Source organism: Leptodactylus fuscus, chromosome 9 (genome assembly GCF_031893055.1).
Source record: "Leptodactylus fuscus isolate aLepFus1 chromosome 9, aLepFus1.hap2, whole genome shotgun sequence".
NCBI classification, from domain to species: domain Eukaryota; kingdom Metazoa; phylum Chordata; class Amphibia; order Anura; family Leptodactylidae; genus Leptodactylus; species Leptodactylus fuscus.
In genome coordinates, this window is record NC_134273.1 from 45,556,508 (window position 1) to 45,700,686 (window position 144,179).

General features: G+C 43.4%; 3 protein-coding genes across 3 annotated transcripts; all 3 read right to left on the minus strand.

The window, feature by feature from the left end:
• Nucleotides 1–33,413: 33,413 nt before the first annotated feature.
• Nucleotides 33,414–38,228, minus strand: RBX1 (ring-box 1). Its single transcript, XM_075287632.1, has 5 exons — nucleotides 38,099–38,228; nucleotides 36,478–36,556; nucleotides 35,837–35,907; nucleotides 34,699–34,784; nucleotides 33,414–33,597 (listed from the first exon to the last, which is right to left on the minus strand). The coding sequence occupies exons 1-5, from the start codon at nucleotides 38,174–38,176 to the stop codon at nucleotides 33,585–33,587; spliced, it is 327 nt and encodes a 108-aa protein (XP_075143733.1). The 5' UTR covers nucleotides 38,177–38,228; the 3' UTR covers nucleotides 33,414–33,584.
• An 18,342-nt stretch (nucleotides 38,229–56,570) lies between these two features.
• L3MBTL2 (L3MBTL histone methyl-lysine binding protein 2) lies at nucleotides 56,571–108,055 on the minus strand. The gene is made up of 18 exons (XM_075286336.1): nucleotides 107,814–108,055; nucleotides 101,564–101,779; nucleotides 98,889–99,022; nucleotides 92,266–92,389; nucleotides 89,215–89,294; nucleotides 88,928–89,045; nucleotides 88,452–88,586; nucleotides 85,571–85,659; nucleotides 83,029–83,260; nucleotides 81,206–81,285; nucleotides 77,642–77,746; nucleotides 74,895–75,042; nucleotides 73,227–73,309; nucleotides 72,825–73,059; nucleotides 70,727–70,792; nucleotides 68,950–69,030; nucleotides 60,575–60,658; nucleotides 56,571–56,881 (listed from the first exon to the last, which is right to left on the minus strand). The coding sequence occupies exons 2-18, from the start codon at nucleotides 101,751–101,753 to the stop codon at nucleotides 56,757–56,759; spliced, it is 2,109 nt and encodes a 702-aa protein (XP_075142437.1). The 5' UTR covers nucleotides 101,754–101,779; nucleotides 107,814–108,055; the 3' UTR covers nucleotides 56,571–56,756.
• Nucleotides 108,056–122,203: 14,148 nt separating this feature from the next.
• CHADL (chondroadherin like) lies at nucleotides 122,204–144,137 on the minus strand. Its single transcript, XM_075287172.1, has 5 exons — nucleotides 144,083–144,137; nucleotides 139,235–139,395; nucleotides 135,826–137,484; nucleotides 132,479–132,645; nucleotides 122,204–122,366 (listed from the first exon to the last, which is right to left on the minus strand). Exons 2-5 carry the CDS (start codon nucleotides 139,382–139,384, stop codon nucleotides 122,204–122,206), a joined length of 2,139 nt encoding a protein of 712 aa, XP_075143273.1. The 5' UTR covers nucleotides 139,385–139,395; nucleotides 144,083–144,137.
• Between the last annotated feature and the right edge of the window lie 42 nt (nucleotides 144,138–144,179).

The window sequence follows — 144,179 nt, forward strand, 5'->3', positions numbered from 1 at the left end:
AAGGTATATTCGGTTGGACCACCCACCCATGATTTGAGGGCCTACACTTTAGTGAACTGGTACGGGTTATTAAGCATGACCTGCTTTGGCTGTGGGTGAAGTGCCTGTCAGTTGTGGTGGTCTGGTCTGACATAGTCCCGCGATTTGCCTGGAGAGTGGCGAGGTCAGTCCCCAGGATTAGTAAGGTGTGGTTGAAAGTTAACAAGGCGGTGAGTGCTTTCGTGGTACGACTTGGGGGGGTTTGTGTACGAGATCATGAGGACCTTCAGGAGGGTTTCTGACTGACTAATAGTGTACACCTTAATGCTGTGGGTATTGATTAATTGGCTTTAGGGCTTCAGGACAAAATTGAATGTTTTTTTAGTTTTGGTTGGGAGTGAGCATACTTGAGGTGGTCAAGGTATGCTAACGGTGGCGGGGTGGGGGGTCCTCAGAGGTGGTTGAAATTCCAGGGGTGGGGATACATTGTGGTCATTTCCCCATTGATCAATTCCATTTTTGGTCTGGCTGGTTTTTGGGCTTCTGCTGGGTGATGTCCCTGGGTGTGGTTATATGTGGTAAACTGCCATCTCTGTTGGTATGGTGCCCCCGAGCCTGTGGTTTGTGGATGGGGTAATCGGTGTGGTGGACAGTTTGGTGGCCAGATTCATGTAGCACCAAGGAGCTACCCCTGGATGCATTTCTCAGGAAAAGTTTGATGATTTTGTTAGTTGGGGGTTACCTGTTAAGTTATTTATTTATGGATACATGTTGAATGGTTATTTAGTAGTTTCCTACATAATGTTCTCAATTTTTTTGCCGCACTATGGCGTATATCAACCTCTGCACCCCGTTTACCACTTTTTTAAACAGTGGGCAGAGTGGGTTGGGAATCGATGTGTGTCAGGAGCCAGATTTACTATAACTCATGCCAGAAAACTGGCATACATTATACCACAAATCTTAGTCAGTCCTGAATGCACACTTACATGCACCAGTATTACTAAGAGACTGGTGACTCTTGCTTGTTCTTGCGAGTCGTACATCAGGCAGGGAATGAATTTAGATTGGTGTAAGAAATACCAGTCTTAATGATTTCCCCCAATGTGAGAACAATGCATTCTGTAACATAAGCCTGGGTCCAAAATGCTATAGTTCTCTTTTATCAGCTTCTCTTGATCGCATTAGATCAGAGGATGATAAGTCTGGGATCCTATGTTTCCTTTAGGCCAGAGCCCTACAGAGACGGAAACGCAGCGATTTGGCTGTAAAAATTGCGATGTTTTACAGTACTTGCAAAGTGGATAAAATTCATGCGAATCCCGTTCCCACTTTGCGGAAAAAATCGCAGCGCGGACACGTTGCGATTTCCAAAACTGTCGCGGTTTGGAAAATTGCAGCATGTCGCCGGCGGCTTTCCCATAGACAGAAAGTCCGCGGAGGAAAACTCCATGAACTTTCTGTTCAAAGCACTGCAGGAAGAACCGAAATGTGTTCACGCCGCGGTTGTTCACGCCAGTGTCATGCCGTTCTCCCCCCTTCATTTGCCCCAGTGTCATGCCGTTCTCCCCCCCTTCATTTGCCCCAGTGTCATGCCGTTCTCTCCCCCTTCATTTGCCCCAGTGTCATGCTGTTCTCCCCCCTCCATCCACCCCAGTGTCATGCTATTCTCCCCCCTCCATCTGCCTCAGTGTCATGCCGTTCTCCCCCCCTTCATTTTCCACAGTGTCATGCTGTTCTCCCCCCCTCAATCTGCCCCAGTGTCATGCCGTTCTCCCCCCCTTCATCTGCCCCAGTGTCATGCCGTTCTCCCCCCCTCCATCTGCCCCAGTGTCATGCCGTTGTATCATTGTACAACGTTGTAGCATTCAAAGAAAAACACTTGCTACTCACTGTAAAATTTGGTGGAGGTTCCATCATGCTTTGGGGTTGTGTGGCCAATGCCGGCACTGGGAATCTTGTTAAAGTTGAGGGTCGCATGGATTCCACTCAGTATCAGCAGATTCTTGAGAATAATGTTCAAGAATCAGTGACGATGTTGAAGTTACGCCAGGGATGGATATTTCAGAAAGACAATGATCCAAAACGCCGCTCCAAATCAACTCAGGCATTCATGCAGAGGAACAATTACAATGTTCTGGAATGGCCATCCCAGTCCCCAGACCTGAATATCATTGAACATCTGTGGGATGATTTGAAGCGGGCTGTCCATGCACGGCGGCCATCAAACTTAACTGAACTTGAATTGTTTTGTAAAGAGGAATGGTCCAAAATCCCTTCATCCAGGATCCAGGAACTGATTAAAAGCTACAGGAAGCGACTAGAGGCTGTTATCTTTGCAAAAGGAGGATGTACTAAATATTAATGTCACTTTTCTGTTGAGGTGCCCATACTTTTGCACCGGTCAAATTTTGGTTTAAAGCATATTGCACATTTTCTGTTAGTACAATAAACCTCATTTCAATCCTGAAATATTACTGTGTCCATCAGTTATTAGATATATCAAACTGAAATGGCTGTTGCAAACACCAAAATATTATGAACTAAAATGATTAAGATTAATAGGGGTGCCCAAACTTTTTCATAGGACTGTATCCCCTCTCCTATCAATTAAAGTGCATACTTTTGTGCTCTGATTGATTGTCACATAGAGGGATAATGCAATTCCCCTCTTAGCCTTACTAGAGGGGTATTCTTATGTAATATCCTCTGAACGTAACCAGGAAGTTTATTGGCACTGTCACCCAGACGTTTACCTTACACTCTAAAATAACATGTAATTACGATCACTAGTGATTAACATATAAATTGCTACAATTTTAATAGGGGGATAGAAAATAACATTTTTATGTAAAGTCATAAATTTGCATGCACAAAATGGAACATTACCATACAGGCCCGAAGCCTATGCTAGCAGTAATAGCCTTTTACTGTTAGCATAGACTTCAGGCCTTTACTTGGGGGCCTGAAAAGACCCCAGAGTGTAATAATATTTCAGGGTTGGGCCTATATATATATATATATATATATATATATATATATATATATATATATATATATATATATGTCCCACAGCAGCCCCCTGCAACCACTAATATGCCACACAGCATAATAGAGGTTGCAGAGGCTGCTGTGAGACATAATAGAGTTGGGTGGGCAACTGTGGGGCATAATAGATGTTGCAGGGGCCACTGTGGGACATAATAAATATAATATACATATATATATATATATATATATATATATATATATATATATATATATATAAATTATTATTATTATTATTATTGTTTATTTATATAGCACCATTAATTCCATGGTGCTTTACATTTGGGGGTTACATACAATACACAAAATATACAGGTACATATCATACTAACAGTGATCGGCTGGCACAGTGGGGTAGAGGGCCCTGCCCGCGAGGGCTTACAATATATATATATATATATATATATATATGCGTGGAGAAGTGAAGAGTCAAAGATTTCTGTGTTGCAAACTTTACAAGTCAAGTCACAGCTGGTCATGGCGGTCCAAAGGGAAGACATCTGGAAATGAGGGAGGCTGGAAATTTGGGAAGATGTCTCCTGTAAGTAACAAAATATAACTGCACTGTATTCACTTTGTCACTGCTAGCGCCTCCCCTCCCCTCTGCCTTATGCAGACAATAATTCCCCCTGGGCCCAGAGAGGTTTGAGGCCGCAGCCAGCTGGAGATGGCTGGGGCCCCAGACTATCATGATAGCGGTCAGGAAAAGCCTGGTTCCCCAACCACTTTATATATTGTTAATAGCATGTCGTAGGGCCCCTTTCCAATAGATGCCTGCCTAGGGGAGGTGATTAAAAATAAGATACAGTCCTATGAAAAAGTTTGGGCACCCCTATTAATCTTAATCATTTTTTGTTCTAAATATTTTGGTGTTTGCAACAGCCATTTCAGTTTGATATATCTAATAACTGATGGACACAGTAATATTTCAGGATTGAAATGAGGTTTATTGTACTAACAGAAAATGTGCAATATGCATTAAACCAAAATTTGACCGGTGCAAAAGTATGGGCACCCTTATCATTTTATTGATTTGAATTCCCCTAACTACTTTTTACTGACTTACTGAAGCACAAAATTGGTTTTGTAACCTCAGTGAGCTTTGAACTTCATAGCCAGATGTATCCAATCATAAGAAAAGGTATTTAAGGTGGCCAATTGCAAGTTGATCTCCTATATGAATCTCCTCTGAAGAGTGGCATCATGGGCTACTCAAAACAACTCTCAAATGATCTGAAAACAAAGATTGTTCAACATAGTTGTTCAGGGGAAGGATACAAAAAGTTGTCTCAGAGATTTAACCTGTCAGTTTCCACTGTGAGGAACATAGTAAGGAAATGGAAGACCACAGGGACAGTTCTTGTTAAGCCCAGAAGTGGCAGGCCAAGAAAAATATCAGAAAGGCAAAGAAGAAGAATGGTGAGAACAGTCAAGGACAATCCACAGACCACCTCCAAAGAGCTGCAGCATCATCTTGCTGCAGATGGTGTCACTGTGCATTGGTCAACTATACAGCGCACTTTGCACAAATAGAAGCTGTATGGGCGAGTGATGAGAAAGAAGCCGTTTCTGCACGTACGCCACAAATAGAGTTGCCTGAGGTATGAAAAAGCACATTTGGACAAGGCAGCTTCATTTTGGAAACAAAAATTGAGTTGTTTGGTTTTAAAAAAAGGCGTTATGCATGGCATCCAAAAAGAAACAGCATTCCAAGAAAAACACATGCTACCCACTGTAAAATTTGGTGGAGGTTCCATCATGCTTTGGGGCTGTGTGGCCAATGCCGGCATCGGGAATCTTGTTAAAGTTGAGAGTCGCATGGATTCCACTCAGTATCAGCAGATTCTTGAGAATAATGTTCAAGAATCAGTGACGAAGTTGAAGTTACGCCGGGGATGGATATTTCAGCAAGACAATGATCCAAAACACCGCTCCAAATCCTCAGGCATTCATGCAGAGGAACAATTACAATGTTCTGGAATGGCCATCCCAGTCCCCAGACCTGAATATCATTGAACATCTGTGAGATGATTTGAAGCGGGCTGTCCATGCTCGGCGACCATCTAACTTAACTGAACTTGAATTGTTTGTCCAAAATACCTTTATCCAGGATCCAGGAACTGATTAAAAGCTACAGGAAGCGACTAGAGGCTGTTATCTTTGCAAAAGGAGGATCTACTAAATATTAATGTCACTTTTCTGTTGAGGTGCCCATACTTTTGCACCGGTCAAATTTTGGTTTAATGCATATTGCACATTTTCTGTTAGTACAATAAACCTCATTTCAATCCTGAAATATTACTGTGTCCATCAGTTATTAGATATATCAAACTGAAATGGCTGTTGCAAATACCAAAATATTTAGAACTAAAAATGATTAAGATTAATAGGGGTGCCCAAACTTTTTCATAGGACTGTATACTTATACTCACCTCTCCTGGGCTTCCGACGATTTTTGGGGGGGCTCTGAAGATTTCTCTCGGTCCTCTTCTGCCTGCAACTGAGGTGAAGTCATAGGCCAGAAGAGGACTGAGGAAGATCTTAAAGAGAGCCAGATGGCACGAGGATGTCCAGGAGAGGCAAGGTGAGTATAAGTGTTTTTTTTATTTTTAATCACTTTTCCTGGGCCTGTACTTATTATATTCTGGTGTCTGAGAAGTCCCCAAAGTATAATAATAGCAACAAAAGCATGGGGTCAAACCTCATAAATATTTGTCGAATTTTTTGGGACCATTTTAAACTGTGTTGGGCCACTGTGGGGAGAATATTATACTGTGTGGGGTCACTATGGAGCAAATTATACTGTGTGGTCACTATGGAGCATATTATACTGTGTGGGAACCACTGTGGAGCTATAATACTGTTTGGGGGCCACTATGGAGTTTATTTGCTGTCTGAGGCCCCTTCACTATTCCCATAATATGCCATCTGTTTTATAGCAGCTGCGCACTATTATCACAGGCTGTAATAACATTGCATAGTAATTATAAAACAGATACTGTGCAATGTAAATAGTGAAGGGGTCATGGTGCTACAAAACTCCACTACCTTCAAACTGTTGATCAGCAGGGGCCCTGGATGTTGGACCCCCACTGATTTCTTAAATCTCTTAGACTGTTAGGAACCTGCAGATCAGCTGTTTCACATAGCACACAGCTCCCAGTATTGTTTGCACACCGAGTGCTACGCTGCTCGCTCACTGTATTCTTGATAACTGCAGTTGCGGGTACTAAAGCTGTTTCCCTTCCAAGTATCTGAGATACTACTGCAGCACCTGTAACTGCCAAGAATTTACTGTGGGGGTAAGGGGGGGGGGGTGGATAAAAGTTTTCACCATGTCAAAAAGCCTTTAATTATGCCACGGTGCAGGGCTCCATAACTAGGGGCGGATCCAGAGCCGGGCAACTGCAGCGTCACCCGGACCCAGCGCCGCACCTCTAATGGGGGTGGCAGCCTGGGCGATTATTTTTTTATTTTTATTTTTTATTTGAAATCTGGAATTTCAGATCTACCTGATCTAGCGGCTCAAATAGGAAGTCGCAAAGACCTGACAGGACCGTCCCCAGGTCCCACTGCTGAACCGGAGCTGAGACAGCAGGTCTGATCCTCGTTGCACCCTTTAGAAATTACCAACTAAAGAGTGTTGAGTTAAACGCCTCCTCAGATAGACGGACAGGGCTGCCACGTGTACCTTTAACGTAGAGTGTCTAGACCTCTGTCTAGGCTGTCCTGGAGAAAGTCCAAAACCGACCCCACCGAGGGGTTAGTAGAGACAATCCTGCGTCCAGAGCACCCAGATTCGAAGATCCTCCAGATCCTGCGATAATTCCTGTTGGTGGAATCCGCTTTTACATGGGCAAGCGTTCTCAGGACGGCCACTGACAGTCCACTATTCAGTAATAGGGACTGGTTCACCTCCAGGCTGTCAGGTTGAATCACACCAGATCCTGGCACATCTGTCCTCCTTGAGTGACCAGGTTCTGGGAGGGGGGAAGCCTCCAGTATATGCCTTGACTCATCTGTATGAGCTGGGCAACCAAGTCCTTTTCGGCCAGGATGGGATTATGGCAGTCGCCTGGACTTGGTCCTGTCTTATTTTCATCAATACCATGGTATGATGAGAATTGGAGGGAATATGTATATCAGCCTGAACCTCCAAGGGATGGACAGGGCATCCACTCCCAAGGGATTGTCCTCCTGCTATAAAGAGCAGAACTTCTCTATCTTGGCGTTGAATCGGGTTGCCATGAGGTCGACTTTCTGGAAGGCCCCATTTCTGGACAATTTATTGGAACACCTCTGGATTGAGGGACCATTCTCCTGATCTGGTAATACCTCGACTCAACCGATCCGCCACTATGTTCAGGGAGCCCTTGATGTGAACAGCGGATAAATGGGTCAGATTCTTATCTGCCCGGATTTGTTTCTTTCAGGAGAGCCTTGGACCTGGTTCCTCCCTGTTTGTTCAGGCACAACACTGTGGTCCGACCAGCCTCTGACAGCCTTCCCCTTGAGATATGGGGGTGAAGTGCAGCAATGCCAGGTATACAACCTTGAGTTCCCTCTGGTTGGAAGATCCTACTTCCAAGCTGCTCCAACGACCTTGCAGTCCTCTCTTCCACATGGGCTCCCCATCCCGGCTGGGATGCATCTGTTGTCAACAGAGTCCAAACTGGTTGGACTAAGGACCTTCCGTCTTTCAAGTATATCCACCTTCTGAGGGAAAGACAGGTACTGGGAGAAAAGCAGATCCTCTTGTGGAGTCCTCTTAGAGTCCTGTTCCAGGTCTTCAATACTTCCGTCTGGAGCGGATGGGAATGCCATAAAGCCTAAGGGATCGCCCTGGCTGAGGATGACATTAGGCCTAGGACTCTCCTGGCAGTTCTGATGGATACAACACCGCGTTTTGTATAGAAAACAGGCGGCCGCCTCTATTCTCAGCCTCCTTGGGGCAGATAATGAAATCTGCAGAGCCACTGAGTCCAAACCCCTAGAACCTTCCTCTGGGTGGATGGTACTACCTCCGATTTCTCCCAATAATTGGCCAGCCTCGCTTCTGAAGGAAGGAGATGGCTATCTGTGGGCGTTATTGGAGGACTGGAGCTGACTGAGCTTTTATAAGCCAGTTGTAAAAATAGGGAACTATGAACAGACCTTGAAGTCTGAGGGTGGCAGCGACGGGAGCCACCACCTTGGTGAAGGTGTGAGAAGCGGAAGAGGTGCCGAATGGTAGGTCGGCAAACTGGTAATGCTTCTGTGACCGGAAACTTGGATGGCCGATTTTTCTGTGTGGCCGAAAAATGGGTACGTGCAAGTATGATCATTCCCCAGTCTCCGAATCCTACTGAAGGAGGAACTCCATTAAATTGTCCAGTCCGCATCCAAGAGTCTTCCTGGCTCAAACGGTAGTGCGCATAGTGTAAATTTTGATGAGGTGAGAGCCCTCCAGGGCTTAGGTCAGAGAGGTCTCCTTGTCATGGTGGATAGGGCCATGTTCTTAGAGGCTATTTTCAATTGACGGGAGGCTTCGCCCATGAAGTCAGAAGCCATAAACAGGGAGGACATTGAGGACAGTATGTCGTCCCTAGGGACCCTGGAATCAATAACAGGGCAATACAGGGAACATAAGTTATCCGCTACAGTAGTAGAGGCTATGGCTGAGGCCACGGAAATAGCATTCTCTCAGGGTCCTACACGTCGGTCCAGAAGGTCTTGTAAGTTGGAACCATCATCCAGAGGGACCACTGTATGACGAGAGAGCTTCGCGACTGCCAAATCCACCTAGGAGGCGGATCCAAAGGATCTAGCTGTGATGAGGCTATAGGGTACAGGGTCTTGACCTCTGACAGTCCTCTATTCAGAAATAGGGACTGGAATTAAGATGAGCTCTCTCAGAATGTTTCCACTTGGTCTCCATCAGCTTGGCCAAAGCTGCGTCCACTTGGAAAGGCCCTCTGCCCCCAAGAGGTGGACGGGGAGGCTTCCCCAGCAACATCCTTGGTCGCCTGACCGGATGGACTTCAGCAGCCTTCTTTTCCATGGGGAATATAGGTCTGCTAGTACTGGAGCTTCGTCATCAGGTGAGATGGTCTGATCATTCACGAGTAGATGCTCCAGAGATGGAAGGGATAATAAGTGCCTTTCTGTGAGCAATTTTTTTAATCTTTTGGAGATATGGGATGTAGAACCCCTATATCCTTGAGAATCCTCCATGAATTCTTTTACCTCAGGAAGAGGGCCTCAGCAGGAGCGGCAGCAGGATCAATGTAGATATAAAACCCCCATACAGGTTTGTTTGTGCAACACTCGGGAAGGCCAGGGCTGGTATCACGGTAATATATCCGATGTGGCCGGCTTGCAGGGAGTCCCTGGGTCCCGAATGTGCACAAAATTTCCCTTTTTGATGTCCCCGACTACCCACCCCTGCTCTGATACCTGACAGTGACAACAGACAACCAGGCTTCGGGGGTAATCGTTGCTCTTTTTACTATCAGGACAAAGTAATACAAATGTACATATGGGGGACTTCTTCACATACAATACAGCGATCTTTGTAGGTAGTGTCCAATTAGCAGAGGATGGGGCAGAATGCTTTGGATGGTAGTTGCTTGGCAGTTAACTTGTATATACTTGTAAAGATGGCCTGTATCCAGGGGGTTAGTCCTCAACAAAACTGGGAACACGTATATAGAAGATGAGATACAAGTTATCGACGGCGGGCGACCCTCAATTTAGGTCGAATTAGCTATGGGCTCCTTTAAATATAGATTTGTCCCAAAGACTTACTTGCATAGCGAAATACGTGTGGAGTTCCCAGATGTATGGATACAGGACGGCCTACTCGTAGAGAAGTGGAGCTTCAGAGGAAAACACTCTCTGAGAAGGGCCTTGAGGACAGAGGAGAAGGCATCTCTGCTTGGTGTACCCTGATAGTGGAAAGCCATTATCCATGCTCCATGTGCTCAGTCTGCTAGCTGTATCATGTCTTAGCCTTGTAGCCCCACACAAAAGACATCAGCCAAAAACGTCCCCAGCCCCCTCTAGAGAGGGTGGTCACTCAACTCTCCCTCCAGGCCAGTCAAGGGAGCCTGATTGGTCCTGGAGGTCAGCTAATCATAATGGACACTCCCTTTACAGTAACAACTCAAATTACAATGGCAAAGTATAGGCAGGTGCAGTTCACAAAAACATCCACAAGATGGCGCATTAATAGACCCCCTGTGTGCTGGCTCTGGAAGAATAGAAATATATAGAAGGAATGAAGGGGGAGGAAAATATTTACCTTATATGAAAATGTCCATGCTATCTCGGTCTGCAAGGATTAGTAGAGCGAATTGGACTAGCAGTACCGGGACATTACATTTGTTTTTTTTTTCTCTGAATATCAGGCTAAAGTGAACTCATCCTACCATCAGGAAGAGGTACTTCACAGACAGCGCAGCCATATGCCTCCTCTTGGAGGAAGACTCCCATCTTCTGTGGTCACCCGGAGGAGGGGTAGACGACCTACGTGGAGCCGCTAGCCCACTCAACTCTGGAAAAGACATTTAACCACCGGACCACAGGTAAACCAAGACCTTCTACTTACGGGACTGAGGCACTTCAGCGCTAATAACTTCTGTGAGAATACATAGGAACCAATTCTCACCACCTTGGTTACAAATGCAATTTTCCAGATATGTCTGTAAGCTATAGCCAGCTACAGGTACCCAACCTAGAGAAAACTAGGTAGCCCCACCGGAACTAGTAAGGCAGTGCTTCCAGCGCAAACTGCCCCTTAAATAGGTCCAGGGCTGGAGGGGGCGTGACCTGCCGCTGCCTCAGGCCCTCTAATTTAAATCAAACTCTCCCAGAGGGTTTTAATAATGGTGGTAAAAAGAAAACCACCGCTCGCCTCTAAGGGAGCTTTTCCCAAAGGGACCTTCTCCCTATCAAGAGTAGGCTTTCTTTGAGCACCTTCAGCATACTTCACCTGGGACTGTGAGAGTTGCTGGAAATCAGTGATCCTCAAACTCACTGTCATAAGATTGGCTGCTGTTCACATTAGCTGCGATTTAAGGCAGAGGCTTCGCCTAACAGCCGAGTGAGACCACAGAGCCTGATGAGGGAAGAGAAACTCCCCTCCACCCCAGCTGTGACTGCAGCCCGGGTAAGTGCACACAGGCGCTGACAAACATCACAGCATGAGAGTTGACAGACTACCCATAGCAATAGACATTAATGCTTTAGTCTCTGCACTAAACACAGAGAACAGCTGAAAGCTGTCCACAATGTCCACAGCTGCAACTGCAGCCCATGTAAGTGTGCACAGGCACTGATAACACAACATAACAGAGTTAACAGAACAACCCCAGTAATAAATCTTAGTGCAACCTGCACTAAAAGAAAGCTGAAAGAGGATTCAGCTTACCTTACCGCTGGCAATCAAACCGCTGCAGCTGAAAATGTGATTGCAACATAAACCTAAATCTTTCTCAGAAAGAAAGAAAAAGGAAAGAAGAAGGTTTGCAAACACCTTCCTCCAAACCATACAGGAGACCACAGAGGCCTCCTGCACCTGTCCTACCGTCCGAAGGACAGAAAAAAAACCACATCTGTCCTACCAGCACGCAGGGGCAGAAATACCCCACATTGTGCTGCTGTAAGACTACAGGGAATAGCCTATCTTAAGGCTATTCCGACGTGGTAATTAGAAAAAATGTTGCTTTAGTGGTAGAATCCCTTTAAAGAGGACCTTTCATGGGTTTGGGTTCTATATACCGCTGGAAAGCCGACAGTGTGCTGAATTCAGTGCACTGTCGGCTTTCCAGTGGTATATAGAATTGCCTTTGCCCAAAGGTGGACTGTGTGTGTGTGTGTGTATATATGTAACCCCCTCACAGGAGTTACTAATGGTTATTTGGCCATATAAGTGCCTTACATGTTATGATAGTTTGTATATGTTGCCATGTTTATTCTGTATTCATTTGTGTAATGTTGTTAAGCTGTTGTTCTCTGGTTTCACTTGTCCTAGTGAGCTGTGGTCTCCATAGCAACACACACTATGGTGAGTGGATCTGTAGCTGGAACAGGAAATAGTCATAGCAGAGACAGGAAGTAGTATTCTGTAAGAGCCAGGGAAGAAGAAGTGTGGCAGTGGCCATCTTGTGTTTCAGACACTGTGCTGTGAGGATTTCCACAGCAACAGCAGGACAGAGAAGCTGTGTGACAGCGCCCCCATCACTATCAGTAAGAGGACAGGAATTACATCAGGCTGAGCAGAGCTATAACCCTGGCAGCCTGCACCTACCTCTACAAGGTAACTGAGCCCCTGCAGTAGACCAGAAGCTGGATCTGCAGACATCTTAGACTCTCTGCTAATACATGGGAAGGGGTCAGCCAGCTACAAGCCACTGTGCCACAGCTCACTGCTACAGGACAAGTGAACCAGCAGATGCCTGTTACAATAAAGCAGTGAGCACTTCTACTGATCCTGGCCTGGACATTGCCTTCCCTGTAGCTAAGCCCTGGGCAAATGCTCTTTGTTGGAGTAGAGCACTGGCACCCACATCACCATCTCAGCCCAGGGACCAGCGGGTGTCTCAATACTCCAACTGGCGTCACATCTAACTGACTCTGCCTATTACCCTGTGCACCTCTCCTGGGAGTTCTGGTGCCTATAAGGTCACCGTGACAGTCCAGCCTCCTGCACGGTTCTCCCAGGGTGGTCGCAGTTGGCGTCACGAACAGGATTGCTGTGCCATTGAAAAAAAGAAGGGAGGCACTTGAGCTGCCGGCAGGAAAAAAAGCATCTGTGACTGCGACACTGTGCAATATCGCCATCTTGGCCCTGCATCGCACGCCATACCTGAATCTACAGCACAGGCAAAAGCAGGTGAGCCACGTACCTCCAGTATGTTTAGGAACAAAGAAAAAAGGGATTTTGTCAGTTTTAAACACCAAGGGTCCAGTAGTGAGGATGAGGAAGAGGGGTGTAGTGTTTCAACCCCCACAGCTGCAGTAATGCCAATCACAATGCCTTATTACCCAGGTGTGCCATGGCTGCCGCTCTATGTAGGCGAGCCAAATACCCTAAAGGACTTTAAAGAAAAGATGCAAGCAACTTTCAAAGTTTATCCCCTCACTGCTGAGCAGAATGTTGCTATGTTAATGGGTCAGATGGGAGGACTAGCCCTCCGTGAAGTTAAGTCCTGGAATGTTAAGGAGAAACAAACTGTTAAGCAAATTTTTGATAAACTGCGCGCCATATTTGAAACTAAGACTCTGTCAGAACTAAAAGCTCGGTTCTTTAGCCGCAAGCAGAACGCAGGTGAAAGTCTTAGAGACTATGCTCTGAGCTTGGATGAAGCTCTCCGCCAGGTTGCACAACTAGATCCTCATGAGCTTCACAATTATGATTGCACGCTGAAGGAGCAATTCATTGAGGGTGCTACACCTGATGCAGTTAAAATGCAACTACGTATGCTTAACTCTCAAGACCCTGACCGACCCTTCAACCTATTTAAAGAGACAGCCATCCAAATCCTTAAAGTGGACACAATGCCAGAGGAGCAGCATAATGTGCCCTCAGCTTCTACAGCACCTCCGCCCTGTGTAATCCAACAATCCATTGCTCAGTGCGCACAGATCCAACCTTCTGACTCCAACATTGAACTCCAAGGACAAATCGCTGAACTTTCAAGGAATCTAATTAAGCTTTGCAAAAAAGTGGAGGACCTTCAGCTGACACCACCGAGGTCTCCCTCATCCCGGCACTGGCAGCGACCTTCGCCACGTCAGTATTCACGCAGACCGTTATTCCGACCCGGTCGCAGGGTCACGGACCAGTTTGATTCATGCGGAAGGCCCATCTGTCGAAGTTGTCATTTACCAGGACACGTTGAACGAGAATGCCAGTCTTTAAACTAGGCCATCCTGGGGCAGAGGACCTACCCCCAGGAGACAACCACCACCATGGTCCACTATCACCTGAATGGGGCCGACGTTTCATTGGAGACCGTCCTATCCTTTCCATCAATATGAACAACATCCCACTGACTGCTCTCTTGGATACGGGATCACAGATGACTACCATGCCCCTTGCCCAGTTTGAAAAATATTGGTCTCAAGATCAGCTACAACCATGCAATCCTCATGAGCAGGTGACTCTAATTGCCAGCAATGGACAAGAACTTAAAGAGGTAGGATACTTCCTAGCCACCCTTAAGATTGGCAAAACCGAACTGAAGGATCAAGGGATTGTCATTGTGGACGTTGCCAAAGACAGAGACACTCCCTCCATCATCATTGGGACCAATGTCTTAGTTAATTGTTTTGATGAAGCCATTGCTGCCTTGTCTGACACTCTTCAAATAGCCGCTCCAAAAGAGAGACACATCTACCATAAGGCCATTAAGGTTTTGGTACAACAACAACAGGTCCAACTTTCCCAAGGTGAGATTGGAAAAGCTAGGGTGACTGACGCTAGACCCATCATCTTACCACCTGGTCATGTGATGATGGTCTGGTGCCGGGCCAGGTTTGGTGTCAAAGGTAGGGATTACTCCGTGCTCATCGAGTCAATGCCTACGGATCGTACAGTTATTGCTGCCCGTAGTTTGGCTAAGGTGACCCATGGACGAGTCCCTATACAATTGTTGAATTTTGGGGATTCTGAAGTTACACTACCTCGGTATACAGTGGTTGCCAAATTATCCAGAGTTCAGGATGCTGATTGCCTCCAGAGAGTCCATTGTGAAGCTCAGACCACCAATTCACAACCCACATGTAACCCCACTGGGGAGCAAAAAGAATGGTGGCAAGAGATTCACCTTGGAACCCCTGAGACGCCTTCATCTCAGCTGGAAGGGGTATTGCGGGTAGTTCACGAATACGAACACATTTTCAGCAAGTCCCCTATGGACTTTGGGCATGTCACTGCAGTAGAACACACAATTCAAACTGGTGATCATCCTCCCATCAAGCAAAGACATAGGCCCATTCCCCCAGCACAATACCAACAAGTAAAAGGCTTACTCCAAAACATGAAGGATTCCGGTGTCATAAGGGACAGCCGAAGCCCTTGGGCTGCTCCCTTAGTACTCGTCAAAAAGAAGGACGGTACCATTCGCCTTTGCGTGGATTACCGCAAATTGAATGATATCACCCACAAGGATGCGTATCCACTGCCCCGGATAGAGGAGTCCCTTGCAGCTCTTCAGTCTGCAGCCTACTTCTCTGTTCTGGACCTTACCAGTGGATACTGGCAGGTCCCTATGTCCCCAACTGATGCTGAAAAAACTGCCTTCACAACACCAATGGGTCTGTTTGAATTTGACCGGATGCCATTTGGGTTGTGCAATGCGCCTGCCACATTCCAACGGCTCATGGAGTTCTGTTTAGGTCATCTAAACTTTGAGTCTGTCCTGTTATATCTGGATGATATAATTGTTTACTCCAGAACATATGCAGAGCATTTGGATCACCTTGCGAGAGTGTTTGAGTCTTTGGATCGCTATGGTCTGAAACTCAAGCCTTCCAAATGCCATCTCCTAAAATCTGAAATCCAATACCTGGGACACATTGTGAGCGCTGATGGAGTGTCGCCAGATCCTCAGTACACTGAACGGATACGCGACTGGCCAACTCCTGAAACGGTAAAAGACATCCGTAGATTCCTTGGGTTCGCCGGTTATTACCGCCGATTTGTAAAAAACTTTGCCCGGATTGCTGCACCCTTACAGGCTGTACTGATAGGTCAGTCTACCACCCGATCTGGTAAGAGTCCAACTATCCAATGGACCCCTGAAATGCAAAAAGCATTTGATGAGTTAAAAGCGGCCTTAGTCGGTCCGAATGTCCTTGCTTACCCTGATTACAGTAAACCGTTCATTCTGCAAACAGATGCAAGTAAAACTGGACTTGGTGCTGTCCTGTCCCAGAAACAAGAAGGTTTGATTAGACCCATTGCATTTGCCAGTCGATCGCTTCGGGCGACTGAACGTAATGACTCTAACTATAGCTCCTTTAAGTTGGAGTTTCTGGCCTTGGTTTGGGCGGTTACCGAAAAATTCCATCATTATCTCACCGCCACTCCTTTTGTTGCATACACAGATAATAATCCTCTGACCCATCTTAGCACTGCCAAATTGGGAGCAATTGAGCAGCGCTGGGCTTCACGTCTTGCCAATTATCAGTTTACCTTAAAATTCCGTGCAGGGAGAGAGAATGTTAATGCTGACATTTTATCTCGGTTACCCCAAGAGTCAATTAATGACCTAGATGACCCTGACATATGGGAAGAAATTGAACTCCCTGACTTCTATGACAAAGTCACTCAACGTGTTAACCAAAATGTCCGGACCAAATATTGTAACCTTCAGACCATGCGGGTTGAGTCCCTCCATCATATGGATTGGGAACAAGTCCAAAAACAAGATCCAACATTGCAAAGATTAAAAGACCTTTTAAAAGATTCAAATTCAATAGGTCCAGATAACAATGCAAGCCCTGAACTTCAAAATCTCTGGCGAGAGCGCGGTCGTTTAACTTATCTGCAGGGAAAACTGGTCCGCCGTTATGTAAATCCTCGTACCCATGAGCGAGTGTTTCAGATTGTGATACCAAGACATGACGCTCCTTTGATCTTGGATGCGTATCATAATCAGTCAGGACATTTCAATGCCCAAAAGACAGAACGAACCATTAAGGATCGTTTCTACTGGGTGGGAATGCGCCCTCAAATTGAACAGTGGTGCCGGGACTGTGCACAATGTGCTTTGCGGAGAGGATCTAACCAACGGGCCCCTCTACAGGGCATTGTCACAGTCAGACCACTAGAGTTGGTAGCACTTGACCACGTCAAGTTGACACCAAGTCGGTCAGGTTACACTTATGCACTAACAATGATTGATCATTTTTCAAAATTCATGGTTGTAGTCCCAGTAAAAGATCTCACTGGTAAAACAGCAGCTCGGGAATTCCAAAGACATTTTGGGCGACCCTACGGTTATCCTGAAAAGATCCTTACTGATCAAGGTCCTGCATTTGAGTCAGAGCTTTTTCAAGAGTTCTGCAACCTCTATGGGTGTCAAAAGATCCGCACTACAGCCTACCATCCCCAGGGTAATGGGCTTTGTGAAAAAGCCAATCAAATCATTATCAACATGCTGAGAACAGTTGCCCGTGAAAAACGATCTGAGTGGCCAGAGCTATTGCCAGAGATCACTGAGATCTATAATAACACCAGACAGGATTCCACAGGGTACACTCCTGCATACCTCCTTAGAGGACAGTTAGGACAGCTCCCCGCTGATCACCAAATGGGAGTGATTACAGAGGTTAGGTCCCCACCTTTACCAAATGACACTTGGGTAGCAGAAAGACTAAGGGTTAATAGAGAACTTCAGGAACTTGTGTGTAAATCTCTGGACCAGGCTAGACACAAACAGGCTCTCCAGTATGACAAAGGAGCAAATGCTCAACCATTGCAACCTGGAGATAAGGTCCTAAAAAGGCGACATGTTAGGCATCATAAGTTAGAGGATCGTTGGGAAGACAACGCCTATGTTGTCCAAGAGGCACCACATGATAACTCTAAAGTGTGTAAAATTGTTCCAGAGGATGGAGAAGGTCCATCCCAGCTAGTGTCTCGAGATGATCTCAAAGTCTGTCCCTCCTCTTATACAAGTCCTAGAGTGACCCGTCGGTTACCGGCTACTCCACACGCTCTGTCACAACCAAGACGGACATTACCCTGTATACCCATTCCTGGCCAACATGGTACAGAATTAGGACTTGCTCTGGCTTCCCCTAATTTATACTTCTTTGTGAGACCTACGGTTACACCGTTGCAAAGAGAGATTCCTTCTGTGTCAAGGGAAACAAGTGACTCCATTTCCTTAGAGGACTTTGTATCAGAGACTCCGGATACTCAAGTACTCCCTGACAGAGAGGAGGCCTCAGAGCCTGAAACAATTTCTCAAAGGAGATCCCAAAGGGTAAATAAGGGTAAACCCTCAGTTCGCTACAGCCCTTAAAGGAGCATGCCCAGATCAGCCATAGTAGACTGTGCATTTCAGCTGATCATCTGCCTTGGAAACTTATCTTCATTTCAACAAATAAGCCATATACCTGGTGCCATAGTGGCGACACCATGCTTGGACTGCCCAAAGTTCTACCTCTATTTCTCTTATTTGGTTCTAACCCATTTAACGTTTAATCCATTTACTTTGGACTATGGGATATTTAAGCCATTGACTGTTTTCTGTGTTATTGGTAGCCCGAGGACGTGCTACATTCAAGAAGGGAGGGATGTAACCCCCTCACAGGAGTTACTAATGGTTATTTGGCCATATAAGTGCCTTACATGTTATGATAGTTTGTATATGTTGCCATGTTTATTCTGTATTCATTTGTGTAATGTTGTTAAGCTGTTGTTCTCTGGTTTCACTTGTCCTAGTGAGCTGTGGTCTCCATAGCAACACACACTATGGTGAGTGGATCTGTAGCTGGAACAGGAAATAGTCATAGCAGAGACAGGAAGTAGTATTCTGTAAGAGCCAGGGAAGAAGAAGTGTGGCAGTGGCCATCTTGTGTTTCAGACACTGTGCTGTGAGGATTTCCACAGCAACAGCAGGACAGAGAAGCTGTGTGACAGCGCCCCCATCACTATCAGTAAGAGGACAGGAATTACATCAGGCTGAGCAGAGCTATAACCCTGGCAGCCTGCACCTACCTCTACAAGGTAACTGAGCCCCTGCAGTATACCAGAAGCTGGATCTGCAGACATCTTAGACTCTCTGCTAATACATGGGAAGGTGTCAGCCAGCTACAAGCCACTGTGCCACAGCTCACTGCTACAGGACAAGTGAACCAGCAGATGCCTGTTACAATAAAGCAGTGAGCACTTCTACTGATCCTGGCCTGGACATTGCCTTCCCTGTAGCTAAGCCCTGGGCAAATGCTCTTTGTTGGAGTAGAGCACTGGCACCCACATCACCATCTCAGCCCAGGGACCAGCGGGTGTCTCAATACTCCAACTGGCGTCACATCTAACTGACTCTGCCTATTACCCTGTGCACCTCTCCTGGGAGTTCTGGTGCCTATAAGGTCACCGTGACAGTCCAGCCTCCTGCACGGTTCTCCCAGGGTGGTCGCATATATATATATATATATATATATATATATATATATATATATATACACAGTGGGGCAAAAAAGTATTTAGTCAGTCACCAATAGTGCAAGTCTGTAATTTACATCATAGGTAGACCTCAACTATGAGAGACAAAATGAGAAAACAAATCCAGAAAATCACTGTCTGATTTTGTAAGAATTTATTTGCAAATTATGGTGGAAAATAAGTATTTGGTCACCTACAAACAATCAAGATTTCTGGCTCTCACAGACCTGTAACTTCTTCTTTAAGAGTCTCCTCTTTCCTCCACTCATTACCTGTAGTAATGGCATCTGTTTAAACTTGTTATCAGTATAAAAAGACACCTGTGCACACCCTCAAACAGTCAGACTCCAAACCCCACTATGGTGAAGACCAAAGAGCTGTCAAAGAACACCAGAAACAAAATTGTAGCCCTGCACAAGGCTGGGAAGACTGAATCTGCAATAGGCAACTAGCTTGGATTGAAGAAATCAACTGTGGGAGCAGTAATTATAAAATGGAAGACATACAAGACCACTGATAATCTCCCTCGATCTGGGGCTCCACGCAAAATCTCACCCCGTGGGGTCAAAATGATCACAAGAACGAAGAGCAAAAATCCCAGAACCACGCGGGGGGACCTAGTGAATGAACTGCAGAGAGCTGGGACCAATGTTACAAAGCCTACCATCAGTAAGACACTACGCCGCCAGGGACTCAGATCCTGCAGTGCCAGACGTGTCCCACTGCTTAAGCCAGTACATGTCCGGGCCCGTCTGAAGTTTGCTAGAGAGCATTTGGATGATCCAGAAGAGTATTGGGAGAATGTCCTATGGTCTGATGAAACCAAACTGGAACTGTTTGGTAGAAACACAACTTTTCGTGTTTGGAGGAAAAAGAATACTGAGTTGCATCCATCAAACACCATACCTAATGTAAAGCATGGGGGTGGAAACATCATGCTTTGGGCCTGTTTCTCTGCAAAGGGGCCAGGACAACTGATCCGGGTACATGAAAGAATGAATGGGGCCATGTATCGTGAGATTTTGAGTGCAAACCTCCATCCATCAGCAAGGGCATTGAAGATGAAACGTGGCTGGGTCTTTCAACATGACAATGATCCAAAGCACACCACCAGGGCAACGAAGGAGTGGCTTTGTAAGAAGCATTTCAAGGTCCTGGAGTGGCCTAGCCAGTCTCCAGATCTCAAACCTATAGAAAACCTTTGGAGGGAGTTGAAAGTCCGTGTTGCCAAGCGACAGCCCCAAAACATCACTGCTCTAGAGGAGATCTGCATGGAGGAATGGGCCAACATACCAACAACAGTGTGTGCCAACCTTGTGAAGACTTACAGAAAACATTTGACCTCTGTCATTGCCAACAAAGGATATATAACAAAGTATTGAGATGAAATTTTGTTACTGACCAAATACTTATTTTCCACCATAATTTGCAAATAAATTCTTACAAAATCAGACAATGTGATTTTCTGGATTTGTTTTCTCATTTTGTCTCTCATAGTTGAGGTCTACCTATGATGTAAATTACAGACTCCTCTCATCTTTTTAAGTGGTGGAACTTGCACTATTGGTGACTGGCTAAATACATTTTTGCCCCACTGTGTGTGTGTATATATATATATATACACTAGATGGTACCCGCGACTTCGTCTGCAGTGATTGTAGAAGTGGGTATATACAGGCGTGGGTAAGGTTTTCGTAGTGTGTATAAGGTATGGGATATGAAATGTAACTTTGTATCTTGTTTTTGCTGTAATTCAGAGAATACGTGAGACTTTTGTGTTGAAGTTAGTTTGTATTTGAGCTGCTATACGGTGTTGTGAGAAACTTTACATAGTGACTTTGGGACAGAAGTATTTGAAGTTAACCCTTTCCCGTCGATGGCATTTTTTGATTTTGGTTTTTCATTTTTGACTCCCCTTCTTCTAAACCCCATAACTTTTTTATTTCTCTGCTCCCAGAGTCATATGAGGTCTTAATTTTTCTTGGGACAAATTTTTCTTCATGATGCCACCATTATTTATTCTATATAATGTACTGGGAAGCAGGGAAAAAATTCTGAATGGGGTGGATTTGACAAAAAAATGCATTTCTGCGACTTTCTTAGGGGCTTTGGTTTTACGGCGTTCACTGTGCAACCAAAATGACATGTCCCCTGTATTCTGTGTTTCGTTACGATTCCGGGGATACCAAATTTATATGGTTTTATTTACATTTTGACCCCTTAAAAAAATCCAAAACTGTGTTAAAACATTTTTTTTTTTTGAAAAGTCGTCATATTCCGACAGCCGTAACTTTTTTATACGTGCGTGTACGGGGATGTATAGGGCGTCTTTTTTTGCGGGACCGGGTGTACTTTTTAGTTCTACCATTTTCGGGAAATGTTATTGCTTTGATCACTTTTTATTCAAATTTTTATCAGAATCAAAAGAGTGAAAAAACGGCGGTTTGGCACTTTTGACCATTTTTCCCGCTACGGCGTTTACCGAACAGGAAAAATATTTGTATAGCTTTGTAGAGCGGGCGATTTTGTACGCGGGGATACCTAACATGTATGTGTTTCACAGTTTTTAACTACTTTTATATGTGTTCTAGGGAAAGGGGGGTGATATGAATTTTTAATCCTTTTTATTTGTTTTTATATGTTTTTTACTTTTTTTTAAAACTTTTTTTTTGCATTTATTAGACTTCCTAGGGGTATTGACATGGGTGGGCGGTGTCACGGATTGTCAGAGCGGTGGGGGTCGGCAAACATGGCTGCTCCGGAGCGTTAAAGAGAGCCTCCTGGAGTATCGTTAAGGGGAGGGGCGAAGTGGTAAAGTATATGTATATGTGATTGTGTGGGGTTAGGGGCTAGGCTGCAGAGGGTAATATGAATTTTGTGGCTTGCTATGGTCCAAAGTGTGTGAGATTGCAGAGATGGTGGTGTGAGTTTGGGTTTTGTGGGGGTCCTGGCACAAACGTATGTGCGCTGTTGTGACGAAAAGTAGCCTATTGCGCAATCGGGTGTATTAACTATGTTTGTGGAAACTTTCAGCCAAATCGGTCGAGCGGGTTTTGCGTGATTGAGGAACAAACATCCAAACACACAAACCCACAAACATCCAAACTCACAAACTTTCACATTTATAATATTAATAGGAGATATATATATATATATATATATATGTGGCTGTTTACGTGAAAAGGGCCCAGATCGTCGATTTAATTTGTCACTTTAATTCTAACGAAATCTGCACCAAAAGTGTACAAATTCTTAAAAGTCTCAACAAATTTGTAAACTTGACATATTTTTAAATAAAATTTTTGCATAAAACAAAATTGTGATTTTTTTTTACCCAAATGTTTTGGACTATTTTCTCTATAATTAGTATCGACGATCTGGGCCCTTTTCACGTAAACAGCCACATATATATATATATATATATATATATATATATATATATATATATTGCTATAACACACTGAATTTCCCCGTGGTGGGACTATTAAAGGATTATCTTATCTTATTACAGTAGATGACGGGTCTGTAAAGATGATGGCCGCTCTGCTTCGGAGGAGCCGCTATATCCACCTGGTCTCTGTTATATTTTAGGCTCCGTTCTCATGGAGTAACGCACCGCTGGTTTAGACACGTGTATGCATGTCTAAATGAGTGGCGCGTTACTCCGTGAGAACGGAGCCTAACAGTGGAGATCCAGAGCTAATACCTGCGGTCATAGTTTACTATGATCATGTACATTGCATTTTGTGTTGGGCCTCAAAGTGAAAAAGGGCCCCTAGGGCCAGTACCTTTGCCGTTGCAGTATGGTTCCCCTTTTTTTTAAGGGGCTAAAAAAGAAACAATTTTATATATATATATATATATATATATATATATTCTCAGGGTCTGGGGTTGCTAGGAGTGGACGTGTCGTTGCCCCTAGCAACCTCTATGCCTGCATCCTCCACCAATTATCAGGGTCTGGGGTTACTAGGTGGGGTGGCATAGACACACAAGTCCAGTTTCTTTTAGTCCAAAACAAAGGTAGAGTCACTCAAAAAGGTAGTGCAGCAACAAAAGGAAACAATATAAAAATAAATACCTGCCCGGCTAGGCTCTAACTAAACATAGAATAGGTTACCTCACCTAGAATAACAGAAATCCAAAAGCCAGTAGAATCATTCAGGACACAGCTCCAAAATATGTCCTCTCTGTTGACTCTCCAGCCAAGCTCTGCCAAAGGTCTGCTGCTGGAGCTGACTTCTTAAGCCTCCTTGACGAGTAGACTCTCTGCAGCTGAGTCGCTGCTGGAACATCCCCAAAGTGTGGACTGGAGGGGGGTGGAATGACAGGTCCCACTACCAATCCTACCTGTCATTCCTAAAAATCCAGCCCAGTACTGAGCATTTACCAAAAAGACCCATGTGAAAGTTGCTGAAATGCAATTTTTCTCCAATTCCACCCCATTCTGAAATTTTTTCCAGCTCTGCAGTACATAGTACAGAATATTAAATGGTACCACTATGAAGTAAAATTTGTCCAGCAAATACTAAATGCTCATATGGCTCTATGAAAGGAAAAATAATAGTTATAAGGTTATAGGTTTGAAAGTTGGGGAGTCAAAAATTAAAATTGAAAAATGCCTGCAGCAGGAAGGGGTTAAATAACAGTGATGTGAACCAACTCTAAGTTTTGATGATGATGATAAATAGAATCGACCTGTGTGTAATCAAGTCTCTGTATAAATGCACCTGCTCTGTGATAGTCTCAGGGTTCTGTTAACCTTTTCGCTGCCAAGGGTCTCTGGAAATTTTGCACCTCCAGTAGCCAGAGCAATTTTCACAGTTTTGAGATGGACAAATCAAACCTAAATTGCAACATTAAAAAAGCATCCAACCCCCCCCCATACCTATATATTTTCTTAAAGTAGACACCTGCAGCATTGTCAGAATGCCACTTGGTACTGTATACGAACAGGCACCTTCATGCAATTTTGATTTAAAGTGAATGTTTTATGAAAAAATGCAAATAAATGTATATTAGTTGTTAAAAGCGGAAACCAAACAAAAAATTAAATGCACCAAACCTCCTAAAAATAAAAGTTCAACATGTGCAGAGTTCATACATATCACTATGGCCTGAATCCGCATGCACGTGTCTTCAGAAAATCGCTAGAACTGGAAGGAACAAAATTCTGCTTTGAATCTGGAAATGTTAAAAAAGTATCATCCTATAAAATGTAGGGATTACACACCATGAAAAGTAAGTGAACCCCTAAACCCTATATATTTTTTGAAAGTAGACAACCTGAAGATTACAAATGTCTTAAAGGGTCATCGATAGCCACATCCACCTTCATGCAACTTTGCGACCAACACAAATAATCTTTTGAAAAAATACGCTAAAACACATATTTGCACCTAAAACTCATGTTCAATCTCACATTCATATACAAAATACTTTTAAAATAATAGCTTATGGTGTATACAATGTGTATATATACTATATGTACCGCAAACATCAACTACAAGAGCTCGGACTCCCAAAAACATGAATACAGAAGACAAGCAGGATTTTGCTGTTGTTCACTAATATGTTAAAAAGCTATACTGCACCTACCAAACTGTGACTGTGATACCAAAATCTAACTTTTTTCAGAGTACACAGCATACCGTATATAAAAACACAATTTAATAGTTCATATATACAACCACCTTCATTCAACTTTGCCGCAAACAGAGATTGCTAGCAAAAATTGCGCAAAAATTCAAATTTGCCACTAAAGTGCGGCTCAAGAAATCCCTTTCTGCAAACATAATGTACTGTACATAAAACTGCAATATGTGAGGAGTTCATACATACCACACATGTATATATTTACAGGGGCGGGTGTTAAAGAATCGCCAAAATCGCAGAAATGCGCCATCCCATTTTGTGCATGCAAATTAAATAGGACTTTACATAAAAATGTTATTTTCCATCCCCCTATAATAATTTTAGCAATCTATACTTTCATCTCTAGTGATAATCGTTATTACTATTATTTTAGTGTGTACCGGATATCACTAGAGATGTATTTTACTGTAGAAAGCTCAGGTATAGACACGACAGGGATTGGGTGAAATGTAAACTTTATTTGCGACTTTATGTATATGTTGTGTAAGTGTTTGGTGCGACTTTTTTTTTTTTGGCTCTGCGACCTGGACAATGGTAAACGTCTGGGTCACAGTGCCAACAAACTTCCTGGTTATGTTCAGGAGGTATAACATAAGAATACCCCACTAGTAAAGCTCAGGGGGGAATTACATTATAACTGTATGTGACAATCAGAGACAAATGTATGGTATACGCTCTGATTGGCAGGAGAAGGGTTAATAGGGACAGTAGAGTCCCTGCCACCCCCCTCCTGCTGTCACATACAAGTTATGCAGAGAGTGAGAACGTTTCTCTTGTCTCTCTCTGCTGCACTGCTCCGTGTCCCTCTATCAAGAACTCAATGATTGGATGTACAGTTTTAGAGCAATTCACTGTTGAAACGCTGTCGGGAATTCAGATCTGCTGTTGGATCTCAATGCCTAATAGTGTTTTCAACAGTGAATGGCTCCAAGACTGTAAGTAAAATCATCAAGTCCCTGGTATCATTTTAAAGATTAGAGTCTCTTCTTTAAAATGCATTTTAAAGCATCAAGATATGTTGATGCAGTCCAGAGATATCGGCATTAGTAGGGAGGACGTACTAACTACATCCTCCGCTACTGAAGTGCCACCTTGGGAGCACGTACAGTGTACGTGCCTGGCAGCGAAAGTATTAAAGTGCAGAGAGCCGTCAAATACTCCATATTATGAACATCTACCACACGAGCAATAAGCTCCGGACCAGAGGGAGGAGAGGTCTTTCCAGGATGACCACACAGTAGTAAAGGCTTCCATTGTATGATTAAGAGATGCCATCAAATTCTCCATACTTTGGATGTCCTTCACTTGAGTAATAAGCTCCAAACTGGTGGGAGGAGAGGTCTTCCTCCAGTGGAGAACAATGAGAGTTTTGGCAGCAGTACATAAGTACAGACACAATTTAGAAGTCTGCTTACCCAGGTGTTTGGGGGGCGAAGGTTAAGCAAATAGGTAAAGGGATCTAGGGGAGCACCTTGAATAAAATGGCAAGTAAGGGACCTGACATCTAACAAAAAGGATCCCCGAGCAATTTCAGAAAATGTGACAGAGTACCCACCTGTACCTGGCAAGGTCAACAAAGGGAAGGGATGTTAGGGATAAGGGAATAGAGCAAGGCAGGGGTGTGGTACCAGTGCATGAACAACTTATATTGGGTCTCGCTGAAATTAATACATGTGGAGGACTTGGCTCCATGAGACCAAATAATTTGCCACTGCCCAGACGAGATCTGCCTGTTCAGAGCACCGGACCACTTAGCCATATACCTGTGAGAGAGGGGACCCCATCCTTATGGGGAGGAGAGGATCCTATAGATGCCTGATATTAGGCCCGCTGTGGAGGTACACGCCCGCAGATCTTTTCAAAGGCAATAGGTAACAAGACCTTCAGGGAACCAAACTGGGAGGACACAAAGTGTACAATTTGCTGGTAATTAAACCACTCAGTAGGCAAGTGTAGCACAGAGGTAAAATAGCTATTAGTATATAGTCAAAGGGCCTGAGCTCCAAGGTCAATGGATCCACCAGGTCGACAATGTGAAAGAGGCCCAGTTTACTCCAGGGCTGTACCATAGCTGCCGGGAGGAGCAGATTGCACAGAAAGGAAACTATAGAGGAATATGGGGAGGCCAGGGAAAAAAGTTTGGAGCAGGTGATCCAAATAGCTCACATGAAGTGGATGGGACCGAGGAGAGGAGTGGAGGGAACGGACGAAAAATAGGACCACAGGAATGTATTAGGGGGGGATCGGTGCTAGCCAAAGCTTCTCAATCGATTTCATGTAGGCCTGTGGAGCAGCTCAGAATGGAATACAACACAAGTGGGAAGCCCACAGAGCAAGAAATACGTTGGCGTTTAACATTCTAGATAAACTGGAAGATCGACTTTTGGAGGGCATAGAGCTCCGATTGAGAGACAGCTACTGTGAGTGTTTCAAAAAAGTAAAGAAGCTGCAGGAGGAGGATCATTTTAACAGAAGTGACAACCTCTAGGGGAAATATGGAGAGGGCACCATTTATCTAAAAGAGAACGTAATTCACTAAACAAGGTAGTTAACTGAGTAACGGGTGGAGTAAAGGAGACAGCTGAATGCCAAAATAACAGAAAGAGCACTCCCTCCACTGGAATTCCAAGTTAGACTCAAGTAGCTGTAAGGTAGCATTAGAGATGCTTCGGTCTTGGTAGGATTAACTTTATAGCCAGAAAAATCACCATATGTTTTCAGCTCCTGGAGAAGGTTGGGGAGGGACGTGTGAGGGTTAGTAAGGGTTAAGAGAACGTAGTCAGCAAACAAGCTAATCTTAACCCCTTAAGGACACAGCCCAAAAGTATGTTAAGGACCAGGCCTATTTTTTCAAAATTGACATGTGTCACTTTAAATGGCAATAACTTTGAGACGCTTTAACTTACACAAGTGATTTTGAGATTGTTTTCTCGTAACACATTATACTTCATGTTAGTGGTAAACACTAATCAATATTTTTGTATTTACTTATTAAAAAAATAGGAAATTTGATGGAAATTTGGAAAAAATTGCAATTTTCAAAATGTGAAATTCTCTGCTTTTCAGGCAGATAGTTATACCACCAAAAACAGTAATAAATATTATCTCCCATATCTCTGCTTTATATCGGCATCATCTTTTGATTGTATTTTAATTTATTTTGAACGTTACAGGGCTTACAAGTGTAACAGCGATTTTCCAGATTTACAAGAAATGTAACTTTGTTTTACACACTTTTTTTTTTTTTTTTTTTAAAAAAAACCTTTTTTTACATTTTTTTATTTGTGCTGCAAGCACACTAGAACCAGCGATCAGAGAGGATCGCTGGTTCTATACTAACTACAGACTGCAATACACGTGTATTGCAGTCTATAGAGGAAGCTAGCTATGCAGATGCATAGACTAGCTTCCTCTCGTCCTGGCATCCAAGGGGTTAACCCTCCCCCCATCGGAGCTCGCTCCGATGGGGGGAGGGATTAAGGAGCAGCTTGTAGCTGTAAATTACAGCTAACAGAGACTCCTTATGCAGCCGGCAGCATGCTTTATAGCCGGCCAAACCCCTAGGGTGCCATGATCACTATGGATCATGGCACCTTAAGGGTTAAACAGCGGGGGGTCGGTGCAATCACCGTCCCTGCTGCTACAGGGGAAGCCTGGCTGTCAGATACAGCCGGCCTCCCATGGAGATCGCACAGGCTCTGCTTCTGAGCCTGTGAGATCTCCATCACGTATATGCACGTGGGAATGCGGGAACTAACCACATTCCCTGACGTACAGGTACGTGATTTAGCGTTAAGGGGTTAAAGTCCCTATCCCTAACTGCCACCCCGGTAATGTCAGGGTTATATTGAATCTGGGAGGCTAGAGGTTCAATACACAATGCAAATATTAGTGGGTAAAAGTCATCCCTTACACGTCCCATTACGGATGGGGAACGGTAACAAGAGAAGGTTAGGGAGTTTTACCACAGCCGAGGGCCGAGAGTACAGTACCCTAATCATCGTAAGAAAGGCTCCAGGGAGCTCGAGTTTTTCAAGAGTGGCGGTCATAAATGACCAGTCAAGGCATCAAGGATCAAAAGGAGGGTGGCGGTGGCAGAGTGGTTGGCAACATCTATTAAGTCCACAGTGCTTCTGGTATTCTCTCCCCCTTGATGAAAAGGGACAAAACACACCTGGGTACATATGGTATAAAGATGGAAGCCAGATGCCAAGCCTGTTGGCCAGAATCTTAGTGAAAAGTTTCAGATCAGTATTTAGAAGCGCAATGGGGTGGTAGTTAGAGCACTAATGAAGGTCCTTGTGAGGTTTAGGGACTAGGGTGATATGAAAGAGAATAGAGTGAAGCATGGACTGAGGGAATAGGGGCACCATCAAGGAAGAAGTTGGAGGCAGAGGGGGCACGTGTGGGGGCAAGTCAGATTGAAATGTTTAATAATACAAATACGTAATCCAGTTTGGGGCCTGGAGCCTTGCCATTTGGGAGAACCTTAAAGGGATTCTACCATTAAAAAACTTTTTTCTGTGGCTAACACGTCAGAATAGCCTTTAGCAAGGCTATTTGTCTCCTACCTTTAGATGGGATCTCCACCGCGCCATTCCTTAGTAATACCGTTTTGTTTTTTTACCGGTATGTAAATTAGTTCTCTGGCAGCGATGGGGGTGGACCCCAGTGCTGAAAATGCGATGAGGGCGTCCCCACCGATGCCCGAGAACAGGATCCTGCGCCGCCTGTCTTCTGCTGGATCCTCGCCTTCTTTCTTCAGCAGCGCCCCTCTGTCGGCTCTTACACTAGTAGAGCCGACTGCGCATGCTCGCAATTGCGGCCTCTGAACTAGTCCGCGCATGTGCAGTCGGCTCTAATAATAATAAATTTTATTTATATAGCGCCAACATATTCCGCAGCGCTGTACAATTTGTAAGGTTCAGATACAGACAGATACAAAACAAAGAACGTCATTTCACACAATGGGACTGAGGGCCCTGCTCACAAGAGCTTACAATCTATGAGGTAGAGAGGATGACACAAGAGGTAGGAGGGGCGGCATTGCTTATACAGTGTTCAGACAATTTTGTAATAGAGGTTGCAGCCATTACACAAACAAAGCTTTATGGGCCGTCACTAGTAGTGTCCTTTAACATGTGGATAGAGCATGGACAAATATGTTAGGCTGAAAAGGCATCAAGAAGGGTTTGCATTAGGAATTGTGATAGGCCTGTCTGAAAAAATGCGTCTTTAGTTTGCGTTTGAAACTGTAGAAATTGGGAGTTAATCTGATTGTCCGGGGTAGAGCATTCCAGAGAAGTGGTGCAACTCGGGAGAAGTCTTGTATACGAGCGTGGGAGGTTCTGATAATAGAGGATGTAAGTGTTAGGTCATTGAGTGAACGGAGAGTACGGGTTGGGAGGTAGACAGAGATGAGGGAGGAAATGTAGGGAGATGCAGCATTATGGAGAGCCTTGTGGATGAGGGTGATAACTTTATATTTTATTCTATAATGAATAGGCAGCCAATGTAACGACTGGCACAGACCAGAGGCATCGCTGTAGCGTCTAGCCTGGTAGATGAGCCTGGCCGCTGCATTCAGAATAGATTGCAGAGGGTAGAGTTTAGTGAGGGGAAGACCGATTAGTAAGGAGTTACAGTAGTCAAGGCGAGAATGAATCAGAGAGACAATAAGTGTCTTCAGTGTATCTCTGGTAAGGAAAGGACGTATTCTGGAGATATTTTTGAGGTGGAGGTGACATGAACGTGCGAGTGATTCAATATGAGGGGTGAAGGAAAGGTCTGCGTCAAACATGACCCCGAGGCAGCGGGCCTGCTGCCTAGGAGTTATAGTAAGGCCTGAGACTGCAATGGATATATCAGGGACAGATCTAGTAGATGGTGGAAACAGTAGTAGTTCAGTCTTAGAGATTTAGTTTCAGGTAGAGAGAGGACATGATATTAGAGACAGCAGAGAGACAGTGACTGGTGTTCTGTATGAGTGCAGGGGTGATGTCACGGGAAGATGTGTATAATTGGGTGTCGTCAGCATAAAGATGGTACCTGAAGCCAAATCTGGCGATGGTTTGTCCAATGGGGGCTGTGTAGAGAGAAAAGAGCAGGGGGCCTAGGACCGAGCCCTGAGGAACCCCAACAGCAAGGGAAAGAGGGGAGGAAACAGAGCCCGCAAATGATATGCTGAAAGTGCGGTCTGAGAGATAAGAGGAGAACCAGGAGAGCGCAGTGTCATTGAGGCCGACTGAGCGGAGCATAGTGAGGAGGAGATGATGGTCAACAGTGACAAAAGCTGCAGAGAGGTCCAGAAGAATAAGAAGAGAGAAATCGCCATTGCTCTACTAGTGTAAGAGCCGACAGAGGGACGCTGCTGAAGAAAGAAGGGGAGGATCCAGCAGAAGACAGAGGTGGCGCAGGATCCTGTTCTTGGGCAGCGGTGGGGACGCCCTCATAGCATTTTCAGCGCTGGGGCCCGCCCCCATCGCTGCCAGAGAACTAATTTACATACCAGTAAAAACCGGTATTACTAAGTAACGGCGCGACGGAGATCCCATCTAAAGGTAGGAGACGAATAGCCTTTCTAAGGGTTATTCCGATGTGTTAGCCACAGAAAAGTTTTTTTTAATGGTAGAATCCCTTTAAGGGTGGTGATAAGCTCCTCCTCCATGACAGGAGCATGTAAGTTAGCAATTGCTGAGGATGGGAGCTTAGGGAGGGGGCAAGCGTCCAGGTACAAGAATGGAGGGACGTTGTATAATTAGTCTTTAAATAGGAATCTCTATGTAATACTTGAATTGCATTTCTAGCTATGTGGCTGCATTTAATACATTATCTATTTTATTATGAGCTAACCGTAAACCCTCCTCAGCCAAGTTAGGGAACTTTCTCTTTCATGAAGCTATGCTTCCAGAGGGGTACATTTCCTCAATTTTTTCAAGGGAATAGATCACCTAATTGAATGACAGAGTTTCTTCTGTCCCCAAAAAGTTGTCTAGATCATGAGCTAAGGATTCATCTTCTAGTAGGCTTGTGACATGACCTACACCAGGGGTCTCAAACTCAACTCAGCATGTGGGCCGCAAAGCAAGATCCCAGCCAGTCGGCGGGCTGCACCGTGGCAAATTTAGCTCCACCCACTCAGGTTGACTCCGCCCATTCATTTTTCATGTGCCCCCACACTATATAATCCTCCTACAGTCACCTGTAAACTATATGCCCCCCTCCATCTTTCCCCCAGTTACATATACACCCTTCATCTGCCCCCAGATTCATGTCCCCCCCCCCCCCCATCTCTGCCCCCAGATTCATGTTCCATAGCGGCTAGTGGATATAATCATCTCGCAATGTATTCAATGCGGATCCGGCGTCCCTAGGCTTGTGCGGGCCGCACAAAATTGTTCGGGGGGCCCCACATGCGGCCCGCGAGTTTGAGACCCCTGACTTACACAATGTTGAGCTTGCATCACTCAGAACCCCCAAAATCTAGGAACATTTCATTCAAATCTGTGCAAAGTCTAATATAAAGAAAGTTATCCCTACAGTTGTCTCTCAAATTTCTAAGCCCCAATAATCGTAACATATTAAGACCTATATTATATATATTTTTTTTTTATGTGAACATTTCCAAGCTCTATAAGTATTGAGTAACAGTAGGTTAAGCTCACTTCCATCAGGTGTAGACACAATGGGGGAAAGTAAAAATAACCATATGGTATTGGGCCACCAGACCATAATATTCCAAACAAGGAAAATTCAGTCCAACCTTTTTTTCACACAGCGCTTTCAGTTTTCCTCCGCGCACTTTGTTACAATTATATCTATAGGAAAGCAGACGGTGTTTCCGTAGATATAATTGACATGCTGCGATTTTCAAAACCGCGTCTGTTTTGGAAATTTTTTCAGCAAGGGATTCACATGAATCCCATCCACTTTGCAAGTACTGTAAAAGGCTGCGATTTTTAACAAAAACGCCAAATTGCGGCAGGGCTGCATTGATTTCAATGGGTTCTGCTACCTATTTTTTCCCCCCCACTAGCAGAATTTTCCTCACCATTTTCCTCCATGTGAGTGGACCCCAAGGCCGGGGCCCCATTGGCCGGAAACGCCAAATTGCAGCGTTTCTGGCTAGTGGCGCCCCGGCCTTAGGGTCTATTCACACGGAGGAAAATTACGCTAGTCGAAGAAAAAAAAAAAGCTAGCAAAACCCATTGAAATCAATGGGAGGCTTCTTTTTTTTTTTTTCCTTAGTGTGGAAAATTCTTCACCATTTTCCTCCGTGTCAATGGACCCTAAGGCCGGGGACCCACGGGACATAAACGCCGCAATTTGTCCGCAGTGGAGATGCTGCGGAAAAAAAAAAAAAAAATCACAGCGCTTTACAATGCAAGCAAAGGGGATGGGATTCATGCTAATCCCATGCCCACTTTGCAGAAGAAATCGCAGCTCGGACAAGCTGCAATTTGCAAGGCCGTTGCGGCTTTGCCACATACCATTGTTAATTAAGGATTATATGTACAACACCCAGACCAAAAAAAAAAAAAAAAATTTAAAATATATACAGAGACAAAAATACAGTACTCCATGTTTATTTGGAATATATGGGAAGAGAAACTTGACATACTATAAAATAAAGTTGAAAGTATATGAATAAACCAGGTATATATTGTTTAACAAGTTCTTCTGGTCTTTCCAAAAAAATGGGTTGCAAACATAAATTAGTGCTCAAAAAGCCCAAGTCAGCTCAATGACCATACCTAAGGAAGGGGGAGAAGAGAAAAAAAAAAAAAAAAAAAGTTAGAAAAGTCACTTCCACAGCAAATAGGTTACAAGTATAAAAAATAAATAAATAAAATTATATATTATACACAATCAGTACAACCGTATCATATTGTGGAATGCTCAATTAATACTGAAAGTTATTAAAAGGAGTTATTCATGACCTTAAAGAGGACCTTTCACCATTTTGCCCACAGGCAGTTCTATATACTGCCGGAAAGCTGACAGTGCGCTAAGTTCAGCGCACTGTCGGCTTTCCCGATCTGGGCCGGGTGTGAAGAGCTCCCGGCTCTCACAGCACAGCACGATAGGCGCTGCTGTGAAGAAGGATGTCTCTGACTGAGTGTCAGAAACGCCCTTCTGACCATAGAAGAGCTACGGTACTGGACCGTAAGCTCTTCACACCGGGCCCACATCGGGAAAGCCGGCAGTGTGCTGAACTCAGCGCACTGTCAGCTTTCCGGCAGTATATAGAACTGCCTGTGGGCAAAATGGTGAAAGGTCCTCTTTAAGGCTGAGGCCCAATGTTGCAGAAACGCAGCTTCTATAATGCAGAGTTTGCTGCTTTTTTGAGCCAAAACCAAGAATGGCTACAGAAGAAGTGGGAAATATAGGAAGTTCTTATACTTCTACCTACTGCTCAATCCATTCCTGGCTTTGGCTCAAAAAAACTGCAACGAAAAAGCTGCATTTCCGCAACGTGAGGCCTCAGCTTTAAACTTTTCCAATGACCTATTACTGGTCAGATCAAGAACCAGTTATTCAATTTAGTAAAATGGACTTACGGTGGCCCATTTATCAATCAAAAGCCTGACACTAGAGCGCTTTATTTCTAGCCAACAAGAAAGTTGCAAAACACGCTAGTGACAGACCATAAAGTACAAGCTTGCTAGATACACAATGTGCACCAAAATTTGTAAAGTGGTATTACTTTAACGTGTAAACAGCAAAAATGACATGACAGATCAGAGATTACTCTCTGCATGATGAATGGCTTAAGAAGAAATCACTCAAGCACTAAAATAGCTAATGCACAAACTAGCAGATCATACCATATATATTTATTATATTATACATACTTTTGAAATTCCCATTCTCTGTTATCCAGTGGACAAACCTGCCGAGTCTTCAACCAGCGAGAGATACAATGGAAGTGGAATGCATGCTAGAATAGACAATATTTACATCAGTGTTCTGCCATAGAAACTCCTACAAAGATTATGTTACATTTAACAGGGCTTTGGAGTCAAAGTATGGTCAGTTTTAAGAAAGAAAAAAAAAAAAAAAAGTTAGACCCAGGTTTTAAAATAAATAATCTATCGTGTAACAAGCATATAATTATACAATCCCAATAATTGTATATTCACTCTCATAGGAATTCAATCACTAACTTTTTTTTGTGAATTAAAGAAACTCTGCTGCATCAGCCCTTTATGAAAGTTTGAGTTCGGCCCCTTGCAGAAGACCATGCTTTGGGTCAGTGTGATATCCATGTATTTCATAGAGCGCACACTGACCCATTCTTTTCTATGGGCCCATACACAACTGTGATTTTAACTGTCCTGTGTGCGGGCCGACAGTCCAGGCAGCATCAGACAGGACACGTCCTATTTTGCATCCGTGCTTCCTATTAATTTATTGAAAGGAGCCGCGGAAGCATGACCCGTGCATGAGCGCCGATCAGGGACATCTCCATGTGGCCGCTGCTTTTAATTCACAGTGGGCCGGTTGCAGCATGGTCGTCTTCAACCTTCCTCAGACTGTGGAAATAGAGATGTGCAGCCTGTAGCCCTAAATAGTTTTCAAAGAAACTGGGGCATGTGTACAAGAGTGGGAACTCAAGTCATGAGCTCTAACTCAGACAGCAAGGGTATATTCAGAGGTTTTGTTTTTTTTTGCAGGCAGATTTTGAAGCAGAATCTGCCTCACAAAAACACTTTAAGGGTGAATTCACACTGAGTAAACGCTAGCTTATTCTGAACGTAAAACACGTTCAGAATAAGCGGCGTCTAAAGCAGCTCCATTCATTTCTATGGGAGCGGGGATACGAGCGCTCCCCATAGAAATGAATGGGCTGCTTCTTTCACTCCGTGCAGTCCCATTGAAGTGAATGGGAAGTGCCGGCGTGTACGCTCCGGCATGAGCAGAGCTTGCCGTATACGCCGGCACTCCCCCGGTATTAAAAAAAAAAAAAAAAATATATGTTATGGCACTTACATTGCACACTCCCCAGGCGACAGTGCATTCTTCTGATGTGGCTGATGCTTGGTTAGCTTGACATTCTATACCTAAACAGAGATTTTACAATATTTATGAGTTAATTGTTAATGTGTACACCATTTCCTTAGTCTCATTTCCCCAAATGTCACAGCAGCCACCCCATTTAGATTATGCCTGCACAGCATTGCTTTCAATCTCAAGCTCCTTCCTGACACCACCCTCCTGATAGGCGCTGCTATTTTGTTTCTGTACTATTAACTTATGTAAAGCGCAGGACTCCATAATTTCAGGATGAAGCAATTCTCTCTACTAAAGACCTCCAATTCTATTTTGCAACAATGTGAAAATAAGAAGTCAATGTAAATTCAGACTAGTCACCTCCTGGACACGACTGACATCTCCCTCACAAGCCACATGGGTACAGAGACTAGACTGAACCGATTCACTGCAACTACTTCAGTTAGTTTGTACATGACCGTTTAAGCTTTCAAAAACTAAATTCTGCAACAGAAAGAAAGGCGCCAATGAAAAATAACCCACTCCATGCATGCTGGGAAACCAAGTGTCTCTTGGCATATAGGGACTTCACAATTAAAAAAAAAAAAAAATTTAGGCTGAAAGAACAAGCAGCAACTTACACAAGTCCATGATGTGGTTTCTGCAGATCGCACAATTGTCGACTACAATATCCCAGGCCCATAGAGCAACTGCATTCCACTGAACATGAAAGACACAAGTGACATTTTAATTTACCAAAATTTCTATTCATGTAATCAGCATGGTGATAAAGAGCAAGAAATTATATCGGCAAACATAAGTGACCTCCACAATGCTGAAAATAGCCACTGCTTGAAGGATTACTGTTGCACAGACAACCAAGTCTCACCCACTCCCATTTTTTGTTCTTGAGTGTTTAAAGGGATTCTACCATTAAAATCGAATTTCTCTTGCTGACACGCAAGAAAGGCTATTCTCCTACCTTTAGATGTCTTTTCCGTGCCGCCATTCTGTATAAATCCCAGTTTATCGGTATGCAAATAAGTTCTCTTGCAGCACTCGGGACAGGCCCCAGCGCTCAAACAGCAATGGGCCCGCCCCCAGTGCTGCAAGAGACCTCATTTGCATACCGACAAAAACCGGGATTTATACCGAACAGCTGCACGAAGAAGACATCTAAAAGGTAGGAGAAAAATAGCCTATGTGTCAACAAGAAAACAAAAATAATTCAATTTTAATGGTAGAATCCCTTTAAAACAGAAGCTAAAAAAAAAAAAAAACCCACACATTTACAAAATTATATATATATTATAGCCTATGTACTGCACGGTGTATGCTTTGATCTTATTACAGTATATAAGCAGCATTATAATAACACATTGGTTTTAAAGTGGCCAATCCTTTTAAGCCTAAAGTGGACATCCACAACATTTTGGTCACTGGTCGTGGCCGACTTCACCGTTCTCTTATATAAATGCTCTTGGCACATGCTAGTTAAACACCTATAGTAGTAAAGTTGGTCTTCATATAAAACTAGACACACATCACAGTGATAACTTTCCTGAAGACACAGATGACAGCAGTAACTGATTTGGATTTGTGACAAGTGGACAAGTTATCAGGAAGTAGGAGGGATCAGCGAGGCCCAATCACACCCCCCAAATGGGAACTCAAACACAGATGTGAAGCAGAAGTCATCTAGACATGCTGCCCTGCACAGGGAGTGACTAAGCACTAGTACTATAGAGATGACGGGAGCAGAAGCCCCCTATTGTGGGGATGGGTCAGCCCCCACAGCTCAGACACCTCCCAATCTGCCATTAAGTGACAAGTTGTCAGCTGGGCGCGACCCAAACTACAACCTCCCTATCACCGACTACACGAGGTTAACAAGCTGTCTGCAATCTCTGCAGTGTGGCCATCTTTAGGGATCACTCAGGCCCGCCCATTCTACCACTGAGACATGCATTGCTGAGGAGCTTTACAGCGCCACCAAGTGTCGGGCAAGGAAACAGAGCAGAGATCTCGCGCTAAGCTGTAGCGCCTTCACAAGCCTCAAAGCCTTATCCGAACATGGAGCCGTCACAACCAAGCTATGGGGCCGTCAGCCAGCACACACCAATACCGCAGCTCCATAGGCACTGTCCTGACCCGCCAGGGGGTAGAGCGTGCGTTATCGCAGCGGCAAACTACACCATGGGGAGAATAAAAACCGCCGGTCCAGTTCCCAGCAGAGGCCGCGTCCTAGTGATCGCCACTCACCTTCTTCACCTCAAACCGCTTCTTTCCAGCGCTGTTGTTGGCCCCGCTCGGAGTATCCACATCCATTGCGGCAGCCATTTTGAACGCTAAATTCCGGGGTTTAAATGAGCATGCGCAGTCAAAAGCCGCACTTTCGTCATTTCCATGTGACTATTTCTTAAAGGCGCAGGCTGGAGGCCGTCCTGTGTGTGAGAGTCAGTGGGTGGGGTCTGCCGACAAGGAAGGGAAGCAATAGTCCGTGTAGTTCAGGAGTGTCATATTATATCATGGTTATGTGAGAGAGCAGAGATATAACATGTCTACAGTAATAGGTCACAGCAATGTGATTGTGCTATAAGAGGTTAAGGGAATGTCCAGTGAAAGCAACTCCACGACCCCACAGTCACACCCCATGTGGTGGGAGAAGTACCCTGACCAGTATAGGTAGCTCTGCTGCTAGGGGCCTCCCAGCTGTATACTGTCCCATACAGAATAGAGAACGACAATGGCTCAAAACCTTCATTCATTTCAGTGGGATACAGAGGGATACATGGACATGGGCGAAATCTGGCTAAATGTTGCCTAAATATCACTCGCGTGAATAGTCCCTATTACCATACATGAAAATTAATGCAATCATGTCACAGCCGTAAAAAAGAACGCCATCACCTGGCCCATTTGAGTAAACATATGCTAAGGGTATGTTCACACAGGATGCTGCCTTGTATCCGTCTCCCATAAGCAGTGCCCATGTTAGCGCCACCCATTCATGAAACAATCAGGGTACCAAGTTTATTCACATGTAAAAATAAATGAGAGGTGGATTTCACGTCGTCTTCCAGGAGATTTTGATGCAGAATATGTCAAAATGCAAGTTAAAAAACCATGTGAGGTGGATTCTGGGCAGAATCTCTCTCTATTTACTGATGATCGCTCTATACTGAATAAGAGTATAGTAAGGATAATGTCAGCACTTTGGGAGGTCTCTCAATAACTAAAGACCACCAGTTTGGAGCTGCTGAGAACCGGATGTATAATCCTGCCAGAGAGACAACATAAGATGTTGGCAGTGGCGTAACTACAGAGGCAGCAACCGGCTGGATGCTGTGATCTGTGCTCTGTGCTCCGTGTGCACTGGAAAGCCGGCTGCTGCCTCTGCCTCTGCCTCTTGGATGAGCTGGGAGAGTGAACTCCCCGCAGTATATGCACAGCGGGCATCTCCCAGCTCATCCTACAGCAGCAGGGACAGTGGATACAACAGCAGAGGCAGCAATGATTTTTGGGAACGCCTTATTTTCGGCGGGTGCCTTATATAAGGCAAGTCAACAAAAAAAAACAAAAAACATGCCTTACTTTCGGGGGTGACCTACTTTCAGGGAAACACGGTAATAGTGTTTGTGAGCTTACTTACCGATCCCTCTGCTCCTTCTCACAGCGGCCTCTGCAGAAGAAGGGCCACAGGAGGCCGTGGGCAGGAACCAGGATTGGTATGTAACGGGCCCGTTACTGGCTGTATTTACTCCAGCCAGTAACGGCCTATTTAAAAAGTGGTATTGGCTGCCGCCGGGCACCCTAGTGTACCACCTCTGGTAGTTACGCCCCTGGAGGAGGGGGAAGTAGTAGTGACATTCCGGAAATTGGGAAAAATATCGTCAGCGGATGACCAGAAAATGTCCCTAGGGTGGTCACATAACGGCCCCAGGGATATGGGTAAATATGCATTTTTGATAAATTATGTAATTTAGAAAGGGTGTTTAGATTAGTATAGGAATTATCTTTTATCCAACAACCCCCAAAGCCAAGAATGGCTACAAGAGGAATGGGAGATATACATAAAGTACTTATACTTCTACCTTCTGCTCAACCCACTCCTGGTTTTGGCTCAAAAAAAACACAACAAAATCTGCAACAAAAAAAAAGCTGCGTTTCCACAACGTGGGGCCTTAGCTTTAAAATCTAATAATGTTCATCACCATTGTTGATAATGCTCACCTGAACATTCAGAAAAGGATTTTCCTTTGTAGGCTGATGGCATACATTTCATAATCCAAATGTATAAATATCAGTTGTTCAGCCAACCAAGTTTCATGAACCAGTGGTCTCTGTTTACTTTTTCTTTTAACGAAAAGGTCCTACAAATTTTGGTGCTCTCTTTTACACTAGTAAATTCCACCACTATTTTTGTGTTTCATTACAAAGAGTGAGATGACACAATTTCTTTTTATAAAATGACATCCATATATACCATGTACTGTATCTTTATTCTTACAAAAATGAGCTGGTTTAAAGACCTATTTTTACCATGCTATTACTATATCCACATTGTTTAAAACGCATCCCTCATAGATTGTAAGACCTCGCGGGCAGGGCCCTCTACCCCACTGTGCCAGTCGGTCATTGTTAGTATTATATCTACCTGTATATTTTGTGTATTGTATGTAACCCCCAAATGTAAAGCACCATGGAATTAATGGTGCTATATAAATAATAATAATAATAATAGCTCACGCCAGCTGTAGATTATTGAATGTGCTAGGCCCGGTTCACATCTGCGTTCAGTATTCCATTTGGGCAGTCCACTTGGGAACCCCCCGAACGGAAATCTATACACATTTAAAAGCGGTTAGCTAAGAAACCGCACGGACCCCATAAACTATAATGGGGTCCGTGTGGTTTCTGCACGAAACATGCGGAGAGAAAAGTTCTGCTTAAACGCACTGGGCTCTTTTTGCTTCCTACTGGTCATGGGAGGTGTTATTCATGATTTTTATTTTTCCAAGATGTTATTACAATAAAAGCTAAGTTTTATTTAAAACTCCTGAGTAACAGGATTGGTGGATTTTATATTTTGGAATTAACTGGTTGTCTATACCTCAAGCCAAGTGATTTTGTTCCGTGCATCTACAGCCTTAGGATGATGGTGTAAAACTAAATGTCCCGGATATTGTGAGTGGGCTGTGTGTTTTTTTTCTTCTATACAAGATGAGATATGGTTGGGCTTGGAAGGAGACACATTCTGTATGTTATCCTGCAGAACATTTGTCCACAGATGTCGCAACTGGACTTGGGCCTACATCCTGCGCACTCATAATTTGCCAAAGGTGATGCTTCAGCTGGTCTCATAAATGCATGAGTGTTGATAAATATGGCAACTGTGCAGGCCAAGGAAGTGTTGCAATCTGGTGCTATATTTGGTGGAGAGAATGATAGGAATCTGGCCAAAGTCAGGTGAATAGATGTTGACAATAGTGTAGGTACCCCCTTAAATCTCTCACACTATGAAAAGGTATTGTGCCTCAGGATCGGAGAGGGAATCAACTATTTTGAGAGGAGATATTTGTCGGAGAAGATGGCTACCCCTTTACTTTTCTTCTGGATACTGCTACTATGGGACCATACTTGATAGTAGCGATTTTTAATTGCTAGCATGTGAGAGGCAAGGAAGTGGGCTTCCAGTAAGGCAGGATAGCTGCTCAAAAAGGGGGCTACAGTTGGTGAGCAAGAATGGAGGTAGGCCTTAGGTATTGGCCACCAAGCTATATGGGGTTACAGTTGGCACAGAAGAGATCTCAGTTGTGTGAGAGAAATACAAGAAATAGTGTATACCAGCATCTGTCTTAGCCCATAAATGGAAAACAGTGAGACACAGAATGAGTGGGAGAATATGAGAGAGGCAAATGAGTAATCAAGGGCAATACAATATCAAACTAGCAAAACAGTAGAACCGAGGCCAGTGTCAGCATGGTAGAGGCCATACATCCATCTTCTCTGTGCTTATTATGAGTGTATACCATTTTTGTTAACTCCAGGTGTATCAGCTCCATGTTTGGGCGCATGTAATTGTTTACTAACATATTGAACATATACTATTTGACAATATATGTCTTTCCTATATGGAGATCTATATTGTATTACTATTGGATTATCCTAATTCTTTGTTGGATTATTGCTTAACATATCCCTCTGTGTAACTCTATCCTTTGAATTGGTCTACTTTAGTACAGTTTTGTATTCTATTCTGCAATACCCTTATATGTATGGCCCCTACCTCCTGTCTTTGTACTTTTAACTTGATCTCAAAAATTTTGATATATTTTTTTAATACTGTTTGCGCATGTACTGTGTGCACCTTTCTCCAATTTTCTTTTTGCTTTCTTGCATTGGTGTCCTTGGTACGTTTTCCTATCAGACTAAGCTATTTTAATTTAAAATGGGTAAAGTGAGATGAATACATAATTATTTATACACCCATTATTGGTCATACCATGTATTTGTTTCTATTGTTCCAAGAAAAAATATAGTCCGTAATATGGAGGTCACTTAACAGGAGACATCTCAGGTATTCTGTCTTTTAGTCGTCCTATAGAGTGAATCGGAAGTGATACGGGATTCTATGTTCTTGGAGGATGTTCAGCAGCAGCTTCCGCACGGTTCTTTGGCACAGAGTATGGCGGGACAGATCCGAAAATAGAGAGAGATATGCCCTGTAGAAGTCAATGAACTTTTGCTGCCCGGCTTTCCGCATTATTTCCTCCTTAAGGGCATTGTAGTGTACCCTACAGATAACATCATGAGGCTTCATTGGGTCTGAATTTCGAGGTCTAAGGGTGAATTCACACTGAGTAAACGCTAGCTTATTCTGAACGTAAAACACGTTCAGAATAAGCGGCGTCTAAAGCAGCTCCATTCATTTCTATGGGAGCGGGGATACGAGCGCTCCCCATAGAAATGAATGGGCTGCTTCTTTCACTCCGTGCAGTCCCATTGAAGTGAATGGGGAGTGCCGGCGTATACGGCAAGCTCTGCTCATGCCGGAGCGTACACGCCGGCACTCCCCATTCACTTCAATGGGACTGCACGGAGTGAAAGAAGCAGCCCATTCATTTCTATGGGGAGCGCTCGTATCCCCGCTCCCATAGAAATGAATGGAGCTGCTTTAGACGCCGCTTATTCTGAACGTGTTTTACGTTCAGAATAAGCTAGCGTTTACTCAGTGTGAATTCACCCTAAGAGCACAGAACATGAGCAATCTATTTCAGAGGAGGAAGACTTTTGTAGATATTGTATCAAGGTTGACACTAAGGTCTGGAACAGACCTCCAGGTAGTCTACCCATTGTTGAGGTTAACTATATCCATTTTGACCACCTTAAGATCTTGTTGCCAGGCCTTTTTACTGGAAAGGAGGGCAAGGACAGCTTGTAATTCAGGGTGGCCCTGGAGGGTTTTTGGGTGGCCTCGCTTGGTGATGATAGACATGAAGCGTAGGAAGAGTCCACAGTTAGGCAGGGGGCACTGGTTGGTACTCCCTGTCTACACCTGCGGTGGTGAGGGGGGGGGGGGTGACGTCCTTTTCAAAGGATAGGTCTGTATCTGGAGAACGCAACAGGTGTCTTGCAGAGTATCCCTTGGCTGCTGGGATTTTTTGGTAGGAGGGCTTATGCCCCATTCAGAATCTACTGTGTGGCCAGGCCTGGAGATCCCTGAGAGCTTGGATTGCGATGGGGTGACCAGTGTAGTAGGGATCTGGCAAGAAACAGCGCTGGAGAAAGGTCCCATTGTTGGGATAGCAGGTATCTCAGCACCATGGATTAGTCAAAGATTGACAAGGGACCCCCAAAGCAGGCTTGCTTGGGGGACACATGGCGACATGGCACCTCAAAATGTTGAGGCAAATTAATGAAATATACTTTTCTCTCCTCAGGTTCATTCATTCAAGTAATGTTAGTGACGCTGGGTTCACACCTGCGTTCATGTGTCCGTACTATGGTTTCCGTCTTCTGCATGGCAGAAGACGGAAACCATAGACCGGGTCCGGCCGTGCGCGGCGGTGAGCATTTTAGGCTCTCCGCCGCGAAACCGGATTTTTTATCCGGACACAGAGTAGTGCATGTCCGACTCTGTGTCCGGATTATAAAACCCGGTTTCGCGGCGGAGAGCGCAAAACGCTCACTGCCGCGCACGGCCGGACAGCTTTCTCACCCATTCAAATGAATGGGTGAGAAAGTCTCCTGCAGGCTTCCGTCTCCTGCATCTGTTTTATGCAGGAAACGGAAACCTGCAATAAGGACCCATGAACGCAGATGTGAACGAGCCCTTACAGCTGTAAACAGTAATTCAAATTTCCCGCCCTTTTTTCACTTACCTCAGCCGAAGTTTAGGTCAGGTTTAAAGGTCATCACTAGGCAGAATTCACTGGATCTTCTGGAAGCTTCTAAAAGGGTGTTTCCAATCATCCGCTGATAGTTAGTACTAAAGTCATTTTCTTGGTGGGAATTTTGAATATAAATAATGGCCACATCAGCTGTTCCTGGCCAGTCTATGAAGAGACCTTCAAGCAAGACCCCCCCGCCTTCAACTATTTATTGATATATATTTTACTTTAACCTTAATAAACACCGTGGCCTATATATTTCCACATAAGAATCTTGTGTCGTGTCTTTTATTTTTAGTGTTAAGTTTTAGTATAATGTTTTAAGAATTGGTGGCTATGGTGCCATGCCACCGGTTTCCTGCCAGCGACAGCGAAGGAGGAGAAGGCTGTACGATTGAGGAAGGAGGACTCACTGGGAAATCTGCATTGGTGCTGAGGTCCTTGGACACTGCAGGAGACTTGGACACTGAAGTTGCCGGTGCCTGAAGTGCATGGCTGCTATGAAGAGGCGGTGAGGCAAGTACCTAAGAACTGGCATCGCTCTCAGCAGACTGCTGGAGTTCCAAAGGGACAAAGAAGTTTGAGATGGGTGCCCGGGAGGAGGAGGGACCTCCTGGGGTCATTTTAGTGTGGGTCTGGCCCATACTGACAGTAGTAAAGCTTAGGATGGAACAAGGTTTATGTGTGTCTGAGCTCCAGCCTGCCAGGACATACCCCCTCATATTTGTCCTCTTTTTGTCAGCCTTGGCCATTTTCAGTTGTTGTCAATGTCTTATGAACAGATGCAGTCACAGGCTACAGAATTAGGAGCTTTTATACAATTATACAGTTCACTATCTATCCATTTTCATTAACAAAGCTCAAAAGTACTATGTGCTTGCTCTTGTTTAAATAATTGTTTGTAGTGACATCTAATGGCTAATATGGAAACTACAAAACTTTTAGGGTACTATTACCCATGTGGTGGTTGAAATATTGCATGTGGGTTGACACTATTACCTGTGTGGGGGAGACTATTACCTGTGGGGGGTGGGGTCACAACATTCCCTAAGGTTCCAATGCATCTCCATTCACTTACAATAGTGATGGAGACGCAAGGCAACACAGCAATCTTTCACCATGATTTACACCACTTAGAATTGGTCACTTATGTATCTTGGCCACAGAACTACCTTATCCAGCAAGTATTTGCTGTTCTGTTAAGCTTTCGTGTGCTTTATATGCACATTCCCAATACATTTCCGGTCTTTGCTGACCTGCCTCCTGTTTAAGATGGTGATCTCTTAGCGATGACATATATGACCTTCTCATGGGGGTGTGGGGGTGCCATTTTTGGTCATGATCAGAAGTCGGTTGCATCTTAACACTTCAATGGCCAAAGATGCAGGCAGCTGGAGATGACTGGGGGCCCACAGCATCATGACAGCGGTCAGAGCAAGACTGATAACCTGACTGCTGTCTCCCTGGCACTCAAATGACAATCTCTGCTACCGTTCATGTATTGTCATTGCAAGGTGGACAGCATTTGGGTTATCAGTCATTCCATGAATACTATTAGATTATACGGAGGACCCCTTGGTGGATAACACCTTTAAAGCAGTATTCCAGTTACTTGCTATTGATACCTGTCTTCAGTATAATCAATAAGAGATTAGTGAAGGTCCCCAGCAGGGAACCCCTGCTGATCAGCTGTGTCAAGGGACCAAGGGGTGTTTGTGGGAGCTCTGTGACCACTTCACTAGTTATATTACAAGGCATCAGTTCTATTGCAGCCATGTCAGAAAGATTATGAATGATAATCTGTTTTCCCTTAGCCCAAACAGCAGCACAACTGGGGTATTCCTGCCCCTATGAGCTGTTAGGACAGGTGGAATTTTTAATTACCTAACAGCTTTTGACCTCTATAAGAGGCCGGAAGACCTGCTCCTCCCTTGTGTTAGTAACAAGTATGATATACAGAGCAATCTATGCCAAGAGCTACACACACATACACAAAATCTGTACAATAGCACCTCTTAGGGAGGGAACCTTGTGCTGCTGTTTGGGCTAAGGGAAAACAGATTATCATTCATAATCTTTCTTTCCCCCTACGCCCAACAGCAGCACAACTGGGGATTTAGCAAGTATTATCTCCCCTAGGGCGGGACCTCCTGGCAGGCTGATGCCAAGACGGAGTGCCCAAATGCTGTAGCATCGGCCGTACGCCAGTCCAATCTGTAGTGTTTGGCAAAAGTCAGCTGTGAGCTCCAAGAGGCTGCAGCACATATCTGCTCTAGAGAGAGGAACCGTGTCTCTGCCCATGATGTCGCCACTGATCGGGTGGCATGGGCTCGTAGGAAATCTGGAACAGGAAGATTCTGAGCCCGTAGGGAACAGCTGATAGCTTCTCTGATCCATCTAGACAGGGTTACCTTTGATGCTTTAGCGCCTCTATTGTGGCCAAACACATTAACCAGAAGATTCTCTGATCTTCGGAACGGTGCTGTACGGTCCAGGTAGATACGTAGTGCTCTTACCAGATCCAGTGTGTGTAGCTTCTCCTCCTGCTCAGTGGCAGGGGAGGGAAAGAACCACGGTAAGGTGATCACTTGATTGGTGTTCTGAAGTGTGGGTACCTTCGGCAAGAATCCTGTGACGAACCTTAGCTGTACTCTGTCAGGAAAGAAAGTTATGAAAGGTTCGGAGGCTGCTAGAGCCTGCAATTCGCCAACCCTCTTGGCGGAGGTTATTGCCAACAGAAAGATCACTTTAAATGACAGGTACTTCCAGTCCACTTCAGATAATGGTTCGAAGGGGGGCGCACATAGCCCTTGTAGAACCGCGGCCAGGTCCCACCTGGGGACAGGGGGCCGTACCTGGGGGCGGAGCCTGGCAGCCCCCCTAAGGAACTGTTTGACAAGAGGATCTTGTGATAACCGTGTCTCCAGGAGAGCAGATAGAGCTGACACTTGGACTTTGAGGGTGGCAGGTGCTAGTCCTCTCTCCAAGCCGTTCTGTAAGAACTCTAGGACTGCATCTCTGTCTGGATCGCGGTGGCTGCCTGTACACCAATCTCGGAATATCCGGGCGATCCTTTGGTAGCTCTGATTGGTTGCCTCTGCTCTTGAATGGGCTAAGGTACTTAGCACTCCCTGGGACAATCCTCTGTCTGCGCGTATGGCGCGGTTAGCCTCCAGGCAGTGAGGTTGAATTTGTCTAGGCCCAGGCACGGCCGACTGTTCAGTGACACCAGGTTCCTGACTGGTGGAAGCCTCCAGTAGTTCCCCCGACTCATAAGGATAAGGTCGGTGAACCATGCCCTTTTTGGCCAGAACGGCATGATCACTATTGCCGAAGTCTGGTCCTGCCTGAGTTTCGCCAATACCTTCGGTATCATCGGGATGGGAGGGAACACGTATGCCAGTTCGAACCTCCATGGTATTGACAGGGCATCCACAGCCAAAGGGTTGTCTTCCCGGTACAGGGAGCAAAACCTTTCTACTTTGGCATTGTGTTGGGTGGCCATCGGATCCACCTCGGGGAGACCCCACCTCCTGGTCAGGTAGTGGAAGATGTCCTGGTTCAGGGACCATTCGCCTGCGGTCGTCCGGCCTCTGCTGAGTTGATCCGCTAGGATGTTCAGGCGGCCCTGGATATGTACCGCGGCCAGCTGGGAGAGGTTTCGTTCTGCCCAGGAGAAGATCAGGTTGGTGACTTGCATGAGCGAGGGGGACCTGGTTCCTCCCTGCTTGTTGATATAGTGGACTGTCGTCAGATTGTCTGATCTTACTTTGACCGCTTTCCCTCGTAGAAGTGGTGCAAATGACAGAAGGGCTCGATGAACTGCGGTAAGCTCGCGCCAGTTGGATGAGTGCGTCCTCTCCCACTGATTCCATGTACCTTGAACCGGGGTCTCCCCCAGATGAGCTCCCCAGCCTGTGAGGGAGGCATCTGTAGTCAACAGGGTCCAGGCGGGCTGGACCGAGGACTTCCCATCTCGCAGATGGGTCCACCAGGGCAAGGTTTGCCGGGTGCTTATGGTTAACTGGATTGGCTTCTGTAAACCTGAAGGACTGTGATTCCAGACTCTCAAGATCTCGTTCTGTAGAGGGCGCATATGCCATAGGGCCCAAGGAACTGCATCTAGGGCAGCGGACATCAATCCGAGGACCTTCATCGCCGTCCTGATGGTGACCTTCCGTGTGGAAGACAAATGATGTGCCGCCCGAGCAATTTTCCTTTTGCGAGGAGAGGGTAGAGAGACCGTCATGTTGAGAGAGTCTAGAATAAGTCCCAGGAACTGAACTCGTGTTGATGGCACCATCACTGACTTCTGCCAGTTTACCAGCCACCCCAGCTTGTCTAGTAGAGCTACGACGGTCTGCACCTGCGTGGTAAGAACCTCCTTTGAATGAGCCTTCAGAAGCCAGTCGTCCAGGTACGGGACTATGAATATGCCTTGAAGGCGCAGGGCGGCAGCGACCGGAGCTATGACCTTTGTGAAGGTGTGGGGGGCGGAGGATATGCCGAACGGGAGGGCTGCGAACTGGAAGTGCGCCTCTTTCCCCTGTATGTCTACGGCAATCCTTAGGAACTTTCGGTGTGCCAGAAAGATGGGTACGTGGAGGTAGGCGTCCTTCAGGTCCAGAGTGATGAAGTGATCTCCAGGGTGCATGAAAGGTAGTACTGACCTTATGGTTTCCATGCGAAACCGCAGCCTGCGGATGAAGTGATTCAGATACCTGAGATCGATGATCATACGCCACTCGCCTGATGGCTTGGGGACCAAGAAGACTGGAGAGTAGACGCCTGTGCCTTGTTCTGCGCGAGGAACCATCTCTAGCGCGGCCTTGTCCACGTACTCCTGAATCAATCTCTCCAGATGAAGTTGTTTGGGGCCCTGAAGAGGGCGGGTTCTTACCATCTTCTCTGGCGGCTGGGAAACAAAATTAATTTTATAACCTTCCTGGATCATCTGGATGACCCAGGGGTCCCGAATATTCTGCCGCCAGGCCTCCACATAGTGGGAAAGCCGACCGCCCACCCCAGGGGAGGGGGGGGGGAGTAGGAAGGGGGGGGGTGTACTGAGAGGGAATTAGAAGGGGGCATTCTTACGGCCACGAGATGAGCCCCGACCTCTTCCTTTCCCGGATCGCCGCTGGCCTCTGGTGCCTCTTCGAGTGCCTCTTCCTCGAAAGGAGGTACTCCGACCTTCAAGGGGCTGTGGCAGGTTCTTGCTCTTAGAGTCGGCCCAGCCTTCCATGATGTGGTCGAGCTCCCTTCCGAACAGCCGTCCGGGCTCAAAGGGGAGACCACAGAGGCTATTTTTGGAAGTAAGGTCAGCCTTCCAGGGCTTCAGCCATAGGGGTCGGCGAGCCACAGTAGCCAGTGCCATGGATCTAGCCGCCAGACGGGTCTGAAAATGGGTAGCTTCTGTCAGGTGATCCACCAACAGCGTGATGTCGGACACTGCCGCGAGGAGATCATCACGATCCACGCCGGAATCGATGTCCTTGGCCAGGGATGACAGTTCTGCGCGTAAGCCAGTTGCTACCTCATTCGCGACCATGCCCAAAGAGGCCTGGGCAGAGGCGGACGAATATACACGCCTCAAAGATCCTTCGACTCGGCGATCCATGGGGTCCCTGAGGCCCGAGCCGTCCTCTGATGGAAGGATGGAGGCCTTGATAACTTGGCCACGGCGACGTCCACCTTTGGCGGGGGACCCCACGCCTTTAGTTGACTCTCAGAGACGGGAAAAAGTGCCTTGAAGCGTGTGGATGGCGCAAAGGATCTCTCTGGGCGCCTCCATTCGCCCTCCATCAGGCGGAGCATCTCCGAAGAGGGCCTGAAGGTACGAGACCTACGGCTAGAGCCTTCCCCGCCTTCCCGGTCTCTGATTCTTAGGGTCTTGAATACTCTGGACATTTTGTCCAGGGGAAAAATCTCCTTCTCCTCCTCCGTACTAGAAGACGACTCCACATCCCTGAGGCGCAGCTTTTCCAGAGGCGGCAGGGACAATTTGCAATCCAGCCGTGGCCTCTTGGCCAGGGAGACGGCTTCCATTCTTTTCATGGAGTCCTGGACGTACCCCTTCACCCAGGACACCATCTCTCGCATGGGATTTGTTTCAACCGAGGGGGCCCTTCACCCCTGACAGAAGCGATATTGGGAGTCATCAGGCAGCGGCACTCTACAAGAAGCGCACGCCAGATGCTTCCTTTTGGAAGTAGCCTTCCTTCTAGGCGGAACAGTGGAGGAAGAAGAAGACATTCTGAGGAGGAAGAAAAAGGATACACTAACTACTTACTGCACTCAGAGATGCAACTCTCCAACCTCCCTCCTCCCCCCCCCGGCCATGTCCACCAAACCTTAGTCAATGAAGACAGTTCTCCAGCACAGAAATTGACCAGGGAGCTTCACCAACTGATGTGCTTGCAACCGGAGCGACAAGCACTAACTGAAGCTCTAAGGGGACTTAAATAGGCCAGGGGGCGGGGTTTTGCCCGGAGCCCCGCCCAAGGGGTAGGGGCTACAACGGAGCCAGAATCTCCTGAAAAAAAAGGGGAGGGGAGAAGACAGGGGGAGGGGGATCTGACCCAGGTATGGACCCCAGGACCGGGGGACCCCCCTCCCGAACTACCGTGCAATGCTCGTGTCTAGGGGTTGTTCTCTTCCCGTCCGCCGCAAGACCCGCGCACTGCACATGTGCGGCGGACCCTGTTAGACGGCGGACCGGAGGAACCTGAGAAAGGTTCCTAGGTCTAGCGTTCCTAGGGGAAAGCCCCGACCCGGCGCGCCAGCCGGACAGGAGCGTGCACGAGCCGGCAGGGTCCCCGCCGGGAGAAGGGGACCTCTGCTGAAAAAAGAGGATGTCCAGAAAAAGATCAGGTACCGGTGGGGGAGAGTAGTGGACCCCTATAGGAGGTCAGAACATCTGCTCCCCCCCTGACCACCTGTCCTGTCCCACAGGACAGAAAAAAACACAAAGGAGGAGCAGGTCTTCCGGCCTCTTATAGAGGTCAAAAGCTGTTAGGTAATTAAAAATTCCACCTGTCCTAACAGCTCATAGGGGCAGGAATACCCCAGTTGTGCTGCTGTTGGGCGTAGGGGGAAATGTAGTTATAGCCTCGTCCTAGAAGTGAACAGAATATAATTACATTGTATAGTTGCTATTATACAGACGTGTGCAATGTAAACAGTGAAGGGGTCACTCACGATGCTTGTAGATGAACTACTGCCCCTTCAAACAGCTGATCAGCTGGGGTCTTGGTTGTTGACCATATGGAGCTCTAATTGGTCACATATTCTGAGGAACTGGAATATCCCTTTAAAGGGTTTGTCCCATCTCAAGGATCCTATCTATACTGCTAGCTTATGTGGATTTTCCTAAATACATTGTCTAAGCAAAACTGCTTTATTTGGCCGCTATCTTCACTTCATTGTTTACACTGTGTTTCCATAACCATGGACCTGGGGATGGTCTTATCTCTCCACTCAGGACAAGTGATGTAGCTCCCTGCTCTCAGGGAGGGGAGGGGGAGCTGACTGCTCAGTGCTTGTATTTCTGAGCAGCTTATCTCTCCGCCCAGGACAATTGACGTAGATCCCTGCTCTCAGGGAAGGGGAGGGGGAGCTGAGTGCTCGGAGCTTGTATTTCTGAGCTGTTTATCTCCGGCTCTTCCAGTTATCAGTCGGCTAATTGAATTTTGCTGATAAGGGCTGAGACAGGGAGTCCATTAAATACAGACCTAAAAGTGAGTATATTGCAAGCTGACTAGTGGTCCTGTAGCATGTAAGTTTGGGATTCTCATCACCTAACAAATCCAGCTCTTCTACATCAGCTTCATATTGTGCATCTTCCAGTGATACTGTGCTAATTTATTTACAACCGTCCCTCATTACTGACTGTAGGTGGGCGGGAAGGACATTATTACTTGTCTGTGGGGACATTATCACTTGTCTAATGGCCACTAGTTGACAGGGGGGCCATGGGAGGTGGCATTATTACTTGTCTGGAGGTCACTAAAGAATATTACTACTAACCTGGGGGCAACGTGGGAGCATTATTAGGTGTCTGTAGGACACTGGGAAGCATTATTAGTTGTCTGGCGGCCAGTGGAGAGCATTATCAGGTCCTAGGGGCCACTGGAGAATATTATGTATGAGGGTAACGAGGTATTACTACTTGCCTTGGGCTACTGGAGAACGTTACTACTTGCCTGTCGGCCACTGGGAAACATTATTACTAGAGATAAGCGAATACCGTTCAATCGAGTAGGTATTCGATCGAGTATCAGGCTATTCGACATATTTGATTTCGAATGAATACCACGCAGTAAACACAGTAAAAATTTGTATCCCCTCCCACCTTCCCTGGCGCTTTTTTTGCACCAATAACTGCAGGGAAGGTGGGACAGGAAGCAGGAAAATGTAGGCATTGGAAAAAATAGGAAAAAGTAATTGGCTGGCGAAATCAGGTGACCTCGGATTTATAAGAATAGTGGCAGCTATATTCGTGTCAGATGCGGTTTGGTGAGACAGGGAGAGACATCTTAGTTAGGGTCAGATAGCGATTAGCTATTGCTAGGCAGGAAAGCTGAAAACAAAAAGCTCTTTTCAGAGCTACACTGCTGAAACAATGTATATACACTCAACCTGCCAAAGCTTCACAAAAGCCCTTTTTAGGGCTCAAATTCATTACAAGTGTCTCATAGGGGTGAGAATAAAGCTTTGTACTGTCACCTGTACACATCTGACAATGCGTCAGGGTAGTATAAAGGGATGGGAACGAGGACAGGGACGTGGAAATCTGGCTGGGGATCCAGGCCACAGTCGAGCTACTGTGGATCCAATGGCTACTGGAGAGGGGCAGCCAGCAGTGCCCCTCGTCATTAGCACAAAGGGACGGGGATGTGGAAATCCAGCTTGGGAGCCAGGCCACAGTAGCTCGACTGCGGATCTAATTACCTACTGGAGAGGGTCAGCCAGCAGTGCCGCAACGTCAAGCAGGGTGCAGGGTACCCCACTGACAAGGCCCGAGCACCAGGAACTGATGTTACAGTGGATAGAAGATATTGTGAACCCGCAACCAGCATGTCCTGTCAACAGTACTGACGAGACACAGTTCCATGTGTCTGTGCCAGCTCACAAGTTCCTTGTCCTCCTCCTCCAACACCACCACCATCACCGTTAAAAAATAATTAAAAAAAAAAAACATTAATGTTTAAAGGCAAATAATATTTTTAGGGCTCACCCCAAGGGCCTGAAAATTAACGTTTTAGGCATATACATCGAAGTACCATTAAGGACAGGGGAAGTGTGGGTTTTACCGCATTCATTTATCGGCATTTGCTTTCCTCCCTTAAAAACCCCTCCTGATGGTAAAACTCCCCCCTCCCGCTCCTGATAATACTCGTCTATGGACGAGCTGTGTGAGCAGAGGGAGGGGGCGTTCCTCCCCGCTCCACAGCACAGCGCGATTGGCGCCGCGAGGCAGAAGGACGTCTCTGGCTAATGGTCGGAAACGCCCTTCTGACCATAGAGCACTACGGTACCGGCACCGTAAGCTCTTTACACCGGGCACAGATCGGGAAAGTCGACAGTGCGCTGAATTCAGCGCACTGTCAGCTTTCCAGCAGTATATAACACTGCATGTGCCCAAAAGTGGTGAAAGGTCCTCTTTAAATCTGGTGTTGGAAGGGAAAGTGGTTTCTGATCTACATCTAAAGTACTGGAGCATGTTGTTTGGACTATTAACACCTGATCAGAACCCTGTAGAGGTAATGTAGAGTCGGATATTAGAGGACCATTACCGGTAGTAGTGGTTACAGCCAATTCTCCACCTTTGCGGTCCTCTAAATAAAAGTTACCCCCAGGACTTAATGCCAAAATGTTATCAATTTCACAATCCAAATCAAGGTCAATGTCTAGGTCCTCACTCCAATCCACTGCATCACCATTTTAGGGGCTAACAATTTTAAAGGGGCTAACATTCTGCTGGTGCAAGGCTCAACTCACTTAATGGGCCTAACACTCCGCTGGTGCAAGGCTGAACTAACTTAAAGGGTCTAAAACTCTGCTGGTAAAAGGCTCAAGTCACTTCAAGGGCCTCAATCTCTGCTGGTAGCTCAGAATAAGGAACTCTTAACTTAATTTGGAAGGGCTCACGTTAAGGGCCAGAAAAGTGAATCTTTGAAGGTCTTACCACATCACACACACACATCCACAATGACAGTTAAGGGTGGGGGCTGTTGGATTTCCCATTACCTATGCCATCTATGGTTGTCATGGGCAATGTGATTTAAAGGAGTGCATGCTAATGTTTCTTTAGCTTTAAATTTGTGTTTCTGTCCATACTATTGTGGAGGAAAGAAGGTTTCCAAGTATTTTTCAACTTTCATAGAGGTTCTATTGAGTGTGGAAAGTGTGTAGTTGATAGGCTGTGATAGTGGGGTAATACTGGGACTTGGGCATGTTAGATGCCCCCAGACATGCTTCCCCTGCTGTCCCAGTTGCATTCCAGAGGTGTTGGCATAATTTGCTGAGATGTCAGAGGACTTGGTGACTCTCCTTAGTTGAATTGTGGTTTCCCCTGAAACAAGCATTTTTTTTCCCCATAGACTATAATGGGATTCCATATTCGGTCGAGTAGTCGAATATTGAGTGGCTACTCGAAACAAATATTTCACTACTCGTTCATCTCTAATTATTACGTGTCTGGGGGCCACTGGGATGCTTCTTATTATGTGTCTGAAGGCCACTAGGGAGCATGTACTGTCTGGTGATGGTAAAAGATGAATTTTGGTATGTGCTGTGTGGAAAGTATAGGATGGTGTAGCTTTGAGGGTGCATTCACATGATACAGTTGTGATGCAGTTACAATTGCATGAAAACTGCAACAGAAAAACGCACACAGTTTTCCTGCGGCTACAGCTGTAATTTCAAAAACTGCGCTATAAAAAAAAAAAAAAAACGAACCCCAAAAAACTAGTTTGTTTTTTGGTAAAAAATTATTTCAAAAATTGTTTTAAAACACTGCCCTAGACCCCCCCCCCCAAGCAGACATACTTATTGTGACACCCCCAAAAACTGGAAAGACATCCATGACACACTTTCTTCTTTTTCTCGTAGCAGCTAAATGTTTAATAGTGAGACAAAGTATACCAGGCCTATCATGGTATATACACTGCAGACCTGACCATTTGGGAATTCCTGTCTTTATGGAGTTAGGGTGATTCTCCATCTCCTAATTGGAAAGACTGATGCTCAAAACTAAATATTTAATTGAAAAATAAAATATATCCAGCATTATTGTAAAATTCAAATGACACAAAACTCACAAAAAAAATTTATTGAGAAAATATTGGCAAGTACTTTACAAAGCAAATTATGTACAAAACAAATTTTACCCATTAGATATAAAATCAGGCAAAAAAAAAAATACTGGAACATTTTTTTTTACATTTTTTCCAATATACCCTAATCATTTTATATTATAGGGAATATAGTAGAGTAACGGAAAAGTTTTGCAGAGTTTTTATGGTACAGAGCTTATGTAGAGTTACATAAAAGTATTTGTTTTTGAAAGACAGAATTTATGTACTTGCCTTATATATATTCATTCATACCTGCAACACAAGCTTATCCACTGACTATGTTTCATAAAGGTGACAGTTCATACATTAGCACTTAGAAGTGAAGATAAGACGTATACCTCTTGAGGTAAATAAAAATGATATGCTACAGTTCAATCTACAACTTTTCATTTTTTCCATGTCGTAGACTCAAAGTGCTTCTCCTTCATAAGCTCCAGCAGTGCACACTCTAGTAAGTGAGTGAGAAGTTGAAGCAGCAGTGAGAGCCCTGTATTCTGCTAGATATCCAGATCCAGCGGGAAACCTCACCATGCTGCTCTTACCGTAACCAATGTAAGCAGAGACTTCCTGCCTGCAAAACATGTGGAAAAGTCTGACATTTGGGTGTCTATTCTGCTAGAGCTGGAAAAAGAAGGACGACCTCGGTAATTTATTAGGGCTGGTTCACATCTGCGCCCTGGGTCTCCGTTATGCAGGTTCCCGTTTCCTGCCTGAAACTGGGCAGGAAACTTAAACCTGTAGTAATTTTTCAAACCCATTTTTTGTTATTTATTATATGCACAAAAGCTCCTAAAAATAAGTGTTCAACATGTGCAGAGCTCATTCATATTACTATGGCCTACACCCGCATTCATTTGAATGGGTTTGAAAAGTGTCCGGCCGTGAGCGCCGGTGACCATTTTGTGCTCTCTGTGACGAAACCATTTTTTTTTTTTTTATAACCGGACACAGAGTCGGACATGCAGGACTTTGTGTCCGGTTAAACAAAACTGTTTCACTGTGGAGAGCTCAGAACACTCACTGGCGCTCACAACCGGACCCGGTCTGACAGGTTTCCGTCTTCTTCCAGCAGAAGACGGAAACCTCAGAACGGAGACCGAACACTGGTGTGAACCTAGCGTTAAATGGAAACTTAAATGTTCATAGTTGGAGGTACAGTTGTTTTCTACATCAGGTAAAACCATAGTTATGATTTTTCCACTCTTCAATCACCATATTTGTAGGCTGCGTTCTTGCATTGTCACAAACAAATGAGTCATTTGAGTCCTGCTCCTCCTTTACTTGTACAGAATTTACTGAAAAATAAAGAAAGTTTTGTTTTCATTTTAATATACACATTATCTCAGGTTATAAAACATCAATATTAAAAATGAGCTAGTTACTTATCTAATAATAAATCATATTGAGGGCTATCACTGATCTAACTACAAGTTATAGAAACTAGATTTTTGGAGAGGAGAGTTTGATCCAGGGATCTATTCTGATTGTCATATGCTGGAGTTCATAAAGATTTTTTTCCCTCTTCAGGATCAACACTAGGTTTATAGGTTGAACTTGATGTATTTGCATAGTTTTTTTTCAATCTTATTAACTATGCAACAAAACTACAAAATTAGCTCTGAAAGGAAACAAAGATCAAATTTATACAGAAACATTACAATACAATATAATACAATAAACAAGTCCAAGTAAAAATAATACAGAAAACGTACTAAATATGAAATATTTTAATGAAACGCCACCTGACTAACATGGTCTAGAACAGGTAGGCAACTGTCAGCACTCCAGCTGTTGTAAAACTACAACTCTCAGCATGCATACTTGATCCGCTGTTCAAGGAAGTGAATGGAGCATGTTGGGAGTTGTAGTTTCAAGGCAGCTGGAGTGACAAAGGTTGCTGACCCCTGGTCTAGGATCTCGCTTCTGTGCATTTACCAGAAATTAAAATTCATGACCCAAGCTACATGCAGGTTTCAAATATTAACCCTTTCACTGCCAAGGGTCTCTGGAAATTGTGCACCTCCAGTAGCCAGTGCAATTTTGAGATGGATAAATTAAAGCTAAATTGCAACATTAAAAAAGCATCCAACCCTCCATACCTAAATATTTTCTTAATGTAGACACCTGCAGCATTGTCTCAATGCCACTTGGTACTGTATACGAAAAGGCACCTTCATGCAATTTTGATTTAAAGTGAATGTTTTATGGAAAAATGCAAATAAATGTATATTAATTGTTAAAAGTGGAAACCAAACAATAAATTATATGCACAAAACCTCCTAAAAATAAGTGTTCAATATGTGCAGAGTTCATACATATCACTATGGCCTGAACCTGCATGCATGTGTCTTCAGAAAATCGCTAGAACTGGAAGGAACAAAAATCTGCTTTGAAGCTAGAAATGTTAAAAAAGTATAATCCTATAAAATGTAGTGATTACACACCATGAAAAGTAAGTGAACCCCTAAACCCTATATATTTTTTGAAAGTAGACAACCTGAATATTACATGTCTCAATGGGTTATCAATAGCCACATCCACCTTCATGCAACTTTGAGACAAACGCAAAACATTTTTTGAAAAAATGCACATATTTGCACCTATTGCACCTAAAACTCATGTTCAATCTCATATTCATATACAAAATACATTTAAAATAATAGCTTATGGTGTATACAATGTGTATATACTATATACTATACTATATGTAGCGAAAACATCAACTACAACTAGAGCTCAGACTACCTAAAACACGAATACAGAAGACAAGCAGGATTTTGCTGTTATTCACTAATATGTTAAAAAGCTATACTGCACCTACCAAACGGTGACTGTGACACCAAAATCTAACTTTTTTTGAGATTGCACAGCATACCGTATATAAAAACACAACTTAATGTTTCATATATACAACCACCTTCATGCAACGTTGCGGCAAACAAATTGCTAGCAAAAAATGCACAAAAACTCTAATTTGCCACTAAACTGCGACTCATGCAATCCCTTTCTGCAAACAAAATGTACTTTCTAAAAAACTGCAAGATGTGAGGAGTTCATACATACCACACATGTATATTTACAGGGGTGGGTGTTAAAGAAACGCCAAAATCACAGAAATGCGCCAACCCATTTTGTGCATGCAAATTAAATAGGATTTTACATAAAAATATTATATTCCATCCCCCTATAAATATTTTCACAATATATACGTTCATCTTTAGTGATAATCGTTATTACTATTATTTTAGCGTGTAACGAATATCACTAGAGATGTATTTTACTGTAGAAAGCTCAGGTATAGACAGGACAGGGATTGAGTGAAATGTAAACTTTATTCATGATTTTGTGTATATGTTTGGTGCGACTTTTTTTTTGGCGCTGCGACCTGGACAATGGTAAATGTCTGGGTCACAGCGCCAATAAACTTCCTGGTTATGTTCAGGGGGCATAACATAAGAATACACCTCTAGTAAAGCTCAGGGGGGAATTATATTATATCTTTATGTGACAATTAGAGCGCCAAAGTATAGTATGCTCTCTGATTGACAGGAGGGGGGAAATAGGGACTGAATCCCTTCTCCCCCCCTCCTGGGGTCAGATACAGGTTGTACAGAGGGACAGAGAAAATGCTTCTCTGTCTCTGTGTGCACGCTGCAGGTGCTCCGCCTCCCCCTTCCTGTTTCACTAATGCTTCCTGAGACAGGAGGGGGGGGACAATTTAAAGTCCTGTATCTCAGGACTTGTTTGGGCTATGAATATAATTTTAGATTAATTTTAAAGATGAGAATCTCATGTTTAAAATGATACCAAGATCTTCATAATAGCCCTTACAGATTTTTAGCGAATTACTGTTAAAAACGCTGTCGGAAATTGAGATATTCAATGATATTTCTATCTCCAATAGCGATTTCAACAGTGAATCTCTTTGGCACAGTAAGGGTTAGCATGAAGAACTTGGTATCATTTTAAAGATGAGATTCTCATCTTTAAAATGAATCTAAAATTATCTTCATAGCCCAAACGAGTCCAGAGATATGGGCATTAGAAATAAGTACATAACAGCTACATCCTCAGCTAGGCAAGTGACACCCAGGGAGGACGTAGAGCTACGTCCTTGGCAAGAAAAGGGTTCGAGAGTTTGGAGTTGCATCTAACACACACCCTTAGTTGTTACAGAGTAGAAAATACAGATTACCTGAACATACATTTGCTAAATTTGAACAGAAAGTTATGTTAATATTTTCAAAAGAGTAATGAAAATTGCAGATTTGTTTATAATGGTAGTTGTCAATTCATACATTTCCAAAAGGAGCAACCGAATAAAGCAGAATTCTATCACCACTGGCAAAACTAAAGGAAAGACCAAAATCTTATTAATTTTGTACAACTACTTAAATCATAAACAAGACACAAAACAATGTGTAATAGCAGAACATTCTGGCCTCATGACACATAGCACAAATAAATTAGAATTATTTTAATTAATGGCATATGGTTTTCCAAATGAAAAACACAACAGCAAAAAAAAAGAAAAAAAAAAAAAAAAAAAAGATAGAATCACAATAATAGAACACAGTAAGTCCATTATACCTATGGAAACGCTTTCTGTGAAACACGCCGCAGGAAAAAACGATTTTTCCACGGGTTCCAGTGCTGCCTGAGTCCACACTGGTCCCTACTTCAAGATTTCTATGGACATACAGGCAATGACGGGTCATAGCAAAGTCCAGTCATTGTCAACTACATGGCCAGCAAACTGATCTGAAAATTTGTCCATGACAAGCAAAGCTGATCTATCAGCCACTCTAGGAAGGAAGAACCAACTTGTAATAGAAAACACTGCTTGTTCTTTAGTGAAGCCAAAGCCTAAGAATTCAGACAGTCATAAAAGCCACATCAGGAGCAACTGTGATTTCTATTGTTAGTTATTCCAGATTTTTTCCCTATAGGTTACACATATTCACAATAACCAAAGAAAATGCACTCACTTTCTTTTTCCTTAGAATCTGATAATTTCATTATTTTAGTGCTCTGATGTGCTTTCTTGTACGACGTCTTGATGTATTTTCTTTCTGCAACAACAAAATAAGGAGTTAAAAAGAATCTAAATATATTACTTTAAGTGAGGTCTGTGCAACAAGCACATTTTATATTTTGATGTACTAGAAGGCAATAGCAGTCCTTTAGTGCAGTGTGGGATATACCGATAGTTTGGAGCAACAGAGTTGCCCTTGATGATCTGTTTTATAGGGTTAAATGAATTCAATTTAGATGAGCTTGATCTATTTAGCTGGGTTGCTGGTTTAATATGCTTTGCCCTGGTGACAGACTCCCTTTAAAGACGACCTTTCATGTCCTCATGTAAATGCGGTTTCATATACTACTAGAAAGAAGACAATGCACGGAATTCAGTGCACTGTTGTGCACCGGGGCTGGAGATATCGGTGCCAAAATCTTCCCATTCCCCACTGTTAGAAGGGTGTTCCTCACAGCCTAGCGTCATCGCTGTAAAGAATGCCCCCCCCATCCCCGACATTACTCGTCCATAGCCCCTGTACTGTCAGAGGGGGCTTTTCTTAGGGCAGCTGTAATCTACTTGTCCATACCACAGGCAGGTTTGAAATGCCCCACACTGTCTCTGCTCTTTGTATATTACATTGGATGAGAAGTAAATGGTCCCCCATGTATTTGTCCTGTACCCCTTTTAAAGTTTGTGCGGTTACCTCCATAAGGAACCTCAAATGGACAAAGAAAGACATGAGGTAAACACTACACTAACATGTATATGAAAAAATATAAAAAGAGGTTTTTTTATTGAAATACATTAAAAAGGATGAATACACATAAATATAGGAAATTTCCCAATGGGTCGACACTAAAGTGGATGATAAATTCCAATATTATTAATAAATATAGTATATTTATTAAAAGGATACACAACATAATAATCAAATGGGTACAAATATTGTCCCCTGAGGCTCACAATAAATCACCAGTTTTTATGAATGAATAGTTAAAATGACCACAAAAGGGCAGTATAGCAGCACAAAAATGTCTCAAAAAGTACCCCATCCTTCATCGCACCTCCTTTCGTCTTACCATTGTCACGTGTTCTATCTACCCGAAGAAGTCTGAAGCCATCCATGTGCTAGACTAGGCTAGACAGTCCACAGTAAAAGAAAGAAATACCAGTCAGCCGACCGTAGGCATCTTCCACGCATCAGCAATAGTTGCCAAAGACATTTCCTTGAAAGAAGAAAGTCTGCAATTCCATGCAGGTTTCTCCTCCACGCTTTGACTACCTCATGTTGACCATGCTTTCCTTAGCTCGGGGGAGGATGGTAAGGCACATGTACACAGGAAATTCCAATCACAGAATGGTACATGTCAAATGAAGAATGTACCCCAAGTACTGAACTAAAGTCTTTATTTCTGTTGTCAGAAAAAGTAGTGGGAATGCTTGATAAATCTTATGTCCCATGCACAACGAGTGAGTAGTATGGCTCCTGGGATTTAAACATTACCAGGACACGCACTGCCTGGATCAGCTGATCTCCGAGGGGTCCCAAGTGTCAGATCCTTGCATATCTAACACTGATGATCTACCCTAGCTAGACCAACAATATTAGAAGTGCATAACCCCTTTAACTTACCACACTAACAAATGATATATTTTTCACACCCAGGAGATTGTGACTAGGCTGAAGCTGCTCACTGCCCACGGGGACTACTTGGGTTTATTTACAAGTGATTTTTTATGCCTTCAAACATTTATAACTATATATTCATTTTGCTGCAACAGAAAGATTACAAAGGACAGCCATGGAAAGGTAAGTGCTTCATCCTGCACATGTCCAGAGGAACCCTGCATGCAGGGTTTTTCTGTCCGCTTGAGAAGTCGGACATCTTCACTTGCGGACAGGGAAGGACGGGCACGGAGTGCAAAAGAACGCACCCGATGCCCATTTAAATAAATGACAGGTGTCACGGACACAGCTAGTGTCCGCTCCTAATGTCCGTGACAGATTTTGAGCGGACACTAGGAGTGGACACTACCTGTCGGACACCGACGGTAGTGTGAACGCCCCCTAATTCGTGCTAATATACACCAGATGATTTACCATTTTGTGGTATTGTTTGTAAACATTATAAAGCTTACAAATCAAACAGCAATTTTCCAAATTTTCAAGAATATTTCTAAAACCCATTTTTCAAGAGAATACTTCTGTTCTGAAAGGGCTTTGAAAGCACCCTGTATTAGGAACACCCATAACTCAACACATTTCCAAACCTGCATCCCTTAAATAAGTCAAAACTGCTTATAGGAAGTTTATTAACCCTTTAGGTGCTTCATGGGAATCAAAACAAATTGGAGGGGAAATATACAAATTTCAATTTCTTTTACTAATATTTTCATTTAGCCCTAAAATGTACACATTCATAATGGGTTAAAGAAGAAAAAGCATCACATTATTTATTGTGCAAGTTCTCCTGACTACATAAATGCCCCACATGGGCTTGGAATGTGGAGACAGACATATTTTCTTAAAAAATGTTGCTTTAACCCCATTTTTGGCATTTCCACAAGGGGATAAAGGAGAAAATGCACCCCAAAATTTGTAAAACATTTTCTCACGACTACAAAAATACCCCACATGTGGATGTAAACTGATGTATGGGCGCACAGTAGGGTCCAGAACGAAAGGAGTGCAATTGGGATTTTGGAGGGTAGATTTTGCTGGAATTTGTTTCAGGCACCATCCTGCATTTGCAGTGCTCCTTAAGTGCCAGAACAGTGCACCCCCCCCCCCCCAAATGACGCCATTTTGGAAAATACACCCTTTAAGGAATTTATCAAGGGGTATAGCAGCACTTTGACCCTACTGGTGTTTCGCAGATTTTTTTTTCCATCGAGACGTAAAAATGAAAAATGACTTTTTTTGTAATAAAATGTCACTTTAGCTCCAAATTTTTCATCTTCAAATGGGGTTAACGGAGAGGTTGCACTCCATATTTTGTTGCACAAGTTCTCCTGAATACGACAATACCCCATATGTGCTGATACCCTGATCTGCGGGCACAAGACAGCGCCTGAAATGGAAAGAGTGCTAATTGACTTTTGGGAGGACACATTTTGCTGGAATAGGCCCTATGTTGCACTTGCAGGGCCTCCAAGGTGCCAAAACAGCGGAACCCCCAAAATGTGACCCCATTTTGGAAATTACACCCCTCAAGGAATTAATTAAGGGATATAGTGAGTACCCTGACCCTACAGAGCAATTTATCCAGACTACAGAAATGCCCCACATGTGGATCTTACGGCTGTATGAGCACACAGCAGGGACAGAATGCTATTTGGAGATAAAAATTATTGAAATAGTTTTTAGGTGCTATGTCACATTTTCATAAACCCTGAAGTACAGGGTATACCCCGAAATGTGACCCTGTTTTGGAAACTACACCCCTGAAATAATTAATCTAGAAGAATACTGAGGGATAGTAGTTTTGTTTGATATTTTATAGTACCAAGAATAAGGAACTAATAATTCATGGATGTGTGGTACAATTTGAAACATTCCTTCATAGAGTCCAGGTTTTTCAGGGCAGGTTTCACAATGGTAAATTGGGTAATTTTGTATCCCCCTTTTGGAGCAGACTCTGCATCTTTTTGGGTTCTTCCCTTTTTGGCGGTTTGGGGGACTTTAGCAGGGAAATGCTGCCCTGGAACAATGCAGGTAACCTCTGTTCCAGAAGTACTAGGTCCTGCCCCTTCTCGGCTTCCAAAAATTAGGGCCTTGATGATTACCTCTTCAAAAGTAAGGAATGTCCCAGTCCCGCCTGCACATTTGAATAGCACGTAAGAATTATACAGTGCCATTTGTACAATGTGCACAGCCAGCTTTTTGTACCATGTTTTTGTTTTTCTCATGGCACTGTATGGCTTCAGCACTTGATCTGAAAGATCAACCACTCCCATGTGCTTATTATATGCCAAGATGCAGTCTGGCTTTAGGATGGGGGTATCAGTTGATCGTTCAGAAACAGTGGTGTTGCCATTTCCATAAATTGTTGTCAGAACAAGGACATCCCTCTTGTCCTTATACCTGACCAACATCATGTCCTCACTACATAGTGCCCTGCTCTCACCCCTCCTGAGTGGTTGGCCAAGCAGGGACCTAGGGAGGCCTCTCTGATTTTTACGAACAGTGCCACATGCTACTGTAGCTCTGGAAGAAAGGGACTTAAAAAGTGGGATGCTGGTATAGAAGTTATCCACATAGAGGTGGTAACCCTGGTCCAGCAGTGGGTGCAGCAACTCCCACACAATTTTCCCACTAATTCCTAGAATGGGGGGACATTCTGGGGGCTGAATTCTAGTGTCCTTTCCCTCACAAAGCCGAAACCTGTGGGTGTACCCTGAGCTACTCTCACATAACTTATACAATTTAATGCCATACCTTGCCCTTTTGCTGGGGTGGTACTGGCGGAATTTAAGCCTCCCTTTAAAATGTATAAGTGACTCATCTATACGAATTAATTTTTTTTGTGGGTGTATGCCTTGGCAAATTTGGTGCCAAAATGCTCAAGGATTGGTCTAATTTTGTATAGACAGTCAAATGTTGGGTCCGTTTGGGGTGGACATTGTGCATTATCATTATAATGCAAAAATTTTAGAATGGACTCAAACCTAGATCGGGACATGGTCATACAGTAAATTGGAGTGTCATACAAAATATCTGCACTCCAATACTGTCTAATTTCAGGTTTATGAACAAGGCCCATATGCAGCACAAGACCCAAAATTACATAATTTCTGCTGCATCTACAGGGGTCCACCGAGTAAATGATGATGTGGGATTCTGTGGCAAAAATTGATTAGCATACAGATTTGTTTGGACCACCATATGATTTACAAAATCCTCAGAGAAAAAGACTTTGAAAAATTCAATTTCTGCAAGGCCCTCAGTGTCAAAATTGATTCCTGAACAGCCCACAAAGTCAGGAATCTGCGGCTCAAAATTGTCAGGGGGTGGGGTCCACATTTGAGTATATATATATATATATATCTCACTACCTACTTGCCCTCTACTACAGAAGAAACACAAGAAGATGACGGCTTGTGTTTCTTCACAAAAAAAAAAAACAAAAAAAAAAAACTTTCTGCGCCAAAAATTGTGAACTGATGCTGAACAGTTGGCTATGCCACTGAACGGCGTTCACAGTCGCAAGCCACACACACACATGTGGTGCAAGGGATGAAGAGGAAAAAATAAATGGTGGTGTGTGGGGGTGGGGTTTCACCTAAAGGTGACATGCCATTAGACACCTTTAGATGACTTCCCCATACCAGAGTCAACTGCTGCATACTTAGCAGCCTCCTCCAAGGCTGCGACTGATAGTCTAATTAGACCAGCCAATGGCAGCAATCGCCGATACAGGGGGGGTCCCCTAAAGGTGACATGCTGTTTGGGGTCCTCTAAAGGGGACATGCTGTTCCCTAACAGCATATCACCTTTAGGGAACCCCCCTTGTAGCGGCGATCGCTGCGGCTGGCCGGTGTGATTAGACCAGTCAGCCGCAGCTTCTGTATGAGACATCGGCGGCTTGGGGAGGGGGCTCAGGGAGCTGCAGAGGGGGATGTGAATCCTCTTGGGGGTCCTCTAAAAGTGACATGCTGACTGGTCTAATTACACCGGCCAGCCGCAGTGATCGCCACTACGGGGGGGTCCCTAAAGGTGACATGCTGTTAGGGAACCCCCAAGAGGATTCACATCCAAAATTATATCATAAATCTCATGTCCCAGATCTCTGCTTTATGTCGGCATCAAACTTTAGTCGCCCTTTTATTTTTTACAGACATTATAAGGTTTACAAGTGAAACAACAATATTCAAAATTTTAAAAACCCATTTTTTAAGGGACTAATCCAGTTATGAAGGGGTTTTGAAAGACCCTTGTATTAAACCCCCCATAAATCACCCCATTTTCAAAACTGCACCCCTTAAATAAGCCAAAACAACATATACCTATAACCTTTTAAGTGCTTAACAGGATTTAAGACAAAATGGAGGTAAAATTTACATATTTGATTTTATTTTACTAATATTTTTGTTTAGCCCTAGAATTTGCACATTCACAAGGGGTTAAAGGAGAAAACGCATCCCACAATTTGTTATGCAAGTTCTCCCAACTACCATAGTACCACACTTGTGGGTGTAAACTAATATATGGAAGCACAGCGAGACGCAGAAGGGAAGGCGCGCCAAGGAGCTTTTAGAAGGCAGATCTGGCTGTGAGCAGTTTCAGGAACCATGTCACATTTACAAAGCCCTTGAGGTGTGAAAACGGTGGAAACCTCTTGAAAGTGACCCTGTTTTGAAAACCGCACCCCTCAAAGAATTTATCAAGTGATGTAGTGAGCATTAGTAACCCCGAAGTGAATATGTAAGCTGTGCAGAGTAAATTGGGCACACCAAATCCCATTCTATGTTCCCACTAGCTCCTATGACACGGACGGGAAAGAGGGGCATTCTGGGGGGGGAATCAACGCTGGTGTATTCTCTCTCATTGCTCATTCTGGCAATGTGGCCATATGAGGGCTTGGTGTTTGCGGTATTAGATGTGCTTTTCAATGCCACCATTTTGGGGTGCCTGTAACTTATTCACTACATTTTAACTCTTTCTGGGTGGGATGTAAAAGGAAACATCAATTCTGGCATTGCTTTTTAGCATTTTTTTTTTCCTGTGCAGCATACAGCATATGTAACATGTTACCTTTATTCTGCGGATCGCTACGATTATGGCGATACCTCATTTATATTATTTTTTAATGCGTTGCTATTTGTGCAGAATAAAATTCAATTTAGGGGAAAAAAATCTATTATTTTTGCATCGCCATCTTCTGAAAGGCATAACATTTTTATTTTCCGGTAGACAGAGCTGGTTGAGAGCTTATTTTTTGCAGGATGACCTCTGCTTTTTATTGGTACCATTTTGGTTTTCATTTGACCATTTGATTACTTTTTATTGAACATTTTGTAAAGGCAAAGGTGGTGAATAATAATTATTTTGTCCGGTTTTCTACTTTTTTTTAATTTTTTTTATGATGTTCGCCATTCGGGTTAAATAATGTTTTCATTTTATTGTTGAGGTTATTACGGACGCGGTGATACCAAATATGTAATTTTCTTAATATTTTTCTTTATTTTACATAAAACATTTTACATGGGAAAATGGGATTTTTGGGGCTTTATTTCTTTCTAATTTATTTTAAGCTTAAACTTTTTTTTATAACTTTTTTTTTCTGTCCCCATGGGGGATTGAAGCAGTGATCTTCTGATCTCTGCTTAACTAGATGTACGCTGCAATACACATGTATTGCAGTGTACACAAAGCTGTCAGCCTGTGTAGATGCACGGGGCTGACAGCTTCCTTTTTGGCAGGATCAACCAGGTACATGGAGCGGGAAGTGATGGGGCAGACCCGGAGTCACTGATCAGACCCCAGGCTCCCCATTACCAACACCGGCACCCCCCGAAACCGTTGCAGGTAGTGCCGATCGGGGCCATTATATAACAAAACCCCTGAGATGCCGGCGGTCATTTTTGACCGCCAGCATCTCAGGGGTTAACACCCGCGATAGGACTTGGTTCCGACCACGGGTGTTAAAGGGAATTGTCAGTGGTAACATACGCTTGACACTCGCAGGGCATGGTGCGCACACAGGTTCTGTGTGCGCTCCCTGCAGCCGCCGTAGTAACCATAACCTCAACTCCTGAACAGAACCCTGCAATTTTTTTGTTCCATATAATCTGCTGAGATCTTTATTATTTATGTATTTATTTCTATTTGTGCCACCATATTCTGCAGTGCTTTTATAGAAATTGTTAAGCACTGTCCCATATTGGGCTCATAATGTACATTCTTTGTCAGTAAATCTTTGGAGTGTGGGAGGAAACCAGTGTACCCGGAGGAAACCCACGCAAACATACAAACTCCATGCAGATATTGTCCTTGGTTGGATTCGAACGTAGGAGTCCAGCGCTGCAGTGCTAACCACTGAGCCACTATGCTTTATGCCTGTATCTATCCATAGCATATTTTATAATACAGTACCTAATACAATGATAGCTGTATTCATATTATTTGTAAAAATCACTCATTTTCATGAACACATCTGAAGAAAATGGTGGTGCTACGTGCACAGCCATAATATCCAGCTCATTATACCGTGTAAAACATTGTGCACTACAATGACATACTATACAATACTAAAACACTTTCAATACCGATCTTTTTTTTTTAGATTTAATATACTAACCCCAATGGGTAAATGAATAAACAAACTATTGAAATAATCTTACTTGTGGCTTCCAAAGGAGCAAGAGAAAGTGAAGCCTCTCCGCTGTCCACAGCTCCCATCTTCCTACAAGCTCTCTTCTTGCCTAAATTAAATAAAAAGTAGTTACCAATAATTTGGATGCAGAAAGGACACAAATATGACACTACGTCTTCTCTACAATTTTTTGCCACCATCCTCCTACCATGACTGATACAAGTGACACAAAAAGGGAACAATATCCTGATAACTGGTTTGCTTCAGAATTATTTGTTATTTTGGCAAGGATTGTTGACTCCTTGTCTGCTAAGGAACCTCTCAAGGGAACAGTCCAGGAAAAAAGAAAGTACAACCTGCTTCTATGTTATTTCTCATAGCCTACGCTACAATTGTGTGATCTTCACTGCCTTGTATAAAGAACTTCTAGTGAAAAAAAAAACCTAAGATGATAGAACAGATTTCAGTATGTAGTTATTTTCTCCCCAAAGAGGTAAACCAACATTCAGAAACCAAGTTGAAAAATACACCCCCTTCCACCCTAAAGCCCTTTTCAGCTAATTAGCATATGAATAAAAGTGAAGCTGCAATGCAGAACAAGAACAGCATCTTTGGAAAGTGCAGAAGCAGCCTACAAGGTAGTGTGATTAGTTTGATATTGACTTTGCTGGTGACGGACTCCCTTTAAACATAAAGAAGTGTCTCTATAAAGCTATATAGTGGTCATATGTGTTAAGGAGGACCTTTCATCAGATTAGGCACAGGCAGTTTTATATACTGCTGGAAAGCTGACAGTGCGCTGAATTCAGCGCACTATTGGCTTTCCCGATCTGTGCCCTGGGTAAAGCACTATCGGTCCCGGTACCGTAGCTCTTTACAGTCAGAAGGGCGGTCCTGAGAGTCAGTCAGGTACGTCCTTCTCCACAGCAGCGCCTATCGCGCTATACAATGTGAGCGGGGAGGAACGCCCCCTCCCTCTACTCACAGTGCTCATACATAGACGAGTATTATCAGGAGGGGAGGGAGGCGTTCCTCCCCGCTCACATTGTACAGCTCGATAGGCGCTGCTGTGGAGAAGGACGTACCTGACTGACTGTCAGGAACGCCCTTCTGACTATAAAGCACTACTGTACCGGGACCGATAGCGATTTACCCAGGGCACAGATCGGGAAAGCCGATAGTAAGGCTGAATTCAGCGCACTCTTAAGCAGACCTTTTTGCACTTTGGTGTCCTGAAGCACTAAGGCATGAACCTACCTCATGCCAAGGTGAAACAACATCAGCCTTGACCTTAAAGAAGAAACTGTTCATCTGTCTACGAAAGGTCATCTCCAAACATCAATTCTACATCATTTGCAAAAGGAGAGTTACCAGTGCATACAGGAGGTGACAGTCATCCAGTAAACTCAGTGCAAGAGACTATGTTATCTCCTCTGACCCCCTACACCTAGCAAAGAAATATCTCCCTCTAAAAAATACAGGGACACTGAAAATAACTCCTCTACTCTTATATACTGTCCAGGAATGTATATACTATCGGCCACCATAGTAACCATTCATAGGCCTGGTTTGAAACTTCTGTTGTATCTATTCCAAAAAGTATGTACAAGCTGCAGGGTGGATTATAGGACATGCTACAAGTACGCACAAGTGGCAGGGTGGATTTTAGGATACATCATATAGAACTGCAAGCATACATACTTTTTTACAATTGAAGCTGTGTTAAAATGTATTAGTTGGTAAATAATATTGGTTTGTCTTTTTTACAACCCACTTTGGTAGAAAGGACACAGATAAATACTTACGTCTCTTTCCAAAAATCTTCTTTTTTTTCTTTATTTCTTTAGGTTTTTGTATCTCTTCAGGCTGTTCTATAAACAGAATAGAATGACACAGCATGATATGGAAGAACATTGAAAGACTCAGATAAACTAATAAGTAACTCTGTTTAAAGAGGTTTATCTAGAATTTACCTTGGGTTATGGTACAGTATTTGGGGATCTCACAAATATAAGTTACAATAAATGAGACATGGAAATAGATCTCCAAAACTAGAGAGATCATAACAATTTGCAGTATCTGTTATACAATGTATTTCATAGGACTATTCAGGACAACTGGGATTTGCCGAGCGCATTGTTTTTTTTAGCTGAGAATATTAATGGATGCCACACTATTATTCCAGTGAAATCTGATAGAATTTACCGCTGATACAAATGTAAACAGATTGACCAGTTCTAAATGACCAGACAGACACTTTTTTAGAGATTTTGTGCTCACGGCTTAACATTAAGTTTTTTTGTGGCAAAGTAATTTTTTTCCTGGATTCCATACATTTGCAATTGTCCATGTAGTTCAGGGCCTTTCTTTTACTGCACAATTTTTAACACAAGTTAAAGGGGCTGTTCAGTATTTATTTTTTATTGCCCATCCTTAGGATAGGCCATAAATATCTGATTGGTGGGAGGCCTACCGGCAGCTGGACAGGCGGGGAACAGTTGGCTCAGGTTCCTGTATACTGCTCTACTGACTATAGTGGGATCTGAGCTGCATTACCAACGATTGGCCACTATACAAATCACAGAGCCAACTGCTTCTGGCCCAATGTTGTGTATAGTAAAGGTGATGGAAGCGGCCCTGTATAGTTGATCCATGCTGGGGCCCACCTGTCAGCCCCACCCCCATATATCAGATATTTATAGCCTATCCCAAAAATAGTCCTTAAAAAAAATCATTTGTGGACAAACCCTTTAATTAATGTGTGCCAGAATGATGTAACTGAATGATACATTAACAACATAATGCAAAATGCATAAATAAATATGTCCTTTAAAGGGGTTGTCCTGGAATTTCTGAACTCAGAGAGGAAGCTGGGGAAGGTGAAACCTTTTTTTGCCCTTCTTTATAAACCATACTTACCTGTTCCTGGTGCTTGTATCTACCGCCACTGTCCAGTCCAGCATGCTCCATGCCTTTGCCAGCGTAAGCTACAGGAATGGCCTTACCAGCCACAGGAAAGATGACATCATATGGCAGACACCAGAGCGCTGGGGACTGGAGAGTATGATTTTTATTTATTTATTTCATTTAAATATTTCACCTTCCCCCACCTTCTTCCCAATTACTGAAATTTATGGACAACCTCTTTAAAGGAATAGTTTTCATATTTTGGATGACAGATTTTAGACATTCAAAAACTAATTAATAGAAATTTGATAAAAACTGTTCAAGGCTTGTTTAGTTGGCTGAACTAGGTTTGTTAAACATTCTATATCTTACCTTTCTTTTATTACACTTCTATCATATGCTGCTAGCTATACTGTATTCTAATGAAACCAAAGTACGAGGAGTACTTAGGCTATTTTCTGCCAAGACAGAAGTATGGAGTCAACCTTCATGAACTTGAAGAGACGAAGAAAAATATTTACCTCTGAAAGTCATCATTTCAAAAACAGTGGAGGTAAATGATCATTGATTTTGCAGCAAAAAAAATACATAATCATGAAAATCCCAATTTTAGGGCATAGAAGATGTGGTGACAAAAATTGCAGCTTTACGTTTTACACCCCACATGGCACTGCTCTGTAGGCGAAGGCAGGCTTTCCGAGGCCCTGTAGACTAACTAATGATTATAGTTTTTCTGCACATCAGAAGTAAATATCAGATGGATTCCCTGATGTCTCAATAATCTCCTATGCACCAAGCATAAGCCATAAGAATGTAATTTTGCTATACAGCATGTATCCGAATACCAGAATAGGAGAATGCATAATGTAAAATGCTGTTCTGTGCAGAGGAACACTGGAAATACATGTAACGTGCAGTATTCTTAGTTTGTATACAAATAATTCTGTAACTGATACATATGGCAGCATACATTATAATAAGGGTAAATCATAATACCTTCTGCTACAGGAGGCTGAAGCTGGTATCCAGTCAACTCACACCAACCAACTGGATAGATGTCTGGTGATTCACAGTCTGCCCATTGATCATAATCATCATCCCATCCATCAAAGTGAATACGGAGGAGTCTTTGCACCACTCGCACTACAGTAGCCACACAAATCAAATGGGGTTCCATTAGATCCACAGCTTCGAGCTTCATACCTGGTCTAAAACCGTGATTAGGGGGATCCTGAAATGGAAAGATCTAGTTGATGCTTTTTTATTTTTAATATAATTTCTTATTTCGGATAAGGAATATAATGTATAAATAAAATATACAATAAAATAAATTACTATAAATGTTTTCCTGTTTACTACGGATACCCACATGAACACATACACACACAACATACTTACAGTGTTAAATAGCATTGCCGGAGCAGCTTTGGAATTAGTTTGCTCCAGATAGCTTTCCCAAGAAAACTCTTCAATAGTATATCCTGTTAAAGAAGCAACATATACACACGTATACAGTGAATGTTTAATATGTAGTTTGTATGACTAAGTGTAAGTCATTTAGTACCTCCAGTTGTAAATGCATGCTTAAAGGGAATGTGTCGCCAGAAAATGAACTATTACTTTAACAAAGTTTTATGTTAAATATATTTTAAAAAAATCGGACATGGTTGTAAACGGACACTTAAGGACACAACGTAATATCCCATTTAAAATAATGGAAAGTGGAAAGGGACACAGCTAGTGTTCGTTGCTAAAATCTTGCGTGGACATTAGCTATGGACACTAGCTGTCGGACACCGACAGGTCATTTCCTGGTGACACATTCCCTTTAAATTAGGCTTACATTATATTCTTTACAAATTCAATTTATTTGAAGCTAAGCAAAGTGTAGGGGGTTACAATTCATGAACAGCAAACTAAAAACCTGAATTTCATCTGTGTATGAGACAGTTGTCCATATTACCGTATTTTTCAGACTATAAGACGCACTTTTTTTCCCCAAATTTGGGGGGAAAAGAAGGGTGCGTCTTATAGTCCGAATGTGGCGCCTGGCATCCGCTCTAATAGAGAGGCGGATGCCGGCAAGGGATAGACGCCGGGGCCTGAGACATTGCTACGTTCCTCTGCCCTGCATGAAGCCAGCAGCGGGAGGAGTGATGCTATTCCGCTCCTCCGTCCCCCCGCCGCTAGTTTCATGCAGGGCAGAGGAGCGTAGCGATGTCTCAGGCCCCGGCACCTGTGCCAGCTTCTATCCCTCGCCGGCATCCGCCTCTCTAGTACAGCGGATGCCGGGTCAGTATCGGTGGCCCCTTCTCCCCCGGGGCCGGTCCCCACCGGCCCCATACCTGTGAAGTTGCAGGCCGGCTCCTACGCGGCTCCCAGACCTGTCACGGCTATATTAGTATTGCGGCTGGGTCTATGACCAGCCGTAATACTAATATACAGAATGGCCCATAGACGGCAATACAATGATCAATGACCAGTTACATCACTGTAGTAAGAAAATTAAAACTGGGTCCTAAAAGACAACGATACATAATATAGAGAGAGCCTTACAGACAGGTTCCCTGGGAAAATCCTTTAAAACTCTGCAGAATTTTTAATTACTTACATTTGCAAAAATGTTTAACTTTTAATCATCTACAAATTAAAAAATAATTATGTAGATGGAATACCCCTTTAAAGAGCACTGTCACTCAGTCGGAAAAGCCCAGTGAGATGTATCATTTTATAAGTGCAGTCACAATGAGCATTGTGGGGTCAAGTATGAACTCTTTCAATGTTGAGGTGAATTAGGGTATACCAGTGAAGATTGCGGTAACACTGCATGACATATTGCACACAAAGACCCCACCCCAGAGAAATCAGTGTTACCGCCCATCTTAACCTAATTTGCATCAGCACTACAAAGGCTTATATTTCTGGAATGGCAGAATGGATTTGAAAAAACAAAACATCATAATGCTCAGATGTATCTCACAGGGATTTTCAGCCCTGATGACAGGTCCTCTAGGGTTTCTACTCATCTTTGTGAATTAAATCCATAATATTTTTTATAAGGAATACCCTTAGGAAGCGTGAGCTCAATGTTGTTTTTTTCACAGAATCCTACAGGAAAAATGGAGCTTGATGTTGCATGATAGCAAAACCATTGTGAATCATCTGCAGATGGATTACTGTCCATGCCCACCATCAAATAGCCTTCCAGCAGTACCTGGGAAAAAAGGACAATTACTTACATGTAAATAACCTATCAATAAGAATATGCAGTGAGAAAACAGAATCTGAGAATTAGAAAAGTAACTGTGATAGCTAAAATAAATGTATTGTGCACCTGCCCTCTTCTGTATGGTGAGCCATAGGGGGAGTCTGCCTAGCTCTGCCCTGCAGGCCATGTTGGGGGTGTTGCGATGGACATGGAGCAGGTATTTGTAGAACTCCACGTGGAAGGTCTCTGTTGGGCTAGAGTCCCATTTTGGCTGGTCTGGGTAGGTGGCTGGACCCCAAACCTCACTGCCATAGAGAAAAATCAGGGAGACGACTGCGTCAAATATCTTCAGCCAGACCCTCACCGGTGGTTTGAGGTGGTACAGTTGTCATCTGATGGCGTAGAAGGTTCTTCAGGCTTTTACTTTCAGGGTTTCTATTACTGCTTTGAAGCTTCCTGTAACCCCCTGCAGTGCCATAGGTGCCTGTTGTAACCCCCAGCCATTATATGGTCTGCCTGCTGTAACCCCCAACCACCCTGTGGGTCTGTCTGCAGTTGATTTTCTAGGACAACAAGGTTTTAGAGTTTTCCTGGATGGATTGCCTTAAAGGGTTTTTACAGGATTGCAATACTGATGAAATGTCCATAGGAAAATTTACCAGAAAATGTGTGTAATCCCCGATCAGCTGCTTTCAGAAGCTGCAATGTTCAGATGAGTACTACAGTCTTTTCATTGCTTACCAATCACACCACCACTTTTATTGCAGCTCAGGCCCTATATAATTGAATAGGACTGAGATAAAAACAGGCCATGTAACTGATTAAAATAGCATCACTGGATGGTGAATCGGAAGCAATGCTCAAGTGTTAGTGCCATGTGTTGGAAACATTTGATATTGATTAACAATCCTAAGGAAATATTATCAATATTTAAATTCTGGAAAACTTCTTTAAGAGAGCAACTCCCTTAGGCTGCGGCTCCACTTTGTGGAGATATAACTTTTTTTGTTGAAGACTTTGCTGCGGTTTTTTTGAGCCAAAGTCAGGCGTGAATTGAGTGGAAGGTAGGTAAAAGGTATATAAAGAGATTCCCATATATTCCCAAATACTTTGGTAGGCATTCTTAGCTTTGGCTAAAAAAAAAAACGCAGCAGAATCTCCAACAACAAAAAAAATGCATTTCCATGACGTGTGGCCTCAGCCTTCAGCCATTTTATGTTTCCTCACTTCCATGGCTTTCCACATTTTTACACAACATTCTTAAGTACCCACTAAATATTTGTTGCCTCATGTAGAGGTGGCCAGTGGTGCATTTTGATTGGATTGGTTGTAGACCTATATATTGAATTTTTTGCATGCCTCGTATTTCACTTTACCTATATATTTTTCACCATTTACATTATTTTGAACTTGGTTTTTGATCCATTAGTTATTGTGGCGTGTATATGTTTCCTTTACACATATTATATAAGTTGTTTGAGAAATTTGTTTCACTTTCACATACATTCTGGGTATGAGTATTCTGGTATGAGCATGATATTATGTGATTGCATATTTCTACATTCTGTACAAAGCATCTGTAGGTTTATTAGGATTGCAGACTGCTCTGTTTAGCACATGAGCTCTGATTTTATTCCTATTGCACGTCCTTGTGTTTTGCCCAGATGCTACATTTTCCCCAGATATGCATAGTATGTTTCTCCACACTTAGAGACCTGATAGACCCCATTTACAAATAGGGGATAACACATCAATACGCTCATAGCATGCAATTTTTTTATTTTGTCATATATGCGAACATAATATAAATTGTGAGAAGGTAACAGGCAGAGAGCTGGAATCACGGTATATCTCGCCCAGTTCAGGTCTTGTGTGGGCTTCAGCCCAGGTGTGGGCCTTAGGCTCGTTACTGGACCATAAAAGGCAGCAGAGCCTACACTTCAGGGAGATCCTGGAAGCGAGAGGAAGCGCCTGGGTCTGTCCTGAAATACTGAGAGTCTGGTGAGACTGTGCTACTTTTTTTTTTGCTTGTGTGGTTGATAGTAAGCTACATGTATAGTTAGGTTTTTTTACTGTTTAGTTAGTGCTTGGACAAGCAGGGTTTGGTTTGACGTTATTTTGCCTGAAGTTGAGGCTGTATTTTATTTTTACTTATTCTGTACCTGAACTGAAGGTTTATTTATTTTGCTGCTTTTCCAAACAAACCTGTTTGTAGACATTATGTCCCTGTCTATGATTGGTTGGGTCCGCACCATTGCTGCTATTGAGCTACCTTTCTCACAATATATATATATTCTGTCACTTTACCCGATTTTGCACACACAGTTAGGATTATTTAGTCTAGAAGTCTTCTGCTCGGGCATAATAGACTCCAGATTGTTTGTGCTATTCCTATTTATAATAATCTCCTTTGTGCAAATTTCATGATTTAGGGGGATGAATAAAGGGGATAGGTTTGAGACACTTTTTTAATGTATATCAATAAAAGTAAAATTTTGATTTTGCTTTCAGCAATTTCAGTGAGAGGTTATTTTATCACATTGTTTGCCTTTACCCACATTTTTATATTCTTGGATAATTGCCTTATATTGTGAAAATCACTTACTTTCCACACTGTAGCTACACATATGTTACCAAGATTAAGAGGGTCAATAGCTTCAAGTTTCATCCCTTCCTCAAACCAGATACCTTTTGGATAAACAATTCTCAGCTGAAAGACATACAGAAATATAACAGATTTATTAGCTTTTTACATCACATATCCAATTGTCAATCACATGATATCATTCACCTCAAGAGTAGCTCTAACTATACAAAAAAATATCCAGGACATCAATACAGAGTTTTTTCAAGTTTACTATTTTTTTTTTCTTTTTTTGGAGAGTCTCTATGCATACAGAATGAAATACCCAAAAATTAACTAAAAACTAGAACAAAGATAAATTGAGTCTTTTAAAACCATTTTTCAAAGCTGATATAAAATAAACTGTTTTAATGCTAAACAGAACTATTCACTTCTTATTCTCCAGGATCTCTCAGCAGCATTTGACACTGTAGACTACCAACTCCTCCCCCTTGCTGTTGGGGTTCCTCAGTGCTTAGTCCAAAGCCCCCTCCTCTTCTCAGTCTACACAACCCCTATTGGACAAACCATCCGCAGATTTGGCTTTCAATAAAAACTTTATTCTGATGACACCCAGCTATATACCTCATCCCGAGATATCACTTCAGCACTACTACAGAAGACCAGTGACTGTCCCTCTGCTGTCTCTAACATCATGTTTTCTCTTTACTGAAACTGAATCTTTCAAAATACATTTTGTGTGTTTCCTACATCATTTAACCCAGGGGTCCCCAACCGCCGGTCCGTGGACCAGTACCAGGCAGTGGGGCATGTTGCACCGGTCCGCATACCGGTGACGAGGAGTCAGCAGCTGATGCTTGGTTGTTGCTCATCGGGATAAGGTGAGCAAAGTGCGGGGTTGAGCCGGGACCCGTTGTATGTCCGGGATTCTAGTACTATGCAGGACATGCAGCGGGTCTTGACTCCACTCCGCACTCGCCTACCAAACTTTGGGCAACTACATTACACGTCACTTGTCCCTGTGACATGTAATGTAGCTGTAGTGAGGCTGTAGTGAAGTTAATAGCAGCATTAGGAGTGACAGCCGTCATCAGTATCCATCTTCATAACAGTGTCTGTCATCAGTAGCCATCTTCATAACCTGCAGTGTCCGTCATCAGTAATCTACACCCCCATGCTTAACCCCGCCCCGAACCACACCCCTTCCCTGCCCCCAACCACACCCCTTCCCGCCCCCACAGGGCCATAGTATAATTGTCTTGCTGACACTGGTCCCTGGTGGAAAAAAGGTTGCGGACCACTGATCTAACCAACCTAACCCTGATAATTTCATTTCGGTCTGTGGTCTTACTATTACACTCTGGCAGTATACCCACTGTCTTGGGGTTGACTTTGACTCAGAACTCACCTTCAAGCCACAAATTCAGTCAAAAGTCTAATATATTTATTTGTCTATGCTATGCATAGACAAATAGAATCCTGTATGCTACTTGTAAGGTCAAGGTCATCTGGTATAATAACCTAAGAATATAACACTCATAAAAATACAAATATAAAGTATAAAAAACATTATATATATATATATATATATATATATAATGTATAGGTATCCTTTTCAGAAAACATCCAGTCTACCAACTTCTAATATATACCGTATTTTACGGACTATAAGGCGCACTGGACTATAAGCCGCATTGCCCATGAGCGCCTTATAGTCCGTCTCGGTTCATATATAAGGCGCACCGGACTATAAGCCGCAGTCCGGTGCGCATTATATCTTATTGAAAGCGGCGGCAGGCAGACTTTGCCAGCGGCCGCTTAACCCCCCGCGTGCCAGCCGCTTCTATTGGAAGCGCTCGGCAGGCGAGGAGGGGCTCTATCAGCAAAATCATGCTGATAGAGCCCAACCGTAAACGTTATGTTAAACTACCCCCCCCCCCCCCCCGTTTTAAAATAAAAGCCTGAAACAGAATGTGAAACTTACCGAGCGGTGTAGGGTGGGCGGGCATTCAGGCCTCCTCTTCCTCCGATGTTCCGTCCTCCTCCGGCGCTCGCAAGCTGATAATGGCCAGGGCACATGCGCAGTAGAAGCATTATGATATTGCGCATGCGCCCCGGCCATTATCAGCGAGCGCCGGAGGAGAAGGACGGAACATCGGAGGCAGAGGAGGCCTGAATGCCAGCCCGCCCGCCCTGCACCGCTGGGTAAGTTTCACGTTCTGTTTCAGGCCGGCGTGACAGCAGGGCTGCCGGACACTTCCTATTCATTTCTATGGGAGCCGACATGCGAGCGCTCCCCATAGAAATGAATGGACTGCTTTTTTCCATTCATTTCTATAGGGAGCGCTCGCATGCCTGCTCCCATAGAAATGAATAGGAAGTGTCCGGCAGCCCTGCTGTAACGCCGGCGTATACGGCTGTGATACACGCCGGCGTTCGGTAGTGTGAATGCACCCTTACGGTGCCTTTTATGTATGTATGGAAGCGGTACGCAGTCTTTGCCGCCGCTTCCATCCATATATAAGCCGCACCGGACTATAAGCCGCACTTACGATTTCTGAGGAAATCGTAGGTTTTTATGTGCGGCTTATAGTCCGGAAAATACGGTATATATAATTTTTTTTTTTATAGATTTTTCCTGTAGCAGGAAAAAAAAATAAGCTGGCTTTCACCTCCCATAAATTTTTTTTTATAAAAAGTGATCTAAAACAATAGATGTTCACCATAATGATATATATATGAAGTAAGTAAATCTCACCGTGCAAAAAAATTGATTTGAATAGGAGGCAGAGATCACAGCAGAATGTGGAAAAACGCAAGTGATCCAGCCGTGGAATCCGCGACTTGAGACTCACTGCTAATCAGCAGCGGAAGACCGCAAGAGAATGCTAATACCCTGCATCAGAATCCAGTCGTAGCTGACTGCACGCAAAAATGCTTTTGGCAGAAAATGAGGAATTCCTCTTCGTTCTCCGCTGAGTGAACATAACCTAAACGGTACCCTTACAAAGTACAATTTAAACCCCTGTGAGAAGGTGACAGGCAGAGTGCTGGAGTCCAGATATATCAGTCCCAGGTTTCTGACATATGTGTGGTCCAGGGCGGATCTGGAGTAAGCCTCAGCCCAGGTGTAGATCCTTGGCTCATTACTGGGCCAGAAAATGGCTGCAGATCCCGCATTCAAGTGCAGTTCTACGGAGTGAAAGGAGGTGTATCGTTCTGTCCTGTCACCCTCAGTCCAGTGAGACAATATTGCACTTGTTTTATTCATGTGGCTGAAAGTAAGCTACATGTATAGTTAGGTTATCAGTTCTGTTTAGTTAGTCGCTCAGACGGGCAGGTTTTTTATTTTGTTTTTGCCTGAAGTTAAGGCTGTATTTTAATTTGCTCATTTTGTGCTTGAAGTTAAGGTTTATTTATTTTCCTGTTTTTTTCTAAATAAACCAGTTTGCTGAACTGTTTGAGTCCACACCACTGCTTCCATCAAGCTAACTTCCCCACATCCCAAACATTAAAGAGAATCCCGATACCCCTTGTCCCTAATTAGAACCAATGGAACACCTCAGCAAAGAGAATAGAACATACCGATTTAAAGAGATGTGGAACACCATCACAATATACTTTACGGAGTGCTGGGTGAGAGGATAATTCACTTTTCTTTTCATCTATGACATATTAATACATAATGATTAGTATATCAATATAGAATAATTCACACACATCAAGACACATGAAAAAAGGTCACTTCCAATGATATTTATCCAAAATGATTAGCATATCTACACAAACAGCATTTTCTTGAATTTTTTTAATGTCCAAGTCTCTTAAATCTTCTCTCTCTTACTGATCAACTCTATCATTGAAGGGTCTTGTTTGGTCTCATCCTTATTGTAATTCTCACTTTAAGCTGAAGATTCAGCCATGATTGTATGCTCAATTGGCATTAGAAAGTACTGTTAAGGGAATGAGGAGACGTCCAGCCAATATTCACTTCTTATGACTTCTTATCTTGAAGACATTATCAATTATTTTCATTATAGTTGCCTGGTCTAAGCCAACGGGCACAATTCCTTCCCCCCCCCCTTCTCACTCCATTTCCCACTATAGTCGCTAAAATATCTGGATGAGGTTGGCCAATTATATTGACACCAAGCCTCCCGCAGCCTGTGCAACAATAATGCAAACTTCTCTGTCCCTCCTTTTAGAATCCAATAAAGTGTGTCATATCAATTCCTGTGTGTTCAGAATATAGTGTATAAATATCAGTCCATCAGTCACATCCAAACCTTCAATGCCTCCAACTCAAGAACATCCATTGAATCTGCTCCTTCCTCACCCCTGATACTACAAAGATGCTAGTCCATACCCTCATAATCCCCTGCTTAGACTACTGTAACATCCTTCTCCATGTGGCCTCCTCTGACTTAATCTCCCGCTACCTGCCCACACGCAACCTCCGATTCTACAAACACCTCCTACTCCGCTCTGCACTTATCACAACCGTCTCCAAGATATCTCCCATGCATCCCCCATACTCTGGAACTCCTTACCAAGACACATAAAACTGACCCCCACAATCACAGGCTTCAAGAAGGCCCTGAAGACTCCCCTATTCAGGAAGGCCTACAACCTCCAATAACACTACTGTCACCACCAGAGGAATAGCCAAGAACCAGCGCTCACCCATCCACAGTACAACAGACTTTATAAAGCACGACACATTCCGGGCCTTAATGCCCTTTCTCAAGTGCAGACAAATCTTAAAATAAACACATTAATATTCTTAAAATCAAAAATCAAGGGCACGTATAAGTATAGGTGCCCTTGATTTTTTATTTTAAGAATAAATAGTAATAAATTATATATATATATATATATATATATATATATATATATATATATAATAATTATACACCATCTGGCCAAAATACATACATGCACAATAACTACTAAAGCAAAAATAGGGCCATAAAAATGCATTGAGTGCAGTGATATATATATAACATCATTATATATACACACAATTAGACATGCACTACAAGACCAAAAGAAACATAAGGCTTGCCTTGTAATAACAAAAATACCCACCATATAACAGGGATTTTCATCCATGTTATCTACAGGAATCCCAGGTGTTGGACCCCCACAGATCTAATATAGAGAGTGAATACCCCTTTAATATAATCTAAGGAATTGCTCTTCCTAGGTTATGCTCTCTGTCCTCTCTGTGAGACACACTGGCTACTGCAACTACCAAAAGAATTGTTTTCTGGGCCAAATAGATCTCAGAAAGGTTAACATGAAAGGAAATGAGTTATTAGCTAAACAAGGGATTCATTCAAGTCACTGCTATCCCTTTCATAATGATAATGTTATTACAAATTGAAAATTGAATGCAGACCACTTACCTACAAACTTGATTTTGTGGCCAACTCTACGAGACCAACCAATGGGATGAATAATAGGGCTATTCATATGACACCATAGGTGCACATTACTGTCTCCATCTTCATATACAAGTCTCAGCCGTCCTCCAATCACGGTATCAACCACTGCTAACAGCATACGAGATATGTGGAATTTATCAACGGCCTCCAGTCGCATACCTTGCCTGAAAGGACATTTCAGGTTCTCAGCCATCTGCAGAAAAGTACAAAGCTAAAATTAAAAAAAAAATACCATTACCAGGAAATGTGTGTTTTTAGTTATTAGGCAAAGGTCCTGTGAGACCTACACTTTCAATCTCATTTCCTTAAAGTACACCTAAAGTTCTAAAACTTTTATGCTAAACTTTGTTTATTTCATAAATCACTAGTGCAGGTGATAATTGTAAATGTGATATTTTATTTTAAAAAAAAATGTTTATTTTTACGGTTATTGCAGCACTTCGTGTATCTGAAAGCAATTCTAACATCTGGGCATTAGCAGTCCAATACACAGAGCACATAAGGATAGGAGGTTAAACCTTCAAGTGACAGACTTGTCCTTACAGACCTGAATTCACCTGAAGACTAAGGTGAAAATATATCCAGGTATGCAGGAAGCCAAGTCATTAGAAGCTTTAGCCACCTTTCCTTATCTTTCTGATAAATTCACCTTTAAGAAATACAAAAGTTGTAAAAGTTTAGGGGGGTCTCAACTGAAACCCCTCTTGCCAGTTTGAATTTCAGAGACGTTATTAACACAGAGGTTCACTAACTTTTTCTACCTACACTGTGAAAGTATACTGTATGGGAAAAATTCATCATTCCCTCTATGCCAGAAAACTGCAGTAAAAGGATGATAGAGCATGGGTCAGCAACTTTTTTTTGTCTTGTGTGCAGATTTTTTTTTTTTTTCTAAAGTCAAAGAATGAATGTCAGTATGCCATACAATAATAAGGATGTTGACCATAGCATGACAGTTCTATAATGCACACCATAACAGTAACCAGTTAAGTGGTTGATTATACTTACAGGTCATTATTACCCTTGTACATGACCTTGTGATGATTCTTCTCTGGTGGATATGACTTTTCTCTGGTCACAATACCCAGTGTGATTAGCACCTGGTGGGGGTAGAGGACGTCCTTCTTATAGCCAAGCCGAATATTTTTTTGCATAAACTCATCCAAATCTGCCCAGCCTTGTTAAATGAACAAACGCCTACTTGAGCATTTGCAGCTGCCATACTTTTGCACTTGCAAAATGCACAAGCAATTGCTGCCCTCTGACTAGGTGAGCTCACAGCATGGACAGTACAATGCCATGCCTCATGCCATTTCCCTTTAATGTTTCAGAAGGATGCTGTCTGTGGTGAGCTCCATGCGGGAGAACAAATCCCACCCCATGTATGAGACCTTGATGGCACTTGGCAGCAGTGTAAGTGACCGTCTGCTTCACCCCAAGTGTGAGAAGGAGCGCTATCGCAGGTCCTTCCTTCCAAATGCGATCAGGCTGTATAATCTACATCAGACCAAGCGAAGATCACTCCACACAGGAAACTAAATGATTATGAAGTCTTCCTTCTTTCTTCTTCTGTCCCTTAGCTGCTATGGACTCCTAGTATATCTTCTCTTCTCGGCTTATGTGTGTCTACTTCTGAAATATATTACTGTGTACTATCCTGTATTACTATGCTGCTGTAACATACTGAAATTTCCCCACTGTGGGACTATTAAAGGATAATCTTATCTTATCTTCCTCCATTCCTACTGTGTTTACATGGTGTATAAGATAGAGGGACTACCTGGAGCAGCAGCGTTATAAACGTGCCCTGTGCTGAGTATGTATAAAGCCTGCACAGAGCCTTTGCCTTAACCCAATCGAACACCTTTATGTTGAAATGAAAAAGACCATTAATTGTGGGCCAGAAACTTCGAAAATTAGTGCCCAACATCACAAAGGCTCTGAATGAGCATAAACTTTCACAGACACTCCAAAATCCTATAAAAAGCCTTCCCAGAACAGTAGATGCTGATATAACCTGAAAAGGTACAGTAGTCCAATTCTATAGTGGTTTCAAAATAGAACGTCCAAGAAGCTCATACAGGTGTGATGGTATGTTGTTAGGCATCAAAATAGCAAAATTATTGGAGGTTTACAACTAATACTATGAGGGTTAGTTCACACGCAAATCCGTGTGTGCATATTCCGTTGCAGCAGCCGCGACGGGATGCTGGTGCAGTGCACAGCATCCAGTCATGGCTTTCCGCTCCGGATTAGGCCCAAATGAATGGGTTTTCAGCCGCGGAATCCGTCTGAAGAAAGGGCAGCTCGCTTCTTTTTTCCGCTAGTGGCAACATGCCGCTAGCGGAAAAATGAACGCTAGTGGTCTCCATAGACCACCATTGTGAGGGGGCGGATTATGACGTGGATTCCGCGCCATAATCCGCCCCCTCTGTGCCTATGGAACTAGCCCTGAAGCTTTTCTTGGCAAACTAACAAAAATAATGTGTGTATAGGGACTTACCTTAACATGAAACTCTGCTGGAATAGTCTTTGACCCAATTAGCTGTTTCATCAGGAATTCTTTCCAATTATGATGTTTTGCATGGATAGCTACACCATAGAAAGATAGGTTAATATAAGACATTGATAGCTTATCTTCAAACACAAAAAGAAAAAAAAAAGACGTTGCAGCTCAAGCTTGGTACTCAGGATAAGTCATCAGTATGAGGTCTGTGGGGGTCTGACACCAGAACCTGCACATATCAACTGGCACCTTCTGCTCCTATTCAAGTAACTGGAATGACAAAACAGCCCTGCCAGCCCTATAGCAATGATTCCAGGGAAGTGCAGCTCTGCTCCTATTACTTGAATGAGCCCAGAATGCACATGCTCCCTATGCACTGCAGCAGCTTCCGAAACCCAGAAGCTACCAGAACAGCTACCATTTTTAGAGGGGGATTGAAAATAATATTTTTATGTAAAGTCCTATTTAATTTGCATTTCTGCGATTTTGGTGTTTCTTTAACACCTGCCCCAGTAAATATATATATTGGAAAGTACAGTATATTTTGTTTGCAGAAAGAGATTGCTTGAGCTGGCACTTTAGAGGTAAATTTGAATTTTTGAGCAATTTTTGCTTGTAATCTCTCTTTGCTGAAAAGTTGCATGGTGGTTGTATCTGTGAAATATTAAGTTGTGTTTTTATATACGGTATGCTGTGCAATCTTAAAAAAGTTAGATTTTGGAGTCACAGTCACAGTTTGCTAAGTGCAGTATAGATTTGTAACATTAGTGAATAACAGCAAAATTCTGCTTGTCTTCTGTATTTTTCAGTGTTTGAGAGTCCGAACTCTTGTTGTAGTTAATGTTTGCGGTACATATAGTATATATTTATATATACATTGTATACACTTTAGGCTATTATTTTAAATATATTTTGTACGTGAATGTAAGATTGAATATGAGTTTTAGGGTCAGTTCACACGCGAACTGCCCGTGCGGGTTTTGACACCGAGAGAGACGCGGCTCACCGCGTCTCTCTCTTGTCAAAACCCGCCTGCCGTGACCATCGCGGTCGCGGCTTTCCCCTCCGCTGTCGGCTCAAATGAATGCGCCGACATAGGAGGGAGCTGCCGGGGGCAGAAGCCACGCGGCTGAGCCCGCGCGGCTTCCGCCTGAAGAAAGGGCATGTCGTTTCTTTTCTCCGCTAGCGGCAGCCCGCCGCTAGCGGAAAAAAAAAGCCCGGTGGTCTACATAGACCACCATTGTAAAGGGCGCGGATTTTGAAGCGAAATCCGCTGTCAAAATCCGCCCCTTTGCCTATGTGTGAACTAGCCCTTAGGTGTAGATATATGTTTTAGTGCATTTTTTGCAAAAAAAAATTATTTTGTGTCTGTCACAAAGTTGCATGAAGGTGGATGTGGCTATTGATAAACCATTGAGACACATATAATTTGAGGTTGTCTACTTTCAAAAAATATATAGAATTTAGGGGTTCACTTGCTTTCGATGATGTATAATCCCTGCATTTTATACGATGATACTTGTTTAACATTTCCAGCTTCAAAGCAGATTTTTGTTCCTTCTGGTTCTGGTGATTTTCTGAAGACATGTGCATCCAAGTGTAGGCCTTAGTCATCTCAATGAACTCTGCCCATGTTGAACTCTTATTTTTAGGATGTTTGGTGCATATAATTTATTGTTTGGTTTCCACTTTTAGAAACTAATATATATTTATTTGCATTTTTTTTTTTATAAAACATTCAATTTAAATTAAAATTGCATGAAGGTGCCTGTTCGCATACAGTACCAAGTGGCTTTCTGACAATGCTGCAGGTGTCAACATTAAGAAAATATATAGATATGGGTGGTTAACATTATTTTTTAATGTTGCACTTTAGGTTTAATTTGTCCATTTCAAAACTGTGAAAATTGCTCTGGCTACCGGAGGGGCAAAATTTCCAGAGACCCCTGGCAGTGAAAGGGTTAAATGGTCACTAACTTTTCAGACAACTTGGTCTCATTTCATAGAGAATGTGATTCTGAACCAAATACTAATAAAAATGATGCTGCCATTTGTCTGAAAAACTTCTCTAAAGTCCCTTCGACTGGGAATCTCCTTTTTAGCTAATTTGCAGTTCATTCCTTGTTGCTAGCCAAGGTTCGTCCATAGATGCATTAGATAAGCAATAAGTCTTCACAGTGAGTGGAGGGGAAGGTCCTGTTCTGTCTTCACCCAGTGAATGGAAAGGGGAGGGGATGATTCCTCTCATAGCTGGTCTGCAAACTGCTTGCTCTGTAAGCTGTGCAATTTGCAGAATGTTCAGTTCTTTGAAATGTAAGAAAAAAAGTCTTCTATGTATTTGTATCTACTTCTGGTTACTTGTGTTATTACAGATGGGAAATTATTCTCAAGTATTTAGCAGCTTTCCTGACTGAGCTGATAGTTTAATACATTGCCTGTGTGTATTTGAATTCTAGTGTTCGTGGATCTCCTATATTATGGACACTTAGACTTTTCTCAGCTATCTATTTGCTTCTGTACAATTACTCCTGGCAAAAATTACATATAAGGAAACCAGTATTAGTAGTAATGGACAAGGAGAGGGACAGAGTGTTCCTTATTGTGCACAACCATAGCTTCAGAGGACAGACTACCAGCAAGACCCTGCACATATTTCAACATTTTATGAAAACTCAGGTAACCTTTAAAACAGTAGTTGTTTTTGTCATTTTTAGAAGGTCAAAATAGCACAGCAAGAGCCATGACAAAAGTGTGTGCAGACCCATAAAATAATTGTTTATATTCAATGTAAATCACTGAATTTTTTTTGCAGCACTTTACACATCAATCATTAAGTGTAATGTTCTAGTATAGTATGAACATAAGAAGAATTTCTTACTCTGGGGAGGCACCAAGATTTTGCTATTGATAGCACACCATCCTATGGGATGAATGTCCACAGTTCCTAGATTGCACCAGTAGTTATGGGTGGAATCATCTTCAAAACCTTCATATTTCAACAAAGCTTTGTAACCTGTTTGAATATGAAATTCACGAACATAAACTTGTTTATTGTTGTTTCTTTATTAACTAAGGTTCATATAGTTTTGAAAAGTAAAAGTATTTTATACGATAGACAACACACTCATTGACAACAAATATATAGCTGCAAGCTGTGCTATTCTTTCGGTCCAAAGAAACAGAACATAAAACAGCCAATGTGAGAAGAGTCTTAATCGGTTAGAAAATAAAGCACAGAGGTGATATCCTTTTCCTAAACTACTCAATAAAATGACATTACATTACTGGAGGAACTGGCTTCTGATCTTCTTATTTTGATAAAAAAGAAAAGGCAAATAACAGTTGTAACTCTACCTGCTACTCTTACAATAGATGAAATCCAATATACACGACTGGGAAGCACAGCGTCTGTATTTAAGCTCTCCACCTTGATACCCTCTGCAATATCATCCCACTGATCAAACAGAGGAACCTTAAATAGCCAAAAAATAAATAAATTATAATTTGAATGAATACAAAGGAGTTATAAAATTAAATAATTTATTTTAATACAGGACAGAACATGTCCATTAGATATTATAATTTGGACTTTGCAGCAACCAACAGAAGAAACGTAGGCTATAATGGCACCTATAACTCACATGTCTGAAGAGGCTGACAGGAGCTGCTTGGTAATCTCCTTCTAAAATGTACTTTCCCCAGTCAAAGCCTAAAACCATAGCTGCGAGAAAAAAAAAAAAAAGAAAAAAAAAAAAAGAAACATAATTTGAATGAAATTTGGCACATAGATGGTTGGTAACCTCAATTAACACATAGGCTACTTTTTATCCCGGTAAATGACATGACTTCATGACTGTTATGAATTTATGTTCACATACTATATTACACTGCTCTACCTGCCAGTAGAATCAGCTAATCTGCAGCTTGCTGATAAAGCTTGGTCTGTTATTTCTCTATGTAAACACACAGTTAACAGAAGACTTTGGATAAGTAAGTCTTCTGTGTCCTGTTGAGCTAGAGGGAGGAGACACAAATACAGAAAGTCAGATGCAGAATCTGGAGGCAGTGTGTTCGGACACTGACTTGAGAAAACACCTTTAATACAAATTGGCAGTTACCCAATTTTAAACATGCCGAGGAAAATGAATCGAATTTGTTGCAAATTTCCAAAAAAAAAACCTGAGCTATGAAGGTAGCCAGAAGTCAACAGACTTCTGCTCAAATGGAGCTGAGGAGGATTCAGCAAGCTAGGCATCAAGCAGCTATTAGAACAGTCGAAATGCTGAAGCAGACAAATCATCAATGCCAACAACACGCTCGAACGCATCTCAGCGAGAACTGCTGAGATGCTGCAACAATCACAGGCATGGTGCGAGAAACAAGTTCAGCCGGCAGAACAGCTTGACAGCTGCCGAAATACTGGAGTAGGCGGATTATCGACAGCAGCAATTTGCTGAATATAACCGGATCATCAACCCCAACAACACGCAGACGAAGTTGCAGGCAAAGGCTAGTTAAATATAATACAACCAGAAAATAAAAGCAATAAGTCACAGGATGTCACAAACTGAATTCACTGGGTCTTGAACCCATGACTTCCTGGCTATGTTCTGTGGCCTTAACCATTGCACTATTTGGAAATCTGTTTTGTTCTGTGCTTTACCTTGTCTGGTCTCTTCTGTTGGAGTAATTGGTTTATTAAGATCACCTGTTCTGTGGCCAATCACAGTTTAGCCCGTCCTATATAAACTCACAGCTCACTCCATCCTGTGCCTGATTATTCTGGCTGTCTGCTCTGTGTTGCCCTGAACCTCACCACTACCTTGCTGCTCTTGTGTACCGAACTTTGCTAACGCCTGACTACGATTGATCTGCTCCTCCTGTGTACCGAACTTTGCTAACGCCTGACTACGATTGATCTGCTCCTCCTGTGTACCGAATCTTGCTAACGTCTGACCACGGTTTCTTCTACTTCTGAGGTACTTATCCTTCATTTATTACTATTTAAGTACTGTACCATTTGGACTCCAAATCTGATAACCAGAATCGTTACACAGGAGGTCAATATACCATCCAGAATTTACATCCTCAAAGAAAAAAAAAGGTGTCAGAAAAGTTTAAATAAAATATAACTTTTATTATTAAAATTAAAAAAGTGTGGAAACTTGGACACCCGATATTCAAACAAAGCTAAAAAATATGTGTATGGATAATTCATAATGCTTTAGATATTAGAGACAATTAGAGCAGTGATTCCTATTTTTTCACTAAACTCCTATAATTAAGATGTCCCTATACAGCAATAGAATCCATCCCAAGAAACTAGTCCCTTATTTTGATACTCCTAACTGGGACTCAACTGGGTAAGTCGGTTTCAAAAACCGTAACAAATAGTCATTCACTAAGGGGTACTAAAAACTCCCTGATTAATCCACTCAATTCACATGTGATCAATAGGGGTAGACATAGTAACATAGAAGCCAACTCACCAGCAAAACAGTGAAGTAGCAGCTAATTGTTAATTAAAACTGCAACAAATATCAAATTTGTTCACAAAATAGTGACCAACAAATATGTGAAACTCAGTGTAGAAAGTTCACAAATATATTAACAACCACTATGGATATATGAATAAAGCGTAGCCATCATGATGTCATGACTCTCTGCCTAACTTGCTCATGAGACACTGCCATTACAATATCATGGCTCTTTGTCTAATTTACTCAATGCGTTTTGCCCTGCTGTTAAAAGGGCTCATCAGTATTAACATATAGATAGATCATCCCTGTCATGAAAAAGCTGCAGACCCCAGTTGATAAAAAAAAGACAAAAAAAAAACAAATCTGCAGTGAACTCTGCACTTTAACGGTAGACTCTGACGGTAGTACTATCGGAGATCACCATCCGAGTCTACCACTAAAGTGCGGTTTTCACAGCAGATTTGTGTTTTTTTTTATCAATTGGGGTCTGCTACTACACTGTTTTGCTGGGGAGTTGGCTTCTATGTTATGTTAACAAAATAAGGGACTAGTTGTTGTTTCTTGGGATGGATTCTATTGCTGTAGGGACATCTGAATTATAGGAGTTTAGTGTAATAGGAATCACTGCTCTAATTGTCTCTAATATCTAAAGCATTGGGAATTATCCATACCCATATTTTTTTTACCTTTGTTTGCATATCGGGCATCCAAATTTCCACATTTTTTCATTTTAATAATAAAAGTTGTATTTTATTTTATTTCATCTTTTCTGACCTGCCCAGTTCAGCTGCTTGAACCAGTAACTGCATTGGGTTGTGCTCTACTTCCACTTTACAGGACAGTAATGTCACTTGGCCTGTGTGCAGCTCAGTCCCATTCAACCTACGTAAAGTATGGCGCACTGCATGGTATTCAGTGAAGGGGCCGCAATACTTAGCTGATTGCTGTTGGATCATTAAACAGACAATTTGTGGGGGTCATAAATATTAGACTACCAAAAATAACTTACCCATGTCAAAATTAGTAGAGACTAAGCCATCATGCTACATCAAAAGTAAAATATCTCCATTAGGCTTTATAGTGATATGCAGTACATCTCATTGATGCATTGTTGCAGTACTATGATGAATACAAAAAGCTAGATGATAGAAATAAGCATTTTATTTATTCAGTCTTATAATCACACCATCACTTGTGTTGTCATTTTCTTACCATCCTGTCCAGTGGGATTTCCATCTGCTAGTTGCCCTGTACCCTGAGAATGGAGGAATGCACCGATTTTGGCTGACCAGGAAGCTTTGTGCAAAACTTTTGCCTTCTTTGTAGGTGGTTTACCCTATGGAAACAAAATGTGAGCATTTAAAATGGCGATTACTTGGACAATGTTTGCTAGTTTAGTCAATAAGATTCATGTACAAATAGAGGAGTGAAAGGCAAATTGTAGAGCACAAGAGTGGACATGCTCATGTGTAGCACAGTCGACCCCTACATGACTAAGCCTACTTGGTTTGCAACACTGAGGCAGCAGCTGACTTCCTAATTACATCATGGAAGGACCGGGATAAAGGACCGCGCTTCACAAGATTCACACTCCTTCTACCACTTTGCCCCTGGTCCTGTCACACCACATATTCAATAGCGGTAGGGCCCCCCGCTTCCAGCCAAAGTTTGTCTATAAGCTTACTGGCCATGTGGCCACGCTACCTTGCCAGATTGAGTGAAGTCTTCTACATAATTCCTTTGCACTTGAAGAAGGGCGACTACGCCCGAAACGCGTTGTGCTGAACTTTAATAAAGAAGGTTGTCTTGCAATCTTGTGAAGTGCGGTCCTTTATCCCGGTCCTTACATTTTTTGTCCACACCATTGGTGAACAGGATCCAGCTGCTTTATCACACATAGAGAGGAACCCCCTACAAGTGGTTCCCAGGCACATATGGTAGTTGTGAATTCTTCACAACTCCACCAGGTGAGTGTTTAGCAAACTATTTTCTCTTTAAACATAACCCTATCCGACAATATTTCACCATATACAGCTCGGTGCTGTCTTGTTTTTCAATGTAATTACATCATGGAAGACAGATTTGCATATTCTTCCCATGGTCCCTTGCAAAGTGGAGTGCTAAAGGCTTAAAGGGGTATTCCCAGCTCGCATACTCAGCAGTCTTTACTGCTGTAAAATCTTCTTTCTTCCTGGTTTCTTGCATCATTTGGTGGGCGGGGTTTCACATGCAACCTGCCGTTTAGCTCCGCCCCCAAATTCATGTGTAGCTCCGCCCACCCATATTGGACTATGAAGTACAGGCAGCAGCAACTCCATTCTGTGTTACATACAGAGACTGCCTGTCTCTGCCATAATGAACACAATTGAATTAGCTAGCCTGATAACTGGGAGAACAGAAGAAATGAAAGCAGCTCCTCTCTTCTATCTGAGTGCAGGACCTAGGTCACGTGGTGTAGACACAGGAATAGCTAGATACACAGGCTCGCTCCCTGCACTTAGCCCCTCCTCCCTCCCCCCTGAGAGCAGCAGATACATCACTTGACTTATGAGCAGCTAAGTCAGGGCTGTGGCCACAAAGAATTGAATAAAGTAAGATAGTGGACAAACAAAGCAGTTTTACTGAAGCATTGTATTTAGGAAAAGTCTTACATCCACATTAACAAGCAGTATAGATAGGATCCTTGTGATGGGACAACCCCTTTAATAAGTCTCCACACACCTATATGGTGGTCTCTCCCCAAGGAGTGACAATATCCCCTTAATCCTGTCTAAGCCTCTCACCTCTACCAGGTTATAGTCTTCTCTACATTGAGCTGATGAGATGCAAGTACATCAAAACGGCCGTCCTCGGTTGAGAGACTATACCTGGTAATAATCCCAGCGTCATTGCAAAACAAAGGCCTCTTGGAAGGTCGAGCATGATGCTAAAGGGAGCAGCCTTTATTGGGTTATTTCACTGGAATTCTGTCTTCCTAATTACATCAGGGAAGACAGGCTTGCACATTCCAGTGAGCGCCCTCTATTGGTTTGCAACACTAAGGCAGCAGCTGACTTCCTAATTACATCATGGAAGACAGATTTGCATATTCTTCCCATAAGCCTACGTTAGCATTCACAAATTCATTATATTTTTTTGTGCTTTTCTTTGAGTCACCACAATCAGGGGTCATAGACAGTGGTGTAAGTACTGCTGAAGCAGGGCCTGCAATAATGGGGGCCCTGTTCGGCAGAAACAGGAAAGTAAGGCGCGGGCCCACAGCAAGAGTATTTGTAGGGCGAATCCATGGAATATATCCACTGAAGCTGCTATTCTTATACTCTGAGGTATCTTCATATTCTGGAGTACAATGGTCAGAAGCCCAGAGAAGGTGAGCAAACATAAAAAACAGTGTTACTCAACTCTCCTGGGCTCTGGCAAAACTCCCTACTGTCTTCCATCCACTTCAGTTACATAACAAGAATCAGGCCAGCATCACAACGTATAAGGACACCGGCATGACCCACATCTGTGACATCATTAAAAGGAATCTATCAATGGGGATATGCACTTTAAACTAAGGACACATTGGAATAGCCTTTAGAAAAGCTATTCTACTCCTACCTTTGGTTCAGTCCTAAACGCCGACATTTTTTAAATAAATCACTTTTTCCATCTATGCAAATGAAGCTCAGGCTTTGTCATGCCTTGAATGCCACCACCTGGGCTGTTGCATCATGCCCCCTGAGATGTCCTGGTCCTTCTCTTTGGTGTTTAAGCAGCCGACGCAGTCTTCAGCAGGATTGAAATCCTGCGCATGCGCTGCACATGGACGCAATATGCTAGGGAAGAAATAAGATAAAGATGGTCATGGAGCATGCGCTGTTGGCTCTGCCACTTCAAGTTAAGGCAGAATAGACTGCACATGCTTGGCCATCTTTATTCTATTCCTACACCAGTACGTCCCTGCAGAACGAGAGAGGGACCGCCCAGACATAAATAGTCAATGGGTGGTCCGGAAGAGGTTAAAGCGAAGCTAAGACATCAGGACATAGCGGCACCCATAGCTGTATATTCAGTGCTTTCTAGGGGAGCTCCAGCTCCGGCTGTAGTTACTGCAAGGATGCACCGGAACGTCCTTGCTGAACAAAAGAGGGACCACCTGGACGTACACAGTCTATGGACAGTCCGAAAGAAGTTAAAGGGAATCTAAGACAGCAGGGAGTCATGCTGGAGGCCAGGAGATGACCCATGAGTATAACAAGCGGATCATGTGACCGCCGGATCAGAGGCCAGCCGCTCTCTAGGGGAGCTCCAGCTGTAGTTACTGCAAGGATGTACCGGAATGTTCTTGCTGAACAAGAGAGGGACTACTCGGACGTATATAGTCTATGGGCGGTCCGGAAGAAGTTAAAGGGAACCTAAGACAAAAGGGGGTCATGCTGGAGGCCAGGAGAGAACCCCAGAGTATAACAATAGTTTATGGGGGGGGTGAACCCCAAAAATTTTGGGTTCTGCTAAACCCAAAATTTTTACAATAAATTCCATAGGGCCACTATGGAACATTTTACTGTGTGTTGGGGCTGTTATGGAACATTATATGGTGAGCAGGGGCCGCTTTGGTACATTACAAAATTACTAAAATCATCTGACGACAATTTGGAAAGAAGTTATACCAATTCTGTAAAACAGCATATTAAAAATGACTAAATATATAATGGAGTCCACAAAGCATAATCATAGCTAATAGAGATCTACACCATAAGTAAATTATTAAAATAGGTAAAAAAAAAAAAAAATGAAGATTAAAAATTATTGCATAATTACAGCTGCAGAATGCACAAAGTATAGTCAACAATGACATAACATAAAACACAAATGGGGAAGTACACACTTCAGGTCACATGAACCCAAAGAAGGATTAATCCAGATGAGATTAAATTTTAAGTATTTCATTGGGAAGAAAATGAGATTAAAAATTAAAGTTTATTCTGTCATCAACAAATTAATTTCTTTAAAGCCTACTGGGGACTTCAAAACAAATTGCTTGAATGAGTCTATAATAATAAAGTGTATTTACATATATATATATATATATATATATATATATATATATATATTGGGGAATCGCTCAGGTAAATGCTTGTAGCAGTGCAGGAAACAGGGACACAGACACTGGATTGCACACAGGCTCAGGCTTTATTCACATATAGCGCATACACTGCTTTTGAAAGCCACTGGATAAACAAAACAAACTCCTACTCGGCTGAGAAACTAACTTAAACATAAGGAAACTTTTCCCTGACTATACAGGTCCCACCTTGGCAATAACAACGGGGGCACAGTACCTGCTTTGGAGGTCCGGTCTGGACAGTTCAACTCTGTCAGTGTGGTGCCACACTGCTGGTCTTCACACACAGACTGTTATTAGGGCCTGATTAGTCAGCTGACCTCCCTGGTGTGAGTTTTTACAAAACATCCTTTTTAAAATCTTTTTATTGAAGGTGATGTAACAGAGTAAACAAAGTAATCAAGAAAGTACATGTACAAAACAGCAAAAATAAAGCACGCAGAAATAAAAAAGGGACTCAAATAAACAAAGAACTGCCACTTTGCCACCCCGCCCCAAACCAACCCACTCCATACAGGGAAAAGTGCAAAAATATATAAGGCACTTCAGCGTCAACAGATATATATCATACCTATAGAAGGGACTATGGATCCATCCGACAGACATCCCTCCTCAAGGTGCGTAAGCCCCCAGTGCCGAACACATTGAGGGGGCAGAATATCGAGTTACATGGAAAGTACACCACGCACCCCAGACCTCAGTAAATGTCTGAGGGCAACCCCTACCTTTGTATACAATTTGGTTAAAGGGGAGGATCGAATTAACCAGTTTCTGCCACTGGGATACCGACGGAGACCGTGGGGCCATCCACCGTAGGGCAATGGCTTTTTTGGCATAAAATAAACACTCCCGGAGAAATATCCGGACGTGGTGTTGCCAAATTTCTTCCTCCAGAAAGCCAAATAAATAAACTTCAGGAGAGAAAGGGACAGGACGGTCCAGGGCGTCTGCCAGAAGATCCAACACCCCCCTCCAAAAGGACCAAACACCCTTTAGCTGCCTGGCTGGAATATACTTGTCTTCCCAGACTACACCCTTCACTCTCTCACAATATATATACACATACATATATATACTCAAAGCATCTTTGTCTCTCATTAACAATGACCTTATGATTGCTTGTAAAGCACCAGTGAAGTGACAGAAGACTGTTCCCAATGCATACACACAGAAGCTGTAGTTGCTATTGACGGTGGCATCTAAGAAGATAGATGGGAGGATCAGAGTTAACTGCAATCCTGGCCTTTGCAACAGAATGTCAGTTGTATATTATACCTAGCATCAGCTGTGTATGTGCCTGTACAATCCCATAGATCTAACTGTATGCCCACTTGCAGTATGGAACAGTAAGAGTAGTGATGGGCAAACGGCTTAATTATCAAAACCGAATGAATGGCGATTTGTCTCGGCTGAGGCCTGGTTCACTTCTGCGTTCGGTATTCCGTTCAGTCCGCTTGGGGACCCTCCGAACAACAAACGCATTGACAAGTGGTGAGTAATGAAAGCACACGGACCCCATAGACTATAATGGGGACCATGTGTTTTTCCGCGCGGTCTCCGCACGAGTCATGCAGAGAGGAAAGTAGTAGAAAACAAACGGACCCCATTATAGTCTTAGGGAGCTGTGTGCTTTCAGAAGCTCACCACTTGTTAATGTGCTCCTTTGATAGTGACAATTGAAGCCAGAAACAGTGAAAAATCTGACTTTTATTGATACACAGATAACAAGTTTCGGGGCCTACGGTGTTAATACAAACACCGCCCCTTCATCAGATCTTAATTCTTAGCGCTGTAGAGCATACAGTTAGCTGCTGTGGGCTAAGGGGAGGATCTTCTAGATCTAAAAGCCTGCGCTGAAGGGGCCCACGTGTCCCTCCTGCTGACAGCAATGAAAGTGAGCGCATTCGCAGACACATGCCACATGTAGCTGATGTATCTCCTGGAAACAGAGGCAGTTTGCGCAAGTGCCGAACCTTGTGTTCTTCAGTATGCTGAACACTCAATGTGTTCATCTGACTATGGGCATGCCATAGTCGCTTTCGTTGCTGTCAGTGGGCGGGCTTTTAGATCTATAAGAGCCTCCCCTTAGCCCACAGCAGCTAACTGTATGCTCTAAATTTTTCTTGAAATTTTATACAGTGTGACTCTGCCAACACGATGATAATGCAGCATCTCCTCCCATTCCAAAACAAAACAATATTGAAAGGTTCCCCATCTCAATTTAAAACATTTCCAATTCAGCAAATCGCTGCAGAGATAGGAATATCTTCTCCCAACTCCATACCTCTACAGCCGGACTAACATGAGCAGAAGAGAATGGGAATGGTGGAAACAGCGCAGCACCGCTGAGCTGCACAGTTTGCGGAGTTTCACAACTACTAGCTCCCATTCTCCTCTATAGGACTCCACTCTATAGGAGTTACAGAAACTGAGAATAGCAGGATTGTTTCCTGTAAATCCTGCACTTGGGGCCAAGACATGGAAGCGGTTATTCCCATCTCAGCAGTGATTTACTAAAGTGGGAATAACCTTCAAAATAGGCGACTGTGTGTAAATAAAGAGGTTACCACTGTAAACATAACTGCTTGAGGGAAGGGGAGTCAATAGAAACATAGGCTAGGAGTTTTACAGGAAAATTGGTAATTTTTCAAATTGTTGTAAAATAATTCTTGCCAAAAAGATGGAAACAACAATAGTCAGTAACAACAGAAACTCAAACACTCACCTGGAGACGGGCAAGAACACTGGCTTTCTTAGAATTTGACGAATAGCTGCGTGAACAGGAGACGCTGCAGAATCTCTTTGTTTTGGAGAAGAAAGTGTCACGTGTGCCAACTATTCCACACATTTCACAGATAGCTAGGGGAACAAAGTTTTTATCAAATTTCCTTTTCATTTTTAAAATTCACATCACAAAATCAGTTTTCTTAGAAGATAAAAAGATAACAACAACACACATACCACATAGCAAATAGAAAGCCCTCGGCAGGACGCAGCAATGATCACTATTATACCCAGCTCGCAGAGTACATTTGTGTGTCCAGTAGGGCTGGCCAATTATTAGCCAAATCAAAGTTACAATTTTGATTGATTAAAATTAACAAAAAATATTTTAGAACACTCCAGTTTTTACAAGTCATTTCAATGAATTTTGGCTAATAATATTCACATATCTGCAATCTTGATAAGACGGCAAACAACTAATAACATATCCAACAGCTAATGACAGTGCAAGACAGGAAGGCATAGATAAGGTTATAAATTTGGTTAGTTTTGTTAACCCTTAAGTACCATCATGGTGTCTATCATAATTATCATAATCATATGTGTATGATAGACACCATGATAGTACTTAAGGGTTAATTGCTAAGCCCTAGTGTCCACTTTTTCCTCATTTGCTTACACCAGCTCACTGTGTAAGTGGCCACAAGACAGTGGCTGCAGACATGCGCAGTTGGTTCTGCCCGAAGGCCGATGTCAGAGCCAACTGCGCATGCCTAGGATTTTCCAGACCAGCGCTGGAAGAAGACACGGGGAGAGGCGTTCCTGAAGAAGAGGCGGGCAGTATTGGGGACGCCCCCAGTGCTGTGAGTAAAATCATTCACATACAGAAGAAATCTAGGTTGTCTACAGAACGGTGGCACGGAGAAGACTTCTAAAGTTAGGAGAAGAATAGCCTTTCTTAACCCATTTATGCTGGAGGTTATATTTTTTGAGATCCAATAATGGAATTCTAGAATAAATGGGTTAAGGCTATTCCTACGTATTAATATTAAAAAATAGGATTCAAATAATTTAATCCCTTTAAACTTCTAAGCTTTTACATTTGCGTAAAGCAGCAGGTCCCAATTGGGGTGCCATGACAATCCGACGGGTAAATAGTCGCATACCTCCAATTTTAATAACATCGAAGGGAAGTGAAGGAGAGCCGAGACAGACCACCAGTAGAGAGGACTGTTTGCTATGCCATTTCCAGGTACTTGGTAGTAGGAGATTTGTGCTCACAGCAGCAAAATCGTGTCCTCACACTAAATGAAGGGCCTTTTGTTACATTTTGGGGGAGGTAAAACAACGATTCAGATATTTTATCCTTTACTGCTACGGTGACGTATTGTATATTTTTACAGTTTGGGCATTTTCAGATGTGGGTTGATTTATTTTGTATCTGTTCTAAAAGTTAAACAACAGGCAATCCGAATTTTTATTAGTCTTCACAGGGGGTTTAAAGAGGCTCTATCACTAGCTTTTCGTGTTTTTGGCTAAAGATATGCCTGAATAGCCTTTAAAAAGGCTATTCAGGTGCTGCTAATCGTTTGTGGAAAGACCCCCGTTTTTGTTAATTACCGTGGAAAACGATACGCAAATCAGCTCCACCGTGCATGGTGGGCGTTCTGTGAACCTCCTTGCGTCATACGTTCTGGACGCCCACTGCTAACTCCAAGCCCTCCTCCTCCTACTTATTCACTGCCTCCATTGTCGTTGGTTTCTATTGAAGTCACGCGCATGCGTGATAGTGCTCCCTCTGGCGCGCTGCTGTGCATGCTCCAGCGCAAGCTCGCAATGTTCTCTACGGGAAAATGGCGCTGGAGTGTGCACAGTAGCGTGCCAGAGTTAGCGCTACTGCGCACACGCATGATTTCAATAGAAACCAATGACGATGGAGGCGGTGAATAAGGAGGAGGAGGGCTTGGAGGCAGCGGTGTGCGTCCAGAAGGTAAGACGCAAGGGGGTGCACGGAACGCTGATTTGCATTTCAATTTTCACGTAATTAACAAAAACGGGGGGGGGGGGGGTCTTTTTAAAAATAATTAGCAGCACCTGAATAGCCTTTTTAAAGGCTATTCAAGCATATATTTAGCTAAAACCACGAAAATCTAGTGATAGGGCCCCTTTAAACCTGAGATCATTAGATCACTCCTCCCATAGACTGCAATACAACTGTATTGAAGTCAATGGAAAAATCATATATAACTATTGAGGCCATCCACAGACAAGCTTCAATAGTCACCTTACTATTCCACAGACTCTCCGCACAGGAGACGTATCAGCATCTAAGTGTAAGGGGAGAGATTTTGAAGTATTTATATTAGTAAGACCTTTTCCAACGTGCAAAAATGCTTTTACAGGACTTCTTGTGGTCACAAGTTGCCTCTTAGAATTTGCAGTTGGCATTGTTAACCAAGATAATGCTCACTCATACACAGCAAGTGTTTCCCAGGAATTCCAAATTGCAACACTTCCTTGGCCCGTCAATTGACCATTTATGGGATCAGCAGGAACGCCAGCTTCAGCATCTTACAAAAGTGCAGGATCTACAGGCTCAGCTGCAACATCTTTGGCGACATATGCCACAGGATGTACCTGTATGCCTCCTACATTCTGCATGAACTATGCACATACCTGGCTCAGCACCATTTTCATCACAGACAGTAGTAACAATAGGTGGAGGTTGTAAGTTGGATTTTTCAGCCTCCTCCTCAGCTTCTCCAATGCTGGACTCTCCAAAACCAGAACTGCTATCACTCAGCGTACTGCTATTATATTCCCTTTCATTGCCAGTAAATGCTTCACTTGAATCCTCTATATCCATGGCTGAATTCTTCCCTGGAAATCACCCTGTGAAAAGTGACAGTATTTTCAATGCACACTATAAAGTATGAGCACACTAACTCTATTAAACCTCATTTCTCTTGAAGCACAGGTGTCTATGGTTTCCCCGTCCCTGTATAATTTAAAACAAAAAAGAATAGACACCGAGCAAAACTTCTAGTGTAGATAATCATGGAACCCAGTGGAAGGATATATAAATAAAGATAATGATGGTAATGACCCAAGTGGCCTCTCACCTGATGCGGTTATGATCCGTTCACAACCACATGAAAGGCGTTACACACAGATGGAGGGAGCAGCACATCTCAAAGACACCGACCAGAAACCAACCGGGAATAGGAGTAATATGAAGAAGTGTTTTGCGTTGTGCACTGTTTTAACCAAATAAATCTACTGTGACCTTGAGCGCTGTCCATTGCCTTCTTCGTATTTCGTCCCTGTATAATGACAGCTGTTGTTCGTTTCAAAGTCCAAACATTTCACACTTACACAACATTTATACCCTGTATACACAGTGCTCCTTTAATTCAATATTTAAATTTTTGACATGCCCCTATTTTAAGAATGAAGTTGCCCCCTACTTGTTGGAGCCCCTGGGGAGTCATTCCATTTGTGTTATATATAGGGATCTTTTGTCCCCAAGCTTTAAAAGGTCTCCCATTCCATCTAGGTCTCAGTGGGAGAGGATGTGGGATGTTTACCTAACAAGGAGTGGGAGTTAGAGGTTGAGACTCTAAAGCTTGCATCTCCTAACCTGGAGGATCGGATGTCCCAGATTATTATATATTCTGCACTGAACTTCTAGGAGCACTGCTCAGGTCAGCAGGTTCCGGCCTGGTTTTCGGGACCTTTGCCCCAAGTGTGAGGCGTCCCCAGGCACGTTCTACCATCTTCTTTGGTCCTGCCCTGTGATACGGGGTTTCTGGGAGCAAGTCAGGAAGTTCTTGCACGACCAGATGGGGGTAACTGTCCCAGATTACCCCAAAATGTGCCTCCTCTATGTGGATCCAGAGCGTTTTGGTTCTAACGCAGAGAGAATGTTTCTTAATGAATCTCTGTATTGTTCTCGTAAGACTGTGGCCAGCTGGTGAATGTCCTCCTGCCCTCCAGTGCTGCGTGATTGGATCAGATCTTTGAATGTCTCTCTGCCTCTTAAAACATGGATATCTAGGGGCCACACGGTGGCTCAGTGGTTAGCACTGCAGCCTTGTAGTGCTGGAGTCCTGGTGTTCAAATCCCGCCAAGGACAAAAAACCATCTGCAAGGAGTTTGTATGTTCTCCCCGTGTTTGCATGGATTTCCATCCCATATTCCAAAAAAGACATACTGATAGGGAAAAATGTACATTGTGAGCTCTATGTGGGGCTCACAATCTACATAAAAACAAACAAACAAACAAACATGGATATCTAAGCATAGGGATAGGAGACTAAATTCCACAATGCCTGGGACAAATGGATAGCATCCCCCCATACCCAGTCTCAGTTTAGCCCGGAATATGACTAAATACTTTGTGTTTGTCCCATGGTCCTGTTTGGATGAGCATGAGTGTATGTGTATGTCGGTGTGGATTTTCCAGGGGTGGTCCTGTGAGGTGGGGGGGGGGGGGGCACTGGTTGTTTATGGTTTACTGTATACTATTTTTTGATGTTTTGGTATAATTCGTTTCTTTTTTCATGATGAATTCTTATACAGTGTTTCTCTGAAAATAAGACAGTGTCTTATATAAAATTGTCTTCCTAAATATAGGACCTGTCTTGTTTTCGGGGGACGGCATATGACAACCGGCAGTCATGCCGGCACTTCCTTAGCAGAGCGTCAGCATGAATGCTGGGTGTAGGTAGTGTAGGGGAGGGGGGGAAGGTATCATACTTACCTTTCCCATCTTCATAGTAGCGCTGGTGCTGCTGTTTGTCCCGGCAGTGGTGGGCGGGACTTAGCGAGCCTTTGGGGGCGGGGCTTAGCGATCCTCACTTCACTGACCCAGCAGCCAGCTGGTTGCTGTACTCTGTGCTCGGTGTGCACAGGAAAGCCGCTGCTGCCTCTTCTGTATGCCGGCTGCTGCCTCTGCCTGTGGGATGAGCTGGGAGAGCTCATCCTACAGCAGCAGGGACAGTGGACACAACAGCAGAGGCAGCAGCCAGATTTCCTGTGCACACCGAGCACATCGCACAGTGTTCAGTCGGCTGCAAAGATTTGTGGGCATGCCTTATTTTCGGGGGGTGCCTTATATTAGGCAATTCAACAGAAACAAAAATTCTCTGTGAAATGGATACACTTATTCCTTAAATATTAGTTCTCTGAAGGGGGACTGATTAATCCGCCATGGGAATATAAATTGATAAAACTTCACTTTTATTAAATACTCATTAAAACATGAACAAAAAAGTGTAAAAACATGTTCATACCAATTCCCGCAATGCAAAAATAGTAAACGGTTGTGGAAAAAAGAGGGAGTGATGTAAGTGTCTCACCCTACATTGACACACTATCTACCTCCCTAATACATTTCACAATGTGCACCAATAACTCCACAGATTGAAGCAAGAACCGGACCAGTATCGTGGGCTCAGTGACTTAATCCCCACCCCTCTGAGGCTATTGGCCTACTGCCACATCAACAGAGAAGGGAGGTACCGCTGGCTTGGTCCCTGTTCAGACTATCCGTGTGTGGGTATCACATCAATAACTAATTAATTCGACCCTGGGGTTCTGCGTATTGTTTTTACAGCATTCACTCTGCAATAAAAATGACACGACAGCTTTGTCTAGAGGGTCATTAGGATTACAGCAATACCATATTTATAAGATGATCAGTTACTAAAACGGGCACATTGACATTAGTTAGTGTCCGTTAAGATAAACGTCCATTTTTATTTTATGAATCATATCATAAAAGGCTTACTAACAGATCTTTGGTTTCAATGGGATTTCTACGGTCATCTATTTTCATCAATTCCATCATAGGTCCATTATTTTGGCAAAGATAAAGCGGGTTGCAGGATTTTAGGTTCCATTCATAATAACAGACTTATGACGGACTAGCTTTTACCCACGACTTTATCTGCGGTGATTTGAGAATTGGGCGGACACAGACGTGTGAAACTGTAAAAGTGCTTTAAAAAGTTTGGTGGGCTAGCAAATGTGATGTGTTGTATTGTGTATGTCGTGATACAGACAATGTGATGTGTTGTATTTGTGATGTGTTATATAGTGGAAAGCTATATGTGAGTGAGTAAAGTGGGGGCTACTCCTGAGGTGACAGTAAGGAGTGTGCAGGCAGGTTGAGGCAGGAAATGCCAGGCAGTGTGTGTGAGTCTATAGCTGGGGCTAGGAGTCCTGCTTTGTGAGTCTCCTGCTAGGAAGCCATGTTGTTTAGTGGCACCAAAAGTAGCCTGTGACTCAATCCTAAGGGAAAACTATGTTTGTGGAAAATTGCACGCAAATCCGTCCAGGCGTTTTAGCGTGATTGAGGAACAAACATCCAAACTCACAAACATCCAAACACACAAACTTTCACACTTATAATATTAGTAGGATAGGATGTGAAGCGTCCACTCTTCTTCTGGTTTTTTTTGTTTTGTTTTGTTTTCTTTAACATTAACCACTTCAGTACTGGACCAATTTATGGTCCAGGACCAGACACATTTTCAGATTTTTTGTATGTTCCATTTTGAGGGCTGAAACATTTTTATCATTTGTGTTGTTCAATTAATTTCTGCGTCTTTTTTTCAGTGACACAAAGGGCTTTATTTTTATGTTATTTTTATTTTTGCATGCGTTTTACCGTAGATTTTTTTTTTTATATATATCTGGGAAAATAGAAACAAAAGCTAGGGAAAACGTGTCTGTTTCTCACTTTAAATTTTTTTTTTTTTTTACTTTTTAAAATAGTTTTTACTCTCGATTACTCTAGTTTTTACACTTCATTAATTTTTATTTTGTATAGTGTCGTAGGGAGTTGAGCTAGAAACTGTAATAAGGGCGTGTTATTGATGTTTTATTTCATTTATTTATTTTTATTGTGTCCCCATAAGGTCACAAAAGACCTTTGAGGACATCTTGTCACAGTTTTTATTTTGTGGGGGAGGCGGATTTCCCCTGTAACTGGGGCTGGTAGATTTAGCCCCAGTTGCAGGGGGACTACAACCTCCGGCTCATTCTATAGAGCTGATCTGGAACCAACATCTTTACCACATGCTTCTCCCGGTGGATCACGTGATTGTCGGGTCAGAGGGCAGCCGCATCATGGTGGCGCCCATAGCACAGTGCTCATTGAGCGCTCTATACACAGTGATCGGGAAAGCAGGGTAGGTAATAAACCTTCCCTGCCTTCTCTCTGGGAACTCCAGCTGAAGTTACGGCCAGCTCCCCATTTCAGCAGTTGCACGATTTTGTGCAGTTGCTGAAATCTGCTTGGACGTACCGGTACATCCTTGCATATCTAGACAACCACCTTCTGGACCAACCATTGGGTTTTTACGTCCAGAAGTGATTAAAGTGTCTTTTCCTGGGCATCTTCTGCATTTGTTTACTTAACTCAGCTTCCTGCTGTGTAATTCCACACTAGCTACATTTCACCTCACTCCCCCTCCATCCTCTCTCCCTCCTTCCCATACACCCCCTCCCTGTCTCTCTAGCTATCCCACCCTTCCCTACCTACTCAGCCCAAACCTGACCCATATCATATACTTACCCTCCATGCTGCTTCCTGTGAGAAGGCTCCTCCTTCTTCACTGATTCTGTTGGGTGCACGCTCTTCTCCATCACTGCTCTGTTCTCTGCAGCAATGATCCACCTCTACTGCGCATGCGTAGTAGAAGTGGATTATTGGCAGCAGTGTGCATAGCACTTGGTGAACAGTGCACACAAACAGAATCGGTGAAGAAGGAGGAGCAGTTTCACAGGAAGAAGAGTGGAGGGTAGGTATAATGGGGTAGATAAGGGGGGAAATAGTAGTAATGATTAGAGATGAGCGAGTACTGTTTGGATCAGCCGATCCGAACAGCACGCACCATAGAAATGAATGGAAGCACCTGGTACTTCCGCTTTGACGCCGGCCGGCCGCTTAACCCCCCGCGTGCCGGCTACGTCCATTCATTTCTATGCGAGCGTGCTGTTCGGATCGGCTGATCCGAACAGTACTCGCTCATATCTAGTAATGATCCATTTCCAGATCGTCACCAGATAATCAGAAAATGTCCATGGGTAAATATACATTTTTGATAAATTATGTTATTTAGAAATTAGGAGGGTGAGGTTGTTTAGCTTAGTGTAAAGATTTCCAGTTATCCCGGTCAACCCCTTTAATATCTATGGTAATGGACAGTCAGCCATAATGCCATCTGTTATTTCTGTAAGAAAAAGAAAACAGGACCATATATATATATATATAGACGCCATCATGACCGCCTTCCAATGGTAGTGTGAACCCCCACATTGCAGAAAAGAAGCTTTTTGGGTGGCAGACTTTGTTGCGCTTTTTGAGCCACTGTCAGGAGTTGCTTGAATAGTAATTGGGAGGAAGAGCTCACACTTTTTCCCTTCTGGCTTTCACGCAAAAAACCCAAGTGTATTTGACAGAAGGGAGATGTAAGAACTTCCTATATATTTACCATTCCTTTACAAGTCAGTCTTGACTTTGGCTCAAAAATCGGCAGCAAAATCTGCAATCAAAAAAAGCAGCGTTTCCGCAACGTGGGGCCTCAGCCTAAGTGTCCCTCATACAATATAACAGGGGTTTTCTTTATATAGCCAAACTTAACCACTTCTTAATAAGATGTCATCTATAAAAAGAGCACCACATAGGGCAATAAAACAGAGTGTTGTACATGCAAATACTTAACTATACTGCAATATTATGGCAGCATTACTTATCTATTTATCGCCATCATATCCCGCAGCCCCTGGCGGTGATGTGTCGTCACAGTATATGTATAACATCTTCATGCTATATAGTCTATTAGATTACACATCTCTCTATCTAGATCACAAGTCACCATTACAAAATATGATGGCACAAGTGCTCTGAGACACTGACCTTTAATAACACGTGAGCACTTCTGTCCTCCAATAATAGTCAGTATAGGTAGCAGTTCACACTTAGAGACGCATGGTTAAAAGCGAGACGTCCTCCCAGAAGAATGAAAGGCAGTATATGGGGCAGCGATCCGCAGCACAGGGGCTACTGGAGCGCCACCTACTGGACAAGCGGACGACAAGTTTCTCTGAGACGAAGACTTTCGATTCTAAACACAACCCACGTAAAGAACAATAAGTACCATAGAGTCGCACAGCCCGCACAGCAGACAGGACCTGCACGGCACTGGTGGTCATGTGACCAGTCACGTGTATGGGAGGAGCCAGGCACTGGACTGTGATTGGGCCGTGGTCAGCTCTTTATACTTTGTGACACTCAGTGCGTGTACCACATTGTGGCGCTGCCTGGTGTATGTGGGGGCTGTTAGGAGGTCCGCCCAGTGTTGTATGTGCAATGTGTACACCGCTACTCTGTCCGACTGTGTGGTTGGCATTCCAGCCTAAGCTTTGCATTGCACCACATTTCTTCAGTATTGTCTCTTTTTTGTTGTTGCTCCCCCCCTTGCTGTTTTTTGTTTAAACAGCGTTTTATTAACAAACGTTTTTTCAGTCTTGTTTCCTATAAAGAAATGAGCAGTAAAAGACCTGAAAATCTGTAGGACTATAGGGAGAGAGAAAGAGGTAGAGGTGAAAGGAGGAGGGGGACCATAGGAAGAGAGAGAGGTGAAAGGAGGAGGGGGCTATAGGAAGAGAGAGGTAGAGGTGAAAGGAGGAGGGGGCTATAGGGAGAGAGAGAGGGGGCTATAGGGAGAGAGAAAGGAGGAGGGGGCTATAGGAAGAGAGAAAGGTGAAAGGAGGAGGGGGCTATAGGGGGAGGTAGAGGTGAAAGGAGGAGAGAGGCTATAGGAAGAGAGAGGTGAAAGGAGGAGGGGGCTATAGGGAGAGAGAGAGGTAGAGGTGAATGGAGGAGGGGGCTATAGGGAGAGAGAGGGATAGAGGTGAAAGGAGGAGGTTGCTATAGGGAGAGAGGAGAGGGGGCTATAGGGAGAGAGAAAGGAGGAGGGGGCTATAGGAAGAGAGAAAGGTGAAAGGAGGAGGGGGCTATAGGGGGAGGTAGAGGTGAAAGGAGGAGAGAGGCTATAGGAAGAGAGAGGTGAAAGGAGGAGGGGGCTATAGGGGGAGAGAGATGTAGAGGTGAAAGGAGGAGGGGGCTATAGGGAGAGAGAGGTGAAAGGAGGAGGGGGCTATAGGGGGAGGTGGAAGGAAGAGAGAGGCTATAGGGAGAGAGAGAGGTGAAAGGAGGAGGGGGCTATAGGGGGAGAGAGATGTAGAGGTGAAAGGAGGAGGGGGCTATAGGGAGAGAGAGGTGAAAGGAGGAGGAGGCTATAGGAAGAGAGAGGTAGAGGTGAAAGGAGGAGAGGGGCTATAGGGAGATAGAGGTGAAAGGAGGAGGGGCTATAGGGAGAGAGAGAGGTGAAAGGAGGAGGGGGCTATAGGAAGAGAGAGGTAGAGGTGAAAGGAGGAGAGGGGCTAGAGGGAGGTAGAGGTGAAAGGAGGAGAGGGGCTATAGGGAGAGAGGTAATAATAATAATAATACATTTTATTTATATAGCGCCAACATATTCCGCAGCGCTGTACAATTTATAGGGTTCAGATACAGACATACATAACAAAGAACGTCATTTCACACAATGGGACTGAGGGCCCTGCTCAAAAGAGCTTACAATCTATGAGGTAGAGAGGGTGACACAAGAGGTAGCAGGGGCGGCATTGCTTATACAGTGTTCAGACAATTTTGTGCATTAGGAATTGTGATAGGCTTGTCTGAAAAGATGCGTCTTTAGTTTGCGTTTGAAACTGTAGAAGTTGGGAGTTAATCTGATTGTCCGGGGTAGAGCATTCCAGAGAAGTGGTGCAGCTCGGGAGAAGTCTTGTATACGAGCATGGGAGGTTCTGATAATAGAGGATGTAAGTGTTAGGTCATTGAGTGAGCGGAGAGCACGGGTTGGGCGGTAGACAGAGATGAGGGAAGAAATGTAGGGAGGTGCGGCATTATGGAGAGCCTTGTGGATGAGAGTAATAACTTTATATTTTATTCTATAATGAATAGGCAGCCAATGTAGCGACTGGCACAGACCGGAGGCATCGCTGTAGCGTCTAGCCTGATAGATGAGCCTGGCCGCTGCATTCAGAATAGATTGTAGAGGAGAGAGTTTAGTGAGGGGAAGACCGATTAGTAAGGAATTACAGTAGTCAAGGCGAGAATGAATCAGAGAGACAATAAGTGTCTTTAGTGTATCTCTGGTAAGGAAAGGGCGTATTCTGGAGATGTTTTTGAGGTGGAGGTGACATGAACGTGCGAGTGATTCAATATGAGGGGTGAAGGAAAGGTCTGCGTCAAATATGACCCCAAGGCAGCGGGCATGCTGCCTAGGAGTTATAGTAAGGCCTGAGACTGCAATGGATATATCAGGGACAGATCTGTTAGATGGTGGAAACAGTAGTAGTTCAGTCTTAGAGAGATTTAGTTTCAGATAGAGCGAGGACATGATATTAGAGACAGCAGAGAGACAGTCACTGGTGTTCTGAATGAGTGCAGGGGTGATGTCACGGGAAGATGTGTATAATTGGGTGTCATCAGCATAAAGATGGTACCTGAAGCCAAATCTGGCGATGGTTTGTCCAATGGGGGCTGTGTAGAGAGAAAAGAGCAGGGGGCCGAGGACCGAGCCCTGAGGAACCCCAACAGCAAGGGAAAGAGGGGAGGAAACAGAGCCCGCAAATGATACACTGAAAGTGCGGCCTGAGAGATAAGAGGAGAACCAGGAGAGCGCAGTGTCATTGAGGCCAACTGAGCGGAGCATAGTGAGGAGAAGTTGATGGTCAACAGTGTCAAAAGCTGCAGAGAGGTCCAGAAGAATAAGAAGAGAGAAGTCACCATTGGATTTAGCCTTTAGTAGATCATTAGAGACTTTTGTGAGAGCTGTTTCAGTAGAGTGCAGAGCGCGGAAACCAGATTGTAAGGGGTCAAGCAGAGAGTAGAGGTAGAGGTGAAAGGAGGAGAGGGGCTATAGGGAGATAGAGGTGAAAGGAGGAGGGGCTATAGGGAGAGAGAGAGGTGAAAGGAGGAGGGGGCTATAGGAAGAGAGGTAGAGGTGAAAGGAGGAGAGGGGCTAGAGGGAGGTAGAGGTGAAAGGAGGAGAGGGGCTATAGGGAGGAGGGGGCTATAGGGAGAGAGGTAGAGGTGAAAGGAGGAGGGGGCTATAGGGAGAGAGGTAGAGGTGAAAGGAGGAGAGGGGCTAGAGGGAGGTAGAGGTGAAAGGAGGAGAGGGGCTATAGGGAGGAGGGGGCTATAGGGAGAGAGGTAGAGGTGAAAGAAGGAGGGGGCTATAGGGAGAGAGGTAGAGGTGAAAGGAGGAGGGGGCTATAGGGAGAGAGGAGGAGGGTCTATAGGGAGAGAGGTAGAGGTGAAAGGAGTAGAGGGAGGTAGAGGTGAAAGGAGGGAGGGGCTATAGGGAGGAGGGGGCTATAGGGAGAGAGGAGGAGGGTCTATAGGGAGAGAGGTAGAGGTGAAAGGAGGAGAGGGGCTAGAGGGAGGAGGGGGCTAGAGGGAGAGAGGTAGAGGTGAAAGGAGGAGGGGGCTATAGGGAGAGAGAGAGGAGGAGGGGCTATAGGGAGAGAGGTAGAGGTGAAAGGAGGAGAGGGGCTATAGGAAGAGAGAGAGATGAAAGGAGGAGGGGGCGATAGGAAGAGAGAGATGTAGAGGTGAAAGGAGGAGGGGGCCTATAGGAAGAGAGAGAGGTGAAAGGAGGAGAGGGCTATAGGGAGAGAGAGGTGAAAGGAGGAGAGTAGGCTATAAGAAGAGAGATGTAGAGGTGAAATGAGGAAAGGGGGCTATAGGAAGGGAGTGAGATAGAGCTACTCTGTAAGGCTAAGGCTGGGTTCACATCTGTGTTCGATAATCATTTGGGGATTCTGTCCCTCACCTGACCCTTTCCTGGATCTCCTCATATCTCACCGACCGCACATTCAGTGTCTCCCACTTGCACACCACCTCCTCACCACACCCTCTCCATCCTAGGACCCCTCCTGTTCTCCATCTACACCCTTGGCCTGGGCCAACTCATAGAATCTCATGGTTTTCATTACCATTGCTATGCCGATGACACCCAAATCTACATCTCTGGACCAGACATTACCTCCCTGCTGGCCAGAGTTCCAGATTATTTAGCTGCTGTAGCCTCCTTCCTCTCCTCCCGCTTTCTCAAACTCAACATGGAGAAAACAGAGTTCATCATCTTCACCCCACCCCGTATGGCCCCTCCACCTGACCCATTTATCAAAGTTAACAGAACCCCACTTACCCCTGTCCCACAGGCCCGATGCCTTGGGGTAACCCTGGACTCCGACCTATCCTTCAAGTCACACGTTCAAACCCTCAACACCTCCTGCCGCCTCCAACTCAAGAACATCTATCGAATCCACTCCTTCCTCACCCCTGAAACTACCAAGATGCTCGTCCAGGCTCTCATAATCTCCCGCTTAGACTACTTAGACACCCTTCTCCATGGACTCCCAGATAACACCCTCGCCCCCCTCCAGTCCACCTAAAACTGTGCATGCTCGCTTAATTCGCCTCTCTCCCCGATCTTCATCGGCTGCTCCCCTCTGCCAGTCCCTCCACTGGCTACCTATAGCCCAGCGAATTGAATTCAAGCTACTAACGCTAACATACAAATCCATCCACAACCTGTCCCCTCCATACAGTATATCTCTGACCTAATCTCCCGCTACCTACCCACACGTAACCTCAGATCCTCCAATGACCTCCTACTCCGCTCTGCCCTCATCCGCTCCTCACACAACCGTCTCCAAGATTTCTCTTGTGCATCCCCCATACTCTGGAACTCCTTACCAAGACACATAAGACTGACCCCCACAATCACAGGCTTCAAGAAGGCCCTGAAGACTCACCTATTCAGGAAGGCCTACAACCTCCAATAACACTATCACCGCACCCCCATCTGTACAGTCTCCCCCTCTCCTTCTGTCTCTACCCCCCTTCCCTCATAGATTGTAAGCCCTCGCGGGCAGGGCCCTCTACCCCACTGTGCCAATCAGTCATTGTTAGTATTATATCTACCTGTATATTCTGTGTACTGTATGTAACCCCCAAATGTAAAGCACCACGGAATTAATGGTGCCATATAAATACAGTCCTATGAAAAAGTTTGGGCACCCCTATTAATCTTAATCATTTTTAGTTCTAAATATTTTGGTGTTTGCAGCAGCCATTTCAGTTTTATATATTTAATAACTGATGGACACAGTAATATTTCAGGATTGAAATGAGGTTTATTGTACTAACAGAAAATGTGCAATATGCATTAAACCAAAATTTGACCAGTGCAAAAGTATGGGCACCTCAACAGAAAAGTAACATTAATATTTAGTAGATCCTCCTTTTGCAAAGATAACAGCCTCTAGTCGCTTCCTGTAGCTTTTAATCAGTTCCTGGATGAAGGTATTTTGGACCATTCCTCTTTACAAAACAATTCAAGTTCAGTTAAGTTAGATGGTCGCGGAGCATGGACAGCCCGCTTCAAATCATCCCACAGATGTTCAATGATATTCAGGTCTGGGGACTGGGATGGCCATTCCAGAACATTGTAATTGTTCCTCTGCATGAATGCCTGAGGATTTGGAGCGGTGTTTTGGATCATTGTCTTGCTGAAATATCCATCCCCGGCGTAACTTCAACTTCGTCACTGATTCTTGAACATTATTCTCAAGAATCTGCTGATACTGAGTGGAATCCATGCGACTCTCAACTTTAACAAGATTCCCGATGCCGGCATTGGCCACACAGCCCCAAAGCATGATGGAACCTCCACCAAATTTTACAGTGGGTAGCAAGTGTTTTTCTTGGAATGCTGTTTTTTTTTGGACGCCATGCATAACGCCTTTTTGTATGACCAAACAACTCAATCTTTGTTTCAACAGTCCACAGGCTTGTCCAAATGTGCTTTTACATACCTAAGGGGGCTCTGTTTGTGGCGTGGTTGCAGAAACAGCTTCTTTCTCATCAATCTCCCATACAGCTTCTCCTTGTGCAAAGTGCGCTGTATTGTTGACCGATGCACAGTGATACCACCTGCAGCAAGATGATGCTGCAGCTCTTTGGAGATGGTCTGTGGATTGTCCTTGACTGTTCTCACTATTCTTCTTCTCTGCCTTTCTGATATTTTTCTTGGCCTGCCACTTCTGGGCTTAACAAGAACTGTCCCTGTGGTCTTCCATTTCCTTACTATGTTCCTCACAGTGGAAACTGACAGGTTAAATCTCTGAGACAACGTTTTGTATCCTTCCCCTGAACAACTATGTTGAACAATCTTTGTTTTCAGATAATTTGAGAGCGGGCTGTCCATGCGCGGCCACCATCAAACTTAACTGAACTTGTATTGTTTTGTAAAGAGGAATGGTCCAAAATACCTTCATCCAGGATCCAGGAACTGATTAAAAGCTACAGGAAGCGACTAGAGGCTGTTATCTCTGCAAAAGGAGGATCTACTAAATATTAATCGTAAAAAGATAAAATGGGAGAGACACCGAGTGTCAATATAGTGTAGTAATTATAAACACTCTTGGTGATGATATGTAGTTAGTCTCTTACCTATTGGTGTTGTGAAATAGTCACAACTCCATATGAGCATATAAAAGGTGTTAAAGCAGCAGCTCTTTCCCTTACACTGTGAAACAGCGTGATGCAATGATAGGTGATTCCTCAGGCAAGCCCGACAGGAGTGGAGGAGTAGGGAGTAAGCGCGCACACCAACGTGCAGAAGCGAAGCAGCATATTGGTATTCACCACTACACAGTTTGTATCACACTTGAGAAAGGGCAGATGCCCGAAACGCGTCGTGTTTAATAAACTGTTCAAGATCATACGTTGGTGTGCGCGCTTACTCCCTACTCCTCCACTCCTGTCGGGCTTGCCTGAGGAATCACCTATCACTACTAAATATTAATGTCACTTTTCTGTTGAGGTGCCCATACTTTTGCACCGGTCAAATTTTGGTTTAATGCATATTGCACATTTTCTGTTAGTACAATAAACCTCATTTCAATCCTGAAATATTACTGTGTCCATCAGTTATTAGATATATCAAACTGAAATGGCTGCTGCAAACACCAAAATATTTAGAACTAAAAATGATTAAAATTAATAGGGGTGCCCAAACTTTTTCATAGGACTGTAAATAATAATAATAATTCCACTTGAAAAATGTGGAGAGAAACAACTTGTAAGCAAGACTTTTCTTTCTGCATTTTTTAGGTAGAAAATGGTGGATCCCATTTTAGTCCGCAGGTAACTACTTTTTGAGCAGATTGGGTTTCTGTTTTTTGGGTTCAAAAATGCTCCCGAAGAACGGAAACCCCAATGCAGGTGTGAACCTAACATAAGGCTAAGGCCCCACGTTGCAGAAAAACAGGTTTTTTTTGTTGCAGATTGTGCTGCATTTTTTTTTCAGCCAGAGCCAGGATTGTATTGAGCAGGAAGGAGAAGTAAAAACATTCTTTCAATACATTTCCTATTTCTTTTCTATCCATTCTTGGCTTTGTCTCAAAAAAACATAGGAAAATGATGGAGTGTAGGCAAGAGGGTCTCAAGCTAAGGTCTCATGTACTAGAGTGCAGCAAAAAAGCCCTGCAGTAAAAAACGCAGCAGCAACGCATGGCAGTTTTAACTCCAGCAGTTTCCATAGAAAATCGCAGAGCTTCTGTTATACCTATAGGGAAACCGTAAAAGTATAATTGACCTGCTGTAATTTCCAAAACGGCAAAAAAAACCCGTTGCGGTAAAAACCATGTCGGCGGCAACACATCACGGCTCTTCCCGGAAGTGTTTTGCACAGAAAGTTTGCAGAGGTTTCCTCTGCAGACTTTCTGCTTCCATTATACCTATAGGGAAATCGCTGGCGTTTTGATAGGTATAATTGACATTCTGCAATTTCCCAAAACCGCAGCAGCTTTGAAAATCGCAGCATGTCCACTATGTGTATTTTACCACAAAGTGAGCATGGGATTCGCTGCAATCCACTTGATATGACTGTAAAACATTGCGTTTTTTTTCCTGCAATGTTTTGCACCACAGGCAAACCGCGGCGTTTATGCTACGTGGGGCCCTAGCCTTTAAACAGGTATTTTGCTGAGTTTTGACAAGTGGTTTTCAGGCAGGTAAGCTACTATAACATCATAAGTGGGTTCTATTCAGTGAAATTGTCATCACAGATATGTTTCCATCAGATAAACTTCTTTGGTATCTCAAGTGAGTTTCATTCATATGCTCTTCTGTGACCTCCCAGGTAGGTTTCAGTCATGTTTACTGCTATATCACCTCCTTACCTCCTCTTGGCTCATCATATCCTGAGACTTGCAGCATGAAATGACTGTTTAATTACTTTGTGATACTGTGGCCATAAAACGTCTATCCGATGTGTGCCTTTATTTGACCAACAAGTGGTTGTCCACCCGCTCCGCAGCCTCCCCAGTAAGAAATCAACCATTTTGCAGTGTTCCCATTAATGTGTTTAATATACAGTATGTAACATATATGTTCCATCCATAAACATATACTTGATCCTTAAATAGCCAGCTTAGAAGTCTTCAGTTTCAAAACTCCTCAGTGTTGTATCATACAAGTACATATATTGGGCCATTCTTAGCTTTGGAGTTCACAGATTCCAAATTCTACTTTTAACCCCTTCTCACTGCAGCCCTTTGTTCGTTTTTTACTCCTCGCCTTCTATAAACCATAATTTATTTATTTTTTTTCTGCTCACAGAGGTATATGAGGCTTTATTTTTGCAGGACAAATAGTACCATTTAATATTCCATATCATGTACTTGGAAGCCAAAATAACATGTTACCTATATTCTTCAGATTGGTATGATTACAGTGATACCAAATTTATACAGTTTTTAAGTTTTAAAACCTTAATAAAAACCCAAAACTTTGTAAAAAAAAATTATTTCTTGGAGTTGTGATATTCTGAAGTCCATAACGTTTGTGCATTTCGATATAGGGGGCTGCAAAAGGCATATTTTGTGCAATGCCAAATGTACTTTGTAATTATACCATTTTATTGAAGGTGTGATGTTTGGATCACTTTCTATTCAAATTTTTTGGGGAGTGAAAATGGTGAAAAAATGGCAGTTCGGCTAGTTTGATTTGCTTCACACTGGGTACACCGTATGGGAAAAATATTTTTATGGTTGTATTTGGGGCATTATCAGATGCAGGGTACCTGTTGTGTTTATGTATGGATTTGTTTATTGATTTTTATTTCTGATCTAGGGAAAATGGGTTTTAAAAAAAACAGTAATATTTTCATTCATAATTTTAGACCCACTAGGGTTCTTGAACCCCATAGAGTTTGATCACTGGTACAATAAACCATAATAAACCATTTGTAGTAACTGTGATAAACCGTCCCTGTCTTCCTGATTGTTCTATACACAGTGTTTAAAGGGGTTTAAAAATCCTTCTTTTTTTTTTGTCTGTTAGTGCCATTAATGGGTTAAAAGTGCACTCCTATGCTTTTGTTTTGAGTGATTTTTAGGTGTCTGTAGTATCTTCTGCATTTTTTTACAAGCTATTAGCTTACTACTGCTTTGTAACTTCCTGTGTACCTTCCACGCTACCTCCCTGTCACTGCCCCCTCCTCTCTGACTGTGTTACACCCCTGACCCTGTCTCCCTAGCTAAGCTATCCCACCCAATTCTAGGCCCGACCCTTCCATCCCTCCCTAGCTAAGCTATCCTGATCCTGCCCACTGCTAGCCCTTCTCAAGTAACTAAGCCCACTCCCCTCTCCCACCACATCATACTTACCTAGCTTCCGATCTGTGATATGGCTCTTCCTTTCCTCTTCTTTGTGCGCAGTCTGGAGATGCAGCGCACAGACCAGAGGTACCTGCTTTTCAAGAGAGAAGGAGCCGTCCCAGACACAGGAAGACATGTAAGTATTGATGGGGTTGGAGGGGGAGAGTACTGATGATGTTCCGTTTCACTGCTTACGAAATGGAACGTCACTACATTATTAGAAAGTGTCCTTGGGGGAAGGGGGTGTGACATGACCGCCCCAGGAATATAAGTAATTATACATTTTTTTAACATAAGTAAATTAGAAGTTATGCAGGAGGAGGGGGTTTAGTTTTAGGGGAAGGTTTTGAGTATATCCCAGACAACCCCTTTAATGAGAGCTGTGTACACAACTATGGGAACCACCACGATGTGGGAACTGCTGGGTCCTTCCATAACTGGGGCTAATGTATAAGTTTCATTTCCAGAAGAAAAAAAAAATGATTTTTTTTTTATGTTAAAATGCCCCTAAAGGGTGAGTTCACACTACGTAAACGGCAGCTTATTCTGAACGTAAAACATGTTCAGAATAAGTGGTGTATAAAGCAGTTCCCATTCATTCCTATGGGAGCTGGCATACGAGCGCTCCCCATAGAAATGAATGGGCTGCTTTTTTCACTACAAGCACTCCCATTGAAGTGAATGACGAGCACTCCCATTGAAGTGAATGGGAAGTGCCCGCGTGTACAGCTAGCTCTGCTCATACCGAGCCGTACACGCGGGCACTTTCCATTCACTTCAATGGGAGTGCTCGTAGTGAAAAAAGCAGCCCATTCATTTCTATGGGGAGCGCTCGTATGCCGGCTCCCATAGAAATGAATGGAGCTGCTTTATACGCCGCTGATTCTGAACGTGTTTTATGTTCAGAATAAGCTGCCGTTTACGTAGTGTGAACTCACCCAAAAGGTCTAATCTAAAGGTAAAAAAAAAAAATGTTGCCCCCACGGTATGTGTCAACTAGAAAAAAATTACTGTAATAGAGAGGAAAAATCTTTTTAAAAAATTTTTAGTACCACTTTGTGCTGTTCAAAAAAAACAAAAACAGGTTTCCTCTAATTTTTGTTTACATTTTCCTGTATATTAATAAAGCAAAAACAAAAATAACATAAAAATAAAGCAGTATGTATTACTGAAAAAAATATGCAAAAATCATTTGAATTGAAACAAAAAAATGTTACAGCGGTCAAAAACAAAAACAGGGTCTGTACTTGGTATTGCAGCTCAGCCCCATTCACTTGAAAGTGTTAATTTCGCCCCCTCCTGACTGTACTCTAACATTGCCTTGGGGGGCGTTCCTTACAGCTCAGTGTTATCGCTGGCCGATAAAATACGCCCCATCTGACTGTACAAGGTTATGCAAAGAGTATAGTCAGGGGGCATTACTCACAGCCCAGCGATGTCGCTAGGCTGTATTGCACGCTGTTCTGACAGTGGGGAGATATCGGTGCCCCAGGGCATATAATACTGGGAAAGCCGATAGTGCACTAAAATCAGCACACCATCGGCTTTCTAGCGGTATATAATACTGCACATTGACGAGGACATGAAAGGTCCTCTTTAAGGAGTCACATGTTACTGTGAGAAAATCCATATCCTTAGTGACTATTTTCACTAATTAAATTACATAATGATAGATATACTTTTTCAGTGAGAGTACAATAGTAAAGGCAAAGAGGATGGAGACTTGTTCTTCAGCAGCCAGAGGAGAACTGATGGAGAAGAACAGCCTTGAATCTATGCCAACAATACTAGATGTAATCTGTAGCCTGCTGCTCAAATGGCATTTTATCTTGTGTACGTTAGTGTCTGTTTGTGTCCGTTTACACCCATGTCCGTTTTTTCAAGCCAACAAGAAAAATCCTACATGCAGGACTTTTCTGTCCATTTGAAAAAACAGACAGCAAGTGTCTGTTATTTTTTTAACATTGAAGTCTATGGGCACGGCCTTCTAACGGACTGTAACTGATAGCCATCAGTTACTGTCCGTTTGTGTCTGTTATGATAGGTGTCTGGGTTTTTTTTTCTAAACGAACACCTTCATAACGGAATCCAATGGTAGTGTGAACCCTGCCTTAGGCCGGGGCCCCACAGATCGAAAACCCCACGAATTGCCCGCAGCGGAGATGCTGCGGGAAAAATCGCGGTGTTGTACAGTGCAGGCAAAGTGGATGGGATTCATGTGAATCCCATCCCCACTTTGCGGAAAAGATTGCAGCGCGGACACGCTGCAATCTGCGAAGCCGTTGTGGCTGTGCAAATCGCAGCATGTCAATTACAGTCCTATGAAAAAGTTTGGGCACCCCTATTAATCTTAATCATTTTTAGTTCTAAATATTTTGGTGTTTATAACAGCCATTTCAGTTTGATATATCTAATAACTGATGGACACAGTAATATTTCAGGATTGAAATGAGGTTTATTGTACTAACAGAAAATGTGCAATATGCATTAAACCAAAATTTGACCGGTGCAAAAGTATGGGCACCTCAACAGAAAAGTGACATTAATATTTAGTAGATCCTCCTTTTGCAAAGATAACAGCCTCTAGTCGCTTCCTGTAGCTTTTAATCAGTTCCTGGATCCTGGATAAAGGTATTTTGGACAAACAATTCAAGTTCAGTTAAGTTAGATGGTCGCCGAGCATGGACAGCCCGCTTCAAATCATCCCACAGATGTTCAATGATATTCAGGTCTGGGGACTGGGATGGCCATTCCAGAACATTGTAATTGTTCCTCTGCATGAATGCCTGAGGATTTGGAGCGGTGTTTTGGATCATTGTCTTGCTGAAATATCCATCCCCGGCGTAACTTCAACTTCGTCACTGATTCTTGAACATTATTCTCAAGAATCTGCTGATACTGAGTGGAATCCATGCGACTCTCAACTTTAACAAGATTCCCGATGCCGGCATTGGCCACACAGCCCCAAAGCATGATGGAACCTCCACCAAATTTTACAGTGGGTAGCATGTGTTTTTCTTGGAATGCTGTTTCTTTTTGGACGCCATGCATAACGCCTTTTTTTATAACCAAACAACTCAATTTTTGTTTCCAAAATGAAGCTGCCTTGTCCAAATGTGCTTTTTCATACCTCAGGCAACTCTATTTGTGGCGTACGTGCAGAAACGGCTTCTTTCTCATCACTCTCCCATACAGCTTCTATTTGTGCAAAGTGCGCTGTATAGTTGACCGATGCACAGTGACACCATCTGCAGCAAGATGATGCTGCAGCTCTTTGGAGGTGGTCTGTGGATTGTCCTTGACTGTTCTCACCATTCTTCTTCTCTGCCTTTCTGATATTTTTCTTGGCCTGCCACTTCTGGGCTTAACAAGAACTGTCCCTGTGGTCTTCCATTTCCTTACTATGTTCCTCACAGTGGAAACTGACAGGTTAAATCTCTGAGACTTTTTGTATCCTTCCCCTGAACAACTATGTTGAACAATCTTTGTTTTCAGATCATTTGAGAGTTGTTTTGAGTAGCCCATGATGCCACTCTTCAGAGGAGATTCAAATAGGAGATCAACTTGCAATTGGCCACCTTAAATACCTTTTCTTATGATTGGATACATCTGGCTATGAAGTTCAAAGCTCACTGAGGTTACAAAACCAATTTTGTGCTTCAGTAAGTCAGTAAAAAGTAGTTAGGGGAATTCAAATCAATAAAATGATAAGGGTGCCCATACTTTTGCACCGGTCAAATTTTGGTTTAATGCATATTGCACATTTTCTGTTAGTACAATAAACCTCATTTCAATCCTGAAATATTACTGTGTCCATCAGTTATTAGATATATCAAACTGAAATGGCTGTTGCAAACAACAAAATATTTAGAACAAAAAATGATTAAGATTAATAGGGGTGCCCAAACTTTTTCATAGGACTGTATATCTACGGAAACGCCCTGGCGGCTTTCCCGTAGATATAATGTTAAGAGAAAGTCTGCAGAGGAAAACTCTGTGAACTTTCTCTTAAAAGCGCTGCGGAAAGAACCGCAGTGCGTTCATGTAGCGGTTCTTCCTGCAGCGCTTTAGTACAGCGGATACGGCACGTGGGGCCTTAGCCTAAGTGTTGTACTGTTCATCCATGTGCAGCTTTCTTTCAATTTTCTTGTCTAAGTTGAATAATTTCAAGACATGGCCCGAAATGCTTGTATTGGCCATTTTCCTCCTCCTTTTTTCCAGCGTGTTAGCCTTTGCAAAAAAATTTTTTATTAAAAACAGACACAATGTCACTATCATTTTCCAGAAACTTACCACTAGCCTTACTTCAGTTATGTTACAATCTTCACTTCAGAATACTGTGAGAGTATAAGTCATGCAGAAGATACCAGAAGCCTCTCCTGCCAAGGCCCTATTAAGTATAGGTGCTGATGCCATACTATTCATTTACAAGCGCTGGGGTAGATTACATCAAGAAAATATTTTTCTGTAGTTTTTCCTTATATTACCACAATCTATAGTCTGTCTTTACTGTTTCTGTTTTCTGGCAGATATCTTTCTCTTATTCCTGTTTTTATTATCCTCCCATCCAGGACAGGAATTAAATTTGGCATTTCTGACAATCTGGCCCTTCAGATTTTTAGGAGCTGCACAGGTGGCCCCCACCTTTAGGTTCAGGCTGCTGATCCATCTGTAAGACAAAAACAAAACAACCTACTAAGTCACAGTCAGCAAGGTTTGCATCAAGTTCACAGTGAGGTAGTAAACCTGGTTGTGTATTCTAAGGTCCTATTGGTAATGCAGCTAGAAGGAAGATATTACTGCACAAACATAATACTTGCATAGTGAATTGCCTTTATTCCTGGGAGCTGAACGAGTAAACAACCTTTTCATTAGATCTGGATCTTTGGAAGAAGCTGAACATGATAATTCTGAGTTATTAGACTCTTCAGAGGATCTTTTAATAGGTGACACTTCACTGATATCATTGTACTTGGATTTTTTTTTTCTCTTGAGCAATTGGTGATATTAGTTTCAGTACCCAATATGCTAATTGGGCTGTGTCCTGTCCAGTGGATGATCCCAGCTGCAGCCCAGGACCACCCAACTAACAGTAGCAAGCCTAACTAGTATGGGTTAGTTCAGACAGAGTTTTTTGGACCAGAACTTGAGGCGGAGGCCACCTGAGGTTCTGGTCCAAAAGCCGGGTAGCCATGACTGAAAGCCGGTGCACTGCACAGCATCCAGCCAGCGCCGCACCTCTAATGAGGCGAGGTGAGGCAATAGCCTCAGGTGGCGTAATGCCGGGGAGTGGCATTTTGAGTCACCTAAGCCAGTCCAGGACAGGCCGCTTTAAACAAGAGGTATGCAACTTGTCCTGGGCTGGCTTAGTGTTTTCGGCGGGGGAGGAGAAAGATGGCTTGGAGACAGCCAGGGCCGGCGTTGGGGGAGGGGGGTGCAGCTGCTTAACCCTCCGGACACTATACTGCAGCCCTTACACCTACCAATTTATTAGGTCCTGTCCGTGCAGCCTGGACTCTCCCCTCCCCCCTCACAGCAGTGTCTGATCGTAGCTTGTGGGACAGGAAGAAGTCTGCAGTGATGGAACAGCTTCATTCCAGACAAATGTGAGTGTGTAATTTTTAGGTAAACTATATTTAATATGTATATATATGTATATTTGCTTATAGTTTATGTCTTGTATACTGTGTGATTACTGTATGTTTGTTATGTGTGAGTATATATGCTGTAAGAATGTATATGCATACCTCCCAACCGTCCCGATTTCCGCGGGACAGTCACGATTTGGGTGACATGTCCCGCGGTCCCGGTTGGAGGGAGGTATGTCCCGATTTCAACTCAGATCTGCGTCCAGAGGACACAGATCTGAGTTGAACACATATGCGGTTGAAGGAAGGAGCTGACACATGTCAGCTCCTCGCTTCGCCACTGCGTGTCTCTCTCGCTGACACATATGCGGCTGAAGCGAGGAGCTGACCTGTGTGAGCTCCTCGCTTCGCCGGTGCCGCCGGCTACTGGCTTGCAGACGCGATGTGTCACTCACATCGCGTCTGCAAGCCAGTAGCCGGCGGCAGCAGCGAAGCGAGGAGCTCACGCAGGCCAGCTCCTCGCTTCAGCCGCATATGTGTCAGCGAGAGAGACACGCAGCGGCGAAGCGAGGAGCTGACATGTGTCAGCTCCTTCCTTCAACCGCATGTGTCGGCAAGAGAGGCGCGCAGGGAGCAGAGGAGAAGGTAAGTGTAATGTGGAGGTGGAACGTGAAACTGGGGGCAGATGAAGGAGAGGACGCCATGACACTGGGGACAGAGATGGAGGGGACGGCATGACACTGGGGGCAGAGATGGGGGGACATGAATCTGGGGGCAGAGATGTGGAGACATGAATCTGGGGGCAGAGATGGGGGGGCATGAAACTGGGGTAGAGATGTGGAGACATGAATCTGGGGGCAGAGATGGAGGGACATGAATCTGGGGGCAGAGATGGGGGACATGAATCTGGGGGCAGAGATGGAGGGACATGAATCTGGGGTAGAGATGTGGAGACATTAATCTGGGGGCAGAGATGGGGGACATGAATCTGGGGGCAGAGATGGAGGGACATGAATCTGGGGACAGAGATGGAGGGGACATGAATCTGAGGGCAGAGATGGAGGGGACCTGAATCTGGGGGCAAAGATGGAGGGACATGAGATGTGGAGACTTGAATCTGGGGGCAGAGATGTGGAGACATGAATCTGGGGGCAGAGATGGGGGGGCATGAGATGTGGAGACTTGAATCTGGGGGCAGAGATGGAGGGACATGAATCTGGGGGCAGAGATGGGGGACATGAATCTAGGGGCAGAGATGTGGGACATGAATCTGGGGGCAGAGATGGAGGGACATGAATCTGGGGGCAGAGATGGAGGGGACATGAATCTGGGGGCAGAGATGGAGGGGACATGAATCTGAGGGCAGAGATGGGGGGACATGAATCTGGGGGCAAAGATGGAGGGGACATGAATCTGAGGGCAGAGATGGGGGGACATGAATCTGGGGGCAGAGATGGGGACATGAAACTGGGGCAGAGATGGAGGGGACATGAAACTGGGGGCAGAGATGGAGGGGACATGAAACTGGGGGCAGAGATGGAGGGGACATGAAACTGGGGGCAGAGATGGAGGGGACATGAAACTGGGGGCAGAGATGGAGGGGACATGAAACTGGGGGCAGAGATGGAGGGGACATGAAACTGGGGGCAGAGATGGAGGGGACATGAAACTGGGGGCAGAGATGGAGGGACATGAAACTGGGGGCAGAGATGGAGGGACATGAATCTGGGGTAGAGATGTGGAGACATGAATCTGGGGGCAGAGATGGAGGGACATGAATCTGGGGGCAGAGATGGAGGGGACATGAATCTGGGGGCAGAGATGGAGGGGACATGAATCTGAGGGCAGAGATGGGGGGACATGAATCTGGGGGCAAAGATGGAGGGGACATGAATCTGAGGGCAGAGATGGGGGGACAAGAATCTGGGGGCAGAGATGGGGACATGAAACTGGGGCAGAGATGGAGGGGACATGAAACTGGGGGCAGAGATGGAGGGGACATGAAACTGGGGGCAGAGATGGAGGGGACATGAAACTGGGGGCAGAGATGGAGGGGACATGAAACTGGGGGCAGAGATGGAGGGGACATGAAACTGGGGGCAGAGATGGAGGGGACATGAAACTGGGGGCAGAGATGGAGGGGACATGAAACTGGGGGCAGAGATGGAGGGACATGAAACTGGGGGCAGAGATGGAGGGACATGAATCTGGGGTAGAGATGTGGAGACATGAATCTGGGGGCAGAGATGGAGGGACATGAATCTGGGGCAGAGATGGGGGACATGAATCTGGGGGCAGAGATGGAGGGACATGAATCTGGGGTAGAGATGTGGAGACATGAATCTGGGGGCAGAGATGGGGGACATGAATCTGGGGGCAGAAATGGGGGACATGAATCTGGGGGCAGAGATGGAGGGACATGAATCTGGGGGCAGAGATGGAGGGACATGAATCTGGGGGCAGAGATGGAGGGGACATGAATCTGAGGGCAGAGATGGGGGGACATGAATCTGGGGGCAGAGATGGAGGGGACATGAATCTGAGGGCAGAGATGGAGGGGACATGAAACTGGGGGCAGAGATGGAGGGGACATGAAACTGGGGGCAGAGATGGAGGGGACATGAAACTGGGGGCAGAGATGGAGGGGACATGAAACTGGGGGCAGAGATGGAGGGGACATGAATCTGGGGGCAGAAATGGGGGACATGAATCTGGGGGCAGAGATGGAGGGGACATGAAACTGGGGCAGAGATGGAGGGGACATGAATCTGGGGGCAGAAATGGAGGGGACATGAAACTGGGGGCAGAGATGGAGGGGACATTAATCTGGGGGCAGAGATGGAAGGGGGACATGAAACTGGTGGCAGATGAAGGGTGTATATGAAACTGGGGGCAGAGATAGAGGGGGGACATATAATTTATGGGTGACTGTAGGAGGATTATATTTCATGTGCACATGAAAAATTAACGAGTGGGCGGAGCCAACACAAAAGTGGGCGGGGCTAAATTTGACGTGGCGCGCTACGCACGCCGCACATTTTGTCCCTCTTTCAGTTCTTCAAAAGTTGGGAGGTATGTATATGTGCTAGGATAATGTATACACTCACCGGCCACTTTATTAGGTACACCATGCTAGTAACTAGAGATGAGCGAACACTAAAATGTTCGAGGTTCGAAATTCGATTCGAACAGCCGCTCACTGTTCGAGTGTTCGAATGGGTTTCGAACCCCATTATAGTCTATGGGGAACATAAACTCGTTAAGGGGGAAACCCAAATTCGTGTCTGGAGGGTCACCAAGTCCACTATGACACCCCAGGAAATGATACCAACACCCTGGAATGACACTGGGACAGCAGGGGAAGCATGTCTGGGGGCATAAAAGTCACTTTATTTCATGGAAATCCCTGTCAGTTTGCGATTTTCGCAAGCTAACTTTTCCCCATAGAAATGCATTGGCCAGTGCTGATTGGCCAGAGTACGGAACTCGACCAATCAGCGCTGGCTCTGCTGGAGGAGGCGGAGTCTAAGATCGCTCCACACCAGTCTCCATTCAGGTCCGACCTTAGACTCCGCCTCCTCCGGCAGAGCCAGCGCTGATTGGCCGAAGGCTGGCCAATGCATTCCTATGCGAATGCAGAGACTTAGCAGTGCTGAGTCAGTTTTGCTCAACTACACATCTGATGCACACTCGGCACTGCTACATCAGATGTAGCAATCTGATGTAGCAGAGCCGAGGGTGCACTAGAACCCCTGTGCAAACTCAGTTCACGCTAATAGAATGCATTGGCCAGCGCTGATTGGCCAATGCATTCTATTAGCCCGATGAAGTAGAGCTGAATGTGTGTGCTAAGCACACACATTCAGCACTGCTTCATCACGCCAATACAATGCATTAGCCAGTGCTGATTGGCCAGAGTACGGAATTCGGCCAATCAGCGCTGGCTCTGCTGGAGGAGGCGGAGTCTAAGGTCGGACCTGAATGGAGACTGGTGTGGAGCGATCTTAGACTCCGCCTCCTCCAGCAGAGCCAGCGCTGATTGGCCGAATTCCGTACTCTGGCCAATCAGCGCTGGCCAATGCATTCTATTAGCCCGATGAAGTAGAGCTGAATGTGTGTGCTTAGCACACACATTCAGCTCTACTTCATCGGGCTAATAGAATGCATTGGCCAATCAGCGCTGGCCAATGCATTCTATTAGCTTGATGAAGCAGAGTGTGCACAAGGGTTCAAGCGCACCCTCGGCTCTGATGTAGCAGAGCCGAGGGTGCACAAGGGTTCAAGTGCACCCTCGGCTCTCCTACATCAGAGCCGAGGGTGCGCTTGAACCCTTGTGCAGCCTCAGCTCTGCTACATCAGAGCCGAGGGTGCGCTTGAACCCTTGTGCACACTCTGCTTCATCAAGCTAATAGAATGCATTGGCCAGCACTGATTGGCCAGAGTACGGAATTCGGCCAATCAGCGCTGGCCAATGCATCCCTATGGGAAAAAGTTTATCTCACAAAAATCACAATTACACACCCGATAGAGCCCCAAAAAGTTATTTTTAATAACATTCCCCCCTAAATAAAGGTTATCCCTAGCTATCCCTGCCTGTACAGCTATCCCTGTCTCATAGTCACAAAGTTCACATTCTCATATGACCCGGATTTGAAATCCACTATTCGTCTAAAATGGAGGTCACCTGATTTCGGCAGCCAATGACTTTTTCCAATTTTTTTCAATGCCCCCAGTGTTGTAGTTCCTGTCCCACCTCCCCTGCGCTGTTATTGGTGCAAAAAAGGCGCCAGGGAAGGTGGGAGGGGAATCGAATTTTGGCACACTTTACCACGCGGTGTTCGATTCGATTCGAACATGGCGAACACCCTGATATCCGATCGAACATGTGTTCGATAGAACACTGTTCGCTCATCTCTACTAGTAACGGGTTGGACCCCCTTTTGCCTTCAGAACTGCCTCAATTCTTCGTGGCATAGATTCAACAAGGTGCTGGAAGCATTCCTCAGAGATTTTGGTCCATATTGACATGATGGCGTCACACAGTTGCCGCAGATTTGTCGGCTGCACATCCATGATGCGAATCTCCCGTTCCACCACATCCCAAAGATGCTCTATTGGATTGAGATCTGGTGACTGTGGAGGCCATTGGAGTACAGTGAACTCATTGTCATGTTCAAGAAACCAGTCTGAGATGATTCCAGCTTTATGACATGGCGCATTATCCTGCTGAAAGTAGCCATCAGATATTGGGTACATTGTGGTCATAAAGGGATGGACATGGTCAGCAACAATACTCAGGTAGGCTTTGGCGTTGCAACGATGCTCAATTGGTACCAAGGGGCCCAAAGAGTGCCAAGAAAATATTCCCCACACCATGACACCACCACCACCAACCTGAACCGTTGATACAAGGCAGGATGGATCCATGCTTTCATGTTGTTGACGCCAAATTCTGACCCTACCATCCGAATGTCGCATCAGAAATCGAGACTCATCAGACCAGGCAACGTTTTTCCAATCTTCAATTGTCCAATTTCGATGAGCTTGTGCAAATTGTAGCCTCAGTTTCCTGTTCTTAGCTGAAAGGAGTGGCACCCGGTGTGGTCTTCTGCTGCTGTAGCCCATCTGCCTCAAAGTTCGACGTACTGTGCGTTCAGAGATGCTCTTCTGGCTACCTTGGTTGTAACGGGTGGCTATTTGAGTCACTGTTGCCTTTCTATCAGCTCGAACCAGTCTGGCCATTCTCCTCTGACCTCTGGCATCAACAACGCATTTCCGCCCACAGAACTGCCGCTCACTGGATGTTTTTTCTTTTTCGGACCATTCTCTGTAAACCCTAGAGATGGTTGTGCATGAAAATCCCAGTAGATCAGCAGTTTCTGAAATACTCAGACCAGCCCTTCTGGCACCAACAACCATGCCACGTTCAAAGGCACTCAAATCACCTTTCTTCCCCATACTGATGCTCGGTTTGAACTGCAGGAGATTGTCTTGACCATGTCTACATGCCTAAATGCACTGAGTTGCCGCCATGTGATTGGCTGATTAGAAATTAAGTGTTAACGAGTAGTTGGACAGGTATACCTAATAAAGTGGCCGGTGAGTGTATATGGTATATGTATGACTGTGTAGGTATATATGGGTGTGGTGGTTTTGGAAATTGCTTTGTGCCACTTACACCTACAGAAACGCCATTGGTTTCCCTATAAGTATAATGGAAGCAGAAAGTCCGCAGAGGAAACCTCTACAGTAACCTCTACTGAAACCTCTTACTACTGTAAAAAGCGCTGTGGGAAAAACTATGATGCGATGTCGCTGCGGTTTTTCCCGCAGCACTTTTTTTTGCTGTGGCTGCTACGTGAGGCTTTATCCTTATAGTGTGATGCATAGATGATAAGAATTAGGCCCAACAGCGAGACACAGCTAGAAAAACACTGGAAAAAAATAGCGGTGAATCAGTTTATTTTTTTTCCACAGTATTTTTCTTTTTGAGCTTTTGATGCATTTTCCTGCACTTTCTCCCCCTATTAATTATATATGTAAATGCTCGTGATTGCGCAGCTAGAACTACCCTGCCATAGATTAAGCGCATGCATTTTACAATTTGCAGCATCTTCCACATCTTTTTTTTCTTGCAATGTGAGGATGCGGTAAATTGATTAAATTTCATTCAGTTTGCTCGTTCTGTAAAACACTTATTTTTCTGCAGTGGACAAAACAATGTTTCTGCAATGTAGGAATTTTTTTTTGTTGCAGATTTTGCTGAGGTTTTCTTTTCTTTTTTTTTTTGTAATGTAGATTGTGAGCCCCATATAGGGATCACAATGTACATTTTTCCCTATCGGTATGTCTTTTTTTTTTTTTGAAATATAGGATGGAAATCCATGCAAACAAGGGGAGACCATACAAACTCCTTGCAGTTGGTTTTTTGCCCTTGGCGGGATTTGAACACAAGGACTCCAGCGCTGCAGTGCTAACCACTGAGCCACCGTGTAGCCCCTATTGATTTTGCTGAGGTTTTCTGAGCCAGAGCCAGGAATGGATTGAACAGGAGGTAGAAGTGTAAGATATTCCTATATATTTCCCTTTTCTATTGTAAACACTCCTGAGTTTGTCTAAAAAAAACCCAAAAAACGCAGCAATATCTGCAACAGAAAAAGCTGCGTTTCTGCAATGTGGAGCCTCAGCATTGAGTGAACCTTTCATGTCCTCAGAGATGGGTGGTATTATATACCACTAGAAAAATGACTGAATTGCACTGCTCCTATTAACCACTTCTGGTGGATGTAGAAATGTGGTTAATAGTACCGCGCCCCTTCAGTATTCAGTCCTGGGGGGCAGCAGAGAGGCTAGATTCACCACTGCATCCAGCCGCGTACTCCTCTCCGGATTAGGCCCAATTGGCCTAGTAAGGAGAAGGGAGTGTCTTTAGGCCAAATCGTGAGGCGACTCAGCCTGAAGAATGAGCACCTTGCTTCTTTTCTTCTCCTGAGTGGCTCCCATTGATTTCAATGGGAGCCGTATTTTTGGTCAGGATTTACAGCCTCAAGATTGGCTTGAAAACTGCATTTAAAAATCAGAAAATGTGAACAAACCATGCAGAAAGAAAACAATTTCTTAACTGTGACCATTTCTTGCAAATGATAGTCCTCTGTAGTATGGAATAAGCCTATATTCACACGACAATGAAAATCATCAGTATGACAGTCATTGGCTGCATTAAATACAATGTAAGGGTGCATGCACACTACGTAACGCCGGGCGTGTATGAGAGCCGTACACGCCGGCGTTACAGCAGACTGCCGAACACTTCCCATTCACTTCAATGGGAGCGCTCGTAACAGCGGCGTTTACGAGCGCTCCCATTGAAGTGAATGGGAAGTGTTCAGTAGCCCTGCTGTAACGCCGGCGTGTACGGCTCTCATACACGCCCGGCGTTACGTAGTCTGAATGCACCCTAAGGGTGCATTCACACTGAGTAAACGCTAGCTTATTCTGAACGTAAAACACGTTCAGAATAAGCGGCGTCTAAAGCAACTCCATTCATTTCTATGGGAGCCGGCATACGAGCGCTCCCCATAGAAATGAATGGGCTGCTTCTTTCACTCCGTGCAGTCCCATTGAAGTGAATGGGGAGTGCCGGCGTATACGGCAAGCTCTGCTCATGCCGGAGCGTACACGCCGGCACTCCCCATTCACTTCAATGGGACTGCACGGAGTGAAAGAAGCAGCCCATTCATTTCTATGGGGAGCGCTCGTATCCCCGCTCCCATAGAAATGAATGGAGCTGCTTTAGACGCCGCTTATTCTGAACGTGTTTTACGTTCAGAATAAGCTAGCGTTTACTCAGTGTGAATTCACCCTAAGTGAATTAAGTTATTCACAGGACCGGTTTTTAATGGTCGTTGCCACACAGATTTTGGATTACTGAACTGTAACTATAACATCACTTGTGTGTCCATTATATGACCATGGACTGATAAGTTAGCAGAATAAATAACAGTAAAGCAGAGATCTAGAACACGGCGAGGAATTGATCCAGAAAGTATGTTGGATCATTGTACAACTTTTCATTATACAAACAATAGCATTTGTTTCTCAGTATTTTTCTGACACTGGACAACCACTTTAGGCTGGGGTCCCACATGGCATAAACGCTGCGTTAAAAAAAACATGACATTTTACAGTCACTGCAAAGTGGATGAGATTCTAGCGAATCCTATCCCCACCTTGTGGAAAAATACACGCATCAGACAAGCTGCAATTTCCAAAACCATTGCGGTTTTTGGAAATTGCACCATGTCAGATATACCTACGGACATGGCGGTGGTTTCCCTTTAAATATCATTGAAGCAGCAAGTCCGCAGAGAAAAACTCTGCGGGCTTTCTGTGAAAAGCGCTGTGGGGAAAAACCGTGATACATTGCTGCCGTGGTTTTTTTAGCTGTTGGACACTACATGGGGCCTTAGCCTAAAAGAAACTAAGAAAGATATATCTGATGCAGGCGCCCCCGTCCTGTCGCCCAACTGTGAAGAAACTATTGCTCATAGCTTCTAGCAGGAGGAGATACCCAGCATGGACTATATTAGACTCCAGGGTGGGGCAACATCAATATTGAAAATCATAATTATCCTACTTTGGAATGGTGAAATAATCAAAATGCACAACCCTAGCTAAAGCCATTGAAACCTACCTGTGGAGATGGAGCAAGTGACAGTCACAGTTAAAGGGATTGTTAGCCAAGTTAATGACTTCAAGTCCATTGAAGTTTTTCATGTTAGGAAGGTTCTGTAGGTTGTTGTTTTCCAAATACAGACTCTTAATATTTTTGCCAAGGCCTAAAAATGCACCACTGGAAATCTAAACGAAAGACAATGTATAAACATTAGATTCAATGCTCTTATTATTAATATGATGAATTTCATTATTGATAACACTAATCACAATCTACAACCAGAAAATAAAAAACAATTAGAAAGAAAAGTAGCCCTGTATGGGGCTCACAATCTACATATAAATAAGGTACAATTAAGTCCATACATGGTCAAGTTTTTCTTGTGCGAAAAATCCTGTCAGCTTACTTTACAGTGTATTGGCGGTGCGGCATTAACACTGCACATCTGGATCAATTCCAGCAGATGTGAAGGTGTATGTCAAAAATACTTGAATGTTCAGAATACCACACAGAAACAGCGAGAATAAATGAGCACGGGCAAAGTAACAAAAAGAAACACGACCTACAAAAAATGGACTTACTACATACATGTAGATACCTAAATATTTATTATTGCATAACAATATGTGACAAAGTAATATACAAAATAGTTCATTGGGATTGGGTTTTCCGATTTTTGGGTCCCCAAGTGGGCCCGAAGAGTGTAAGCTGGAGCGCAGGTGTCAACCAAGCGTACATAAATACAGAAACACCAGCACTAGACAGATGTTATTAGGTAGCGTTCACACTACTGTTGGTGTCCACAAAGAAGGTGTCCATTTAAAAAAAAGAAAAGAAACAGACAGTAAGGGAGCCTTAACACGGAGTAAACGCACATGTATTTTTGCAAAATACACGTGTAAAAATATGACTCCCATTGACTTCGATGATATTTTTTACATGTGTAAAAATACGCCTGTAAAATGTCATTGAAGTCAATGGGAGTCTTATTTTTACACGTGTATTTTGTAAAAATACACGCGCGTTTACTCCGTGTGAAGGCTCCCTAACTGATGGCTATCAGTTACTTTCCATTGCTCATAGACTTCAATGTTAAAAAAAAAAAACGGACACTTGCTGTCCGTTTTTCAAACGGACCGAAAAGTCCTGCATGTAGGATTTTTTTTGTCCTCTTGAAAAAATGGACATGGTTGTAAACGGACACAAAAGGACACTAAGGGCTAATTCACCCTGGGGCAACAAGGCAGATTTTGACAGTGGATTTCGCCTCAAAATCCGCCTCCATACAATGGTGGTCTATGGAGACTGCCAGGCTTCTTTTTTCCTCTAGCCGCAACATGCCGCTAGCGTAAAAAAGAAGCGATCTGCCATTTCTTCAGGTGGATTCTGCGGCTCGCTGAGCTGCGGCTTCCGCCTGGCAGCAGCAACCTCCAGAGTCGGCTCATTCTTTTGGGCCGAATCTGGAGGGGGAATACGCGACGGTCGTGGCAGGCGGGTTTTGACCCAAGAGTGATGCGGCTCCCCGCGTCACTCTCGGTGCCAAAATCTGCCCCCCGTGTGAACGACCCCTTTAGGGCACAAGATAAAATCCCATTGAAATGAATGGAAATTGTAACGGACATAGCTAGTGTCTACTGCTAAAATCTTGAACGGACAGTAGCTAAAGACACTGCTGTCGGACACCAACGATAGTGTGAACGCCCACTTACATCATACATCTGAACTCCTGCTACTTATTGCAATGAAATTATTCAATGTTGCACATCAGGGATGTACCTAGACTTTGTATGGGTGCAAGTCCCGACAGAGGGTGGCAATACGTCCAAGAATTAGATAGTTAGGAAAAATTGGCTGCAACTCCAATCAGATGCAAAAATACTAGTGATTTTTAATCCAAAACAAATGCACTTGTCTTGAACTAAATTTCACTACTTTTTTTGCATCTGCCATTTTTTCCTCTCTCTCTCTCTCTCTCTCTCTCTCTCTCTCTCTCTCTCTATATATATATATATATATATACATATACACACAGTATATATGTGGCATTAAGATCACTTTCATACTAGGGACATTGTCTTTCTATTTGTTAGAGAATAGAAGATCCAAAAAAATGGAAATTTAGAATAATTTCCGTTATACTGTTCTTTTATTTGTCATAATTAACTTCATTATTAAAAAGTGAAAAAGGATAAGTTCCTTTCGTCAGGTTTTTTGGATGGAAATCATGACGGAGATAAATTTTTAAATTTTTCCTATTGAAAAAAATGGAGAAATGGCTAAAGCGACTTATCCTTTTCATTTTTTTGTACACTAAAGTCAGTTATGACAGATACAAACAGAAAGTCTTCCATTTATACCTGTTATAAGGAAAACCATTTTTCCATCTTCAATGATTCAGAATCATGAAAAGGACAATATGGTCGTGAAGAGGTATTGGTGAAAAAGGTATTGTAGTGAAGAAAATTATCATTTTCTAAAAGGATATGGACACCTGCACTTATTATTTAGTTTTTACTGCATTGTATATATTATATCATATAAACTATTTCTGCACTTCCTAATTAAAGATATTTCACTGTTTTCTTCTATAGCTTGCATGTATTACAGTGCACTGCAACCTCTTAGACTGATTCAGTCAAATTGTATATATACTGTACACACACATGCTATACAGAAATTCCATGCATACATACATGTGTTTTATAATCTATACACAGTCAATCCCTGGTATCCACAGTTTCATTAATATAATGCAAGGCTTTATACTAATGTCCGAACCTTTGGATAGGTCATTAATATAAAATTGTCAAGCTCTGCACTGATCAGCTGTTCTCTGAAGCAGATGCCTCTGTAGACTGTGTAGTGACCGGGATTGTAACAACATGGCATAAGCCATCTACTTTTGGCTCTGTACAATGTACAGAATATCATTTGATGCTCTCTACGATTTCCAGTATACACAGGTAAACTTAAAGCCTATTCCCTTCAGATACCAGGATCATACTGTATATATATGTACATTGTGCATACTGTACCTATATACACATCTAACAAGGTTAACCCAAACTTCTGCAATTGGTTAACCTGCTACAGCCTCATATGTTATCACAGAAGACAACAAAAACCAATGAAAAATCATTGGAAAAACATTTTATGTACTGTACATCTGTACATTAAACACATATATTACACTGACATCCATATACTGTATTTATATATACATATATACACATACATACTCAAACATATATATGTATATACACATATAGACATAACAGATACATACGAATATACAGACATCCATTACACACACCTTTTGTGCAGACTGGACAGAGCATTTCATACTTTTCATACTATTGCTGTACCTGTTGCAGTCTCATGTCGTTCAGATATAGATGCTGCATTGATTGAGATACGGGCACAAATGCACCATTGCCAATGTTTTTGATGGGATTCTTGGATAGCTTTAACTCAGTTAGTCTATGCAGTCCTTTAAAAGCTTGCGTTGGTACCTCGGATATCAGATTCTCATCAAGATGGAGTTTTTCTAGATCTTTCATATTCCGAAAAGCTGTTGGAGCAATATAATTTATTTTATTTCCCGTTAGATATAACCAGTGAAGCTTTTGTGCCCCGGCCATATTGTTGTTAGAAAGTGAGCTAATAGAGTTATACTGCAGATGCAGTGAAAAGAGACTTGGTAGGAGCCTAAATGTTTCCTTTGGAATAATATTAAACTTGTTGTTGTCAAGGAAAATGTACACAATTTTTGTAGCCCCTTCAAAGACTTCAGGTTTTAATGAGGATATCTTATTATGTGATAAGTAGAGATAAACCAAATTTGTCATCCCCATGAATGCGCCTGGATGGATGTCATTAATTTCACAGTTTTGTAGGTGCAAGGATGCTACCTTTTTCAAATCCAAGAAAGACCCCTTTGGGACTGAGTGAAAAGAATTCCTACGCAGATCAATGAGAGTGGTATCCACATGGAAACCTTTGGGAATCTTCTGTAAAGATTTATTGTCACAAAGGGCATGTTTGACATCAGTTTTGCAATCACAGCTCTGTGGACATGCATCTTCCGCATCTGGTTTTTCCGTGACCACTGGTATTCTGTAAACATCCTCTGGAAAGTTTCCACATTTCAGATCTCTAGCTCTAAGTGAATCCAAGTGGTCTCCATGAAAATGGTTGGGACCAAAGCAAAACAGATCAACCTTTAATCTTAGAAATTCAGCCCATTCCTTAAAAGGTCTCAAAAAACAATCACAGATGATGGTGTTTCCTGTTAAGTTTAGCTGTTTTAGCTGTTCCACTCCAAACAATGGTTGAATTGATCTGATCTGATTGTTACTCATGTCAATTAAATTGAGTTGCTTACTTCTCTCAAATGCCTTGTAAGAGACATCCTGTAATGCCATGTTATTGAGGAGGAGCTGTTTTAGAGATGACATTTGGACAGCTTCTTCTAAAAGGAAAGTCATTGGATTCCAACCCAGCTCTAGCCTAGTAAGTCCAGACAGTCTTGAAAGTGCTTCAGTTGGAAGATACTGCAGTTCATTATGGTCCAGGCTTAGCCTTTTCAGATTTGGAAGTCCTGCAAATGTTTCAGTTGACACAATGCTAATCATGTTTTTTGAGAGCCGCATCCATTTTAGCTGCAGCAACCCCTGAAATACCATATCGGGCAGGTAGACTAGGAAATTGTCTTCAAGATTCAGAAAACTGAGAAATCCCAACTGACTAAAAGCTCCCGGCTTTATCTCCTCAATTCGATTTTTCTCAAGTATTACTTGTTCAAGAGATGGAAGTCCATCAAAAGATTCCTGTTGTATAAAACTTATGCGATTTGAGCCAAGATTAAGGTACCGTAGACGTGCAAGACTTCTGAATGCCCCTTCCTCTATTGTTTCTATGCTGCAGTTTTGAAGATTGAGATGCGTTAGGTATGGGGTTGAAAGAAATACTCCTGATGGGATTACCTTTAGTTCATTTTTTTGGAGGGTCAGTTTTTGTGTGTACTGCAAAGAAAAATATTAAGATTATTACAACATTTGCAACATATACACAGAATGGAAAAACTGTAGACTTGGAGCTTGTAGCTCTAAAGTCTTATAAGCATCAACATCATTGAACTAAGGGATTATTTCCCTCATTTAGCTATTTCACATAAAATCCCAACATCTTGAGAATGGAGGTCCACTTACCCCTATTTGTGGCCACAGAGAATGAATCTCTTAAAATTCACATATATATGAATACAGAGAGTCGCACATGTGCAACCACATCTACATTCTCTTTAGCAGTGGCGTAACTAGGAATGGCGGGGCCCCGTGGCGAACTTTTGACATGGGGCCCCCCCCCCAACCGATTCCGAAGACCTCGACCGACCCCCTCCTCCGCACTCTATTATGTCCATAAGTGGCCCCTGCACACAGTTTTATACCCCATAGTGGCCCCTGCACACAGAATTCTACCCCATAGTGGCCCCTGCACACAGTATTATGTCCATTAGAGGCCCCTGCACACAGTATTGTGTCCATTAGTGGCCTCTGCACACAGTATTTTGTCCCCATAGTGGACCCTGCACACAGTATTATGTCCAGGATCGGCAAGTAAATAGGGCCCGTAACAGCCAATTAAAAAAAAACAAAAAAAAAAAACGCAGCGGTAGCGGCTGTCACCGGGCCCCCTAATGGCCCGGGCCCTGTGGCAGCCGCCTCCGCTGCCTCTATGGTAGTTATGCCCCTGCTCTTTAGCCTTGAAACAGAAGTTTGCAGGTCCCAGTGGTGGGACTGTTATCTATTGACTATTTTAGTATATGCTATGGATGTACCATAAATAAATTCCATAGGTAGGAATAATCATTTAAAGGGGCTCTATCAGCAAAATCATGCTGATAGAGCCCCACATATGCGTGAATAGCCTTTAAAAAGGCAATTCAGGCAACGGTAAAGTTATATTAAACTACAACACCCCCCCCCCCCCGTTTTAAAATAAAACCCTAAAACAGAAAATGTTCAACTTACCTTGCATGGGGGGCGGGCATTCAGGGTCCGACGTCATCTTCAGCCACGCCTCCTCTTCCAGCAATGTCCCCGGGTCCCGTCTAACTCGCGAACTGACATCGATAAAAAATGGCTGGGTGCATGCGCAGTAGCATGCTGTTTCTACTACTGCGCATGCGCCCGCGCCATTTTTTATCAATGTCAGTTCGCGAGCTAGACAGGACCTGAGGACATCGCTGGAAGAGGAGGCGTGGCTGAAGATGACGTCGGACCCTGAATGTCCACCCCCCCCGTGCACGTTCGGTAAGTTGAACATATTCTGTTTTAGGGTTTTATTTTAAAATGGGGGGGGGGGGTTAAGTTTAATATAACTTTACCGGCGCGAAGAGTTGACACGGTGGAAAAGCTTTCCGCTGTGTGAACATACACTTTCTCTATCTGAAACCTAATCTTATAAGGTTCATGGTCATGTGATGTACACACAGGTGCACAGCTCGTTACCATGCAGATTTCGGATTACTTTGACTATACATGCTGCACCATGGTATAACCATATGACATCATATTACAGAGATTTGTGAAATACTATAATATTATGATATTTGATGGAATATGTCGCTTATGCCCATAGACTTTTATTGGTGCTATGACAATGATCGGTAATCTGTAATACATGTGCACGAACAATTGTTTTTTCAGTGACAGTAATAAAAAAAAAAAAAGCTTATACATAGGTGTAGTGAAAGTCAAAATCCATACTAACCTGTGGGATATTGGGTGGTATCTCGGTCAGGTTCTTATTAGCACAGGTTACAAAAGTTTTGATATTGTCACAAATACAGACCTGAGGACAAGGATCAGATAGAATTGGACTGGCAAAGGACAGCACTAGAAAACAATGCAGGAACAACATCTTCTTTGAACCTATAAAATAAAATGACCATTATAAAATAAAATAGAAAACATTTCAAATAGCTGTGGAAAGATTCTAAACTACTCTTAGACCCTATTCACATCTGCATTTGGGTATGGGGAGTCAGCTTGGGAACCTCATGAATGGAAACTTATGTGCATAAAAAAGCTGTTACCTAAAGAAACCCGCAGACCATAGACTATATAGGACTGTACTCTTTGCATGTTTCGTGCGGATACTAAGCAGTAACCACACGGACTTCCCGAATGGAAACCCGACTGCAGGTGTGAATAGGGCCTCAGGCCAAATTTGGTCTGAGAGATATGGATTGGCTACTCAGCATATATCCCAGACTAAGCCAGGACTCAGACCCCCAGCATTATAGTGACCTATACCAAATATGAGACATCAGGAGACAAACATAGGACAGAGCAATGTTCGCACGTGGCATCAGTGTCCAGTATCACCAATGTGTTTTATCCAAGATTGGACTTTGTCAGGTTGTATAGCTACTGGAGATCTGTTTCACATATATGTTGTAGGTACGTCTTATAGGGGATAATGACCTATTACCTTTCTTATATATATCATAAACATGTCTCAACTACAGATATTCTCACTAAACTGGACTGAATAGAACATGTCTACTCAATAGGAGAGGGAATAGAATGGAAGGGGATTATCTTCATATGGGCAAAAGCATTAGGCAGCTCCATCAAATGCCACAGGGGAGTGTGACAATAACACAACCTTCAACTGTTAGTGTGAATACACAGTAAACCTACTTGATACATAATAAAATACACTCATTGGCAACAAAATGGGAGTGTGGCAGTAACAACTGTTGATGTGAACATGCAAAACATCATACATAATAAAGTACGCAGCTACAAGGAGTTGTTAGGATTCTCTGTCTGAATATAAAAATCATATATGTAAATGACTACAATATTAGTGTTAATGATAAGTTTATTAATTAAAAGGAGGCTCAAGGCCCTGTTGGGCTTCTGACCTGGATGCAAAATTTCCATTTGTACATGGACACATACAGGTTCCTTATGGCATCCCTTGCCACATATGCCCACAAGTGTTGCAGCTATGCCAGTAGATTAGCACAGTCATCAATTTCTGAAGCTGTTGTCACATCTGATCCAATAAATGTGGTGCTAAATTTGGCAACTGGGCAGTCCAAGGAAGTGTTGCAACGTGGCAGAGACATTCCTGGAATACCCTTGCTGTGTGTGTGGGTGAGCATTATCATGCTGAAGTCCTGTTGTGAAGGGCAACAAATGTGGCAGGATGTCCTCCATATGTAATTGAGTTGTTAATAACCCTCATATCACTACTTTGGGTGAGCAACTGTTGTATGCAATGGCTTCTCAAATCATCACACTTGTAGGATTGGTTTTCTCCTTAGCAAAGGTAGGATTGAAGTGTTCACCACAAGGACTCCATATGTAATTTTGAGCATTGTTGAATCCCAAACATAATCTGAAATAATTACTAAAGATGATATGGTTCCAGTCCACAGCAATCCAGGTTTGTTGACTGCAGTGGCTGACTGTCAATGGCAGGATATGTTATGGGCACCATGACAGCAAATTTCAGTCTGCTATGTGAATGTAGATTGTGCAGAAACAGTGGTGTGTAATGAAAGTGCCACTTGAGTCTAGACAAGGAAACTGTGGGACCTGATTAAGCTTGTTGGTGGATCATATAAACTTCTCTACTGATGATCTGTCTGGGCTGTCCAGAGCATGATCTCTGTGCATGCGAGCCCTCATGTAACAGCTAGGTCACAATGGCCTCGGCAGCAGGCAATGACCATCCTGCATCTCTGTGTCATGATGTGCCCCCTCTCAAACTCCATTAACTGGGCAAAATATCTTCAAGTACATTGAGGAGCTTTGTGTATCAAATTACCTGAAATAGATTTTAGGGGTGTTTCTTCTCATGTTGGGGCTTCATTCTCCGCTCCAGATAATTGCTCCTAATTGCCGGCCAACTCCGCCTCTAATAGCTTGAGTGGCATCTCTCATTTTATCACACTTTACCTGCAGTTGGGACGGTCATCTAAAGTAGAAAATGAAGCCCTGGCAGGAGAACAAACATCCCAAAGACTGAGGCCCCACATTGCGGAAACACAGCTTTTTTTGTTGCAGATTTTGCTGCCGGTTTTTGAGCCAAAGCCAGGAATGGATTATACAGAAAGTAAAAGTATAAGAACTTCCTAGATATTTTCCATTCTTTTCGTAGCAATTCTTGGCTTTGGCTACAAAAAAAAAAAAAAAAAAAAAAAAAGGCAACAAATCTGCAACAAAAAACTGCTTTTCCGCAAGATGGGCCTCAGACTATAGACCCTTTTCAGCTAATTTGAATAAAAGTAAAATTATGATTTTTATGAAAATTGAGCTGCATTGCAGAATAGGAAAGACATCTGTTAGGGAATTGCTAAGACAGCAATTCCCCATTAGCTATTGAACCCTGGAACAGGACACAAGGGACAGTGAGCCCTAAGCTGAAGCCCCCAACTGACCCTTTCTCGAAACGCGTTGGAGTTTTTTTAATGTATTTTTTGTTTGTTTTTGTTATTTGCACTATGCACTATTTACACTATTTGCACTATGGACATGGATATGGACTTTTAAATTAAAATAAAAGTTTAATTTTAACCGGACCGGAGCATTGCGGACCATTTGCATGTATCATTTCCAGTGGAACCTCTTTTCCTTGAAGTCCGGGGAACTATTAGGTCGTGCACCCTTTGGTTACCGGGTTATGGTGAGTGGCAATGTGCATATGCATGTAATTTTTGTGACCCTTCCTATTGCCAGGCCCTATCCTACGTAATAGACGGCAACCACGAAGACGGTCCCTTCCTGTATATGTGAGACACAAAACGCAGACAAGACGGACAACAACAAAGGGAGGTCAGCTAGCAAAGGGTCAGTAACAGTCGAGCGATGCAGTGCCAAATTGGAGTCCAAAGAATAGTCAGTAGGGAAAGCCAAAGGTCAAGGATTAGAATGCAAGCAAAAATAGTGACAGCAAGGAGCAAGTACGCACAAGGCAATAGCAAGCACTGGTGTTAATGAGAGCCAAGACTAAATAGGGGAAGAAGGACCCGCCCTGAATCTGACAGGAAGGCAGGCTGTCAATCACAGGGCAAGACAAAATTTAACCACTAATGGACAGAGGCAACAAGGGCAGAAGACGGGTGTGGTGCAAATACAATCACAGAACTAGAGCCGTGTTCACACAGTGCAACTAAAAACGTTAAGCAAATTATCAAACCACCCGCCTCCTGCGCCGCTGCACGCGAGCAGAGGGTGGCGCAGAGGCCCGAACAGGCAGAGATGTTACAGCATCTTTTCAAAGTGCAGCAGTATCTTTACAAGATACTTTCATTAGTTTGATACCAATTTTCCTGACAGACTCCCATTCATTGCCATTTCTGCCTCTAGATTCTAGTAATACTTCATGTTGAGCCTTTGAGAATTCTACAAAGTCATAAGGCTTTCCTTTAATGTCTCCCCCTTTTTCTCATGTGATGGCTTCCTTCGTGGCTGGCAGTAGTTAGAAGAATGTAGATCTCACTAGGAGACGGCTGCATTTCACTTGTTATCAGGATCAGAACACAAAACATGCTTTCCCATTGCTAACCATGTCACCAGCTATAAAAAGACCACACACATAGATTTACATTAACAAAGAGAAGTGATACATAATGTACTGACTAAATCCTGGAGATTTTATTGGAGTGCGCTGACATGTGCCTGTACTGTGCTACACTATCAAATACAATCATATGTATATACTGCTACAGTATGTACAATAGTTTTTCCTTATGGTCTTTGCCTGTGTATTTTTTTTACAGGTAAAACATGATAAAAATACATGTTTAAGGCTAAGGCCAGATGTGGCAAAATGTAGCTAAAAATGCTGAAGAAAAATAAGCAGCAAAGATACAGTACTTTCATTATTTTACTTTGCTTTTCCGTTTTTCTCCCACATAAGTCTTTAGGGAAAACTCTGCGTGTTTTATGTTTTTGACAATGCTGCTCTTTCAGGTATTTTTCTCCCACAATGTGAAGATGAGAAAAAAAAAATTGATTTAATTTGCTGGAACTGTGAAATTTATAATTTTTTGGTGCCATTTTGATGTATTTGAGATTTAAACATATATATATATATATATATATATATATATATATATATATATGTTTAATAAGACGAGGGTAAGTCCTGGTTTAGACGTAAAACTTATATACTTGAAATCCTGCATTAGAAATTGCTGCACAGTGACCAAAAAGAAGTGAAATGATGAAGTCCACATAACTGTGAACAGAGCTACTACTTTTCTTCATAGATAAAAGGCTATTCAGCAAAGTTTTCCACTCCATGCAGAGGAAATGAGCGAGCTGAAAGATGAGCCTGTAGTCCGACTCCTTCCATATTTACTATACTTGTCCCTGCTGCAAACATTGATGCTCAGAATACTAATTCCACACCTATACACTTATATCCTATACACATATATACACTTCTATAATGTAACATGAAATACAATTATTATGCAATAATTAAAACTTAACAGTCATCACATTTGACATCTATTTTTTTCAGTTTTGTCTAGTTTTCCTACACAACCAATTTACAAACTATTCAGTCTAATAAAATAGGAAGAGAACGACTCACAGGGAGAAGGTAATCCGGCTGCAATAGGAGACTTACAGGCTGTAGCAGGTACAGAAGGTCCTTACACTTAGATATTCAAGTCAATGGCAGGAGGAGA

Coding starts and splice junctions, on each gene's coding strand:
- CHADL (XM_075287172.1), bottom strand. CDS start 139,384: ATGTTGTTCCTGCATTGTTTTCTAGTGCTGTCCTTTGCCAGTCCAATT. Junction 137,485..139,234: donor TACCACCCAATATCCCACAG/GTTAGTATGGAT, acceptor TTTTCTTTGCAG/TACACACAAAAACTGACCCT. Junction 122,367..132,478: donor CACTTGCTCCATCTCCACAG/GTAGGTTTCAAT, acceptor TTTGTCTTACAG/ATGGATCAGCAGCCTGAACC.
- L3MBTL2 (XM_075286336.1), bottom strand. CDS start 101,753: ATGGATATAGAGGATTCAAGTGAAGCATTTACTGGCAATGAAAGGGAA. Junction 69,031..70,726: donor GAAGATTTTTGGAAAGAGAC/GTAAGTATTTAT, acceptor TATTTAATTTAG/GCAAGAAGAGAGCTTGTAGG. Junction 60,659..68,949: donor TGCTCCTTTGGAAGCCACAA/GTAAGATTATTT, acceptor TTGTTGTTGCAG/AAAGAAAATACATCAAGACG.
- RBX1 (XM_075287632.1), bottom strand. CDS start 38,176: ATGGCTGCCGCAATGGATGTGGATACTCCGAGCGGGGCCAACAACAGC. Junction 36,557..38,098: donor AGCGGTTTGAGGTGAAGAAG/GTGAGTGGCGAT, acceptor TTTCATGTTCAG/TGGAATGCAGTTGCTCTATG. Junction 35,908..36,477: donor AAACCACATCATGGACTTGT/GTAAGTTGCTGC, acceptor ATCTCTGTTTAG/GTATAGAATGTCAAGCTAAC.